Consider the following 119,232-nt stretch of genomic DNA (forward strand, 5'->3'; position numbering starts at 1 on the left):
TCCCTCCCAGAACAAGGATAGAGTGCCCCTTGTTCTCACATTTCACCCCACCAGCCTCCATGTGCAAAACATAATCGTCCGCCATTTTTGCCAACTCCAGCGTGATGCCACCACCAAACACATCTTCCCTTCACTCCCTCTGTGAGCATTCCGCAGAGACCGTTCCCTCCGGGATAACCTAGTTCACTCCTCCACTATACCCAACACCTCTCCCATCGCTCATGGCACCTTCGATGCAATCGCAGGAGGTGTAACACCTGCCCCTTTACCTCTTCTATGTTTACCATCCAAGGTCCAAAACACTCATTCCAGGTTAAGCAGCGTTTCACTGGCACCTCTTTCAATTTGATCAATTGCTTTCGCTGCTCCCAAGGTGGTCTCCTCTATATCGGAGAGACCAAGCGTAGACTGGGTGAACGCTTTGCTAAGCACCTTCGATCTGTGCGCAATCAGGACTCTGACCTTCCCGTTGCCTGCCATTTTAACACACGATCCTGCTCCCAAGCACACATGTCTGTCCTTGGCCTGCTTCAATGTTCCAGTGAAGCTCAACGCAAACTGGAGGAACGGCATTTTATCTTCCGGCTAGGAACAATTACAACCTTCCGGTCTCAACATTGAATTCAACAACTCCAGATGATTAGCTCTACCCCACCTCGATCCCTTTGTTTTCATTTTAATTTTGTTTGCTGTTCTCTACCTTGTCTTTCTTAATTTTTCTTTCCCCCCACTCTTCCCCTTACTTTATCCCCCCTTTCCTTATCTTTTCTCCCCTTTGCTTCCCCTCTCCCCCTTTTTCTAAATTTTACCTCTCCTCCACCCATTCCCCCCCTCCCCCCACATCTTCATCTGTTAGTTTACCCTCTGATTTCAGCTTCTCTGTTGTTTGGCCATTCACACCTTTTATTCTCTCTATGGACTGCCATTAGCAGCCTTTTCCCCTGGTTTCTGGGCTATGACTCATTTTTCATTCCCTCACCCTGCAGTATAAATATCTCCCACTTTCTGTGCCTTTTAGCTTTGACAAAGGGTCATCTGGACTCGAAACGTCAGCTCTTTTCTCTCCTTACAGATGCTGCCAGACCTGCTGAAAGCCTTCCAGGGGTTGGCTGTGCAAAGTCATAAGAAAAAAGAGGAGAATTTTCATCTAAAATATATGTGATTGTGTTTTATTATGCTTTTTGATAAAATATAAGTATTCACCTAAGACAAGTGCTTAGTGTTTTTGAAATCAGTGTAATTGTCTCTAAAATTTTAGGTGCTCTAAAAATTCAATGGGATTTTTTCCAGTGAAATCAACAATATTACATTTGCCTTTTAAAATAAATTATTCTCTCCAGTTTGTTTAACAGTTGTGATGGGATCATCTATAGACTGCTCACAAACTAACACAATATTATAATATGTCCTTAATATTAATGGACCATGCTTTATATATATTGAATGATATTTGTAACCAGATGTCACCAATCTCGGACGTTTCTACGATTCTTTGATGAATTGATTAGGGAATGTTGAAAGGGGAAAATTGCATGATTGACGAGGTTTAACGACGGGGTGGGGAATAAGAGGGGAAGCACTGTGTTCTCATGGTTTAATTTCCAGTTCTGAAGCCAGACATAATACTTCTGAAATCCTTTGTGATGTTATTGAAACAAATTGGCTCTCAGCAAAACGCGGAATTACACAGAATTGTTCCAGCGCAGGAGGCTAGGGAAATTAAATATTGTTCTCTGATGTCCCCAGAATCCAGCAAGAGGTAAACAACCTACTAATAGTCACCAGAAGATGCTGACCTGAGATGATTATTTACTCATAGATCACACCTCTGGTCCAGATTGAGGAACTTCTGGCGTGACAACAACATGATGGGTTAAATAGCGTTGGAATTTGGACTCGCCTAATGATTCTTATCCGTATTTTTATTCAGTACATGTATTGGCGACTAGAAAACATATACCTCCTTATAGCCCCTTAATACAACTGCCATTATGTAGTGTGGGTTGTGATGATAAATGACATCGGATTTACGTAACTACCTGCTGCCTGCTGTGTGCTGAAAGTGGGGAGATGATTTGACAGCTTCACTCCGCCACCCTCTGGCCGCTCCATCTCCGTCACTCTCGCTCCCACGCGCATGCGCTCGTAAGCTCCGGAAATTACCGAGGGCAGCGAGCACCCTCTTCTCCGGAAATTACCGAGGGCAGCGGCTCCCTCTTCTCCGGAAATTACCGAAGGCAGCGACTCCCTCTTCTCCGGAAATTACCGAGTGCAGCGGCTCCCTCTTCTCCGGAAATTACCGAAGGCAGCGACTCCCTCTTCTCCGGAAATTACCGAAGGCCGCGAGCCCCTCTTCTCCGGAAATCACCGATTTCCCTTTCGGGGTGAATCAGAGTCACGGTTGCCATAGAGATCTTGGACCCTCTATGGTTAGTTCCCATTTTCATCCCTGTATCTTATCTCTTCCTTGACTCATTCGGACGGACCTGACTTTAAAAGAAAATATATATTTTTTTACCTCTTTCACTGTTAACGGCGCCGGCCGGCGGGCAGTCATTGTGATCTGATCGGTATACGGGAACGAAACGTGGCACTTTGTCGTTTCTTCTCCCGGGGTCAGTGCGTGCCCAGGGACGGCGTGCGCGGGCGTGGGGGTCGGCGTGCGCGGCCCCGGCCTCCAGAGCGAGCTCGAGCGCGAGCCCTTTCCCCGGAAGTGGTGGCGCAGGGGCCGGTGGAAGGGCCCGGCTGTAGCCGCGCTGTGACAGTACTGGATAATGGCGGAGGCAGCGGCATCCATGGGGACAGCGGCAGCGGCGGTGGCAGCAGCAGCAGGAGGAGGCAGCGGCGGCGGCGTTGTTGGCTGGACTAAACAGGTTACTTGCAGGTAAACAACAAAGATAATGTGAGCCATGGCACACAGCTCTTGTGCGCTCGCATGCAGTCAGGGACACAACGGTAAAAGGCCTATTTAGGGGCGATCTGTTTATCGTCAATAGAGACAGCGACAATAACAGAGAATGCGATTTGAACAGTCCCCAGTTGGGCTAAGGCTCGCGCTGCCCCCATATGGGTTTTTAGGTAAGGTTTGTATCTGATGCTGTTTTTTTCCACAACAATGTTCTGTGTTCTAACTCCCTCTTGATTTCTGAATTTCTCAAGTGCTCAGAGTAACAGCTGATCTTTATAGGATCCTGAACATCTTACTGTAATTTACTTGTTTTTTGAAAGGGTGTTTTTGTTGACTGTGATGTGACTTTGAAAGTCGCTGAGAAACTTTTGGGTCATGTCGTCAATCAAAAAGTTTCCTCCATTTTTGTCATTTAACTGCTTTAAAATTAAATGTGCCCTTGTTTTAAACTGCATGTATACTCATTGTTTGTGAACACGTTGTAAAATTTTCAGTAAAGATCGGGATGAGGGCTCATCGCTTCTGCTTGACTGTAGATTTCAGAGAGAAAATTGGTCTGTAGCAAACTTTGTTTTTTTTTCATGCACCTCCGCCCAGAAAGTGCAAGCCTCTCTTTTTTTTATAATTTCGTATGGTCTTGTAGGTTGTAAACATTGGATGCTGTAACTTTGGGCACTTGAAGCAACAGTGGGGAATGGTGCACTGATCTAGCATTAATATATTCGTTTTGGAGATGGAATGTGAACGTGATATAGATAAGAGTCACAACGCACGTTGCTACATTGTGAGGGGACAAAACTGGCAGATGGAGCTGTGTGAGGAAGTGTGAGGAAATTATTTGAGTCTAAGAAATGTTGTTTTCTAAATGGCAAGAAGCTACATACTTGATGAGGAGGGAGATTCATGAGTCCACCTACAGAAATAACTAAAAGTTAGTGGATTAGTGTAAAATATAATTTTTAAAAAGGCATAGGGAGTGTTGTCTTTTATTTCGGGTGGGCTGGAATACAAAGTAGTGAAAGTTATGTCTTCCCTGACAGTGCTCTGGTTAGACCCCATCTAGAGTACTGCATTCTGTTCTGGCCACTGCACCTCAGGAGGATATCTTAATTTTTGAAGTGGGTGGCGTGCAGATTTTGCAAAATTATACTGGGGCTAAAATGGTTGAATTACTGGTATCAGGACAATTAGAGGACTGTGTATTCCTATAAATATCAAAGGTTAAAGGGTGATCAGTTGAGATGTTTGCGATGATCGCAAAAGTTTATGGCCCCTCTCTCTCTCTATCCAATTTCGTCTGGAGGAGAAGTCCAGAAACGTAAACTTAAAATTAGAACTCAGCTGTCCAGCATGATGTCAGAAAACACCTCGAACACAATGGAAATCTGAAATTCTTTCCCCCCCCCAAAAAAGTTGTTGAGGCTTGAACTGAAAATTTTCAGAATTTCAATGGATAAATTTTTGTGGGACAATTTTTGAAAAATTATTTATTCATGAGATGGGGCATCACTGGCAATGCCAGCATTATTGCCCATTTCTAATTGCCTTTGATGGTGAGGTACTTTGGCTGGAGTCTATCTTGTGCTATTGGGTATGGAGTTCTAGGATTGTGACCCAACAAAAGTGATGGAAAGGAGATATTTTTCCAAGTCAAGATTTTGTGTGACTTAGAAGAGAACTTGCAAATAGTGGTGTTGCCGTTCTTCTGCCTTTGTTCTTCACAGTGGTAGAGTTTGTGGGTTTGGAAGATATTGTTGAAGAAGCTTTGACGAGTTGCAGTAGCAAGATGGTGCGCATCGCAGCCACAGTGTGCTGCTGGTGGACAGAGTGAATATTTAATATGGTGGAAGGATTACTGATTAAATAGCTGCTTTGTCCTGGATGGTGTTGAGCTTCTTGTGTGTTGGAGCTGCATGCATTCAGGGAAGAGTATTACATCACACTTCCGACTTGTGCCTTCTGCATAGCGGACAGGCTTTGAAGAGCATAAGAAATAGGAGCAGGAAGTAGACCATAAGGCCCATAGAGCCTGGTCCAGTTTCAATACGATTGTGGCTGATCTTTGGCTTTGTCTCCATTTTCTGCTCCCCATGTCCATTAATTCCCTGAAAGACCAAAGTCAGGAGATGAGTTACTTGCCACAGGATACCAGCCTCTGACCTGTTCTTGCCTGAGGTCACAATATTTAAATAACTGAAGTTGAATTTCTTGTCAGTGGTAACCAGGATGTTGATGGCAGGTGGTTTAGCAATGGTAATGCCTTTGATTGCCATGGGGAGAGGGGGTAGGTAGAATCTCTTTTTTTCTGGAGATGGTTATGCCTGGCACTTGTGTGGTCTTTGCCGATTATTTATGCAAACTTGAATGCTGATCAGATTTTGCTGCAGGTGGATATGGACTGAGTTGGGAATGGAGCAGAACACTGCAATCATCACAGAACTGCTGTTGAAAATATGGTGAGAAGGTGGTCATTGGTGCAGGAAATAAGGTTAGACCTTGAATACTGGTCAGAGAAACCCCCTGCAACAATGTCCTGAGGCTGAGATGATTGACCACCAACAACCACAAGCATCTTCCTTTGTGCTCGGTACGTCTCAACCTGTGGACAGTTTTCCCATTGGCCCTCAGTTGACTTGAATTTTGCTGGGGCTTTTTAATGCTACACTCAGTCAAATGCTGCCTTGATGTCAATCAGGGGCAGTCACACTTGCTTCACTTTCTGAATTGAGCTCTTTTGTCCTTGTTTGGACCAAGGCGGCAATAAGCTGTTGAGCCTTGTGCTCTTGAGCAAGTTGTCCTGTTGGAATCCAAACCGAGCATCAGTGTGCAGGTTATTGCTGAGTAAGTGCCACTGTCCATGACAAAACAGTAATTGGCCAGATTGGATTTGTGCTATTTTTTTGGGGACAGGACAATTTCCACATTGTTGAGTAAATGCCGAATGTTGAAACTGCTTGTCTAGCGATGCAGCAAGCTCTTGTGCCCATTTTTGATGTTTATAGAACCAAGGTGGGTAGATGGAGTATCGATCCAGATAAGCTATGATCTAACTGAATGCTGGATCAAGTTTGGGCTGAATGACCTGTTCCTGTGCCGGAGTTCATAGAGTCATAGAAATGTGAAGTACAAGAGAGAGAAAATTTACATCATGCAAGTTTAGTTTTATATTCACTTTTTAAAAAACTTACTTTGTAATGGTTCAATCTTGAATAGCAAATTGGTTGTGAATATTAAAACAGGGGTTCCCACCAGACCCAAATTTGCTTCTATTATAATAGTTTTATGTCAGGCCTGAGCTAAAATTCAAACAATCACAAAATTAAAATATTTTTAGGAATAATAAATACAGATTAAGCTTGGAAATATATTGCTTTAGTAAATTGAATGCTTTAAAATTTATTTCACTTAATATTGTCTCTCTGCAAAATATTTTTAAAGAGGTGACTGCATTGTTTTGAAAAAGCGATTGTTGGTGTGGAGAGTACCAGTAGGACCTGTCCAAAATTGGCATTAATATTATTTGTATTTAAATTTTATATTTTTACTAGCTGTGGAATACAGTTGAAACAGCCTGCTTTTGATGCAAACTCAGTCATGCCTTTATCATTTGTGAGTTACCATCATTTACTTGTGTGAATTTGTTATCATATGTCGTCTTGACGCTTTGTTGCAGATGCAAAATGGTTTTTGAAATGGTCTACACTTCTGAGGTGAAATCTGAAACCGACAAGCACTTTCAAAATCACACAGTTCCATGTCCAAGCGACAATCTGAGTAATCTGAAGCTCTGTTTACTTAACAGTTTTTGTGGCCTTAATGGCAGGGTAATTTTTTGTGTGTTACATTATAGAATTTCTATATTGCAGAAGGAGGCCACCTGGCCCATTGAGTCTGCACCCTCCCACCTCCAAAAGAGCATCCCACCTAGGCTCATTCCCGCAACCATGCACATGTACGATAGTTAATCAACATATTCTTGGACACCAAGTGGCAATTTAACATGGCCAACCCACCTAACGTACACATCTTTGGGCTGTGGGAGGAAACAGAAGCACCCAGAGGTAACCCACACAGAGAACATGCAAACTTCAGGCCACAATCAATAACCCAATGCAGGAATTGAACCTGGCAAGCCATTCAATTCATCACTTCAAGGCCTGAATGTCTTTCTTGTGTGTCAATAACTAGGACAATGTCATTACCATCACTGAATCCCAACTGTCAACATCCTGGGGATTATTACTGACTAGACACTGGACTTCATCAGCCTATAAATACTGTGGCAACGAGAACAGGTCAGAGGATGGGAATTCCGTGGAGCATAATTCACCTCCTGACTCTTCAGAGCCTGTCCCACATCTACAAGGTACAAGCTAGGAGTGCGATGGAATATTTTTCACTTGTTTGGATGCATGCAGCTCCAGCAACACTCAAGAAGCTCAACATTATCCAGGATAAAGCAGTCTGCTAGATTGGCACCCCATCTACCACCATAAAAATTCACTCCCTCCATCACTGCCTCATAGTAGCAACATCGTGTACCATCTACAAGATGCACTGCAGCAATTCACCAACAGGCCAATCGACCTAATCAGCACATCTTTGGACTGTGAAACCGGAGTACCCGGAGGAAACCCATGCAGACACAGGGAGAATGTGCAGACTCCACACAGTCACCTGAGGCCGGAATTGAATCTGGCTCCTTGGCACTGTGAGCCAGCAGTGCTAACCACTGTGCCACCGTGCTGCCATGCGGGTGTTCCCACAACATGTGGACTGCAAGGGGGCACCTCATCACCACCTTCTCAAGGGCAGTTAGGAGTGGGTAGGCAATAAATGATGGCCTAGCCTGTGATGCTCACATCTCATGAACAAATTTTTAAAAAGTGGATCTTTTTCATTTTTATTCCTTGCTATTTTGCTGCCATTTATGGAGTGCTTTTGTCACCCTTTTTTCTTCCTACAGGAAGGATTCCTATCTTTAAAACATTTTATATAGCATACCATGGATGCCATCATACGAATTTTCACATACTATGGAAATTACTCTCCAGAAGTTACACTGAAGCACTTTCAAACTGTAAAATTCATTGATCAAACAAAAATGTACCTTGAAATCTATTCAACCTGTGTTGCTTTAAGTGATACTTTATGATTTTAAAGAGACTTAATTCCATCATAGCAGAGGAATAATTGTAGTGCTTTATATAGTATAGCACCTGTTAATATATTACACCAATACACCCTTTTGATTTAGCATGAACAATGGTGTGAGTTGATCTGTCCATTTCAGTTTAGTTCATTTGATAGCAATGTTGTCTCTGAATAAGAAAATGAATGATTTAAGCCCCACTCCAGAATTTATGTACATAAATAGGCTTATATTTCAGTGGAGTAAATAATAAGGACCTATTGCATTGACACATTAAGCTGAGGCACTGTCTGCTTGTTCTGTTAATAAAGATTATCTTGCACTATTGAAAGGAGAGTAGTTGGTTTCCTCGTGCTCTGATTAACATTATTGTCACAAAAATAAGAGCAGATTATTTTGTCACTCATACTATGAGCGAATTTCTGCAAAATGGCATCTGTGATTACCCATGAACAATTGCAGAGCCTTAATTCATTCTGGTTGAACTGCTTCATGACATTTTGAGAGGTGAAATGTTGTACTTATTTTTGTTCTCTTGTGTTTGATGTGGATTCATCAAATTCCAAGTGTTCCGGATGCAAAATATTATCTGACTTGGAGTCTGATGTTTGCAGTAAGTTTATTTTGTGATTGACCTGAGAAATTTACTGTATATGCAACTTCTATTACCTAGATTCCCACACTGAGTACTCCAATAAAGCACCAAGTTAGCTGCTAATTATTAGAATTGTTCTCCAGACGTTCAGGTGATTTGAGAGTAACATTAAGCCAATTTACTAGTAGGTTATAAACCTATAAAACATTATTCCTTGGAAAATCACTTATTCAGCTTGAACGTTTCTACTTATGGCCACTCTCCCTCACATTCAATTATGTGCAGTTATTAAAGGATGATAGGAATTTAATTTTTTAAAACTATTTATCTCCCTTGACATTACTCATAATAAGTCAAACTGTACTGTTTTAAAAGAGCAGGAATGTATTATTCTCCTGGTAAGATTAAACAGTCTCCTTTTAAGGTCACAAAGTCGAATTTTATGTATATAGAGTGCTTGAGGTCATTCAGAGTTTAATTGTTTAATGAGGCAAATATGCAGATTGGAAATGCTTGCAATATTAAAAATCCAAGTTAGAATAATCACTTTTTTCAGCTTATTTTGTACCTGTAATCTTGATCCAAGCTTGAATAAAATACAGATTGCAAAAGCACATAGCCTTCATTTTTGGTAAGCAAGAGATGCAATGGCTGAAACTATATTTGAATAATATATAAGATATAAAGAAACAGAAATTGGAACTTCTGGAAACAATCAGCAGGTCAGGCAGCACCCATGGAGAGAGAAACAGCCTCAGGTCAATAAAGCTTCAAAAGAACTGGAAAAAAGCAGAAATGTAAGCAGTTTTAAGTAAGTACAGGGAAGTGAGGGATAAAAACAAACATGGAGGTCTGTGATAGTGTGGAAGGCACAAGAGATTTCCAGCATCAGCAGTGTTTTGGTTTTAACAAAATATAAGAACCTGTCTGAATCCTTCTATAGAATTATCGAATAGTTAGTTGTCAGTTTATACATGGCATTTAAATTTGAATATGTTTGAAGAGTAATTTTATAGAACATCTAAGACGGGAACAAATTCCAATTATGTTCACTAGTCCTGAAAATAATTTTGTTATGGTTTTTCCTTTTTCAGTACTATGTCATTATGCAAGTTCTTGAAGATTTTGTAAATCACCATAAAATCAATAGTAAACAGTTTTGGGTGTAGAACAGGTGCATTTTAGAAATTGTACCAGTCTAGCTTGAGTTTCTTCAGCTAAAATTGATATCTGACCAGCTGTATGTCCCTGAGCTGCAGGCTGCTCCTTCAAATGTACACATTGCTATTGTTTAGGTAAGTTTAATCATTTTCTTGTAAATTAAAAGACATTTAATTATTTCTCTCAGCAAGAACTCAAAACAAAATCAAAAGTTTTTACAATTGCAATAGTATGATTGGCTTTTACTTATTGATATTTATGAGCAACACTATATTTGTTAATGATTTGTAATTCATTTAAACTTCATGATCAGTAATTTTCATTTGTGTTTGCTATTTTATATATTCAGTTCTTGACTCAATGGTATTAAACAGTGACACAAATCAGCTTCAGAAGTGTTACTTACATTCCCGAAAGATACAACCTTGATAACACGCATTCTAGATTTACATAAATATAACAGATCGTTCATGATATTCATCACTATGGGTCACTGTTGAGGCCTTACTTTGTAACCGTGAATGTGGTTGCAGGTTTACAGATTTCATTTTGCCACCCCCACAACCACCTGTTGCAGGGTGATGTGAATGTTAACTTTAAAATAACTTCTTTCAGCACTGAGATGGAATCTGGCACTTTTACTACTGTACACCAGCAAATCCCAGGCAGTGTTGCTCACATTGAGCCAGAAAACAGATTTGCTGTTTTCTGACGAGGCTATTATGCCTTGTAGAGCATAATGCCAGATTCACTGATTTATAGCGGCTGAGGTCAGATGATTGATCTGGCATTTTCCAATTCAAATTCCTCCATAATCATTTGGTATTAGTTAAATGTTGATCCAAACGTGGATGCAAGTGCTGAATGTCAGTGGAGAGGTGAGTGTAGTTGCACTTGGCACCAAAGTGTAGTATTCAACTGTGGAGGCCAAATGAAAATTCTGTAGTAACTAGGGTCATATCTGACTAAAAGGCTTTGGTCTTTCTGGTGCTAAGCTATAGGAAATTGCAACTAATTCAACACTGAACATTTAACTACCAATCTGAGAGGAGACACTTCACTCAAGTTTAGAAATGAGAATTTGAGAGAGATAGTGGAGGTGATGTCATCAGCATAATGTGGAAGTGACTCCTTATCTGTGGATGATGTTATGGTGCAGTACAAGAAAATGTCAAAGAATAGAAGCTTGCAAAAATCTAGATGTCATGGTGATACTTTGGCTGCACTCTCCTTGTTTGGTTCAACGTTTATCTGAGCTGGACATAAAGTGGAGGTTTTACAGGTGAATGGCTGTGATTGACAATGTCAGAGGTTGCTGATGTCATGAAGATGTGCTTTATGATAAATAATGATTGTTAATCCATTGGCTAAAACCTGAATTGAGCTTTTGAAAACACAGAGATTAAAGTGACTTGAAACTGCAGCCCAACATGGCTAACACAGCTTGCATTACTATGCATTCCACATGTTTTTGAAATAATTTGAGAGATCTGGCTAGGTCAGCAGTTATTGCCCTTCACTCCTTGGAGTGAAGTCATGACTTAAGGCAAGTATGAAGGACTTGCAGCTCTGTCTCAATAGCAAATTACCTATGACAATTGTCAGAGCTATTCAACTGTTGGAGACCGACATTTAAGACTAATCGCTTGGATGATGGGACCCTGACATCTTCCATGATGGGACCCTTGATTAGCTTCCAGACATAAGCTAATCAAGTCACCTTTGGAGCACAAGGACATTGTCATTTTTTAAATCCCCCTGGCAGTTGGAGAAGGAAGGTCACATGACAAGCCAACCCTTTATATGTTTTAAGCATGTTTTCTCAGAAGAACTTTAGGCAAGCAGCATCAGGGAGAAGACTAAAGTGGGACCTCTCTTTTTTAATCCACCTGGTAAGCCTTGAGCAATGTTTGCTGACTGTGATCATCCTGTCCTGCTGCAGACAGAGATTTCTCAAAGAAGCTAACTCAGCAGTACCAGCTCCCGAAGAGTAACCAACTTATTTGTCTACATCTTTAAATCAGAAGCATCAAGACAATCAAATTCATCTGAGGCCAGCCAAGTCACCAAGCGGCAAATTATACTTTTACTTTTTTATGAACTCTAATTTGGACAACTTGTCCTTCCCCACTTTGTAAACTACACTCGTGGATGTGATTTTCAAGTGTGTGTGCACAAATTCAGTGTGTAATAAAGCTAGCTTCTTTGTTAAACTCAGTTCTGTTTGTTCTTTTATGATCACAGCGTGTAAACAGTTAAGGACTCACTGACTCACAGTCTGCACTTTGGTGACTTGGCTGGCTTCAGACTGAATTTGATTGTCTTGATGCTTCTGATTTAAAATTGTGGTCAAATGACGCAAGGGCAACAAGGGGATGCATTCAACCCCTCCTTACCTGGTTGTAACTCAGAGGACCGAAGACCGAAACTCAATTTTTGGCTCCACTTTTACCCCTCACACCACAGCTAAAGTGTCTTAATCAATGGCTCCTCTTTTTACTCCACACTGTTACCTCTGCAGGGATCTATTCTTGGCATCTTGTACTGCATCTTGACACAGACGTGAGTTGATACTCCACGTAAAAGGACATTGGTGAGGAGGCGGGGGGGGCGAAACATCATGCTGGTAGGCAGTGAGCATTTTAAATGAGGTGAGAGGGGGTGGAACAAGGCAAGGAGCTGAAAGCTTGGAGTTGATGCCATAAGACTTGTAATTATATAATAATTTGTTGTCATTTGTAATTTTCATTGAAAATGTTTTTTCAAACCTTGTTGCAGAAAAGGTTTATACTATTTATTATGGAATAGTCAGCATCACTGTTTGTAATCGTAAGAAACATAGCAGAACAAATAGTCTTTGCTAGCAAACTGCATTTTAATTATACTAATGGTCATTTTTTTCACCACTCTTCTCTCCTAAAGACATTTGTAGGGAAACCATTTTATGTATGCCGCCGGGAGGATGTTTTCCACCGATGGTGGAGACTAGATCTAGTAGGCACAGTTTAAGAATAACAGGTCTTGCTTTTAGAGCGTAGATGAGGAGAAATGTTGGGCAAAATTCTAAGTGTCGAATTCGTGCGAAAACTGGAGTAATTCACTCTGGTTTTTTCAGTGGGAGTTCAGAGAAGAATCCCCCATACTGCAAAGGCCACCAGCGTGAATATTATTACGTTTCAGGGGGCGGGACCTATTCCTGCTGGAGAGGCTGAAATCGGCGTGCGGAGTAGGCCACTGCGCATGCGTCGATCTGTCAGTGCCAAGTTCAGTGCATACGCAGTGGCCCTGCACTGATGGCCTCTCAACTGCTGGCCAGCCCCACAACCCCCGCAACGGCAGCCCTTCGCACCCCCCTATTGCCCAATTGCTGGCCCCCGACCACTCCCAGGCCTAGCCTCGATTTTTCTCTCCCCCCAGCCCACCCCGATCAGCCCTTGGCCCTCCCCATATGCTCCGTCGTCTTTGGCGCTGCCTCATGCCTGGTAAGCAGTGCCCAGGTGCCTCCCAGGCAGTGGCACTTTTCCCCTTGGGCAGGGCCAGGGGGCATAGGCTGGCACTGCAGGGTGCTAATGCCTGGGTAAGGGGGGGGAATGGGAGGCATCACCCTACCCCCCCGCCGCCCGATCCTCTGGGGGGCCCCCAATTGCACACCCCCCCCCCCCCCCCCCCCCCCCCCCCAATCACTCCAGCGAGGTCGGGCTGCTAGCTCTTCGAAAGTGGGGAGCTACTGTAATCCCCACTGGAGTGAATCACTCGAGTGGGGGGGGGGGGGGGATGCTAGCGGGTCCAGAGACTTCAGTCCCGTGGCCATTAATCACATTTAAATGAGATTAAAATGACCATGTTAATGGTCTTTGCACCTCCCCACCGATTTCCGGCGGGGAACAGACGCTGCTGAAAATTCGGCGCTGGGAGACGCTAGTGGAGCATGAACGTGCACGCAAACCCCACAAATCTCCCAACGCAACAATCTCCCAGCCCTGGAAATCTTAAGTACAACACATCCATAGGTTTCCCTTTTTCCGTGTTGCCTGTTGCTTTCTCAGTAGATTAATGAAACAGGATTTCCCCTTCACAAAACAATGTTGACTGCCTGCTTGCATTGAGATTTTCTAAGTCCTCCCACCATAACCTCTGTGATTAGCACTGCTGCCTCACAGTGCCAGGGACCAGGCTTCGATTCCCAGCTTGGATCATTGTCTGTGTGGAGTTTGCACATTCTCCTCGTGTCTGCGTGGGTTTCCTCTGGATGCTCGGGTTTCCTCTGGATGCTCCAGTTTCCTCCCACAGTCCGAAAGACATGTTGGTTAGGTGCATTGGCCATGCTAAATTCTCCCTCAGTGTACCTGAGCAGCTGCTGGAGTGTGGCGACTGGGGGATTTTCACAGTAACTTCACCAATATACAATCCTGGTAGTAGTGCTCCACAGAATGACCATAAACTCAGCAGGAGTTGTATGCTTCGGCTCTTGACTCAGCTTTGGGTGCTTTCAGGTAAACATAGACCTCTGTGAAGAAGTTACTATTTCCAGTAAAGCAGTTTTGAAACTAATGTGGTATTTACTTCCCACTGATAATATCATTGAATAGCCCAGCAGGAAGACCTAATCGAGATGGTCTCCTTTGATCTCAGAAAATTGATGTTTTTGTTTATTAATTGCTCTAATGTTCAAAGAAAGTTGTCACTTAAATTTTGTGGTTGAAACAAAAGGTTCTTTTGAATAAGAACAGGTTCACTTGTACTTGCTGCCTCAGTCCAGTTGCTTTAATGTTTTCCAGTGTGTTTGTAATATTCTTTCTTCAACCCCTGAGGTTTCTCCTGCCACATTGACAAGCCTGCAATTACTCGTACTTAACCTTACTGTTACACAGCTTAAAATAGAAGCCATGTTTGGAAAGATGATGTCTGTAATTGGATGTTTTCAATGTTCAAGTGGGATTGTTTGAAAAGTTCATACCCCCTGTTGTGTATGATGGAAATCTGAGTGACTTGCCAAAATCTTGGATCATTCTCTTCCCTCTGCCTTCAGATGTTTTTTTATTGGAGCAACCATCTTCAACTGCCTCATGATATCGCCTCCCTTCCATTGTAAGGTCAGAACTAGGAATATTTGCTGGGGGATGATTGAACACCATGTTCAACACCACTCGCAACTCCTCAGGTACTGAAGTAGTTCATGTCCAAATGTGCAAGACCTGGTCAATATCTGGGTTTAGATTGACAAGTGGCAAGTAAAATTCACACCCACAAGTGCCAAGCAATGACCATCTTCAACAAGAGACAATATCTAACCATCTCCCCATGACATTCAACAGCATTACTATTGCTGAATCCCTCACTATCAACATCCTGGGGGTTACCACTGACCAGAAACTGGACTGCACTAGCCATATAAATATTGTGGCTACAAGAGCAGGTCAGAGGCTAGGAATCCTGCAGCAAGCAACTCGCCTCTTGATTCATAGAAACATAGAAGATAGGAGCAGGAGGAGGCCATTTGGCCCTTCGAGCCTGCTCCAACATTTATTGCGATCATGGCTGATCATCCAACTCAGTAGCCTAATCCTGCTTTCTCCCCATAACCTTTGATCCCATTCATCCCAAGTGCTATATCCAGTCGCCTCTTGAATACATTCAATGTTTTGGCATCAACTACTTCCTGTGGCAATGAATTCCACAGGCTCACCACTCTTTGGGTGAAGAAATGTCTCCTCACCTCCGTCCTAAATGGTCTACCCTGAATCCTCAGACTGTGACCCCTAGTTCTGAACTCCCCCATCATTGGGAATATCCTCCCTGCATCTACCCTGTCTGGTCCTGTTAGAATTTTATCAGTCTCTGAGGTCCCCCCTCATTTGTCCGAACTCCAGCGAAAACAATCCTAACCTAGTCAATCTCTCCTCATACATCAGTCCCGCCATCCCCGGAATCAGCCTGGTAAACTTTCACTGCACTCCCTTGAGAGCAAGAACATCCTTCTTCAGAGAAGGAGACCAAAACTGCCCACAATACTCTAGGTATGGCCTCACCAAGGTCCTGTATAATTGCAACAACACATCCTTGCTCTTGTACTCAAAATCTCTCACAATGAAGGCCAACATGCCATTTGCTTTCTTTACTGCCTGCTGCACCTGCATGCTTACCTTCAGTGACTAGATTCCCTAAAACCTGTCCACCATCCATAAGATACAAATCAGGAGTGTGATGTAAACCTGTCTGGATGAGTGAAGCTCCAACAACACTCAAGCTTGATGTTGATGCCATCTTGGACAAAGCAGCCCACTTGATTGGCACTCCATCCACAAGCATTCACTACTTCCATTAATGTCGAACAGTGGCAGCAGTGTGTCCCATCTACAAGATGCAGCGTAGAAGCTCTCCAAGGTCCCTTTGGTAGCACCTTCCAAACCCACTACTTCTACCATCTAGAAGAACAAGGGCAGCAGACACATGGACCACCTGGACGTTCACTTCCAAGCTACTCACCAATGTGACTTGGGAACATATTGCTGTTCCTTCACTGTTGCTGGGTCAAAACCTGGAATTCCCTCCCTAACAGCACTGTGGATGTACCTACACTACATGGACTGCAGCGGTTCAAGAAGGTAGCTTGTCACCAAGTTCTCCAAGGCAATTAGGGAAGAGCAGTAAATGCTGGCCTAGCAAACGATGCCAACACCACATGGATGAATTATTTAAAAAAATCAGTGCTGTCAGAATCTGTTCTTAGAGCTTAATTGTAATTTGTGCAGTCACATTTGGTGCTGTTTTCTGAAATTTTCTGTACACAATGTCCTTATTAGAATGTGGATTTCTCCCAATGCTACTTGTAGTGCCCAATATCCGAGTCAGCTCCCATAGAAAAGCTTGCACATCCTGTGAGACCTCTGCTCAAAATAATTTGTTATACTCTGAAAAATAAGGTCCACAGTAGACCTAGTTATTTCTAGATATGGACTTTTCACTACATATCCATGTCACTTCAGATGAATTAACATCCAAGATGATAGACATTTTGTTACAAACAGATATTGTCACAGAAATTAGCGTAAAGTGTCAGTTTGAATAATACAGGCAGTTCTCGACTTCACATTGTTTGAGTTGTGATGAATGCCACTTATGTTGTTTAAAAATTGCCACCCTCTTTCAAATTTCTGACGTTGATTTTGACTTTACGATGGATGCCACACCTACCCATCTTTTACATTTGATTTATAAATTTGATGTGTTTTGAACAAGAGTGGGGAAATTGAGAAACCACCCACAGAAACACTGGTCTCCTGTACTCTTTTCTCACTGGGTCAGTGGGCTGCTAGAGAGAATGGTTGCTGTGGCCTACCAGCAGCATATTGCCTGACCGCACTAGACTCGGATACTGAAAGACTGTTTTGGGAAAAAAGGCTACAATTTGTTGGAAAAATATAGCTTTGTCCCATTGGCTGCTCTCCTATTGAAGCCAGTTCATAAGATATAGGAGCAGAATTAGGCCATTCGACCCATCAAGTCTGCTCCACCATTTGGTCATGGCTGATATGCTCCTCATCCCCATTTTCCTGCCTTCTCCCCATAACCCTTCAACCCATTACCAATTAAAAATCTGTCTAACTACTCGTTAAATTTACTCCTTGTTCCAGCATCTGCTGCACTTTGGGGTAGTGAATTCCACAGATTCACAACCCTTTGGGAGAAGTAGTTTCTCCTCAACTCTGTTTTAAATTTGCTATCCCTTATCCTAAGACTATGACCTCTAGTCCTAGAATGCCCCACAAGAGGAAGCATCCGCTCCACTTCTACTTTATCCATACCTTTTATCATTTTATATACCTCAATTTGATCTCCCCTCATTCCTCTAAATTCCAGAGAGTATAGGCCTAAACTGTTCAATCTCTCTAAATACGACAAACCCCTCATCTCTGGAATCAATCTAGTGAACCTCCTCTGAACCGCCTCTAATACTGCTATAGCTTTCCTCAAACAAAGGGACCAAAACTGTGCACAGTACTCCAGGTGCGGTCTCGCCAATGCCTTGTATAGTTGCAACATTACTTCCTTACCTTTATATTCTATTTCTTTGGCTATAAATGCTAACATTCCATTTGCTTTCTTTATAATCTGCTCTACCTGCATGCTGGTTTTCTGTGACTCATGAATGAAGATACCCAGATCCCTCTGCACTGGAGCACTTCAAAGTCTCACCCCATTTAGATAATAAGTCACCATCCCATTTTTCCAACCAAAATGCATGACCTCACACTTATCTACATTAAACTCCAGCTGCCGTCTTTTGGCCCACTCTCCTGACCTATCAACATCCATTTGTAGGGTTCTTATTTCCTCGTTGTAACTTGCTGTCCCGCCTGTTTTGCTCAGCCAAGCTGAAGAGAACAGTCACTGTGGCTTGCTGGCAGAGGTCCGAATGCATCAGATGGCTGCTGTTGCCTGCTGGCAGTGGTCTGAATGTATCGACACAGTCACTATTGCTCACTGGCAGGGGTCTGAATATATTGGGACGGTTGCTGTTGCCTGCTGGCAGTGGTTTGAATGCTTTGGCATGGTCGCTGTTGCCCACTGGCAGAGGTCTTAATGCATCTAGATGAATGTCTAAAACCTGCGGAAAATGACGCTGCAATTTGTCAGTAAAAGTGCTGCCTTGCCCCCTGATGGAACTGATCCATTGTTCCTTTGGGGAAATTGGTTCCAACTTGCAACACAGTTTCCAGGAACCAGTTGTGTCTCGGGTCCGAGGACTGCCTGTACAAACAGCACTTTTGAGCCATTTGATCAAATAGCTGTACATTCAGACAAGTAAGTTGTACTTTGTTTTTGAAGGACCTACAAGCTATATATAGATCGTGAAATCATTCTGCAAGATGGGTACACACTACTTTAGTAATCAGCAGTCATTTCCATAGTATGTATGCAAAGACATATCGGCGACCGACTGGGCTGTCGAACCAATGCTGTATCTGTTGTGGCTGTGCTAATGATACTCGCTGGGTGACACACTTTTTAATTGTTTGATTATCTTTCCAAACATGTAGTTTGTTATCAGCATTTTGTTTTGGCTCACTTTTTTCTGACATGCTTGAAGCACAGTGGACAGAATGGATGATTCTAAGCATGCAGCGACTGAAGCCATTTCAGGGGTTGTATCTTTCTTAAAATCTTTTTTAAGAAAGGTAATCTGAAATGGAGAATTCATTCATTTCAGATAAGCTACACAGATACTCAGTTTTTGTCAGTGCTTTTGAAAGGAATGTGAGAAAATTGCACAGGTCTGAATATAACTTAAAACAGCGATGGCTGCATAGTTAAATAAATTAACGTAACCTGATGCACTGAGTAGTCAAATTTTGATGACCAGTGGATCTTAATCATAGATGATACTGAAGAATTACAGAACTTGATCAGGGAAGATTGGAACTGAAATATGAAGGCATTTATTTTGCAGAGATGAGCCATACTTATCTTTTTGTTTTCTTTTTGTGTCTAATAATGCTTATTCTGGTTTTATGAATAATTATTGTGTGCATGCTTTGAACCCATTCAATGCTAAATTTATAAAATTACAGGAATTACAACACATTAATGCATTTTATCCATTTCCACTGTTCAGGATTAACCCCAATCTTATTTCCCAGCATTTTCTCAATCCTTTTTAAATTATTCTTTCTGAAGTACTTAGCAAATTTGATTTTTAAATTATGCTGTTTTGCTTCACTGCCATTTGTTTTAATAACTTTCATTAGGGAAAATAAGTTCTTCTGACTTCTATTTTCAATGATAATTATCCATTTGTGCAACTTGCCAATGATTCACCAATCAATGAAGACAATGGTTCACTCCTCTTCCTCTTGAAACTGTAGTTTAAAAAAAATCTTTGCCCTTAACCAGCTCTCTTTCAGTGAAAAGTCCCAATTATTTGAGCTTTTATTCAGAAATATAATGTTGCTTTTATAATGTAATTTCATTGAATATTTGCATCTAGATCACAACTAATGGGGGAGCACCTAGAACCTGAAATAATTCTACAATTGTGGCATGAACAATGTATTATATAAACTCTGCGTGCCCATATGTATAAAACCTGAATTTTAAAAAGTTGTTGTTTCCAAGTGTACTCCACCTTTAGAGACCTGGATATTTGCAATTCTGAATCCAATTTTTCTTCCATTCAATTAAGAAAACCTCTCACTGTGCTCTGATTTATTTCTGGAGTTTATAATAACCTTGTTCATTCAGTGCCTCTTGTTTAAGGTGACGTTCAATGCTTACAAAATTTAAAGCTAGAAACTTTTATAAAATTGGTATGTTGGCTTAAACTACTAAAGATTAATGTGTGGTTACTTTATTTCAGACTATTTACATGTTGTGACATTTTGTAGCCTTACTTGGAGATTCTTTAACTTTGAAAGCTTCTCATAGAACATAAGAGGACTTCATACTATCTACGATATCTACAGTAGTGCCACTTTAATATATATTTATCATATTTTTATATTGAAAACCAAAGAGTAATTCTTTCACTTTCAAGTGTACCATTATAGCAAATGTTGAGTGAGGAGACTAAAATTTACCGGGGATAATAAAATACAAAGTTTGATTTACTAAAGTAAATAAGAATTTTTAATAAATGCAGAAAGTTCAGGCAGTATCTGTGGCGAGAGAACAGAATTAAACTTTCAGGTCAGTGACCTTCTATGTAATGCATTGACTAATAGCAACTGTAAAACTCCATAGGTACTTCATGCATGGTGTTTGCAAAGAAGGAAACAACTGCCGTTATTCTCACGATCTTACAACCAGCAAACCTTCACTGATTTGCAAATACTTCCAGAAAGGATGCTGTACCTATGGAGACCGCTGCAGGTAAGGACCACCAATTGTGGCAATGTTAATCCTTTTTAGTTTTGAACAAAATTAAAAGTTTTTCAGAAACCCCTAAAAGTGGAAGTGTTTGTGGTATTTGATGGTGAAATGTGATGGTGCTCCATACTATGTCGTAGAATGGCATAATGTCACTTGCATCTGTTCTCATTTAAAAATTGTCTTATGTTTTTTACCATTTACTTAATTATTTCTCTTGTGCTCAGTGCCAAAGGCCACTTCCATAAGCAAACCCTTGCTCTTTCCAAACCAGATTGTGCAAATAAATATGCCAGAGTTGGGTCAAGTGACATTGTCTATGACTGAGCAGCAACTCTTTTATTGTAATAGCTTATTCTTCAGCAAGCTGAAGAATAAATACTCATTGAAATCGTAATATAGCTTTAAACTATAAATCTGATTTGTTATAAATAATATTACATTGGAAAATCAATTCTGCAGCTTTCACTTGATTACAGAGCATTTAACTTGCACGTCCTTGGCTGTATGATAACTACAAAATTGCTGACAATGAGTAATGCAAAATCCTTTTGGGCATTTCAGCTTAACAACAATGAGGTCTTTAACTATTTGTCTGTATTTTGACAAACCTCAAACTCTCAACTTGACAGCACACTTTATGCCTCTTAAAACTATTAAATTTTAAAATAACATGGTTCCAATACAAGAACCAAGCTTATCTAATTAAAACATTTGATCTCCAATAAGAGATGACAGTCTGTTTCATTATCAAGCATTTGTCTTTAAGTTATCTATTTCAAGTTGAAGAAAACAGCTTGTGCTCAGTTGTTTTTGCCTTGCACTGAATTATTTACATTGAGAATTAGCTTTTAAAAGTGGCATTTTGAATACCATAGAATAATACATATTCTGTCTAGCTATAAAAAGATAGATTGTAGTAGTCACAATTAAAGTGACCAAATACATTTGATAATTAAATATTTTTAAAAAGTACTTGTGCATGTAGGCTTCGATTTGAAATCTGACAGTGTTTGTTGTAATATTTTCTTATTAATGAACGCACTTTGGAATGTCTGGAATTATCTGTTAAGCCAGCCATATTTAGAGGCTTGATATACAAAAATAATTATCAGTACACTGTGTGGCATTTTCTTACCCTGACTCCCTTTTTAATTTTCTTTGTTGGGATACTTGATGTAGTTTGTGAATCTGGGACCTTAGGTCAATTTTTAAAATTTCTGGTAACTGATTTATGGTAGAATTGGGAGCAATTGCTTCCTAGGCCGCTTCAGTTTATCTGTCAATGATCCTTGGGTTGCCCATCTGGAATGTTCGTGTCTGTGGCATGTGCTCTATGTATACAAGTATAAATAATAAACTTCATAGATTTACCCTGGATAAAAATTATGCAAAATTTCAAAGCATGCCATCAAATAGAAAAGTTAATTATTAATATATAATCACTTATAGGCACTGAGCATGTTGTGTTATGTCATATGTAGAATAAAATAGTTCTTGATGGCTTTTCTCAAGTTGAATACTGGTGTAGATGCTTTATTGTGTTTGTATGTATGTTGATTATATGAACAATAATATTTGGCTGCACCATAATTGATCATGGACAACCTATGTTCTGTTCAATTTCAATTGCATCTAATTCATAAAATAATTTTGTCTGTTTCATGGAGCTTGGCAAGGTGTCTAGAGTGACTGTTATGGTCATAAAAGACTTAATGGCTTAAGTTTCACGGTCACTTAAAAGCAAGCAATCGAAAAAGATACCTCAAACATGCACAGTGGACATCAGTAGCTCTTGAATAACTTCGCAAAAAGTGACCTTTTTAAAAGGAGGTCATTAGTAATGAGAAAGCCATTAGTTGCAGTTTTCCATTTTAGAGCTGCCACAATGGATTCCCCAACCAGTCCTATTGCCTCTTATACCTTGCATATCCTAACTAGTGGCTTTTTCACTTTCAGCAGCTTAAGCTTTACATTTTGTACCCCATCCTAGCTATTGACTTGTGTTACTTCAAAATGCTTTTGAAGCCACTCTGCATGAGTGTTCTTTGAACCATAAAGTTTGCAATGGAGCAGCAGAAACTTGTGTGGTATGTTGCATTGCCTTTTGATCCACAGCGAGGTGTTCAGCATTTCCATTGATAAGCTAAAGGTGAGTGAAATGATAAGATAAAGAACAAAAAAAAGCTATGAGAAGTCGCAAATGAGAGCAAACAGTTAAAGAAGGAAAACAGTAAATAGTAAGAGAAAATTCAGAATAAGTTTGGAGATTCTAGAATCATAGAATCCCTACAGTGCGGAAGAGGCCATTCGGCCCATCGAGCCTGCACTGACAACAATCCCACCCGGGCCCTATCCTTGTAACCTCAGACCTGTTCCCCGTAACCTCAAGTATTTACCCTGCTAATCCCCTTAACTTAGACATCTTGGGACACTAAGGGGCAATTTAACATGGCCTATCCACCTAACCTGCACATCTTTGGATTGTGGGAGGAAACTGGAGCACCTGGAGGAAACGCATGCAGACACAGGGAGAATGTGCAAACTCCACACAGTTACCCAAGGCTGGAATTGAACCCGGGCCCCTGATACTGTGAGGCAGCAGTGCGAACCGCCGTGCTGCCCTAAAGAAGTAATAATGAAAACAAAAAGATAAGTTTAAATACACGGCCAGAAAGCAGCTAAGAAAAGCATTGAGGAAAATTGTGTAGTAGAATATAAGGCTGCATTTACTCTATTACATTTACATTGATGCAAAATGGTTTCAGATACCAAGACTGTTTACAACTTGAAACACCATTTATACAGCTAATGATAAGGTGGCCATAGGAAGAAAAGAATAGTTTTTATGTACTGGAGATCCCTGTACCAAGCATGCATAGTGACAGAGAAATTACCTTTCTCTGGAATTGAATTGAATTTCTTCTGTTGCAATGTGCTGAGCAAAGACAACAAATTCATATACTGCTGGCTCTGTGGTATGGGGATAGGAGGTAAAGGGGACTAACAAAGAGAATTGAAAGCCCTGAAAATGCTTGGGGTTGTCCGTGGAGCACTGAAATCACTAGCGGCTCTAGAGAATTGCAGGAAGAGGGAGATTGGGTGGTACATGGGGAGATGGAGAAGGAGATTAGGAAATATGGCAGGATGGCAGAAATGGAGACCAGGGTCTTGAGAGGAATTGAGAGAATGTTCTCCCTCAATCAGCTCAGAGATTACCTCCCGAGTAACAGCTGTTGCTGTAAATGCATTGGAGGTGGTTCAGAGGACGTTTTCTAGATTGATACTTGCAATAAGTGGGCTGTCTTATGAGGAAAGGTGAAGTATTCGTGATCCTGAATGGTGTGGACACGGAAAGGATGTTTCCTCTTGTGGGTGAGCCCAGGACTGTTTTAGGGGTTGCTGTTATAGAACAGAGATAAGGAGACATTTTTTCTCTGAGGGTTGAGTGACTTTGGAACACTCTGGGTGGAATTTTCCCATTCCTCCCGCCATGGAAATCATAGCGGTTGGGGGTGGACCATGCAAATATCTGTTGACCTCAGGTGGAAATTTCCGGCCTTGGGGCGAGCGCTGCTGGAAAATCCCGCCCTCTGCTTCAGAAGTCAGTGGAAGCAGGTTTATTTAATATTTTTCAGGCAGAAATAGATTCTTGTTAGGCAATGGAATTATGGGTCATCGGGGGTAGATGGGAATGTGGGACTCCACACAAACCGACCAGCCATGATCTTACTGAATGGTAGAGCAGGCTCGAGGGGCCGAGGGGCCAAACGGCCTACTTCTCCTATTTTGTATCTTTGTCAAACCCCCAACATTTTCAGCTGCTGATTACCGTAAAACAATATATTTTTTCACGGATGTGAGCTTTGCTGGCTAGCTCAGCATGTTTTGTCCATCACTGCTTGTCCGTGAGAAGGCGGTGGTAAGCTGCTACTTGAGTCCATAACTTGTAGGCATATCCATAGTGCTGTTAAGAAGGGAGTTCCAGCATTTTGACTTAGTGACAATGAAGGAATGACAATATAGTTCCAGGTCAGGCTAATATGAGTCGTGGGTAATTTGCAGGTGGTGGTGTTCCCATGCTCCTGCTCTGTTCTTCAAGATGTTAGAGGTCACTTTTTGAAACAAGTTTGGCTAAGGAGCGTAGATGAGTTGCTGCGGTGCATCTTGTACGTGATGCACACTGCTGTAACTGTGTGTCAGTGGTGGATTAAGTGCCAGTCAACATGGCTGCCTTATCCTAGTTGATGTCAAACTTCTTGTGTTGGAGCTACACTCATCCAGGCAAGTGGAGAGTGTTCCTTTACACTATTGACCTTTGCCTTGTGGATAGTGGACAGGCTTTGGGGAGTCAGGAGGTGAGTTACTCACCACATAATTCCCAACCTCTGACTTATAGCCACAGTATTTATATGGTTGGTTCAGTTGAGTTTCTGGTCAATGGTAACACCTAGGATGTTGCTGGTGGGGCATTCAGCAATGGTAATGCCATATATCATGGGGAGATGATTGGATTATCTCTTGTTTGTGATTGTCATTGCCTGGCGTGATGCGAATGTTAAACCAAAAGAGAAAATGCTGGAAAATCTCAGCAGGTCTGGCATCATCTGTAGGGAGCGAAAAGAACTGACGTTTCGAGTGAAAGGGTCATCTAGACTCGCAACGTCAGCTCTTTTCTCTCCTTACAGATGCTGCCAGACCTGCTGAGACTTTCCAGCATTTTCTCTTTTGGTTTCAGATTCCAGCATCTGCAGTAATTTGCTTTTGTATTATTATTTGATGCGAATGTTACTTGCCACTTATTAGTCCAAGCCTGAATGTTGTCCAGTCTTCCTGCATATGGACACGGACTGCTTCAGTATCTGAGGAGTTGTGAATGGTGCTGAATGTTATGCAATCATCAGTGAGCATTCTCACAACTGACCGTATAATGGTCACTGATGAAGCAGCTGAGGATGGTTATACCTAGGTCACTACGCTGAGGAACTTCTGCAGCAATCTCCTGGGACTAAGGCAACCATCTTCCTTTGTGCTAGGTATGACGCCAAATAGTGGAAGGTTTTCCCTCTGGTTTGTGGGTATTGCTGATGAGACCAGTATTTGTTGTCCATCCCTAATTGTCCTTGAAGTGAGTGGCTTGCTGTGTCAGAGGGCAGTTAAGAGTCAGTCACATTGCATGGGTCTGGAGTTACATGTAGGCCAGACCAGGTTGGGACATTAGTGAACAACAAATTCCAGATTTTATTAATTGAATTTAAATTCCACCATCTGCTGTTGTGGGATTTAAACCCATCTCCCCAGAACCTTAGCCTGGGCATTTGGATTACTAGTCCAGTGATATTACCACCACACCACTGTTTTGCTCGGGCTCCTTGATGCCACATTTAATCAAATGCTGCCTTGATGTCAAAAGCAGCCACTTTCACCCAGCTATTATTGAGTTCAGCTCTTTTGTCCATTTTTGGACCTAGACTGTAATGAGGTCAGGAGCTGTGTGGCCCTGGCAGAACCCAAACTGAGCATCAGTGAGTATGTTATTGCCGAGTAAGTGCCGCTTGATAAGCACTGCCATCTCATCACTTGCTGATATTTTTGAGTGGATTGATGGTGCTAAAATTAATTGGGTTGGAAATGCCCTAATTGTGGGCAGGACATAGCCGGACAATTTTCCACATTGTCGGATAGATGCCAGTGTTATATCTGCATTGGAGCTGCTTGACTAGGGTTGCAGCAAGTTCTGGAGTAACAAGTCTTCAATGCAATTGCCAGAATGTTGTCAGAGCCCATAGCCTTTGCAGTAACCAGTGTCTACAGCATTTCTTGACCTCACAAGGAGTCAATTGAATTGGCTGAACACTGGCATCTCTGATGCTGGAGATGGGTCATGCACTTGGCACTCCTGGCTGAGAATTGTTGCAAATGTTTCAGCCTTATCTTTTGCCTTCTCATGGTTTATGTGGTTATTCCAATAATATATTAGTAGAATCAAACCTCCAAGAATGCCTCCATCCAGAATTGACAAATTAATTATGCCAATATTGCCAGATACTGATTTAGCTGCCAATTTCCACCCCCCCCCCCCTCCCCCACCACCACCACCATCTTCACCAGCTGCAACAGGGATGGAGTTTGTTCTGTACAGAGTTCTGCAACATATTAATCCATCTCAATTCAGCTGGGATCTCCAAGCACTTCTGCCCTACAGCAGCCACATTGCTCTGTACATTGCTACTGCAGTAGATCCCAATCTGATGAGCAAGAAAAGGGATAAAATCACAATCCCCTGGACAGGGTCCAGAATTGGTCATGATCTCAGATGAGGATTGAAAAAAATAAAAGAAATGCTGCTATATAGACAGCTGGTATTGCAATATATGCAAATGAAAGAAACTTGATGCAAGTCCCCTAGGTATACTGAGTTTGCAGGTTTCATGGTAATTCGAATTGTTGGTTCCTAATCATGCCTTGTTTCATCAGAGTGCTTTTCAGCCTGTTTTCTCTAAAGACACATGCACACACATGGTAGCATGTGGAAGATCTTAAGAGTCTGATAGACATAAGAGGTCATTGGGCCACACCATAGTTTAAGTAAATATTGTATAGCAGAGGTGTACTATTGGTTGTTGGGGTCTCTTTACGGGACTGAGCACTAATGATGAACCAGAAGGTGCGTGAAATTTGTAATGGCTGTCCACAAGCTAAGCCATGAAAGATCAATTAATGTATATACTTTAAATCTTTACTGATTCATTGTCTCTATTGACACAATCAATCCAAGACATTGATGGAAGTAATGACTAAAATGATCAAATGTGTATGATGGAAATTGCATCCAAAAATTGTTGGGTGTCTTCCCACTAGAGATCAGAGATTGAGTCTGCATTTGATTGCTATTCAGACTTAAATTTCCAGTATTTTCAAGAAAGATTGATGCTAATTGCTTTGCTGGTTGAAAAGCATTTCAAACTGGGAGAAAAAACAATTGGAGTGAATTTTCAGAGTCTCAGACAATTAAAAATCATTACATCATCTCTGTACTTTGGTTCAAAAATGGAAGCTTCCTCGTTTCCCCAATACATTGTCAAACCGAAACAATTCTCTCTGATCCTTGATGTTGATTCTCCAGCCACCCCTCCCCAATAAGATCTAGGTTGCCTGGAGTTCAGATGGAATGAGTGAGGTGGAGGGGGAAGAGCTGGTGTCTAGCAGCTGCAGAATGCAATCAAACTGGGTAGGTATAAGGGACCATGACTCTTTAACCAGTATGCCATTTGCTACTCGACCATTGAACCTCCCTGCTTGTTCTCGTTGCCAGATGCTGGGATGATGATCCTATCCCTACCCTAGTCTTTCCTGTGCTGCTAGAAACATCATCTAGTGCTGCTCAACCCCAGAGCACGTTGGCATCTGCAGACCTTGCCTGTTCATTTTGCTACTATCTTGAACTGCAAACTCTCCTGTTTGCCCCTGGTATTACAGTAACCTGCAGTTTGACACAAGTGCAGTGATTATTTATCTGATTTTTCCTTTGCAGCATCTGGAGGGCTGTTGGCCGCTCCTTTCTGTTTTTGCAATTTGTATGGAATATGCATAGTTAACTGATCAATTTTTCACCACAGGAATGGGTAGAGATTTGTATAGTTCAGTTAAATAAAAACAAATTACTGCGGATGCTGGAATCTGAAACAAAAACAGATAATGCTGGAAGATCTCAGCAAATCTCTCCACAGATGCTGTCAGGCCTGCTGAGATTTTCCAGCATTTTCTGTTTTTGTTTAATTCAGAAAGGCCTTGGTCTGTATATTTTTGTTTTTGTCATTGTATTTGAATGGAAATCCATCTATCAGATCATTCAGAGTATATAGATCAGTGAAGTAAGTCCTTGAAGTAAGCAGGTGGTTGAGTATAATGAGATGGTGCAATGTCTTTGAACTTTACCATAAATGGTCATGAGGTAATTAACAACCTGCACATTATTTGAGTCTAGGCAATTCTGAGAGATAGGACTGTTTAATGTCTTTTGTTTTCACAGTCTATCATCAGATTAAGAACATAAGAAATAGGAGTAGGGTCTCTTGAACAGCCATTCAGTACAATCATGGCTGGTCTTCCAGACCTTGGACCCTGCTGATTGACTTCAAAAGTACCCAGTTGAGCCAAACTCCACATTTGAACCTCCTATTTGTCAAAGGTTAGATTATGTTTTACAATATTGCTGAGCTCCAGGACTTAACTGCACCTCCTTCCCCTGACATGATATTGGCACCGTGGCAGCCCTCTAGTACAAAGCCTCAACACCTCAACTGCAACTCTGGCTAATCATAGAACCATTTCCCTCAGCTTTGACAAATCGCAAAAGTATTCCCATAACCATGCAGTACTAAAGTGATGCCCTCTTCCCCAAGGCCTGTTGCTGAATGCTGGGAACCTACCTCCAATCTAGTATATCTTGCCTAACATATTTTGTATGCTAAGATAAAAGTTCAAAACTTGGGTAAGATGGCATCTCGATCTGAACAACTTTATAGGATATCCATTCTTTGTACAATTAGTGCATTTTTTGTGGCTTATATGCTGTTTAATGGGAGAAGAGTTAAACAGTACAGTGTCTCAAATCCAGCTGTTCAAAAACTGGACTTTTATTAGAATATGCTGTGCATCAATTTTAATTAAGTAAAAATAAATAAAAAATACCTGGACAATTCAACTAGACCTAGCATTGGCATGACCTTGCACCTGACTGGTTATCCCTTAATTAATTGTGTGCGAGTCTATTCCCATGCTTTGAGCAACTCTTGACCCCACCTGACCCATCCTGACCCAAACTGCCTAATCTGACATTCAGCATGGCCTCTGAGTCGAGATTTCTAGTTTTGCGGCATTACCTGTACCATGCATGCACAATGTATTATTTTGCTTGTAATGTTGATTACTCTGAAGACCGCAACATCTCACTCATAATTAGAGTCATCAGTTGGTCAGAGTGTAATTTGTTGTTTAGCAAGGGAACTTTGTCTTGTCATTGTTACATTGCTTTTGTGGGAGCTTGTGCGCAACTTGGCAGTTATGTTTCTTAAATTCAGTAATGATTACATTTCAAAAGTACTTTATTGGGAATTCCTGAAGTTGTGAAAAGTGTAAATTGAGTGCCCAGCTAGGCCACTTTAGAACTGTACTGTACAAAGGGTTTGCAGGTTTCTGAAGTTAGTCTGTTTGGTTTTGGAGCAGTCCAACAGATTTAGCTTTGGTTTTATTTCTGCTGCCAGCCTGTAAATGACTAGATTTATTGGTTTTTATTGTCACAATGCGCAGCCACAACATTTGAACTCATCACCTCTCAGTTCCTGTTCCACAACCACTACGTTCCTGCATCCGTTCTTTCTCTCAATGTTATTGTAATTCTAGTATTTAAAAAAGGTAAGAGGTACAACTGAGGCAGGTAAAATGAAATGTTACAGTAAACAAGGCCACTGATTTACAGTTTATTCAAAAACAGGACAGTCTCAGCATTTAATCTTCCAAACACCCCAATAATAAAAGCTGCTGCTTTCAATCACTGTGAATCAGTGGCATTGATAATGTGCTGTGAATGAAATGGTATGTCGCCATCATTGTATCATCTGATTCACTATAAACACTCATTAACCATCGATTTGTGCGTATTTCTTTTAAGTTCGGTGCTCTGATGCATGTTTAATTGAAAACTCTTAACTATCTTAGCAATATTACTTCTGTTGATGATTTTGTGATGATCTCAATGACACACAATGGCTGCTATTTTATAGTGAGTACATTTGCCCTAATTATGCATTCTGATCACTGGTTTCCCAAAAAGATACTCAAAATGCTTGTTGAAATTTTTTTTAACCATATTTTCCCCTGTTCTTTGAGAGTATCCACAATAAAGGTATAAACAGTTCTTAAAACATGATTCTGTTTATCCATTTAATTGTCTTTTGTGTAGTTTAAGTCTTTAAAATTAAATACAAACCCTAACTTTGTCAGTTTAATGTACAAGTAATGTGAAAATCCAGCAAGTTCTTTTTAAAAAAAAGAGTAGTTTGAGGGTGAGCTGTTGCAAGAGGCAAAGGCAGAGTGGCATAAATTGAATATCAAATAATGGAAATTCTCAAAACAGTGTTTCCCTTCTCAACTTGCTGGTTAGTTTCCACATTAATGATATATGCAGTGTAGACTGGCAGCTTTGCTCTGTTTTGCCAGTTAGCTATATAGCAATGCTTTCGCTTCCCAGACTGGCCTGAATTTCTGTCTGGGGCAGGTTGATCTTTGGGATTGGTTTGAGACATGGATTCCACCCATTATCCTAAACCAACCATGATTCCAAAGTGTCAGAAAAAATTGTTGGGTGGTCTGGTCTCATGGCAGACCACCATGTTGGCAATATAGTGGAGGAGAGTCCAGACTAAAATGCATAGTTGGCTTCACATGCATTTAAGTTTTTAATGTGTTCCTCAGTGAAATTCCTGGTGCCTGGGGATACGAGTATGCATTGTTACTTACTAGTTTGTCACTAAATGTTATAGGTAGGCTTACTTCATAAAGCTGTTGCTTGTAACATAATTATGCGATTGAAATATGTCCTCTGCACTACATAAAAATTGCTACAAACCACTCTTCCTTGATTAAATTGACTGTCTCGCTTATTCAGGCAACAGTTTTACATCATCAATTCGATCAATAAGGCAGGGCAGGAATACATATTAACTTGAAATGGGAGATTTATCATTAGGATGTCTTTCAAATCAGCTGGTCACTGAGAATTGTGATTGTTCAGCCCTTGTTTTAATCTCTCATCCTTTCTATGCTACAAAGTTAATTGTAAGCGCAAAAATAACATTTGAGGTAATCTCCTGGTATCAATGACTTGTTAGAAAATATTCCTGAAGTGATAGCAAGGCTACAATGTTAGTGACATTTAGTTTTGAATCTGCAATTTTTAGCTTTGCGGTTCAGTTTAATTGGGTTGTTTTTTGAAAAAATGATCGAATTGCATTAGGTAAGATCTGTAGCCAAGTCACATTTGCAAACATTGTACGGGTTCTGTACGGGTTCCTGATGATGATCAGCTTCTTTATACTTCAGGATGGATTCAGGAGTAAATAGAGTACTGCATACACAGTAAAGTTCCAAATTGTTTTAGTACCTCCTCATGGCACATTATGTATGCTTGCAATATTGCTTGAATTCAGCCCACAGTTAAATGGAGGGATCAAAAACCAGCAGGAATGGGTACAGTTACAGATAACAGTTCAGCATTAATAAGAGAGGGTTGGGAACCTTTGAGCTATTGAGCCCGATAGGTCTGTATTAGATTTGGCAGCATCTGGGGAGAAAGAAACAGTTAATGTTTCAGATTGAACTGGAAAAGGAAGACTTGTTAAATGCATTATATCCATGGAGGAAGAACGCTAAATAATAGGTGTTATAAGGGAATCTAAGAATAGTAAAGGAAAGGAGAAAATATAGATTAAATAATTAGAATGAATCTCCAGGATTTGATGATTCCCACTCTAGGGCATTAGAAAATGGGCAGAGAAATTGCAGATGCATTAGTCAGAATTTTTTCCAGATTCAGGAATTGTGCTATCTTTTGGGGTATGGAAAATTGCAAATGTCAGTCCATTATTTAGGAAGGAAGAGAGAAACTGGCTAATAGAGGATCTGTCAGTGTAATGTCGATTGTGAAGATGTTATTAGTTGTCAGAGGCAGTTGTTCAAGTGCCCAATCATTGCATCATCATCTGATCAGAGTCAACATGAACTTACAAAAGATAGGGCATGTCTAATAAATCTAGTTGAAAATGTTGTCACTGCGATGGTACATAAAGGAACATTTATTGATGTTGTCTATATGGATGTCCAGGAGGCAGATTCCATACAAGAGATTATTAACAGAAATGGGACCCTGTAACATAGGCTTATAATTGGTTGGGAGGCAGAAAAGAGTATAATACATAAAATCTGCTACGATTCATAAGGACATAACAATTTGTGTTCCTTCAGGATATTTGCTGAATTCTGAGCTTTTCACTATATAATGAACTGGAAAAAGTAATTTCCTACTTTCCCTGTTGTAATACCCAAGTTGCAGGTAACACTAACTTAGCAGATGCAGTAAATTGTGTGGATTAAAATTGGGGCATAGATTAGTGTGTGGGTAGAACTGGCAAATGGAGTTTGATGTGGAGATCTGAGAGATCATCCACTTTGCATTTGAGAAATATAAATTGGCATATTTTTTAATGATAAGATTAGGTGCTATGGATGAATGAAGGGATTCAGATGTTCTTCTACACAAGTGCACAGGCCTAAGAAATAATCAAAAAAACCCCAATGGAACGTTGGCCTTTATTTTAGTGATTGGAATTCTAAAGTGAAAACATGATATTTCATTTGTTTGGCAGGCCCTAACTGATTAAATGCATTCAGTCCTGAGCACTGAGGAAAGCCTCAGGAAAGATGTCTACTAAACATACTCCACTTTGGAAGGGGCACAAGACAGATTTACCAAAATTATAACAGATTATAGATTAAATTATGAGGACAACTTGACTTGTATTTCCTTAGTTTAGGAGGTTGCTGGGTGATCATGTATTCAATTTGTTCATTACAGTGAAGTGGGTAATCTGGATCATGAAGGAGTAATAAAGTTAGAACTAGGCTATTTAGAAGTGAAATCAGGAAGCACTTAGCATGCAAACAGTAGTGGGTATATTTCCCAAGTTAGTTGAAAATTTCAAGACTAGGATCAGTAGAATTTTGTACTGTAGACGGCTAGTGAGAAATGTGCAACAAAAGCAGATAGTGAATTTGAGGTATAGATCGGTCATGATCTAATTGAATAGCACAGCAGGCTTGAGGGACTGGGTGACCTACTTCTATATTCATATTCCTAAGAAAAAGGGTTGTTGTAACAGGTTTATGATGTTGCATTAATTGTAACATCCCTAATTGATATACAGGTATGACCACGTGAAGCCGTCAAACCAAGGATTGTCGGAGGTTCAGAGTGGTCCTACGCCATTGATCCCGAAGGATTCTGCCACCGCATCAGCTACTAAACTTACTCCACTTACCAAATTAAATGGTGAAATGAGCACAAAAACAGTGATTGAGGAATCCAACCCTGCAACATCAAGCTCAAACCTGGAGGACTGGGTTAATGCAGCAGAGTTTATACCTGGACAGCCATACTGTGGACGAAGTAAGCTGATTCGACATGTTTACGTGCTTGATACTTAACAAAATAAACAAAAAAAATCACAAAACAATCTACTGTAGTATTTTTCAGTTTACTTTATAGAGCCTCCAATGTTCGGAATTATTTACAATAACTTGTACCAAGCAGTTCCCTATCTGTTTCCTTACAAAATGAACAAGGGCTACCTGTATAGGAATGGGTAAATGATTCAGATTTGATTTCCTTTTCAAAAGAGCTTTTAGTTTTATGCCTTGCTCAAATTTTGTGAAAATGGAGGTTACAATGTTGCAACTAAAACAGCACAATTTGATCTATGTTAGATTTATGAAGGTAAGTTGTGTTTCCTTGCCCCTTTATTTCTGCTGCCTCTCTCCTTTTCTGGTAAGACACATGTTTTTTTTTGAAGAGCTGGTTTTACAATGATCCTGGAATGGCCGCCTGCTTTTTTCCTACCACTAACTGGTTCTGCTGTTTTCGTTCCTCTGAAAAGTCACATTTATGCAAAATAATGTAACTTTGATATAAAGTCAAAGCGGAAGACGCCCTCAGCCTCAGGGTACAAAATAACATTAAACTTTTAAGGATTAAACTATAAATTGTAACCCTTCCCAAAATCCATATTTGGTGAAAGTTGCTAAGCAATGTTCAATTATTTGAGGAAGGAGAAATGCTTTAAGTATAGTGTTTACTTCCTGGTATCTTTCCCTGAATTTTATGATATTTTAATTGATTTTCTGTAAGAATACAGAAGGAAGACAACACTGGAAACCATGAGAGCTTACAATAATTACAGAGTACAGCATGTTATAACCAGGATAGGGAATCGCTGCATGTCAGATATCTTTAGGTTCATAGAATTGCTTTACCTTGTTAAGTAGAACCTATGGAACAACACACTCTGACAAATTTGTGGAAGTATCAAAAATGAGGGAGGCACAAGGACATCAGTCACTTTAACCACCTGTATGTTACTGGGTGCTGTGCTGAATAAATGTATTTTGGGTTTTTGTTGAAAACAGGAATTATTGTTTCTGATTTTATGAACCATGCTACATTTTGCTTAACCAACTTAGAAGTAGACATGTTTACCAATGTCAATAGAAGTAATATTTATGGAATATATGTTTTAGCTATCAGTGCGTGTCATATAGTCATTTGTATAAAGTGGCTGATGAATCATATTAAATTTTAGTTCTGTTCCCCAAAGGACTTTTCTTTATTCAACTGTTTGGTGAGAATGCTGCAAAGTCTGGACTAGCTTTTTTTTTTAAGGGATGAGGTGGCTCTTAAGTGTGTATGTCTCAAATGATGAAAGGAGGAACTTTATTCACGTGTAATTTTTAAAATGTAACTTTTCCAGTGGCTCTTATATACTGCAACTGTTTGGAGCTTCTGCCATTTAGTGGAGTTGCTGTATTTCTGGTTCTAAATAGTTAACATCACAAAATCTGCTCCGGTCACTACATATGGGGCAGCTTAATTTAGCTTTTAACAGCTCATTTACAATCCCACCCTCCTGGGGTGTCATGCAGCAGATTGAAACTTAATATTAATAAGTTATTCTTTCAAACCACCGGCCTTTTTGCTGAAATTTAGCAGTAACTGCATAATTATTGAGAAGATATTGACCCCTCATTAAATTTAGGTCCACAATTGTGATAGCAAAGCCTTTTGTACAATCAAGTATAAAAATTATTACAAAAACTTTCCGAAGTGATTAATTTAAGAACAGTGCATCCAAAATTATATCTACTTTTTAAAGTGAAAGCGCTCAAGAAAAATGGTTGCAACTTAAAGAACTTTATTTACATAATTTCAGTTATGTATCATCAAAGCACATTCTTTGTGTCTGGAGATCTCTTTATTGAAAACCCATCAACATCTGAAAATCACCTCAAATTTTTGTCCAGGAGTATTAATGTTAATGAACATTAATGAGCAGTTCAAATATAATTTCTTAAAATTCCTCATCAGATGATAGATAAATTAAACAATATTTCCTTTCTCCCAAAAGGATTCTCAAGTGCCTGATCCTGTGTGACTGCTTGTGGATGGTCAGGTACTGAAGTAAACCTGGTTGTAAACATGTGCTGCTGTTGAAATCTGGAGGGGAAACTGCAGCTCCATCTTTCCGTTGTTGACCTAGTTTCAAGATGGCAGAGTTACCACAGCACTGTTCTGTGAATTTTTTTTTCTCTACGTACATACATTTTTATATACATCTTTAACAATAGAATTGTGATATCAACAATTCTTAAATAACCAAATGATTTTGACAGAGCAGTTTTATTTTCTTTAAAAAATGCACTCTTTTCATTTTTGGGGAGTCTTTTGTATATTACACACTTGCCCCAACCAAGAGGTAGCCAACTTCTTGAAATGTCACTTTGAAACTGGCAACCTGGATATGTAGTTACTCATAGCCTGATTTTTGTGAGAGTGTATATATAAATTAAATCTTGATATTAAAAATAATTGTATTAGCTTATATGTCCATGTTATTTACTGCAGCATCCTTATGATAGGTTTTATGAAGTATATGTGACCTTATAGAATTAGAATTTTAATATGAAGAGATAGATACGAGTGTGGTTATTTTCAATGAATAAACTTATTTAAGATATTTTTGTTCATTTTGATTACATATTCTAATCTTATATGAACTATACACATGAGAAGGGAGCAGCATATTTGCAATTGATGTACTTCTCCATTTTAACTTAAATTTCCACTTTAAATATTGAGGGAGTGAGGTAAGATCAACCAAACTTCAGACCATTTAGTCAGATTTAACCGCAGAAATCACTGAGGAAATCTAAAAGGCAGTCATCATTGAAATGTAAAAATCACATGGGAATATATCAAACTCTACATATTTTTGATATTTTAAACTTTTTCATAGAGCACCATTGCTTTTAATTAATTGCTGGTTATGCAATTTTGAGTAGGATCATTTTCAGTTTGGTAAGACTTTTAAGGAGTCAGTATAAAATGAATTTACTCATTTAATGGCCAATTGTAACTTGTTGAGGTGTTAACATTTAATTTGACGAGATAGAATACTTGAAAATGAATTTGTTTCCATAATGACAAAATTATATAATACACAAACACGCAAACACGTATGGTTACATATATTTAGCAGCTGGCATTTGGAGCATTGATTCACAAGCAGGATTGCAGCAAGCTGTAAATAAGGACACACAGTTGGACTGAAATGGAGGACTGCAATCAAGCCACCATCGGTTGTAATCATGTGTGCTATTGTTGTTTGGTCACACTTCACCCCACTTAGCCCCTTATCTGAATTATTTCACGTTACTGATTTCTCTGTGTATGGGTAAGTCACAGAGTTTCTTTGCCTTCGAGCTGTAGTTGAACCCTATGGTATTTTGTAGTGTGGAATGCTTCTCCACTTTGCTTTTGAACTTGCTCTTGTGATACATATTATTTTGCTGTACCTCAATTATTATTGTCTGTCTAATTTAAAGTAATGTTATATCTACTAAAATTATAATGTATCAATATTTAAGATAACTTGTATTTTGTGTAAGAGATTCATATCTTAAGAATTAAAAGCCATGCGTCAACTCAGTCACAATTGCACAAAAATGCACTTAATCATATTTTGTCATTTAATTGATTTTTGCACGTTCGCTTTTATGTGCTCCCTTTCCCTGTCATCCCTCCTCCCATTGCCTTGTGGATAAGTGAAACAGAATAGCTTGTAGTTGGTTTATGACCTCTTGCCTGCACTGCTGACCAATCAGGACTGAATGAAGTCCCTTGCCTGATGTGGCAGTAAAACCCATTTATAGAAAGCAGCCAAATCCAATCTGTATTTAAATGCATCCCTTTTGTTTTATGGAGTCGATACTTTGGTTCTTTCGGAATTTTCTTTACATTATTCAAAATTCTTTTGTTTAATGCATTTTTTCAAATCTTAAGTTACTTCAAATTATGTTTTCCTCATGGTTTCATTTTGTTTTAAACGGTTCTCCTCGTAGTCCATCAGTAGAAAGGAATGGCATTTGTAATCAGTTACAGGTATAGGTGATTTTGGATAAATTCAACACACAGGGCAAGAGAGAAGTTGCAGATTCATTGTACTGGTTTTGGCACAAGTCAGGTGAACGGGTGTGGGATCCTATCAGATACAAATGGTTTGATACTAACTAGAAAAAAGGAATGTTTACAAGTTGGATTGGGGAGTTGCAGCCAAACTTACAGGGGAAAGGTTAAAGACCGTTCAATACGTGTTTGAGATTTTTGCTTTTCTTGTAAATGCTACTGTATATAATCTGTTCTGTGATTGAATCCAGTCTGGTGACATGAAGATACAATTTTGAATTATCACCATTTTATATAAGTGTAAGACTGCAATAAAGAGTGTAATGATCCACAGTATGGATTTTATTAACCACAGTAAGTTGTAGTCCAAGATTTCCTCATCTTGTCTCTGTAAATACAGCTAAATCACTTCAATAAAACAAACAATAACTAAAACAGGAACTGTTAAAGTTCTGCTTCTCAAAATCTACTCCCTATAAACAGTATTTTAGCTAGGTCCAGAGAATGTGGAGAGTTTTTATTTATGAATATGATGCAGTGAAGTTCTATTTTTGTTTTACCAGAGCTACTGTTTGGGTTACTGTGATCCAAAGACAGTCTAATATAATTACTGTCTGTATTTTTCAATAATGACAGTTAATCCAGTAACAAGTTATATGCCATTGACATGAACATTTGGGAGAGTTGCTACACGGGAAGCCAGAAACTGAATTAAAACACCACATTAAGTTACAATTGTGTATTCAATAATGAATCATTTTCAGACAAATTGTTTTCCAAGTTTGGGTGTCACTTTTATACCTTTCCATTGTTATTTTTCGGTTATAATTTTATTTGGATCCTTTTCAGATTAGAATCTTGTATTATTAGTGAAAAATGTTTAAATTAATACTTTGATTTTTATTATTGCATTGTAATTAGCCCTGGATATCCCATTGTTCTCCATTTATTCATGGATAACTATTGTGATCAACTGACTTCTCAAAAAACTGTCCGTTCGAAAATATAAAATTGATTAACAGTTGTATATTTTAGAATCATTTCTACATTTTGATGAATTAACTGTACACATTTTTGTAGACCTTGAGCTGTTTTATATGGGTATCGGAACAAAGGCAAACAGTCATTTATACAAAAGGCGCGATAAGTCATATCAACTCCTTATTTTGTGTATATATATGTGAGCCTGCAGCAATAATGACTGTGTTGACTTTCTTGTACTGACCCTAATTATTTGCTTTAACATTTAAATAAGTCCACTCTTTAACTTTCCTGCAAGGTTTCAATCTGCATTATTCTACTTCCCTAGTGGCTGATAAAATGAGTGGATGCAGCTGCTTGGTTTACTAGGTTTAAAAGTTTTGAGGTGTAACTTGCATACCTTCTGGGCTGTTCATCAGGAATCTAAAATAATGAGTTCAGTGAACTTTCCTTCACTGTTCAATGTCAAGCCAAAAGAAGACTTTGTCTGGACAAACAATGTATGATGTTCAGTTTGGATGAGATCACTACAATAGCGGAAGAAGTAAATCACTATTACTCTAATTCTTTTCTGAAAACTGACTTTTGTGACCACTGACCAAATGCCTATCGTTAATCCAGGCTCGGTAAAGTGCCAAAATGTAGTAGAGTCGACACCCTTAAAACAGTGAGGTGATAGATATATGCATATCTGATCAGAAACTCACGAGTGCACCAGAAACTAGAGTTGAAATTGGCAAGATGTATGAAAGACTTCTGATGAATCATGCCATTGCTGGTTGAAATGATTGTGCCATGGTCTTTCCTATCTTATGTCCTGAGCTTGGGAGTTTACTTCATATTCGGGGTGCTTCAAATTCATAAATCAATGTTCTTGCATACTTTTGATAGCAAAGTGCTGAAAAGGCAGTGTACAATTTAATAGGATAATAACATTAAACAAATTCCTACCCAAGATAGACTTTGCGAAGAAGCAATAAGTCCATATGCTGAAATAAAGCTGCCTAGTCCTTGGATCGAAATCTGACAAAACTTCTTTGGCCTTGACCTGAAGGCCTTGGAATACCTTGAAGACAACTTTAGTTCAGTCACTGGCTGGTGTTGGGAGAGGAATGGAATCATAGAAATTTACAAACACAGAAGGCGGCCATTATTTATGCATCTCAACAATTGTTATCAACGCGCTGAATAATTCCATATACAGCTGACTGCAGTTCATGAATGACAACACCACATAGTTTGCCGCATAAGCATTTGAAGAAGAATCATATTAGATTATTCACATTGGTGTTCAAAAGAGAATTCTATTATAGCTTTCCTATGTATTAGAAACAAAAAGAACAGGTTCAATAATGACAGAATAATACTGGCACTATGATACTATCACTTAGCATATTTTTAGCTAAACATGTATTGTGTATGATTAAAAACAAAATACTGCGGATGCTGGCGATCTGAAATAAAAGCAAAATACTGGAAAAATCAGGTCTGGGAGCATCTGTGGGTTTTAACTCATCACATTCCTACCTGTCTTCAGTTCTGAAGAAGAATCACATGGGATTGGAAACGTTAACTCTGTTTCTCTGCCCTCAGATATTGTCAGACCTGCTGAATTTTTCCAATACTTTCTATATTGTTATAACAGTAATTAGAACTCAATAGATCTGTTTGTAACATTTCTTGCTTTACCTCAACCTCTGATAATCCCATTTTGTTTATGGTTCCTTAACCAGCAGAAAAAGTATACTAATTCTTTGTTTCATATACTAAACAATATTAATTGATCAGGTGTCAAAAGATATTTTGTCTCTGTCTAACTTGATCAGTTTTCAGTTCCAAAGCTATGTTCCAGTTTCCTAGATGTAAAATTACTCTAGTTAAATTGGATTGCTTTATAGAAAAAAGGATAACAGTTTGAAAAATCCAGAAAGTTGTTTCCTGAATATCTAAGAGCATAACTGGATAACTCGGCAAATGTGATAATTAACAGGTCTGCAATAATTGTCTGCAACCATGTAATAAATTATTGAATTAATTTCTTCTGTGTATGTTTCTGCATTTGGAAATTTGTACTGCATTGTAGTAAATCATTGTAGTAGATATGGAAATACCTAAGAATATTGTAGAAAATAATATCTTGTTGATGGCTGCTCCAATCAGTTGGAATATTTTAAAGATTTAAAAAAATGCAATTGCATATTTAGAGATGAAATGGGTTATCAGATCAGATATGCTAATATACATTTAGCATTAACATAATTGAACTGATCAATACAATTTATCTTTACGTGAAAGAAACACTGCCTTAATTTGCTGTGTTGTGCTTCAATGCTAAAATTTCACAATGCTTATGGATAGCATTTTGAATCAGGGGGAAGCATTAAACTTGTAATTTTGAATGTGCATGTCAGGTACCAGTAGGAACAATTTCAATCCCCTGTGTCACTCAGTTACTTATCACAGTAACAGAGCGTAAAAAAGCAAGCAGGAGTCTGACATCTCCTTGCAAGAAGCATCATTTGAAATGAGAGTTTCTGTTGGGCAGTTTTTATGTGCAAGTTTAACTTATTAAAAAGTACAATTACAGAAGCCAGCCACCCACCCTGACCTTTAGCAACATTAGTTGGAAGGCCCAGGGATAACATATCTGAGCTTTTTAAAAAAGTATGCTTTCATAGGCGGTTAGATACCGTTGGCGGTGAAAAACTGAAATCTGACTTTTACGTCTTCATATTTTTTCATAAAATAAGTTGAACTTCAAAAGTTTAGACAATGTCAGTTAATTGTTTAATATAAAATACATTATTAATTTCAAGGTACTTTTGTTGATCAAATTTATTAAATCTATTATTTGGCACAACATACATTTCTAGCATGTCATGGATCACCCCCCATCTTTAGTTTGCAAGTTATTTAAATGTGTAAGATATAATATAGCACGTATTAAGTGATACAACGTATTACAATTCACAGAGCATAAATTGTCTTTTGATCTTCTATGCATTGCTTAAAGGGACTAACATATATACTTAGCAGAGGGACAATAGGTATCTATTTGCTGGTACAAAAATAAATTGATAGCCATAGTTGGTTTTTAACTTTATTGGTTTCAGGTTAAACCAATGGACACACTTTCTTTTCTGTTACCCTCCCATGACCATTTAAACAAAAAGATTGTTAGCGTGATACTGAGTATTCAGGAATGTAGGAACAGGAGAAGGTCATTCAGCTGCTCGAGCCTGTCCTGTCATTCAGTTAGACTTTGGATGATTCATACTCGAACTCCATTTACTCAACTCTGTTCCATATCACTTGTTATCTTTGCCTTATAAAATCTATCGGTCTTGATTATGAAAATTCTGATTGTCTTAGCACCTACCACCTCCAGAGGAGCAAATTCCAGTTTTCGAGTTCCACTCCCTTTTGTGTGGAAAAGATACTTTGAGAGTCAACATAGTTTTGTGAAAGGGAAATTATGTTTAACCAATTTATTGGAGTTCTTTGAAGGAGTCACATGTGCTCTGAATAAAGGGGAATTGGTGGGTGCACTGTAATTAAATTTCCAGAAGGCATTTCATAAGGTGCCACATCAAAGATTATTGCGGAAAATAAAAGCTGATAGTGTAGGGGGTAACATATTGGCATTGATATAAGATTGGCTAACTAACAGGAAAGAGTTGACATAAGTCAACTCTTTCCTGTTAGGACTTCTCCATAGGACTCTTAAATCGGCCTCGCAGGTAGAGGAGGTGGTTAAGAAGGCGTATGGTGTGCTGGCCTTCATCAATCGAGGGATTGAGTTTAGGAGTCGGGAGATAATGATGCAGCTTTATAAGACCCTCGTCAGACCCCACTTGGAGTACTGTGCTCAGTTCTGGTCGCCTCATTACAGGAGGAATGTGGAAATGATTGAAAGGGTGCAGAGAAGATTTACAAGGATGTTGCCTGGATTGGTTGGCATGCCTTATGAGGATAGGCTGAGGGAGCTTCGTCTTTTCTCCTTGGAGAGACGAAGGATGAGAGGTGACCTGATAGAGGTGTACAAGATGTTGAGAGGTATAGATGGGGTGGATTCTTGGAGGCTTTTTCCCAGGGCTGAAATGGCTGCTACGAGAGGACACAGGTTTAAGGTGCTGGGGAGTAGGTACAGAGGTGATGTCGGGTACGTTTTTCACTCAGAGGGTGGTGGGTGAGTGGAATCGGCTGCCGTCAGTGGTGGTGGAGGCAAACTCGATAGGGTCTTTTAAGAGACTTCTGGATGAGTACATGGGACTTAATAGGATTGAGGGTTATAGGTAAGCCTATATATAAGCCTAGGTAGGTAGGGACATGACCGGCGCAACTTGTGGGCCGAAGGGCCTGTTTGTGCTGTATTTTTTCTATGTTCTATAAGTGAGTCTTTTTCTGGTTGGCAGGATGTAATGAATGGTGTGCCACAGGGGTCAGTGCTGGGGCCTCACGTTTTCTACAATTTATATAAATGACTTGGATGAAGAGACTGGAGGTAAGGTTGTTAAATTTGCTGACTACACAAATATAGGTAGGAAAGTAAGTTGTGAAGCGAATATATGCAAGTTACAAAAAGACAGGTTAAGTGAGTGAACAATGAACAAATAAAGTATGTGGACAAATGTGAGATTCTCCATTTTGACAGGAAGAATAAAAAAGAAGCTTATTATTTAAATGGTGAGAGAAAGCTGAGCTGTGAGGTACAGAGGGATCTGGGCGTCCTACTGCATGAATTACAAAAAGCAAATACAGGTACAGCAAGTAATTAGGAAAATTAATAGAATGTTACTGTTTATTATGAGGAGATTTGATTACAAAAGTAAGGAGGTTATGGCTCAGTTGTACAGGGCATTGGTGAAACCATATTTGGAGTATTGTGTCCTCATTTAAGGAAAAATGTAGATGCATTTGAAACAGTTCAGAGAATGTTTACTAGACTAATATCAGGATTGGGCAGGTTATCTTATGAGTAAAGTTTGGACAGATTAGGCTTGTATTCACTGGAATTTGAGGCGACTTGATTGGAACCTTTAAGATTCTGAGTGGTCTTTGATGGGCTGGATGTAAATAGGATGTTTCCTCCATGTGGGAGAATCTAGAATTAGTGGTTGCTCATTTAATAAACAGATGAGGTGATTTTTTTTTTCTCTCGAGGGTTGTGTCTCTTTGAAAATCTCTTCCTTCAAAAAGGCAGTGGAAGCAAATTCTTTAAGTATTTTTAAGGCAGAGCGAGATAGATTCTGGATGAATAAATGCGTGGAAGATTATAGGGGTAAGCAGGAATGTAGGGTTGAGGTTACAATCAAATCAGCCATGATCTATTTGAATAATGGGGTGGAACAGACTCAAAGGTCTATGTGGCCTACCTGCTCCTAAATTATATGTTTCATATTGTTAGAGCTTTAGAAAATTAAATTATGAAGACTGGTTGATAAACATAACTTGTATAGAAGATTGAGGGCAATGTGGGTGAAGTATTTAAAATGTTTAAAGGACTCTGTGGAGGAGATACAGTGGCCGGAATTTAACCGGCATGCCCGCCCCAATTTTGGGGGCGGGCGAGGCTCGGAAAACGACATTCTCTGTTGGCCTCGGATGGGGTCGTACGAACGTCGGGCGGACATGCTGGTAAAATTCCGCCCAGCGTTTCTGCTGGTTGCGGGGAATGGAGAATCAAGAGCGAGGGGTTATAATCCTGAGTAAGAAGTTTAACAATACCAGGTTAAAGTCTAACAGGTTTATTTGGTAGCAAAAGCCACAAGCGTTCGGAGCAAGCCACAAGCTTTCGGAGCCTTAAGCCCCTTCTTCAGGTGAGTGGGAATTCTGTTCACAAACAGGGCATATAAAGACACCTACTCAATTTACAGAATAATGTTTGGAATGCGAATACTTACAGCTAATCAAGTCTTTAAGATACAAACAATGTGAGTGGAGCTTTTGCTGCCAAATAAACCTGTTGGACTTTAACCTGGTGTTGTTAAACTTCTTACTGTGTTTACCCCAGTCCAACGCCGGCATCTCCACATCATTATAATCCTGACCCAGACCATTTAGAAGGAAAATTGGGAAGCATGTTTACTTGCAGGGGGTAAGAGAAATCTGAATTTCTCTTCCCCCAAAATGTTGTAGCTATTGAGATGGAGGCTTCAAGACTGAATTTTTTGTTGCATAAGGCTATCTGGGAATATGGAGCTAAATCAGATAAATGTATTTCTGACACAGATCAACTAGGACCTAATTGAATGATGTACCAGGCTTCTGGGACTGAATGGGTTACTCCAGTTCCTTTGTACTTTGTCCCCTAGCTTCCTCCACTCTCTCTAACTCTGTTCAACTGCAGATTTCCTGTTGTAGTACCTTTTTCCCAGATCTCCCATGACTTTTCGATGGTCAACCATGTTTGAGTCCAAGTTTATTATTTCTATACTAGTTTTCCACTGTTACAAATGTAATTTTGAAACAACTTTCTCAGAATCATGAAATGACAAATCAGTCAAAAATTGACAAGGAGCCAAACAAGTGGATACCAGGAGGGTTAACCAAAAGCTTGGACAAAGAGCTAGGTTTTTAGCAAGGTCTTAAAGAAGGAGAGATATAGACTGGTAGAGATGTAGGGAGGGAATTTCAGAGCTTGAGGCCAACAACAGAAAGCATAACCAATGAGCTGAAGAATGATGGTCATATAAGAAGCTAGCTTTGACGGAATGCAGAGTTCTCTTGTATTGTTGGAGGAAGTTACAGATATAGGGAAACATGAGGCTATGGAGGGATTGGAACATGCGATTAAAATTTTAAAATAGTGGCATTGGTTGATCTGGAGCCATTGTTGGTTCATAAGTGAGTGCAATTTTGTGGGGTTGGTATAAAGGGTAGCAGAGTTTTGATGAGCTCAAGGTTTTGAAGGGTGAGTCAGAATAGCATTGGATATATATAAACAGGCTGATGATTTAAAGGCACTGGAGAGGTCAAGAGTGGTGGTGTTGAGATATGGGTGTCATCAGCATATATGTGGAACCTGACATGCCATTCGGGACCAGCATATAGATGTGGGATATGAGGCACTATTGACAAGATCCTGGGGACACTCCATGTGTAATGATGAAGAGAAACTAGAGCTTGCTTTTTTTATTGACCAATGATTTGGGTCTAAGTGGAGCTAAATGATGTCAATTACACTCAGCTGGACAATTAATGGGAGGCATTGAAGAATTATGTGATTGGCTGTCAAAAGCTGCAGGGAGGTCAAGAAGTGTGAGGAGAGTTACACCAGTTACCGAGCATGTCTTTTGTGGCATTGATAACAGCTATTCCTGTGCAATGCAGGGACAGAAACCTGAGCAGAAAGGTTCAGACATGGAGTGGTGGGAAAGGTGGACACAGATTTGGGGGAAAACCATTTAATACTTTGGAGAGGGATGAAATACTGCAGATGAGTCAGTAGTTTGCAAGGACAGAGGATTTGAGGGTGGGTGTTTTGTGGAGGTGTGTGGTCATGGTAGTTTTAAAAGGACAGTAAGAAGTCTCACAACACCAGGTTAAAGTCCAACAGGTTTATTTGGTAGCAAATACCATAAGCTTTCGGAGCACAGCTCCTTCGTCAGATGGAGTGGTTAAAAGGGACAAGGATATAACTGAGGAAAAGGAACTGTTTACATTGTCAGCTATCATGGAGGCCCCAGAGGGGAATTTGGTCAGCAGTTTAATTGGAATAGGATTGAGAGCAAAGGAGGTGGGTCTCATGGATGAGATGTGCTTGGAGAGGACATAATAGGAGTAAAAGGTAGACACATAGGTTCAGGGCCACTAAAAGGAAACCTTAGGAGATGTCTGACTTGATGAAAAAAGATACAGCTGAATGAATAGTCTTGGTATCAGTTCCAAAAAAAATCCATGACCTCCTTGCACTTCCAAGGTCAGGGGAGCGAGGTTAAAGGAGACAGTGGTGGAGAAAATAACCTGGGGCTATCTTTGCATTCAAAATGATTCTGGAAAAATGGGCAGTCTTGGCAGAAGGGTGAGGCCAGATAGAACTGGATGCATGATGCAGCTGGACCTGGCTCTGAATGATGTCTAAAACAGTTGAGCTGAGTTATTTGGACTTGAATTAAAGATGCGGGGAGTGACAGTTGTGGGGTGAATAAGGGACTTACTGATGGAAAAGGCATCAATGGTTGAGGGAGTGCTTGAGCAAATCAACAGCACAGATGATGACCAAGGGTAAAAGAGTTCAGAGCTTGAAAGAGCACTTCTAAGTGATTGGAGAATGTTTATTTAGGGTGACACAGAAGGAATAGGACCGTGAGTGTTGGGCGATACAATGCAATGACCAGAGATGGCTATCCTTGTGATGACGATGATGACAAGATTGAGATGATACTTGGGTTCCTGCATTTAACCAATTTTCTTGAATGTTTTTAAAGAAGAAATGCTGATATATTTAAATAAATCCCAAAGTAGTCAGAATAAACACACAATCATCAAAAGTTAACACTGAAAATTTTACTGATAATTGAGCCTGCAGTCATCATCATTTCTTTTAACATTGGTTTCAGGTTCTGGATACCATTAGGTACCTGAGATTCAACCAGGACTGGAGGCTAGTAACTTGAACTTGGCAGGAATAATTTGACACAACATTCAGCATGTGGCTCCGTTAAAAGCAATAATGTTGCAGTTGTATCCAACAGCAGTTGAACTGCACTGTGCACCACACCCAGAACTGGAATTTCCTTGGTATTTGCATGCAAAGGGACATGCAACCTGTGTGCAAACAACTTATGAAACTTTAAAGAAGAGATATTTGGGTGTAACTGAGATTGTGCTTGTGGGAGGAAGCTCTAGTTTCAGACTGCACTCTTGAAATAAGCTGGGCATTTTCGTATTACTGAATCCTGCCTGCTGTGTGCGAATTGAACTGAAATATAGGCTGTATTTTGCAGTCAGCAGTGAAACATGTGCTTTCTGTGGCCCTCAAATATAGTGTGATCTCTGTGAAATGGTTTTACCCTTTCCCGATCTGTTTAAATCTGTGCCAAGTCAACAGGATGTCTTAGTGTGCATCAACAAACAGGTAAGCAGCCAATCACATTGAAGTATTTGCATGTAGCAAACCAAGAAGTTAAAAGCACGTAATACCCTTCAATTTTAATTACATTTTCAGGTACCAAAATTAATTGATTAGATTGAAATAGCTAAAATGCCATTATAAATACTTAAAAAAAGTATAATTTTAATGTGGAATATTTTAGTTTGGAGAAATTTGACATTTCACAAATATGAAAGTAGTTTTCAGGGCCAGTCAGGGCGTTTAGCAGTGAATATGAAGATATTGAATGAGTAACTAATGTACTAAGATGTGTCTCATAGAATCATAGAAACCCTACAGTGCAGAAAGAGGCCATCTGGCCCATCGAGTCTGCACCGACCACAATCCCACCCAGGCCCTACTCCCATATCCCTACACATTTACCCGCAAATCCCTCTAACCTACGCATCTCAGGACACTAAGGGGCAATTTTAGCATGGCCAATCAACGTAACACGCACATCTTTGGACTGTGGGAGGAAACCACAGTCTCCTTTTAAGAGGCTTTACAGTGAGACAGAGAACATAAGTGGAACTTCTTAGCAATTAAATGGCCATAACTTTTTACTGTAGGTTTTCCTTTTTGTTCTCATTATTAGTGGTAGATGGTTGTGAATGGGCTACAATCAAATATCCAATCTTAACTGTCGCTTCTTTAATGCCAACATGATCAACTGGATGTTAAAAGTAGCTTGTTAACAGAAAAGAGAAGAATTCTGCTGGAGTCTTGCCCAGAACTGTGGGGTTCACACAAAAAAATGCATATGTTGTGTGAAATTTATTGGTTGGACCAAAGGGTAGTTAAATGCCAAGCATAAGGCGATCCAAATGAATTAATTGGGTGGATAGATTCATCTATTAATGCAGATTTAGCAATCAAAATGAATTATGTATGCAAGAAAGGATTTAATTGAAGAAGATTTAGGGCAGGTATGGCGCTATTCTTTTCACATACTGCACAATGAGTGTCCTTTAGCTATCAGATAAATTAACTGCCAACTGTAACTTGGAATTGATTAACTCTTAAGTAAGGATGTGAAAATCTGTGAGATACCCTTGGTTTTTTCAGAAGAAAAAGACAGGAATATTAATCAGAGTCAACTTCAAGGGACATCTGTTCTGATCATAATTACCATCCAAAAAATACACAGCATGTTACTACTATATTTAAAAAAAAGATTTTCCTGATGCTGCCAGCCCCTGCAAAGCATCTCCGTATGGTTCTGTTACTGTGGTGGACTTGGAGAGTAGCTTTAGCCACACTGTTAACTACCTCAGCAAATATCTGTTTTAATAAGAATATAATAACCCTGAAACAGCTGCATGGGACTTCATATTGTTTAGTGGAAATGCTTCCACTGCCCAAAGAATTCCCCAACCTGATGTCCAGGAGCAGACGACAGTGCTCTTTGGAGGAACCATTCAACTGCTCATTATTCCTCAAAGGTAAATGCTGTATTTGCAACTTACATATGGGCCATGTGAGGTAAGAAATTAACATCCAACTATACAGTAAGGTTTACCTTTCATGATTAAATATTAATCTTTTGAGAAGTCAGCCATCATTAAATGAAAAATACATATTAACCTACTTGCCAGAAACTGATTACATTCAATAGTCAATGATCAAACCTCTCGAGTTCCATGTATTCTATTAACTTCAGGTTGTATGAAATTCTGGTTTTCTGAATGTAGCGACTATATTCGTATTATGAATGTTAGTGTGCAAGTTTGGAATTCATAACTCCATTTTAAGTGAATTTTAATATCTTGTCTGCCTTATGTCCAAAAACCTGTAGAAAACTTTCATAAACAACTGGATTGCATTTAGCTCAGACTTTCACTAATCTAGATTATGTAAATTGGTTGTTTTTTTAAGACGAAGGTATTGAAAGCTAAACATAATATTTTATGTAGAGCCAAAATGTTAGTTATAAACCCACAGTAGAGACAGAGTGACTGAGAGTGGTGTTGAAGTTCACTTTTAGCAATGAAACGGTAAGTTTTTGTTTTTCTTGGTTTGTAAACTAGCTCCTGAAATTATGATACAGAAGTTTGGATTCTTCCTAAAAATGTTAAAAGCATCTTAATGCAGCTAATTTTTTTGAATTAAAAAGGTTTTAGAAATAAAATCAATTAGATTGTTGATTTTTATAAAGAAAATGAGAATATGTAATCAACATCCTATGACCAATGCTGCTTGGATGGATATTGTTTCAAGCACTCCCAAGTACAGTTAAAATCTGAAGGGCCCAGGAAACTTTGCATATCCCTTGAAACCTTTTCTTACAAAATCTTCAACCTGGAGAACTACTGAGCTGTGTGAGTGAAACAAATTCTATGAAGGACAATAAAATCATCTGGTTGCACACTTTGTAAAGGCAGCATTGGGACAACTTGTGTTTTCATTTGTGATGCCTTATAAATTGAATATCAGCTCCTCCATCACCAGTGCAGGTTGTTCTGCTCTGAGATACTTGCGTTTTTACTGTGGGGTGGCTTTACAGCAAGCTTACTTTGCAGCATTCATCTATCCTGGAAGAAATGTTTGACTCTGCACTTAATCGTATAAAACCTTTCTTTCCTAAATCTCCTAAAACAATATTTCATTCAAACATTTCTGCTTGAACTTTAAGCAGAGCAGATGAACCCACAGAAAATATTACACGGTGTTATTATAGATGGGAACTAGTCTGAGTGGCAGAAGGAACTGCAACAGGCTATTTAGGATCTGATCCAGCAAAAAATTATTAAAGAATTCAAGATGAGCGATTAGTGAGTTATCTGCCAGCTTTTCCCGAGCTGTAAAACAAGTGACTCGCCTCCAGCTAGTTGTGATTGAAATTTTCCAGCTCTGGTACAAGTGGAAAGGAGTAATATATACACCATACGTGAATGAATCCCCACCTTTATGCCTGCTGTATACTGTACATAGAGGATTTGAGAGTGAAACCTATCTGACTCATACAATGCCAGATGTGAGTGAATTGTTACCTTTTTACCTGGCCTATACTTGATTTGCATGTACTTTGGGAATTAATGGTTATAAATAAATAAACTTCATTGCTTATGCGCTACAGACCATTTAGGTTGGCACAGAGAGGTAAGCTTATACAGTGCAATTGCACACATGGGACTCATCTGCAGTTTATGGCTTATTAAAATTCAACCTTAAAACAGTTCTGACACCGATCCAAATAATGATTTACTGATTTCCTTACTTCTTTGTAAGGAGGTTTAACATCCCGTATCATAATTTCTCCTATCTTCCTTGTGCTCCTACTTTCCTCTCGCACAGAAAGTAAGTAGAACACTGCTAAGAAATTTCTTATTCGCCCACTTCAGTGTTGATCATTAACTGCCCAGGAGGTTTTGAGTAGCATAAAGTGACCTGCCCTCCATATCTCCCTCTAGAAGGTTCCTTCCCAAGGTGGTCTAAAATGGAGGAATGTGAAAGAGTGTTTGTAACCACTGTGCTAGACCACCAGCTTATTCATATAGAGAAAACAGTGGCATACAAGTACTATTGGAGGAAGGGCCTACCTACAATCTAAAGTATTAATTGTCTCTGCCTCTTACCCATTCCGTAGCCACTACTAATAAAACATTCACATTCTTTAGAGGAAAAATACAACATTTTGTAATTGGACAAATAGATATCTGCCATTTTTGCTTTTTTAAAATTTGAAGACTTGCTCAAGGAACTTTTGCGATGGGTCCATGTTGTTTAGATTGAAATTTTTCTCATTATATTGGTGTGCATGAATTAACGTGCAGCAATGGGTAGGATTCCAATCCTTAATTATGAGAGCTGCCTGACGGTGCAGATGCAGCATAATTTACCTGAGCAAGTGTTTTTTTCTTTCCCAGTAGATAACCTGATGTGACAGGTCTCATGTAGGCTTCTTTTTCGATCCTTCAATTAGGAGAAGCTGTAAATAACATTTATTGAATTTGGGGATAAAGTTTCAGAATGAAAACCCCCGGCTTCACCTAAAGGACATCACCGCCCTTTCAATTTCTGCCATATTTTATTTTGGACTGTCTTATAATGTAGCCTGGGTAACAATCAAAATTATAACTGTTTATATTTGTGACATACAGATGTAGAATGTGGTAATTAGTTATAGGACCATTTTAAAATTCTCGTTACAGCTGTTCCAATTTGCCATGAAACAAGAATGGAAGGTTTAATAATAGAAGAAAGCTTTGAGGCCCCACGGACTGGTGAAGATGTGAAGAAGCAGATGTGTCCTTACGCTGCCTTAGGAGAATGTCGATATGGTGTTAACTGTGTGTACCTCCATGGAGATGTGTGTGATATGTGTGGCTTACAGGTTCTTCATCCAACTGATGCCTCTCAGAGATCAGACCACATAAAGGCAAGTATCTGAACTGAAAAGAAGGCTATTACGTTGAGCTTAAAATATTTGGATTGATGAGATTTGTGGTGTTGCAGAATTGAGAGATTTGAAGTGTACTTTATCTATGTCAGCCTTAAGCTGTTTCATTTTTTTAAATTGTAGTTGCTCGTAACACTGATTCCCATGCAGCACATCAACATTCAGATTTGTGAATTTATTTTGTGGCCATTTTGCCACTACTTATTCATGCTTAATACTTGATAGCATTAGTAAATGAACCATTTCAGTCTGTATTTAAACTTGCTGTTGGTTTGCTTTTATGGAATATATCCATATATAGTGGTTATGATCATAAATTACCAAAGTCCGTGTTGAGTTCAAGCTTACTATCTCGGACATGCCTGCAGTTGTAGGTTTCCTCTCCACACGCCAACCACCTCCCTCCATCCATAACTTGTGAAAAAAAACACCTGTAATGTGCAGACTGTAATAACTCTAAATCATTACGTTTTTGGGAGCTGCTGCAACTTTGTGCCGCACATCATCAAATATCAGTACTGTAGTTTCTAATTATACTAAAGAATGTTTAAGAAAATGGGTTTATTTGGAGAAAGGGGATTGTTTTGAATTACATGCCATTCTTCATCTTTATTTTCCATAAATCACATGAGCTAATAGCAGGAATAGCCAGGAACAAAAGCCCCTTGGGAGCACTTTGGGTATTAAGACCTTTCTTTCTCGTGTTTCACAAAGGGTTGATGTGGTGGTCCTTGTCTGGGACAAGCATAGCCTGTATAAAATAGCATTTGTTTTTGATTTTTGCTTTTTGTTTTTTTGTGTGTTTTTCAGCTTGGAAAGCAGTTTGTCTTTGATAATGAAATTTCTTGAACAATCATGTAGTCCAAGTAAAGCATCCCCTCTATCTGGGCTTCAGTTGTGTCAGGCATTCATGTTGCTATCATTGTGTCTTATTTTTTGGGGGCTTCTCTCCTTATACCAGAAAAGCTATTTTTCAGCTGTAAGATCACATACACCAACCCATATCTCAGCATCTGACCAAGCAATCTTTAAGAAATGGTGGGTGATGAGGGAGTTGTTTCTATATTTTCGTACATTATGTTTTATAACTACCAGTTTTGTTCTTTTTCTTCGAGAATAGTATCTTTATGTATAGAAAGTAAAATATATAAGGGATATTTATGCCGTTTGTGACTTTGTATAGTTCAGTCTATTAAAGCAGAGTTGTCTCAACATTTTGAATATTTATCACCATTTTGAGCCTAAGCAGATCACTCAATAAGACACTTTGTATTTTTGCCTTTTTTGTCCCAAAATCTTTTAGTTGAGAACATATCCACTATTTTTCCAACTGACCATCTTAATTGTTCAATATTTATGAAGGCCCATATGCTATACATCACTACCTTCCATACCATATCCCCTTTTTGTTTTAAAGTTTATTTATTAGTGTCACAAGTAGGCTTACATTAACACTACAATGAAGTTACTGTGAAAATCCCCCAGCCGGCACACTCCAGCACCTGTTTGGGTACACTGCGGGAGAATTTAGCATGGCCAGTGCACCTAACCAGCATGTCTTTTGGACTTTGGGAGGAAACCGGAGCACTTTTGCTGATAGTCTGTATTTTTTCACTGTAAAAAGTAAGCTTTCAATCAAGATGATCTAATGTGTTTGTCAGTACAGTCTTGCAACTTGCAGGTTCCTTGAAACTTGCAAAATTAGTTTTATCCCCTTACAAAAAGTATTTTCCCAGACTGAATCTGGGAATAAAATACAATTCCTCCTGAGTATATCTTGCTTCCGGATTTAAGAGCTTCATTTCGGCATAACTCTGATGCATAGCTGCTGTGTACTTAACACAAAGACAAAAAATATGGTTATATTTTAAATTTCCAAGTGCTAGATTCATAAAGGAAAAGTGCAAGAACAGGGTGCAGACACAGGATGATGTGAATGATAAATTAGAGTTGACAATGCTTTAAGAAAGAGAACAATTTGCAATATTGTAGATAAGATAGTTAATTAGGTTGGTGCAGTAATTTACCTAATTTGGAACATTTACGGAATCATGTGGTTGAAAATCATTTGGGGAGTAAACTAAGCACTTAGCTGTCTCAAAGATTCCATCAGGTTTATAAAGAAATAAATTTAATATTCCGTTTATCTGTTGGTCCCCTAAATCCCAGGGATTCAGTGAAATCCCAGATCTTCTGTCGCTTGGATGAGTTTCTAACAGAATTAAGATATTCAGTCATTTAATTCAAAATGACTTGAGCAATCTTTCCAGAAGATTATTTTGCACGCACACGTCACAGGTGTCACTTGTTTCATTTTGTAGAAGATCATTGGGTTTTGTAGTCAAAAATAAGAAATTTTCCAGCTTCACACTCCAACCGCTCATTCAGTTATTGTCAGTGATCCTACTTCATCTTGCTAGCTGAGTAACTGTTAAGCTATCCTGTTAAGTTCATCATCAGAACTTTCCCTCTTCTTCTCTGTGTGAGAGTTAAAACAGGGATCCATGCTGCAAGTTCCAGCTGTGTCTGAATATCTCCCCTTTCTTGCTAACTTCAGAGAAGGTACCTTAAATGTGAGGTTCTTTGAAATTTCTTATCTTTCAATTGCCGCCTTTCCAGTGGAGGATTCTTCACGAGTCAACATCGACCAGAAATCTGAGGGTATTAACAGATCATAACTTGCAGTCTGATATTGGCCCTTTACACCAAGAATAAAGGAAGCTTCCGCTTTGATTTGGTGTGCCCAATATGAGTGTTCTTTCATATTCAGATATGCAGTTCAAATTACAGCCTTCATCACTATATCTGACATTGGTAATGAATATATCCCTGTGGATTTGGGGTCATATACAGAGTACATGGATCCAATATACTAAATTCCATTGGAGACCTGATCACACCAACCTGTTCGGTGCTTTGTCCCGAACAGCTAGTCTTGTTAGACTACGGTTAAATATTAGTTCAATATGGCTGTTGCATAATATAAGAAATACAAAGGAGCTTGTTTGCAAGCCTTGAGGAAGACAATTTGATTAAAATATGTTGAATAAATTGAAGTTCCATACATTTGGTACAGCACAAGCTATGATTCCCTTCCAAGAGTCAGTGATATGAATGATGTACAAGGAAAATTGAGCAAATTTGATTACTACTGGTTTTAGTTATTTCATCTCTTACAGCCATAATCTTTTCAATTTTTAAAATCGTATTATTTTTAGCACTTTTAATAGGGAGAGTGGTCTGACAATATTTGAGTAATGGATTTTTTCTGTTCTAACAATGTGATTTACAATATTTTAATTTGACTTGGCAAATTTGAGAAGTGCAAATCCAACTGAACTAATTAAATTGCAACATTAGTACATTTTTCTGCTGTGTTCTTTATCACAGGCTTGCATTGAGGCTCATGAAAAAGACATGGAGCTATCTTTTGCCATTCAACGTAGTAAGGATATCATATGTGGCATCTGCATGGAAATAATATATGAGAAAACAAATGCAAGTGAGCGACGTTTTGGAATCCTGTCCAATTGCAGTCATACCTACTGTCTCAATTGCATTCGAAAGTGGAGGAGTGCCAAGCAGTTTGAGAACAAGATTGTAAAGTAAGTCATTAAAACCAAAATACTGTGTAAGCTGGAAAGTTAAAATCCACAGGTCTGGCAGCATCTGTGGAGAGAGGAACAGAGTTAATGTTTTGAGTTGAATATGACTTCTATTTCTCTTCTATCTCTTCGGGTCTGAAGAAGTGTCCTATTTGACTCAAAACGTTAACTCTGTCTCTCTACAGATGCTGCCAGACCTGCTGAGGATTTCCAACACTTTGTTTTATTTCTGCGAAGTATGTCTTTTGACCCTAGTTTGTAGAAATGTGTATTCATTTTGCTGTTTACAATCCATAAAATACATTGTTGTTCCTTTTAGGGTTTAATTTATTAGAAAATTGTTTTGCTCTTTAAGAACATTTTTCATTCATTTTGGAATTGGGATAACATCCCTTTGCTAAAGCTTAATATTGAAAGAAAATAAGTTGTCTCCCAGTACCAGAACAATAACTGCATTCTTTACTTTATTAAATACGCTTACCTGTGCCAATATAGTGTTACTGAATTGAGGTCTGTTGCGAAGTTTGTTTTGAGAGTTTATGAATCCATAATCTGATGTTGATGGTAAATTGTTTGTGAATATCTAGTGATGCCCAGATTCATGAAAGGCATCTGACAACCTTACGAGAACATCACCTTCACCCACAGAGGACTTGGATCTTGTTTCACATGGGGTTGCATTAGGTCCAACAGTTTTTTGCAGTCTTGAAATAAATAGTTTTTCCTTTTTTCTTACTTGAAGTGTTAGAGAGCTCTATACTTTGGTCGCCTTAACTTTTTTATTTTGACGTGCAGATGGGATAATTATAAATCGACAGGTCGAATGGCAGCCTTCTGCGTTGTAGCATTCTATAATTCTGTGAAATCTGTTCCGACAACTTTTGTGTTGACTTTTGACACAAAATATTTAGATCCGAAATTGTCTTCAACACCAAACAGTTGCCGTAAAAGTTAGAAATATTTAATTATTACTTACAGCCATTGAATGCTATGTGGTTAGGACAGGGGACATCTGCCGATCTAAATGGCAGGTTTTTTTCAAAACCGCAAGTAGGGCCAGGAGAGGCCTGGGGAAGTTTTTGGAGGGTTTAAAAGCGCACCAAAGTATACAGCAGGCAGCATCGTAGCGGGCAGCAGAGTGAGTGGGAAGTTGAGTGAGCTGTCAGGGCTTTGGCTCACAGGGCTTGGACGAGCAGGGGTGAGTTTTTGTTTCCTTACATTCTTATTAACTTTTCACTGTCTTATTTGACATAAAGTGTCCAGTATGAGTGTGAAACCAGTGTGTTGTTCCCAGTGTAGGATGTGGGAGGTCCTGGAGGCATCTGGCCTCCCGGACATCCACATCTGTGAGGGGTGTGTCGAGCTGCGGTTCCTGAGGGACCGTGTTAGGGAGCTGGAACTGCAGCTCGAGGATCTTAGGCTGATGAGGGAGAATGAGGAGGTGATAGACAAGAGCTATCATCAGGTGGTCACACCAGGGCCACGGGAGGAGGCCAAGTGGGTGACGGCCAGGAAGGGTAAGGCTAGGGTGGTTGAGAGCACCCCAGTGGATTTGCCCCTGCACAAAAGTACTCCTGCTTGAGTACTGCTGGGGGGGACAGCCCGCCTGGGGGAAGCAGCAGTGGCCGTGTCTCCGCAGTGGAGTCCAGCCCTGTAACTCAGAGGGCTAAGGAAAAGAGGAGGAAGGCGGTATTAATCGGGGACTCGATGGTGAAGGGGACAGACAGGCATTTCTGCGGAGGTAGGCGGGAGTCTCGCATGGTGGTCTGCCTCCCTGGGGCCGGGATCCAGGATGTCGCTAGTCGCGTCCCGGAAATCCTGAGGTGGGAGGGAGAGGAGCCTGAGGTAGCGGTACATATTGGTACCGCTGATGTGGGTAGGAAGGGAGAAGGGGTCATGAAAAGGGAGTACAGGGAATTAGGGAGACAGCTGAGAAAGAGGAAAGCAAAGGTAGTAATCTCAGGATTACTGCCTGTGCCACGGGAAGGTGAGGGCAGGAATGGAGTGAGGTGGAGGATGAATGTGTGGCTGAGGGACTGGTGCAGGGGGCAGGGATTCAGGTTCCTGGACCATTGGGACCTCTTTAGGGGCAGGGGTGATCTGTATACAAAAAACGGGTGGAACTTGAATCACGGGGACCAATATCCTGGCCGGTAGGTTGGCTAAGGCTACTGGGGAGTATTTAAACTAGATAGGTTGGGGGGAGGGGAGCTAGAAGAGTTGACTAGGATCAAGGAACTAATTGATGGGGGGGAGGATGCAGGGGTAAGGGGAATTACAAAATTAATGGTAGAGGAGAGGGTGCAAGTGAATGAAGGCGGTAATTTAGATAAGGGAGTAGAGGGAGAGGGTGTTCGCGACTCATCAAAGCGGGTCCAGATAAAAGCTGGAATAAGGACACTTTGCCTGAATGCACGAAGCATTCGGAACAAGGTAAATGAGTTGATGGTGCAAATCAGCACAAGTGGGTACGATCTAGTGGCCATTACAGAAACGTGGCTGAAAGGTGACCAGGACTGGGAGATGAATATCCAGGGGTATCAGGCGTTTAGGAAGAATAGACAGGAAGGAAAAGGTGGTGGGGTCGCGCTATTAATAAGAGATAATATCAGGGTAGTACTGAGGGATGACATAGGCTCTGAGGAACAAAACGTGGAATCATTATGGGTAGAGATGAGGAATAGTAGAGGGAGAAAGACACTAGTAGGTGTGGTATATAGGCCCCCAAATAATAACGTTGAGGTAGGGAGGGCTATAAACAAGCAGATAAGGGATGCGTGTAAAAACAGAACGGCAATAATCATGGGGGACTTCAACATGCACATTGACTGGCAGACTCAAGTCGGTAAGGGTGGAATGGAGGAAGAGTTCTTAGAATGCTGTCGGGATAGTTTCCTTGAACAGCATGTTACGGAACCGACGAGGGAACGAGCTATTTTGGATCTGGTATTGTGTAACGAGGTAGGTAGAATTAAGGATCTTATTGTGAAGGACCCTCTTGGGCCTAGTGACCACAATATGGTCGAATTTCTGATTCAGATGGAAGAGGAGAAAGTTTGGTCCCAAACCAGTGTCCTCTGTTTGAACAGAGGGAAATATGATAGGATGAGGGATGAATTGGCTAAGGTAGACTGGGAGAGCAGGCTGGCAGGTAGGATAGCTGAGGAACAGTGGAGGATTTTTAAGGAGATCCTTTTCAGTTCTCAGCAAAAATATATTCCAGCAAAAAACAAGGATTGTAAGAAAAGGGAGAACCAGCCGTGGATAACGAAGTAAATAAAGGAGAGTATTAAAATAAAAACAGCTGCGTACAGAGTGGCCAAAAATAGTGGAGAAACAAGTGATTGGGAAAAATTTAAGAAACAACAAAGAGAGACTAAGAAAGCGATAAAGAAAGGAAGGATAGACTATGAAGCTAGGCTAGCAATTAATATAAAAAATGATAGTAAAAGTTTTTATAAATATATAAAAAGGAATAGAGTGGCTAGAGTGAATGTTGGACCCTTGGAGGACGAGAGGGGGGAGTTAATAGTGGGAAATGAGGATATGGCTGAGTCTTTAAATACGTTTTTTGTGTCGGTCTTCACGGTGGAGGACACAGATAGTTTGCCAAATATTAACGATAGAGGGTTGGCAGCAGGAGAAATACTTAATACAATTAATGTTACCAGAGAGGCAGTGCTGGGTAGACTAATGGGACTGAAGGTGGACAAGTCCCCGGGTCCGGATGGAATGCATCCCAGGGTAGTGAAAGAAATGTCAGAGGTAATAGTGGATGCGTTAGTGATTATTTATCAAAACTCGTTGCATTCTGGGGTAGTGCCGGTTGATTGGAAAACGGCTAATGTTACGCCGCTGTTTAAAAAAGGAAGGAGACAAAAGACGGGTAACTATAGGCCGGTCAGCTTAACGTCTGTAGTAGGGAAAATGCTGGAATCCATTATTAAAGAGGAGATAGCAGGGCATCTGGATAGAAATGGTTCGATCAATCAGACGCAGCATGGATTCATGAGGGGAAAGTCGTGCTTGACGAACATGTTGGATTTTTATGAAGATGTGACTAGGGCGGTTGATGGAGGAGAACCGGTGGATGCGGTGTTTTTGGATTTCCAAAAGGCGTTTGATAAGGTGCCCCATAAAAGGCTGCTGAAGAAGATTAGGGCACACGGAGTTGGGGGTAGTGTGTTAAAGTGGATTGGGGACTGGCTATCCGACAGGAAGCAAAGAGTCGGAATAAATGGGTGTTTTTCTGGTTGGAGGAAGGTAACTAGTGGCGTGCCGCAGGGATCGGTACTCGGGCCGCAACTATTTACCATTTATATAGATGATCTGGAGGAGGGGACGGAGTGTAGGGTAACGAAGTTTGCAGACGACACAAAGATAAGTGGAAAAGTGAATCGTGTGGAGGACGGAGAAGATCTGCAGAGAGATTTGGACAGGCTGAGTGAGTGGGCGAGGATATGGCAAATGGAGTATAACGTTGATAAATGCGAGGTTATACACTTTGGAGGAAATAATAACAAATGGGATTACTATCTCAATGGAAACAAATTAAAACATGCTACCGTGCAAAGGGACCTGGGGGTCCTTGTGCATGAGACGCAAAAGCCCAGTCTGCAGGTACAACAGGTGATCAAGAAGGCAAATGGGATGTTGGCCTATATTGCGAGGGGGATAGAATATAAAAGCAGGGATGTCTTGATGCACCTGTACAGGGCATTGGTGAGGCCGCAGCTGGAATACTGTGTGCAGTATTGGTCCCCTTATATGAGGAAGGATATATTGGCATTGGAGGGAGTGCAGAGAAGGTTCACCAGGTTGATACCGGAGATGAGGGGTTTGGATTATGAGGAGAGGCTGAGGAGATTGGGTTTGTACTCGTTGGAGTTTAGAAGGATGAGGGGGGATCTTATGGAGACTTATAAGATAATGCGGGGGCTGGATAGGGTGGAGGCGGAGAGATTCTTTCCACTTAGTAAGGAAGTTAAAACTAGAGGACACAGACTCAAAATAAAGGGGGGTCGGTTTAAGACAGAGTTGAGGAGGAACAACTTCTCCCAGAGGCTGGTGAATCTCTGGAATTCTCTGCCCACTGAGGTGGTGGAGGCTACCTCGCTGAATATGTTTAAAGCGCGGATGGATGGATTCCTGATCGGTAAGGGAATTAAGGGTTATGGGGATCAGGCGGGTAAGTGGTACTGATCCACATCAGATCAGCCATGATCTTATTGAATGGCGGGGCAGGCTCGAGGGGCTAGATGGCCTACTCCTGCTCCTATTTCTTATGTTCTTATGTTCTTATGTGTCAGTGATGATGTAGCCCCTCAATGCCTTTGTGCTCTGTGCCTTAGATTCACTTCTACAATAAGTCACAACAGAATCTCTTTCTCCCCTCTCTTTTTACATGATAATTTGTTTTAGGAAGCTGAATGAACAAAGATCATATTTATATGCCTGATGTGTGTAGAGACTTTGCTCTTTGATTTTTATACTTGACCTGACACAAACTTGAGTCTTCCGTTTGGTTGGTGTTCAATTTCAAAATCCATAGAGTTTTACAGCACAGGAAGAGGCCCTCTAGCCCATCGTGTCTGTGTCAGTTATCCAACACCAATCTATTCCAGTTCCATTCTCCTGCACTTGGTCTGTAGCCTTGTATGCTATGGTGTTTCAAGTGCTCATCTAAATGTTGAGAGGGTTCCTTTCTCTACCAGGTTCCAGATTCCCACCACCCGCTGGGTGAAAAGATTTTTCCTCAAATCCCCTCTACGTCTCCTGCTCCTTACCTTAAATCCATGCCTCCTGGCTATTGACCCCTCTAAGGGGAAAAGTTTCTTCCTATCTACGTTCCTCATTTTGTACACCTCAATGAGATCCCCCTTCAGCCTTCTGTGCTGTAAGGAAAACAGCCCCAGCCTAACCAACCTCACTTCATAGTTGAAACGCTCCAGCCCTGGCAACATCTTGGTGCATCTCTACACATTCTTTCCAGTGCAATCACATCCTTCCTATAGTGCAGCGACCAGAACTGCACACACTACTCTAGCTGTGGCTTTTTAATGAGCGTTTTATGCAACTCCATCATAACCTCCCTGTTCTTGTATTCTACTCCTCTGCTAATAAATGCAAGTATCCCATATGTCTTCTTAACTACCTTATCTACCTGTCCTATCACAGTCTTGCTATAGCTCTCTGTCAAAAGAATATGACCTTGTCTGGAGAACTTCTAATTTATTTCTTTATGACAGTATATGTGTTATGACCTTATTTTCAGGTTTAAAAGACTTAAATTTATGTCTTCTATGAGGACAATCTGATTTCTGGTATAACCATACAATGTCTTTTTAATTCACGTAGTCATTGCTTACCAACAAAATTGCTAACTGCATGCTTGCAGTTATCTACTGAAAAATATAATGCAATTAGTCCTTTGGCAGTCAGGTGATTGCATTTTTGCAGCTAGAATCACAGTAGACAGTTTCATCCTGACTTCTCTCATCAGCATTAAATTAAGCTGCAGTAAAAATAATTATTTCAGCTAGATAGGGTATAGATCATTGTATAGAGGTGAGAATTGTTTTACATTGAGAAATAGTTTGTTGCAACAATGTTTTGGGAAAAGAATAGAAATGTTTCAATGTGGCTAGGGTACAATTAAATGTTACTCATTTCCTTTGGCATTAAATAATGGCTATCCCTGAAACATAAGTAAATTGCAGACAAGCTTTTAAAAGTAACATTTCTGTCGGTCAAAGCTTACATCTAAAACTGTCTAGAAATTATCAATAATACTTCCTGCCCATCTTTCTGGATACTCCATGATAAATCCCTCCAATCAGGTTTATGTCCATGCCAAGTATCAAAGAGCTCTTATCAAAGTCACAAATGGCTACCTATGTATCTGACCAACGTAAGCTACCCCTTCTCATCCTCCTCGACCTCCTTGAAGCTTTTGGCACAATTGATCACACCATCCTCCTCCAGCTCCACCTCGGCATTTGCCAGCCTCACTTGCCTGTCTAATTGTGGCATCACAATCAGTTGGTTCTCTTGTCATTCACATGCAACTACCTCTGTTGTCTGCCGAGGACCTATCCATAGAACCATAATTTAAAGTTAAAGTTTGAAGTTTTTATCTATCAATGCAAAAGGAGGCTAATTGGCCCATTGAGGCTGCAAGCCATTCCCCATCCTATCCCTGTGCACTACCTAACCTACACATCTTTGGACATTAGCATGGCCAATCCACCTGACCTGCACATCTTTGGACTTGACTCTCTCCTATTTCTCATCTACATGCTGCTTCTTGGCAACATCATCCAAAAATGTCAGTATGATGGCGGCATCAGTTAGATCTCGCCTCCGCTTCTCTAATCCTCCGTTGTCTCTAAATCATCAGACTGCTTGGTCCGACATCCAGTAATAGATGCGTAGAAATTTTCTTAAGCTAAATTCAGGGAAGACTGAAGCCACGGTCTTGGGTCCCTTCCAAAAACTGCACTCTCTTTCCCTACAACTGTTGTCTAACCAGACTTTTTATTCATGGGATGTGTGTGTCACTGGCTAGGCCAGCACTTACTGCCTATTCCTAAATGCCCTTGACTTTGCAACCTTTTTTCATATTTGACCCTGAGATAAGCTTTCAACCACATATCTGCATTGCTGCTAAGACCGCCTGTTTCCACCTCAGGAACATCGAGCAGAGCCCCTGCCTCAGCTCATCTGCTGCTGAAACCATCATCCCTCTAAATTTGACGAATCTAACAAACTCCTCCCACATTTTGCCCTCTAAGGTGGAAACAGAGATGAGTTCTAAAGTAATTGATAATCAGATGAACAATATTATGATTGATTAACAATGATAACTTGGGAAAATTTGCTAGATTAAAAGAGAAAAGTGCGAAATCCCGCTAAGGTATATCCTGGGATGTTGATGAGGAAGAAAATTGCTGAGCTGCTAGAAATTATATTTCCAGGTGCTATTGAGTTTGGATGCCAGAAGACTTGCCATTATAATACACCTTTTTTTAAAAAGAGAAACACAACCAGTCTGAAGAATTATAGGCTAGTTATTTATCTTAATATCTATGCTAGGGAAATTTTACAGTCTTTAAGGTTGGAATGATCAGATATTTCGATAAAGAAAATAGTTGGTGGCCAGTTCAGATTTTAAAAGAAGCAATTGCACTTTGTCAAACCTCATGAGGCTATTGGAGGAGATATCAGATTTAGTAGATGGGGGCAATATAAAATACCTAAACTTGAGGGAAAATTCTCACAAAGTACCACGTGACTTGGAAAAATAAATAAGTGGTATAGGATTAGAAGAGGGAGGATAGCAGACTTTAAATTTGATTTGAATTGTGAAAACCTAAAGTAGGAATTAGGGGCAATTTATCAGAGTGCTTAGAAGTGGGTAATGCCATCCCATAGCGCCTGGAGAAGCTTCTGCTCGTGATGATATCAGTGATTTTTCTACAAGCCCAGCCAGATAGTGGTGCTGTGATTTTCAGATGAAATCAAAATAGCAAGAAGCTGCAGAGGGCTAAACATCGACAAATAAATTCAATGCCAATAAGCGCTAGGTAAAATATTTTAGTTTTTCTATGAGCAGTGGGATTTGAGGGTAAAGCACAGGACTTGAAAGGTAGCACCTTGGGTAAATAAGGCTCTGGGGGGGTGGGGGGAAAACTAATGCAATTCTAGGTTTTATCACAGAGGTATAGAATGTAAAAGTTAAGAGATAATAAGCCAATATAAACCTTTAAGACCTATATTCAGTTAGGTGACCTATATTCACCTATATTCTGGCTAGGTGCATGGGCCATGCTAAATTCTCCCTCAGTGTACTCGCACAGGCGTCGGAGTGTGGTGACTAGGGGATTTTCACAGTAACTTCATTGCAGTAAGCCTACTTGTGATAGTAATAAATAAACTTTAAGAAAACAGCTATTGGCTTCATACTACAGGAAAGATGTTGAGGTTTTTGGAGAGGGTTCAGTGCAGATTTACTGGGGTGCTATCTGGCCTGAGGAAAAACAAATATAGAGGAAAACTTTTTTAAAAATAGAGTTTTATTTTGTTAATTAATAAAAAAGAGTTGCTTAAAATTAGTAAAGGATGGGACAGCATGGATAAAAGTAAACCATTTCCAATTGTCGAGCAGTTTTGGACCTAGATCAAGAAACTTCTTCACCTTGAATTCTGAACTTGGAATTTACTTTCAGGGTTAATGGTTGATGAAAAAACTGTCAACGTTCCAGATTAGATTGAGTAGGTGGATACCTGGATATGGATAATGGGACAATTAATGTGATTAAGGCCTGTGTATTCACATGAATGACAACGAATGCTGGTATTGGCTGTTTGGGCTGAATGGCTTGTTTGTGTTGCACATTCTACATATTTATGTTTTTGTGGGTGAGGTACAGGAGGGCTGCAGTTACTTGAGGGCTGCAGTTACTTGAGAACTATACCCAAGCATCATTTAAAAGTATTACGATCCCAGTGATGAAATTGTAAACGAAATTTACTGAATGACTTCCAAATTAAGATTCTACTTTTTGTAGTTTTTATATTAACTCGAATCGGGACCAACACACATTGTGTATGAATGAACAAGCAAATTAATACGGTAATTTTCACTTTACAACAAAGGTATGTCTTAACAATCACAGGCATTCGCATCACTCCTTGCACAAATGTGGCACTACGTAGCTACACAGTTCCATAATATGTTGTTCTTTATCTGTTAACTGCTTTCACTTTCGAGTTTTATAGGTATGATTATCATCAGCAAGACGCACTTCTACAAACCCACTCTCCATCAGATTAGCTTTCCTGAATTCCTTTCCAACTGACTAACCCATAACATCCTGCTCCATAGTTTGGCCACCGCTAGGGAAATCACCCAGCTCTCAGCATCTCCAAGCTATTCTCACAGCTTTCCAGATTTTTAGCAAAGCTCGGACAGTACTACCAAGAGCCCTAGTCTCCCTTTCTGCTAAACAGAAAAAGACCTCTTGACTGATTTGCTTTTCCTCCTTACAATAATTCTGTGTGCCTATTTCTGTTTCTGGCTGCTTTTTTTTTTGTGTCTGTCTCTGTGTACTGATTGCCTTCGCCCTCCAGCTCCTCTGCTTTTAGTATTTAGTTCTCCCTTTAGTATGCCTGCTACACTGCTTCTTCCTTAACTTGTTTCTTGTTGGCACTGCTTCCGAGTCAAGGGTCACCAGGTCAAATGAACCAGTATTTCTCATTATCCAAGAAAATTACAATTCATCTTCTTATCGCACAAGGGCTACAGACACATGGAAACATCACCACTTAGAAGTTCCCCTCCAAGCCACTCGCCATCCTGACTTGGAAATATATCGCTGTTCCTTCACTGTCACTGGGTCAAAATACTGGAGCTCCCTCCCTAACAGCACTGTGGGTGTTCCTACACCACATGGACTGCAGCGATTCAAGAAGGCAGCTCAGCATCACCTCAAGGGCAATTGGAGATGAGCAATAAATGCTGCTTAGCTAGTGACGACCACATCCCGTAAATTGATGTAAACTAAAAGTCTTTTTGAAGCACTCTTAAAAACAATTACGGATCTACAGAGCTTTTTAAGAAAAAATTGTAATTTCTTTCTGTATGTTTCTGGGTCAAATTCTCCACTGTGTTCAGCATCATTTAATATGTTCAGCAGTAGATGAGAGAAAAACAAACAAAATTAGACAAGGGTGTAAAATCCTCCAGCAGAAAATACAAAGGGAAGAAGCTTTCTCACATAGCAGTGCTCCTCGCTGTATAGACTATGTCAATTCCCCAAAGGTAGACAACACCGCAGGATGTTAGCTGTATGGTCTGCATAGATATCTTCAATTATAGCAATGAAGAACATCGTGTAGGTAACAGCCCACATTGCCGCTTGCCCCAGGGGATTCAATAAAAGTTTGTGTAGCATAGCTTGGAGCAGTGCTGTATCAACAATTTCTTCCCCAACAATTCTACAGGTAAACTGTTCTACAAACCAAGATGTTTTAATGGCGGTTTCTTTTTTATTGCATAATTTCAGAGGTGGATTTACAGTGCGGGGCCCCATGCTGACCTTCATTTCTGCCCCCCCCCCCATACCGCCCATTCACACTGTCGATACCATGTTTTTCCCTCTATCCTCGGCTTCCCCACACCACACTGTCCTCCTCGTGGCCGACTGCTGTGCTTCTCCCTCACCTCATGGTCTCGTGCCCGCTCTTTGGTTCTCATCCAATCCGAGTCTGATTTTGCTCTGCATTTGCTGCTGATAGGTTTACTAAATTACAGCAATTAATCAGCCCCTGATTGGATATCCTACTAACTGTCTAGCCATGTTGATGTGATGTGCACTCCAGCTGAGCCAACTCTGAGTCTTCCAGTTCCGGGTCCAGTGGTACAACAGGGCAGCCAGTGCCGGGGACCCTCCTAGGCACAGTGTGTTTTATTGTAAATTGGCCCCTGTATAATTCTCAAAATAGTTGTTATGAGTCTCAAAGCTTGAGATTCATACTTGACTTTGCTTGAGACCCAGCTCATAAATCAAGACTATTTGGATTAGTTGGCATGGTTGTAATTACAATATTAAACTAAATGAACCTTGCAAACAGATTAATCCCTTAGTGTCAGCTTACAGACATCATGAACATTAATATGATACCATGTTGAAAGTTGTCCCATTCAACACATTGTCACATCACTGATGAGGGAACTTCATGACTGGAGATGAACCTTGGTAAGATTGCAGTGAGGCATTGTTACTGAAATTCTGCCCCTCTAGCTGGTAAACCGTTGTTAATGAGGTGTGATGTATGATGAGGTCAGAAGGCTGGTGGTAATGCACTCATGATTTGTGATCAATTGTACAAATTACTATGTTGCTAGGGAGGTTAGCCTAGTATCTTCTGTGGCGAGTGAGATTTAAATCCATGTTTGTTGGTTGTCTGACTATTCAGTGATTCGGCTTCTCAGTAGAAGGGAGACAAGTGGGATTTATTTTTTAGAGTTGGAGACAATAGCAACACCTTATATTTATGCAGTATGTTTCATCTAATGAAACGTTCCAAGCTGTTTCATGAGAATGGGTAACCTTCTATCTTGTAAGACAGTTTGTGCCGGTATGGTCAACTCTATGTTAATAATCAACTGGTGTGACCCAGGAGCCTTACTCTGGCATGGCAGTCCCTGCTGCATTTGTTGTACAGGAGGACAATGGGCTGAGAAAGTGCATAATTCTCTGGCCTCTGTTTTCTCTGGGCCCTCTTTTGGCCAGCTAAAGTTTCCATTTTGCTTGCCTCTTCCAATGCCCTTCCAAGCAGTCAGCTCTTGGAGGCTCACTCCACTGGAGCATGATGAACAAAACATGACAGCCAGCCACATAAGGAGTTATTAGGCAAATGACTAAAAGTTGTTCAAAGAGTTAGCTTTTCATAAGTGTTTTCAAAGAGAAAAAGAGTAGAGAGAGAATTTCCAATCTTGGGGCCTAAGCAACTGAAGGTCCCGGAGCAATTAAGATAGAGGCCAGAATTAGAGCAGCAAAGCCATGGAGGGATTTGAAAACAAGGATGAGAATTTTAAAATCAAGATATTGCTTGAGCAGGAGCCAATGTAGGTCAGTGAGCACAGGGGTAACGGGACTTGATGCGAGTTATGGCGGCAGCAGAGTTTTGGATGGCCTCAAGTTTATGAATGATAGCGTATGGAAGATCACCAGGAGTGTGTTGGAATAGTCAAATCTAAAGGTAAGGAAGGAATGAATGAGGGATTCAGCAGCAGATGAGCTGAGACAGCTGTTGCGATATCGCTTTGAGAATATGCAAATAGAGTACAAGTGTCTTCGAGAAACCAGGATGTTAAAACAGCATGTGACTAGCAGGGTGGTGTTGTGTCTGTCTGTTAAATCTATTGGTTACACCTGTAGATTTTATATATTAGTTGTAGTCTTTAAAATAACCTATTTATAGTTGACCAATCCTGTGCGTGTGATTGGAGAGTTTACGTGAAGAAAGCAAGTAACTTGACGGGTGAAGTTGGGTGATGTTATGCCCAAAGCATTTTACAGCCAATTACGTATTTTTGAAGTGCAGTTACTGTTGTAAAGTAGGATATGTAGTGTAACGAATAGGTAGCGAGGGGACAGAGCTTGAAGTGGGGAAACTGAAGAAAATGGCTTCAGTCTTCCCAACATTTAATAGAAGGAAATTCTGTCACCCAGTACTGGATGTCAAATAAGTTGTCTGATAATTTAGCAACAGTGGAGGAGTCAAGAGAACATACTAACGTACAAAGTAGGCCATTTGGCCCCTCGAGCCTGCTCTGCGTTCAATAAGATAATGGCTGAACTGATTGTGGCCTCAACTCTGCTTTCATTTCTACCCGTTCCTTGTGCTTTTTGACTCCCTTGTCAGTCAAGGAGCTTCTCTAACTCAGCCTGAAAAATATTCAATGAGCCGTCCTCCTCTACTCTCTGGCAGGAGAATTCCACAGATCACGACGCTCTGGGGAAGAGCATTTCTCCTCATCACTATCTTAAATGGGAGACTCCTTATTTTTAAATTGTGTACCCATCTCTATTCATTTGGCTTCTGTATTCTGAAGTCGATTTTCTATCACCCTTCTCTGGTTCTGTTGAGCTGGCTTTAGTATTTTTTCTAATTTTTATTCCATCCAAAAAACTAAATTCAAATTGAATCCAATTCAAGGTCCCCACGAGAGGGACAAGAAGATCCAAGCTGGCAAGATGTCTCATTACATCCCATTGTGGATTTGATCCGTAGCTTCCTCTTAGCCCAAAGGCTGAGATGGCTTTGAAAAATTTCATCAGGCGACGCCTAGGTTGAACCTCAGGGGAGGCCCTGATCATTGACGCTACCCTAGCCTGCGAGATCAACATGCCTGATCATTAACTCCTCCCTGCCGGGTATTATTCTCTATTGTTACTCAATTTTGAGCAGACACAAAGGGACCTTTCCCTCCAGCTCCCTCACAGCCCTCAAAAACAACACCTGCCACATTTTGCTACACTGAAGAACAGAGTGCTCCCTTTCTCTCTCAATTTCTAAACTTGTTGCTGGGACAGATAGCTTAGGTTTCAGCAGAGACTGAAGTTCTCCCCTAAATAGCCAAACATTTTTTTCAACATGAAATCTATGCACAGCTCCCCTCCAGGCACAGAAATATTAAGTTAAACCTACCTAAATCTATACCCTACTTCTAACATTTTACCCATCCAAATATAAATCACTTAAATCTATTTTTGGGTTTCTTAACACTTAACTAAGCCAATTATATCCTTTCTTAAATAATCCTGAAACGGTGCCCCTTGTTCTAGATTCCCTCACATGAGAAACATCGTCTCAGCATTTATCCTGTCAAGCCCCCAAAGAATCTTGTATGTTTTAACAAGATTACTTCTCACCTAAACTCCAATGAGTATAGGCCAAACTTGTTCATCCTTTCCACATAAGACGATCCCTTCATCACAGGAATCAACCGAGTGAACCTTCTCTGAATTGCATCTATTGCAATTATGTCCATCCTTAAGATCAAAATTCTACAGCACTTTAGATGTGGTCTCACCAATACCCTTGTATAACTGTAGCAAACATTCCAACTTTTATATTCCATTTCCCTTGGAAAAAAATAACATTCCATTTGTCTACCTGATCACTTGCTGTACCTACATACTAAGCTTCATGTACCTGGCCATCCAGATCCCTCTGTCAATGTTCTACAATCTCGCCCTATTTAAATAATATGCTGATTTTTCATTCATCTTGCCAAAGTGGACAAGTTCACATTTTCCCACATTATATTCCTTCTGCCAAATATTTGCTCACCCACTTAACTATCTATATCCCTTTGTAGACTGATTCTGATCTATTTGCAGCTCATGCTCCTTTGTGTCATCAGCAAATTTAGTAACCATGCTGAAAAAGAGCTAAGACCTCACAATGTTTTATAGAATATATATATCTCATCATGGCTAATTTCTGAAATTTTAAAAACTGGGCAAAGACTTAAAAATGACTGAAACCATAGCTGGCTGTGACTTTTAAACAAAAGGAACTTTTTTGGCAGTCAGAGAAGCTGACACCTCAGGACACCACCGTAGTGGGTTGGATCTCAAACAATGATGAGACAGAGTAAAGGAATGAGATAGAGAATCTGGTGAACTGGTGTAGTAACAATAATCTCTCCCTCAATGTCAACAAAACGAAGGAGATTGTCATTGACTTCAGGAAGTGTAAAGGAGAACATGCCCCTGTCTACATCAATGGGGACGAAGTAGAAAGGGTCGGGAGCTTCAAGTTTTTAGGTGTCCAGATCACCAACAACCTGTTCTGGTTCCCCCATGCCGACACTATAGTTAAGAAAGCCCACCAATGCCTCTACTTTCTCAGAAGACTAAGGAAATTTGGCATGTCAGCTATGACTGTCACCAACTTTTACAGATGCACCATAGAAAGCATTCTTTCTGGTTGTATCACAGCTTGGTATGACTCCTGCTCTGCCCAAGACCGCAAGGAACTACAAACGGTCGTGAATGTAGCCCAATCCATCACGCAAACCAGCCTCCCATCCATTGACTCTGTCTACACTTCGGCAAAGCAGCCATCATAATTAAGTACCCCATGCAACCCGGACATTCTCTCTTCCACCTTCCTTCGGGAAAAAGATACAAAAGTCTGAGGTCACATACCAACCGACTCAAGAACAGCTTCTTCCCTGCTGCTGTCAGACTTTTGAATGGACTTATCTTGCATTAAATTGATCTTTCTCTACACCCTAGCTATGACTGTAACACTACATTCTGTACACTCTTGTTTCCTTCTCAATGAACGGTATGTTTTGTCTGTATAGCGCGCAAGAAACAATACTTTTCACTGTATGTTAATACATGTGACAATAATAAATCAAATCAAATCTCTGAAGATACATTGATGGCCCTGTGAGTGCTGCAGAAACCAACTACATTTCCTAAGCCAGGACTGACCAATAGAGAATAATAGGATAAAGGACACTGCAAACTAAAATCCCTTTAAAATTTTTAACAGTTGAAACATTAACAAACGCAACAATCCAGACAAAGGAATATGTATCCTTTGTCAAAGCCAAAATGGAGAAATTGGGAGTCATGTGACATGACACCCCCCCCCCCCCCCCCAACCAGCTGGAGGAACCTGTAGAACTGCCAAGCAACCAGCCAACTTCCATTTAGCAAGCAGCAGCTCAACAAGGGCTCGATCCAGGTGAATGCCTGGATTCCATCTATACTGTTTCTACTGGAACTTCTGTACCCACAGCTATAAGACTAATAGATCTCTGCATGCCTATTCCATTGTGAAAGTCATCTCTACTGGAAGAGTGAGTTATCCACCATCAGTCTTCAGCTTGCCAACCTCTGGAAGAATACATTGTTGAGCTTTGATTCTGGACTCGCGTGAAATAATAATTCCTTTCTCTGTGGTCTTTTCCCTTTAAACTCTTTCTTTCTCTATCCTACCTTTATTATATGAATGAAAAGGTGGTCATTTTGCTACACTTCTCTCACATTCGAGTATGTGCAAATAAACTAATCCTTTTTGTTCATCCTAGATCGAGTTTGATGCGGGGTTATTAATAGAGAATTGCGTCACACCAAAACTGAGGGGTTGGGGAATGTATCACTGCCTATAAAGGGAGAAATCAAAATCAAACACCTTCCTATTTACAGTTTTTGAGAGGAGAAATCAGGGCTATTTAAATTAAATCCCCTTCTGTCCATAACAAGACATTCAGTCCCGTCATCCAAATCATTTAAATAGGTTGTAAATAGTTCAGGCACTGATCCCTGTGGGATGCCGCTCATTACATCTTGCCAACCTGAAAATGACCCATTTATGCCTACAGTCTGTTTCCTGTTAGCTAACCAATCCTCTGTCCATGCTAATATATTATCTCCTATACCATGAACTCCTATTATGTGGAACAGCCTTTAATGTTACACCTTGTCAAATGCCTTGTGGAAATTTAAGTGCACCTCATCTGCAGTTTATCTACATTGTTAATTTCTCAAAGAACTCGAATAAATTTTCCTTCCGTAAAACCATGTTAACTTTGCCTGATTGCATTGAGATTTTTTAAGAAACCTGCTAAAACTTCCATCATAGATTTTAGCATTTTCCCTTTGGCAGATTTTAAAACTAATTGGCCTGTAGCTTCCCGCTTTCTGTTTTCCCCCTTGTCTTGAATAGAAGAGTTCCATTCTGGGACCTTTCCAAACTCTAGAGGAGTTTGAAAAATTAAAATCAATGCATTTACTATCTCAGCATCTCCTTTAAGACTGTTGGGTGAGGTCCATCAGGACCTGCGGACTTGTCAGCTTTTAGCTCTAATAATTTTCTCAGTATTTGTTCCCTGGTGATTGTAATTGTTTCAAGTTCCTTCCTTTCACCTCCTGATGCACATTAATTTCAGGGATGTTATTTGCATCCTGTACACTGAAGACAGATGCAAAATATCTGTTCAGCTTTTTTTTATTCATTCATGGGACATGGGCGTCACTTGCTGGCCAGCATTTATTGCCCATCCCTAGTTGCCCTTGAGAAGGTGCTGGTGAGCTGCCTTCTTGAATCGCTGCAGCCCATGTTCTGTGAGTTGACCAACAATGCCAGCGCTGGGTCAAAAATCCTGGAATTCCCTCCCTAACGGCATTGTTGGTCAAAGGACTGATGATATGTTTTCAAGTCAGGATGGTGAGTGGCTTGGAGGGGAACTTGCAGGTGGTGGTGTTCCCATTTATCTGCTGCCCTTGTCCTTCTAGATGGAAGTGGTCGTGGGTTTGGAAGGTGCTGTCAAAGGATCTTTGGTGAATTGCTGCAGTGCATCTTGTAGATAGTACACACTGCTACTACTGAGTGTCGGTGGTGGAAGGATTAAATGTTTGTGGATGTGATGCCAATCAAGCGGGCTGCTTTGTCCTGGATGGTGTCAAGCTTCTTGAGTGTTGTTGGAGCTGTACCCATTCAGGCAAGTGGGGAGCATTCCATCACACTCCTGACTTGTGCCTTGTAGATGGTGGATAGGCTTTGGGGAATCAGGTGGTGAGTTACTTGCCCAGTATTCCTAGCTTCTGACCTGCCCTTGTAGCCACTGTGTTTATGTGGTCAGTCCAGTTGAGTTTATGGTCAATGGTAACCCCAAGGATGTTGACAGTGGGGGATTCAGTAATGGTAACACCATTGAATGTCAAGGGGCGGTGGTTAGAGTGTCTCTTATTGGTGATGGTCATTGCCTGGCATTTGTGTGGCACGAATGTTACTTGCCACTTGTCAGCCCAAGCCTGGATATTGTCCAGATCTTGTTGCATTTGAACATGGACTCCTCAGTATCTGAGGAGTCGCGAATGGTGCTGAACATTGTGCAATCATTGGCGAACATCCCCACTTCTGACCTTATGATGGAGGGAAGGTCATTGATGAAGCAGCTAAAGATTGTTGGGCCTAGGACACTACCCTGAGGGACTCCTGCAGAGATGTTCTGGAGCTGAGATAACTGACCCACCACAACCATCTTCCTATGTACCAGGTATGACTCCAACCAGCGGAGAGTTTGCCCCCTCATACCCATTGATTCCAGTTTCACTAGGGCTCCTTGATGCCACACTCGGTTAAATGTGGCCTTGATGTCAAGGGCTGTCACTCTCACCTCACCTCTGGAATTCAGCTGTTTTGTCCATGTTTGAACCAAGGCTGTAATGGGTTCAGTAGAGTGACCCTGGCGAAACCCAAACTGGGCGTGACTGAGCAGGTTATTGCTGAGCAGGTGCTGCTTGATAGCACTTTGATGACCCCTTCCATCACTTTACTGATGATCAAGAGTAGACTAGTAGCTCTCCACAGTTATCTGATTTTCCATTGTTAATTCCTCAGAGTCACACTGTGCTTTACTGGTAGTTGTAATACTGAGTTAGAACTGGGAGTTGTCAGTGTAGAGGTTAAAACTAATGCTCTGCTTTCAGATGTTATTGAGAGGCAGCATGTAGATGAATAACAGGAGAAACCAATGATAGAACCTTGAGGACATCACAGGTAATGATGCAAAAGCAGGAGAGAAGCTATTGGAAGTGATTCTCTGGCTTTGATTAGATGGATAGGAATGGAACTATGTGAGGACAGTCCAACCCAGCTGGACAACAGTGGAGAGGTGTTGGAGGATGGTGTGTGTGGTCAACCGTGTCAAACGCTACAGACAGGTTGAGAAGGAAAAGGAGGGAAATTTTACCTTTGTCGCTGAATGTCATTTGTGATTTTGTGGCAGGGCAGAAACCTGATTGCATGGATTTAAATGTGGAGACCTGGAAAGATGGGAATGGATTTGGGAAGTGACGACATGTTCAAGGACTTAGGAAAGGGAGGTTGGAGACGGCATAGTAGTTTGCAAGGATATTGGAATTATGAGTTGGTTCCTTTCAGGAGAGATGTCATGACATGAGATTTAATTGATTGAGTTTTTTGCGTAAGTAACAAAGATGGTTGATGAAGGCAGGGCAGTGGATGTTGTCTACATGGACTTCAGCAAGGTCTTTGACAAGGCCTCTCATGGCAGGCTGATACAGAAGGTGAAGTCACATGGGATCCCTGGTGAGCTCGTAAGATGGATACAAAACTGGCTTGGTCATAGAAGACAGAGAGTAGCGGTGGAAGGGTATTTTTCTGACTGGAGATCTGCGACCAGTGCTGGGTCCCCTGTTGTTTGGAATATATGTAGGTGATTTGGAGGAGAATGTATGTGGTCTCATTAGTTAGTTTGTGGACGACACAAAGATTGGAGGAGCTGCGGATAGTGAGGAGGATTTCTAGAGGATACAGCAGGACATAGGCTGGAAAATTGGGTGGAGAAATGACAGATGGAATTTAATCTGGACAAATGTGAGGTAATGTATTTTGAAAGGTCTAATGCAGGAGGGAAGTATACAGTAAATGACAAAACTCTCAGAAGCATTAACATACAGTAGGATCTAGGCATATACATGAATAGGGTGGGAATAGAAGGATATGGGTCCCGGAAGGGTAGGGAGTTTTAGTTAAGTCGGGCAGCGTGGTTGGTGCAGGCTTGGAGAGCCGAAGGGTCTGTTCCTGTGCTGTAATTTTCTTTGTTCTTTGTTCATACAGGTCCACAGTTCCCTGAAAGTGGCAACACAAGTGGGTAAGGTGATTCAGAAGGCCAATGGCATGCTCGCTTTCATTGGCTGGGGCACAGAGTATAAAAATTGAGAGTCATGTTGCAGCTGTATAGAATTTTGATTAGGCCACATTTGGAATGTTGTGTACAGTTCTGGTTGCCACAGTACCAGAAGGATGTGGCAGCTTTGGGGAGGGTACAGAAAAGGTTTACCAGGATGTTGCCTGGTCTGGAGGGTATTAGCTATGAGGAGAGATTGAACAAACTTGGTTTGTTTTCACTTGAATGTCGGAGGCTGAGGGACTGCCTAATAGAAGTTTACAAAATTCTGAGAGGATGGATAGAATGGATAGTTGGAGCCTTTTTCCCAAAGTAGAAATGTCAATTACTAGGCAACTTGGGTTCAAGGTAAAAGGTGGAAAGTTTAACGGAGATGTGAAAGGCAAGTTTTTTTTACACAGAGGGTGGTAAGTGCCTGGAATGCACTGCCAGAGGATGTGTTAGAAGCAGATACAATAGCAACGTTTAAGAGGCATCTTGACAGATACATGAGTAGGCAGGGAGTAGAGGGATACAGACCGCATAGAGGCAAAAAGGTCTTTAGGAAGGCGTCATTTGTTGACACAGGCTTGGTGGGTAGAAAGGCCTGTTCCTGTGCTGTACTGTTTTTTGTTCTTTGTTAAAGGAGAAAGGGACAACACCTGAAAGGAGAAAACCATATATACAATATCAACTAACATGGGGACCAGGAGAAGAGGTTGGGTGGTCAGCAGTTTCCTGGGAATAGGATTGAGGGGGACAGGAGGTCAGTCTCATGGACAAGAGGAGCTTGGAGAGGACATGACTTCAGGTCAATACGTCTGACAATGACAGACAAACCAAGTTGATCCTTTGTGGCAGATGCAGTAAGATAATATCTGAACCAATAGGTTTGTAATCTGGCTCAGAAGTAGTCTTTTTAAAGGACTTGGAATCTTTCCATTCAGCCTGTTAACCTCGTATGCCGTTGCTGGTAAGCTATGCAATTTTAATTAGTTAAACTCTATCACTAACTCTGTGCATAGTGGAGGTCTTTAAGCCTTTACTCTTGTCAGCTATGTTCTGTAGGCATATGTGAGTGGAGTGTATCCCCGTGGGTGAGAAACTATGCCCTCCTTATTAGGCAAGCAGAAATTCTAGTAGTTTGCCTTGGATACTGTTGAGCGGGACAGTGACTTTTACGCATCTTGAGACTCTTGGCTAACCAAAAGTTACATCCAAGTGTATCTTTTTTACCATTTGTAAAATTGCAGCTTTCTCTTTTAATATACAGGGGGTATTTAAGTTTCGATTGGTGAAACTGGAGATATCATGGGATGACCGACATAAATCAAAATGTAATATTGAGGCTAATTTGTATTATAAATAGAAAAGTAATTATGTGAAATTGGTCATTGTAATTAGGTTGTATTTCACGTGATTTTAAACCGTATCATTGAATCAATATCACAGAATTGTTACAGCGCAGAAAAGGAGGCCATTCAACCCATCATGTCTGCACTGCTCAGATTGAACAATTCACTTAACACCACCTTCCCACCCTGTAACCCTGCACATCATTCCTTTTCAGATATTACTTTCAAAATTCCTTTTTGAATGCTTCAATTGAACCTGTCTCCACTTTCATAAAGTGTGGGACCCAGAACTACACAGAATATTCCCAACTGAGGCATAACTAATGTTTTCTGCAACTTCAACAAAACTGCCTTACTCTTGTTTTCTATAATCCTATTAATAAAGCCCAAGATACTGTATGCTTAATTAACCGTGCTCTCAACCTGTCCTGCCACCTTCAATGACTCATGCATGTATGCACCCATGTCCTTCTGTTCCTGCACTCCTTTTAGACTTGTATCCTTTATTTTATATTGTGTCTCCATGTTCTTCCTACCAAAATGAATCCCTTCATATTTCTCCACATTGAACATTATCTGCCACTTGTCCATTCCACCAACTTGTCCATGTCCTTTTGAGGTTCTACACTGTCCTCCTCACAGTTCACAGTGCTCCCAAGTTTATCTGCCACTTGCCCATTCCACCAATTTGTCCATGTCCTTTTGAGGTTCTACACTGTCCTCCTCACAGTTCACAGTGCTCCCAAGTTTCGTATTGTGCCCAATACTCTAAGGTCTAGGTTACTAACTTATATATCAGGAAAAGAAGCGAGGGCTGAAACCTGGAAACTCCACTAAAAATCTTGCTCTAGCCCAAAAACATTCATCAATCACATTACTCTGTTTCCTGTAAGTCAGTCAATTCTGCACCTGTGTTGCTACTATCCCTATTGTTCTTTGAGCTATAACTTTGTTTAGAACTCTGTTGTGTGGCACTGTATCAAACCCTTTTGAAAATCTATGTATGTCACATCAACTGTATCGCCCTCATCAAGCTTCCCTGTTGCCTCTTCAAAAACTCCAGGAAGTTGGTTAAACATGATTTTCCCCTGAGAAATCCATGTGGGCTTTCCGTAATTTAACCCACATTTGTCTGTGACTATTTATTTAATTATTTTTGCTAGGAGGTTCTCAATCACTGAAATTAAACTGTCATATATTTAAAAGGATTGCAAGGCTGATCACATGATTTGATGGTGATGTTATTAAGGTCTTGCAGAGGCTTCTGTTTTGCTTGCAGTTTTATATTCTGCATTGCAAAGAGAGCAACTCTTCAATAAAACCTCGTGTGTTCGTTGAATCTGTGTGCAAACTAAGTGTTTTCTTTCTGTTAAAACCCACAACCCATAACATAGGACATTACAAACTGACTGACCTGTAGTTGCTTGGCTTATCTTTACGACCTTTTTTGAAAAAGGCTGCAACAATCTCAATTCTCCTGTCCTCGCAAGTCCAAGAAAGACTGAAAAATTATGGTCAGAAGGTCTAATTTACATTTTCTGTTTATTGCTCCTGCTTAGCAGTATTTAAAAAAAAAAAATATTCCATATAGTTTGGAGAAATAGCAATAGTATGTATCCAATGTCCAGTATAAATGGAGTGAGTTTGAATTTTTTCAGAAGTTTCAAAGTATACCTCTGAAATAACAGCATACTTGACAAGAATAAAAGTAACTCATTGAATTCTTTAGGGCAATGACTTATCAAATTTTAGGTTAACTGGACTGTTTCACTGGTTAATGTAAAGCATGTTGAGCTTGTGTTAGTTGCATATCACTTAAAATCGGAATCATCATAAGAAGAATCTTGGCATGTAATCTAAGATATATTTGATTATTTTAAACTGTGTAATATCACTGTTTGCAATTATGTTTATTTAATGCATGTTATTTAATTTGCTTGCCCTTTTCCCCAATCCCAGCATTCCTTTTACCAAAATGTTAGAGAGGTAACCTACTTCCTGACTACCTGTGCTGCTGAGTTGTTTGGAATATGCAAGTAATGCAGGTTAACCTCACTTCGTTTACTGTTGTTGGGAGATGCATTTCATATAATCTTTGAACGCATTGTGTCATTTTAGAATAAGAAATAGAAGAGCTTTGTTGGAGGGTAGTGGTCCTGCTCAAAATCAGTAAGCTGTTTACATCCATTATCTATCAAAAATAATTCAAATGTATCTTTCAGAGAGAAGATACATGTTAAATTTGGCATTCCTTGGTGTTAGTTCACCATTGGCATTTGGAACTGTATGAAAAGGAATTGTCATATTCTGGTTTATATTGAGAATTTCATTACACTGTGATGCATTTTTAAATTAGCTATTGGAATTCATTTTCCAGCTGAGACATGAAGCTGTATGTTCTATTTAATAATTGGAACCTTTTCCTTTAAGCTATCTTTTGGCCATTTAAGATGGTTTTGATGATATTACCTATACCAATTATCCCTGAATTTAATTTTACAGATCCTGTCCTGAGTGTCGAATTACTTCAAATTTTGTCATTCCAAGTGAATACTGGGTAGAAGACAAGGAAGAAAAACAGAAACTCATCAAAAAGTACAAAGAGGCAATGAGGTAAAATGAACTGAAACACTTCTCCAGACTAACATTTGCTATCATTACAGCTTCCCTTTCTCGCTTCTATATTTTCAATGTTGCTATATTTTTGGTAAGAAGTCTCACAACACCAGGTAGCACAAGCTTTCGGAGTGTCACTCCTTCTTCAGGTGAGTCACCTGAAGAAGGAGTGACACTCTGAAAGCTTGTGCTACCAAATAAACCTGTTGGACTTTAACCTGGTGTTGTGAGACTTCTTACTGTGCTTACCCCAGTCCAATGCCGGCATCTCCACATCATGGCTGTATTTTTGGCCAGATTTAATTTTTCTGTACTTCAGCAAAACTGCTTGTTGAAGAGTAAATAAAAATTGATGGCTTTGACACTGAAAGAATATCAGTGCGTATGAGTTTCAGTTATAGAGAGCTGTACGGTTTTTGCAGACTTTTTGTCTTAAATTATAATGCTGATAATGACATCAGTGACTAAGACCCAGGCAGGAATTTCCTCAAACTGATTGTTGATTTCTACACCAACCTTTCTAACAATATCTCACCAGCCTACGCCTGCAGAAAATCAGCCAAAACAATTGGGATCTGAATAAAGTGTGGAATAATATCCTCTCTTTAATTTTATTGATCTGAAAATTAAAGTTTGAAGCCATCAAACGATCATTTACGTTCATTAAGCAAAGCATGTTTTAAAAATTCAGCATTTTATTAAGTATTTTCTGTTTTTATTAATGTTCTGGTGACATAGTTTCAAATCCCAACACAGCAGTTAGTGAAATTTAAATTCAATTAATAAATCTGTAATATTAAACTAGTTTCGTTCATCAAAATATTTTTTACTCTGAATATATTTACGAAGGAAATAGATTTCTCAACACGAAAAGCCATCAAGGGGTATGGGGAGGAAGAGTGGGAGTATGGCATTGAAATAGAGGATCAGCCATAATCGTATTGAATGGTGGAGCAGAATGGCAGAGTCCTCCTATTTTTCTGTATGTCAACTCTGTCCATTAATTGTTATTGCAATCATGCTACAATTCTGGTAGAGTGTGGCTCACATCTATGACTATCTTCTCAGTATTTTTGCCAACTGAGTGTACATCATCAAGGAAGCTATCCTGAGTTGTACACTCACATTTCAAGTTAATTGGCTGACAGTCGGCATTGGGCTGACTTGGGAGTGAGTTATTAGCTGACACCGGAGGGTAATTTATGGTGGAGCATAATCAAAAATGACTGGCAAATACAAATTTAAACATAAAACGAAAAGGAGAATACTTTGAATGCTTCAAATAACAATATGAATAGCAAATGCTGGAAATACTAAGAAGCATCATCAGTTAGGTCATTAACTTGAAATGTTAACTCCGTTTCTCTCTTCATAGTTTCTGCTTGATCTGTTGAATATTTTTTTAGAAATTTCTGCTTTTATTTCACATTTAACCATGTTGGATTATAAATGTTCTTGTTAATGATAGAATTGACCTAATGCTGTTTTACTGGCTCCTGTCGCCACTGCGCGAGTTTTCAGTATTCAGAATTATTTTTTGTTTGCTCTGCAGCAACAAGGCATGTCGGTACTTTGATCAAGGACGTGGCTCTTGTCCCTTTGGGGGAAACTGTTTCTACAAACACGCATACCCTGATGGTCGTCTGGAAGAACCTCAACCACAGAGGAAGCCAATTGGCTCAATGGGTAGATATCGGGTAAGTATTTTACTATATGGTAAACAAGTGAATTTTGATTAAGAATGTCACCTTTATGCAAATACTTTCATTGAAAAGATGTGTTGAATAAATTATAGGGAGATTTGGTGGAACACGCCAGAACAACATTTTTAATATACCATAGGTTCAGTTCTGATGAAAGGTCACAATTTGAGACATTAACTCTGTTTCTTTCCAAACCACACTGCCAGACCTCCTCAGTATTTCCAGCATTTTCTGGTTTCATATCTGATTTCCAGCATCTGCAGTATTTTGCTTCTGGTAGTTTTTTTTTGATGAGTGATGTCATTTCATGCTTTGCACTGTTTCCTTCTAACTAAATTATATCGGGTCGAACTAAGAAAGAACTGGCAAAGATTGCCTTAGGGTGGAATTTTATCGGCATGTCTGCCCGAGGTTTGTACAAAGCCCGCCCAAGGTTCGTACGATCCTGCCCAAGGCCAACGGAGAATGCTGTTCCCCAGGGGCGGGCATGCCAGTAAAATTCTGGCCTTTATGTTTGCTACTGCTGGTGTCTTTTGACACTTTTCACGGACATTAATTGTTTACAATTAGTAGGTTAGTATGGTATAAAAATATATATAAGTTAGAACCCCAAAATTTATGAGTTGAGGCCTTTAGTAAAGTGGTAATAGAATTGTACTCTTTTGGAGATCTGATTGGATTGGAAGTCAATTGAAATGCAGTCTTTAATGTTGACTAGTATAGCTAAATCGATCTGGTTTACACCAGAAGCACCTGATTGGTTTTTATGCCATTATTTTGTGCCCGTATAACCTGAAGACAAAATTGAGATTCATTTCTTTCCATGGGTCTCCTCTGTGCCATCTCCTAATTTCCTGTCTTTGAACTGTGCGCACGTACAAACAAAAATTTCACATAACATTGCTTCGTTGAGAGCGAATAGTCAGTCCTAATGTCTGTCCGTTCAGTCTGGGTAACAGAGTCTGAACTAATCCTCTAGTTTGTTTTCAGCTGTTGTGCAGCATGGAAGGGAATCATTTGCCTTCGAACAGTCTTTTTAACAGCTAATGGTATCCTTTGGAGGCCAATATAATATTACTGAGATGTTGTTAGTTCAAAAGCTTTTTCATTTGTTTACAATTACATATGTTTTCTCACAGAATCAACGGAGGACACATTTTTGGGATTTCATTGAAGAAAGAGAAAATGCTGATTCCTATGAAGATGATGAAATGGTTACCTTTGAGCTTGGTGAAGTTCTGCTAATGCTTTTGGCTGATGGTCATGATGATGACTTCTCAGATTCTGATGATGAGTGGGACTTGTTCCATGATGAAATTGATGTTGATTATTATGAATTTGACCTATAGCACCCACGGTGGATTTTGGATTGTCTTGTTCATTGTTTTTTAGACAGTAGCTTTTCCTGTGTTGTGGCAGTGCCATATGTCTTAGGCAGGCCAGGCATTCTGGGTGCAGTTTCACTTTGGACATTGTGCAGAGTTTTGTCAGTAGTGCATCAAAAAAGAAACCTGTTCCTTACTAAATATAAGTTAAATTAACTTGCTTTACTAAGGGTGATAACCTTGAGGATAAATATAGCAACTGGCTTTATTTATTCATGTGGAAAAGAGTTGAGTTTAGGTACTTGACCTAATATAGGTGTGTGTCCTTGGTGGCTATGAAAGCGATATGACCACTTGCATGCACAAAAGCCTGAAACCAACAAGGGACCACATACACCGTAACTCATTTTACAACTTGTATTATTCTATCTATACAATATCCTCTCCACATAGCTACATTTGTTTTAAAGAGGATGTCATGCAGTCAGTGCCCTTTTTAAAAGTCAAAGTATAAAATAATTATGATTAACAACCATGGTTTTTTTCCTGTCTTTCTATTTTTTTAATTTTATATGGTATGCTAATACAGCTCAGGAGAACGTGGCTTAGAGGAGCGACTGAGTCCAGCTTGTGAGGGAGCTGAATTACTCGTACACTGTTGAGATGATCGGACTGCTTTGTGTTAGGAATTATTTATTCCCTCATACTGTATGGCTCAGCAACTCCCAACCAATTCTCAACAATAACATCATCAGCACTCAGTTTATACAAAAATATTTTTAAAATAAACTCAAATAGATCAGAAAGAAAAAGGATGTTAATCAGAATTATTTTCAGTTGTTCAATTTTGAAAAGGAATCCTACTGTTAAGATTCTCTCTTTAAGTATGTACCCTGTGTGAAAAAGACTGTATGCCATGGTGAAGTGAATTAATGGCATTAATTCAAGTAAAACAACTTGTTATAGCACTATCAGATTCCATAAGAAATGTGAGGTTAACTGTTCCATGTCTTACTGTTGTTTTTTTATTTATTAACTATTGGCTGTTCTGACTGATTTCCTAGTTAGTTAGCTTATTTAAATCATCTAATCTAGATAAAAAATAATGACACATAATTATGGGAATTACCAAAGTCTTGTTATTTATCCTTTTTCATATAGATCTCATTTTATATCTTGTAACAAGTTTATCTGACTGATTTCAGTTCAGATTTCATTTGGATTCCTAACATTAAAAATAGGGTCGTCTTGTGATACTGACTCAATTTGATGTTTGGGAATGGTCAGGGTGAATCTTTTGTAAAGTAGCAAATTCATCAATTGCAGGTTATAAATGTGTAAATTTACAGATTTAGGCAGATTAACTACCACCATTCTCTCCTTTACTGAAGCTCACCTGTTAACTAATTAAGATGCATTAGTTGAATATGCTGTGAGTCATAAATTAATGAAATTCAGTCAAATGTACCGATTTCTGCCATCTTGTATTATAATAATTAAACTCCACATTCTCAATTCGGGCTTCATGGGTATCTGCACAAAATGAACTCAATGCAGACTGAAAACTAGGATACATGTTCCTATTCTCCTTCACAGGACATTAGGATTCAGTGAATATTTTTAATGGAAGCATGAGAATCTGAGTGATTGTGGCATGACTTGGATATGTGACAATGCATATTAACCCTGTTTTCCTCTTTGTGGAACTGCACGCGAGATCTGAATTTGAGAGGAGGTTTTGCTGTTGTGAGCCTAATGATCTTGGCAATGTAAGCGGGAGGGAATGTAGATTCTCAAAGTTTGAGACCAGTTACTTCTGGAAATGTAGCTGGAACAAATACCCTTTAAACTGTCATATTACAAGTATAAAACAGCATTTTTCTAAATAAATACTTGTTGCTCTAAACCATGTTGTAAATGTTCTGTGTATATCCTGGGTTAAAAAAAAAGTCAAAGTGCTCGTATAGTTTATGGGGATGATCAATAACATGCATTGAATGATGAGTGGACTATCTTAATGAATGAACAGGCAGATTTGTCATCAAAACAGTTAAGTAACAGTGTCAAATAAATAGCATATTTAAATGTCTATATGTCGTTATGTCTAAAACTCAGGGATGATACATTATTGACTGTTTCGTATGCTACTTATATACTGTGTAGCAGCAGTTTATGCTTAATTTAATAGTTCCATCAATTTAGAATCTTGATTTATGTTAAAGTTAAGGTTGCACTTGAGCAAGCACAATCCTTTCATCTGTAGGCCCTAGGTTTAAATCTTAGCTGAACTGAAAGCAAGGAAGTTTCCCCCCTCCCCATTTACCAACTGGAACAGTCCTATGTGAAATGCATTCTGAAAGAGCATTATGTGTGATATTGAATTGTATATATTCTGCTGTCGTTTACTCCCAGAAACCACATTTATATTGAAAACCACTTTAACCAATATTGGTTCAAGAAGAAACATTGGCACCAGTTAAATCTTGGCTAACTCAATTAGCTCTATGATACTACTGCATTCCACCAAATACATGGTTGGATCTGTTCAGCACATAACCCAATCCAAGCTGGAACCAAGTTCTGCCTGCAATCATTCATAAATAATACCTGCCTTTGCTCTAGAATATCCTCCAACTCTCAGTCTGTCATGAATGGCTATCAATGTCCAAAGAAGATCGATAGCCCATGGGATCATTCTCTGCTAGTCAAGTTGGTTGTGTATTTTTGTACAATAATTGCAGCAGCTTCCTCTCCAAATGCAATTTAGTAGAAAGCCCTCTTTAGTGGGAAAATCAAAAACTATTTAACAGGCCTAGGCTGCCACCAATTCAGCTTTTGAGCTATTCCCAGATCAACTCTCGGTTTCAAAATCTCCCAATATTGGTACAGGCGTTCCTGTCCAGGAGCTTTATCAGAACTACAACAATCATTCTGTGTTTTCAAACAGGGCTGTATATCTTCAGCGTGTTCTTCTCGATCTGACTGTTGCCCTTGGCTGGAGTATGGAGGGCATAGTATTCCAAGTTGGTCTAACCAAGGTTCTGAATAAATATATTAGCTCCCTGCTTACGTATTCTCTTCCTCTAGAAATGTACTTTATACTCTTGGTGGCACTATGAACTTGTGTTGCTAGTTTTAGTGTTTTATTTCCATTTTTCTGGATGAGTGCAGCTGAAACACAGCATTCAAGAAACTCAATACCATTCAGCACTGCACTTGATCCACCACCTTAAATATTTCACTCTCTCCACCACGAGCGCACTGTGGCAACAAGATGCGCTGTAGCAACTCACCAAGCCTCCTTCAGCAGCTGCTTCCAAACCAGCGACCTATACCACCTAGAAAAACAAGGGCAGCAGACGCATCATCACCTGCAAATTCAGTCCAGGCCACACATCATCCGATTTGGAATTATATTACAGTTCCTTCACTGTCACTAGGTCAAAATCCTGGAACTCCCTCATGACACTGGGTGTACCATATAGACAGCAGTGATTATGAAGCTGGTTCAGTACCACCACCTTAAGAGCAATTAGGAATGCTCTTAAATGCTAAATGCTCACCTTGCCAGCAATGCTCACGTCCCAGGAATGAACTTTTTACAAAGTGTCAGTACCCCCAGATCTTTGCTCCTCTACCTCTTTTAGTTTTTTACCTTCCAAAGAGTAGAGTCTTCCTTATTCCTCCCACCAAAATGACCGACATTGTAGCTCACTATATTAAATATAGTTTGTTATTATTTTACCCATTCTGGAAGAAAATAGGTACCATAGTCCAATCTGACTGGAACCATCCCATTCTTTTTTAGTTTTAAATTTCATTAAGGCTAAGATCAATACAGCATTGGCACTTTAACAGTATTCTCGACTCAACACTGAGTTCAACAATTTCAGATCATGAAAAAAGTCATTCTTTTTGGATAGCAGCCGTTGGTAGTGATTCCGCATTTACACCAGCTCCACCGCTTGCTTCTTTACTTGCTCCATTACCACCCACTTTTGCCATGCACTATTATTTTTTTGTCCTTTAATTTTTCATGCCTCCCATCCTATCACAGACCTTTCCATGTGTTCTTTTCCTCCCCTTGCTCCTTTCCCTGCCTCTGGTACTTCCTTTTAAATTGTTACTTCTCAATAGATTCAAAATCATGGGAAGCCTAGACAGAGAAAGGGAGAGACTATTCCCATTTGCGGAAGGAATGAAAACCAGAGAACACTAATTTAAGGTGATTGGCAAAAGAAACAAAGGTGATATGAGGAAAAACTTTTATGCAGTGAGTGTTTGGGATCTGGAATGCACTGTCTTAAGAGTGGGGTGGAGGCAGATTGAATTGTGCCTTTCAAAAGAGAATTGGGTCATTATCTGAAGAGGAAAGGCAGGAGAATGGCATTCGATCAATTACTCTTACAAATAGGCCGCACATATTTGACAGCTGACTGGCTGTCCTCTGTGCTGTAGCCATTTTATGATATCTATTTTTGTGTATCTGGCAACCTGTTTCTCTCTAGACAGATGCTATCCGACCTGCTGAGTATTTTCAACATTTTCTGGTTTTATTTGAGACTTCCAGTTTCTACACTATTTGTTTTTCATAATGCAGCCTTACCAGAATTTGCTCTAAGCATCTACCGCAGACAGTATATCAATATAGACTTGACTCACCAAGAGAAAAATTTCTGAATCGAAATGTGCCCATATTTTCTCTATTTAGAACATATTCATAGATTCATTAAAACTAACACAAAGAGAAAAATATCTAGGTTTACTCAGTGAACCAATAAGTAATATTACACTTGGATTTAATTTACTGTTTGCTGGTACAGCAAGTATATGGAATGGTTTTCTCCACACTTTCATGCATGAGTTTAAACATCGAGTATCATGCAACCATTAAGTGGTATCATAGTTTGAGTAGCTGACTATACAGACTTCCTTTATTGAAAGGTCTCTCAGCCTCCCTGTAGGCAAGTGGTATATTCCAAGAACTCCGCATTTTTGTCAAGGGCAAGGAAATTTACTTAGAGACAAAATAAAGTAAGATCTTCATAAAATTATATGACCAAAGATTTTTATCCGCTAATTATTTTGCAATCATTCAAAGATCTGTTTCTCCTCTTTGTGAAACAATAATCATTGGAAAGCAGCATCTTTGTATTTTCTCCAAATTCTCAACTTTTGTGAGATCACTCCAGTCAAACCTACATTGATAGTGATCTTCCAGGTTTATTTGGTAGCACGAGCTTTCGGAACGCTGCTGATGAAGAAGCAGCGCTCCAAAAGCTCGTGCTACCAAATAAACCTGTTGGACTTTAACCTGGTGTTGTGAGACTTCTTACTGTGCCCACCCCAGTCCAACGCTGGCATCTCCACATCTTGTTTAAATTGATGATAAATAGAACAGCCTTGGCCCCGGATCAGTAAGAATGACCTCGGTAGAAAAAAAAAGTCCTTGGGGACTTGCTGTAGCCATCATTTCCAAATTGACGCTGGTGATATTTCCCAGTACCACTAGTGGATGAAGGATATTGCAGGATAAAATAACTAATTCAGGAGACTGAAGATGAGCATAGTTGGGGCATCAATGAACTTTGAACTGTGACATCTGCTTGTAACTTTAAATATTTTTCATTTGTGTATATCTGAATAGACCGCATTAGTAATTTTCTGATACATTAGCTCACTCTCTGTTCACTTTGTAATGGAACGTTGCTTGCCCAAAGGTGTTTGAACTACAGGGTGACAATCCTGGTGCAACATTGGTCCAAACTGGACAAGATTGGAGTCAAAACCCTTAATCGACCTTTTGAACATGACTGAAGATTGATACAGTCCAGACATATCCAGAATGTCTATCAGCAACAACAAAAAAAACTACCAGTTCCCTTGATCCTGTTCAAAAAAGACTGGAATCTCCTTTTTCTTGGAAGTCAATATTTCTGTATTTCTGGGTTGCATTAAATCATGTGCTATTGTACATAAATCTGGCCACATCCTCAGGTGTTATGGGGAGTTTCTTATGTTACCGTTTCTCTTTCTGGATTGACATAGAACATAGAAGAACATAGAATAGTACAGCACAGAACAGGCCCTTTGGCCCACGATGTTGTGCTGAGCTTTATCTGAAACCAAGATCAAGCTATCCCACTCCCTATCATCCTGGTGTGCTCCATGTGCCTATCCAATAACCGCTTAAATGTTCCTGAAGTGTCTGACTCCACTATCACTGCAGGCAGTCCATTCCACACCCCAACCACTCTGAGTAAAGAACCTACATGTGGCTGAATCTACATGTCCTGGACATGTCAGCCTGCCAAGCTGTGCAGGAAGTACTGAAAATCCCAATGAACTGATGGCAAAAATATCTTAAATGATGTTGTTCTGTCCATTAATGTTTTCATGTAAACATGGCCAACTTGCTCCAGGAATGTGTGAAAAATGCCATGAGTTAAGTTGTCACTTTTAATCTGTGTCTTTGAAACTGTGAACAGTTACAATTTTGCTCTTTTGTAAAATCAATCTCAACTTTTATTTCAATGATGTCCACAAAATGGTTCATCAGTCACCGACAATGCACTTCACCAGCCTTCTTTTATAGAGACAAAGTGAATGGGTCTCTTTGTGTGCTGAAATAATTTAATTTAAATGTTTTTAAATAGATCTTTGAAAAATTTAATTACCTTATCCTCATCTCTTCAGCCATAACTGCTATTTTTGTTAATATTTTGAACTTGTGCTTTATTACAATCTAAGTGATTAACTAGTGGTAAAATGTTGAAAGCTCAATGCACAGAATTTGATGAGCTTTTTAAGTGAATATCTGCTTTATGAGCTTGTATTCATTGTTCACATAATCTTTGCTGGTGTACATATTGACAAACAATTCAGTATGGCTCAGTGTTTGGCATGTTATGAGAAAACATGACCAAATTTTCCATCCTTGAAGATTGGCTTCGAGTTTATAGTCTCACTCAAATTCATTGTTGAGATTTCATACAAAACAGTAATTCAGGAAAACTTTCTCTAAATATTGGTTTTAATGTGTTCTATGTGTTTTTGAAAGTGATGGGAAAAAAGCATTTTAAAATCGCTTAATTTATGTTTGCCTGGTATTGGATGTCAAAATGTTGTTGGAAACTGGTTGATAGGGTTATAATCATAAATGTTGACAAGTTGTATGCTAACATTGCTGTTTGTAATAAACGGTCACTTGTGGAATTTATTAGTGATTTCCTACTGAAAATGCAACAAAACTGTTCATCTAGGCATAAAAGTGGTGCAATTTCAAATAAAAATGCTAGTTGTAAGAACAATCCAGAACACTTTAATGGCCGTTGAAATCAAGCAAGTCATTGTAAATCTATAATTGATCCCACTCTCAAAAAGTAAAACTGATAACTTTTACTCCTTCAACTGGTTCATCAAATCCGCATGATCATTCTTATAACTGAGCACTTGAGAGCAATCACTTTTGTAATCAAAGGTCGTTGACTTGAATCGTGTAGTTGGCTCCAGATGTTTAATTTGTAATCAAGATGACTTGTGTTTAAATTTATGTTCAAATGGCCTATTGATTGAAGTTTAATTTTCACACCATTTGTACAATTTAATAATTTAAAATGTAATAAATTTAACATGATTGCAGAAAAGAAAAATCTCTGGACTACTTTTTCCTGACGGTTTATTCATGATTTTATTTTTGTTACATTTTAAATTAGCAACATTGCGTAGAACGAAAAAGATGGTTAATGTATCCACTCACTTTGGTGAAGACTAAATGCTACTTGAATGTAAAGTAACATTTAGCAAAAACTATGCATGAGATGTCTTGGTGAAAGTTGGTACCTGTGCTGCAGAATAATAATGCATGAGGCTAAATGTTCAATTCCTCAAAATTGCAAGACCCTGTTTCCAATAGATCATCTGAGGAAAGTACCAAGAGAATTCTTCTGGGGGCCTGGACAAGGAGAAGAAGAAATGTGAAATTATGTCAAGCTGTGGTGCTTACAAGCACTATCCAACTATCAATTGAGAATGGTAGGGAATTGGCAGCAGATAATCTCATTTCTTTTCTGAACATAGTATTTTGTAAGGAAGCCAAAATTAAAATGTCTGTGGGTAATCGTGATTAAAAAACTGAAATATCAGAAACTAAACCAAGAATATCAGTGTTCAGATTGTAACTTCAATAGTTTTATAACACAGTAAATTTAAGATGACTGAAGTCATTCATTAGTATTGATACTGAAGTTTTCTTGATGTACATTCAGCTTCCATTTACTAGAATTCTGAAATAAAGGTGCATCATTTTGTGATCAAATTATTAATTGAAAGTCCAAAGGTTCCATTCTCCTGAATCACATTAACTGGGCTAATGCTAACGCGTTTAATATTTAAGTAATCCACTTAAGGTAAAACCCCTACTGTAATTCATTTGTTTTGTCTGCGCTGGAGTACACTTTTGGACTGTAATCAAGTGCAAAAGTTGGGGTTTGGTGACTGAGGGAATTTAAAGGTTAAATTGAGGGTTAGATTCTAATCTGAAGTCTTGTCTTTCTTTAATTTAGCAATTAACTAAAAGTTGCTCTTTGAAGAAGGTGAGTTTTAGTTCAGTTTTAAAATGGGGCTGATACAGGTTCTGCTTGCAGCTTCAATAAGTTAATTAGATTACTGGTTTCAACAGGTTTCCAGAGGCTAGATTCAGATGAGTATAAAAGTGCTATTTTAAAGTGCTGCCTTTGTCTGCATTGGGATGTGCCTTTGGACTGCAGTGGAGTGTGAAAGTTGCAGTTTGGTGACTGAGGGAGTTTGGTGAGGAGAGAGCCAGGTGATCATTTCATCGGAAAGAAGACGAAAGCCTTGGTAAGTAGGACTCTCCTTAATATACCCTAAACTAGAAGAAGCAAAAGTAAAGGGAGTAATTTAATGGTGAGTCATGGCAGGGCAACTCGACCAGCTACTCGAAATCTGTGTATTGGAGCTGGAGCAGAGACTGGAGTCACAGAAAAACATGAAATCTTTGTGGATAGCACGTACAATGAGGTGGGGTCACGCTGCAGGTAAAAGAGTACACAGGCAGAAAGGGAATGGGTGATTGCCAGACCAAAAGCACTAGGCAGATAATGCAGGAATCCCCTGGGTCCATCTCCCTTTCTAACAGGTTTTCCATTTTGGATACGGTTGAGGTTTCTCAGGAAAATGCAGCAGGAGCCAGGTCTGTGGCACTTTGGCTCAACTGCATGGGGTGAAGAGATTGGGGGAACAATATTGATAGAGGGTTCTATTGTAAGGGGAACAGATAGACATTTCTGCAGCTGCAGACCTGACACCAGGGTCAAGGATGCCACTGACTGGCTGCAGAGTGTTCTGAAAGGGGAGGGTGAACAGCCAGAAGTTTGTGGTCCATGTTGGTACCAATGACATAGGTAAAAAAGAGGGATGAAGTCCTGAACACCCCCTCCCCCGCTGATGTCTCAATTTTTCCCTACCTAGATGTTCGACTCCCCCCATCACTACGCCCAACTCTACCTCAATGTCTGAGTGTTCCCATCCCATTCACTTAGAAATTTCTCCCTTCCAATGGAACCTTTAAACTCACCTGCTTTATGGCAGTTAATGCAGTAAAAGGGAGGCATGGCCTCTTCACTCCATTTTTGCATTTCACCACGGGATCCGGGGATGCACTTGACTTCTTCAGTCTCATCCGGTCTGAATCAGGAAGGTTGAGCGTGACGGGTGATTTCCATTTTAAACGCAGCTAGGCTGGTATAGAATGGCAATTCACGCTGATTGCTGCTCCGAGGAAGTTGCGGGCCTCGGGTAAAAATGTTAAAAAGACAAGTCTAAAAGGCAAACCAAATTAGCAACAATACCGTGGAAGATGAATTCCTGGAGGGTGTACGAGATGGGGCTTTTTTTGGACTAGTATGTTGAGGAACTAACCAGGGAACATGCTATCCTAGATCTGATATTCTGCAATGAGAAAGGGTTAATTAATAATCTTCTTGTGCAGGATCCTTTAGGGAACAATAACCACAACATTCATTATGATGGAAAGTAAATAAGTCCAATCTGAAACTAGGGTCCTAAATCTAAACAAAAAGAAACTATGAAGATGTGAGTTGGCTAAGATAGATTGGGGAACTTCATTAAAAGCCTGACAGTGAATAGGTAATGGCTAATATTTAAAAAATAAATGTATGCATTGCAACAGATATTCATTCTTTTCTGGCGCAAAAGTTTCAACAAGTAAAGCGGCCTAACCATGGATTACAAAATAAATTAAGGATAGTACTTGATCCAAAGAGGAGTCATATAAAATTGCTAGAAAAAGTAGCAAGCCTGAAGATTGGGAGCAGTTCAGAATTCAGCAAAGCAGGACAAAGAGATTGTTTAAGAGCAGAAAAATAGATTACCAGAGTAAACTTGCAAGTAACATAAAAGTGGAATGTAAAAGCTTCTAAAAGTATATAAAAATAAAAATATTAGTGTCTCTTACAGTCTAACATGGAAGGATTTATGATAGAGGAGGGAGGCAATGGTCGAGTGGTATTATCGCTAGACTATTAAACCAGAAACTCAGCCAATGTTCTAAGGACCTAGGTTCGAATCCCGCCATGGCAGATGGCGGAATTTGAATTCAATAAAAAATATCTGGAATTATGAATCTGCTGATGACCATGAAACCATTGTCGATTGTCATAAAAACCCATCTGGTTCACTAACGTCCTTGAGGGAAGGAAATCTGCCATCCTTACCTGGTCTGGCCTACATGTGACTCCAGAGCCACATCCATGTGGTTGACTCTCAACTGCCCTCTGAAATGGCCTAGCAAGCCACTCAGTTGTCACCACCACTTTCTCAAGGGCAACAAAGGATGGACAATAAATGCTGGCCAGCCAGTGACGCCCATGTCCCATGAATGAATCAAAAAAAATTATAATAGAAAACAAGGAAATAGCAGAGCAATTAAACAATTACTTTAATTCTGTCTTCACAGAAGAAGACAAAAATTACTTCCTAAAAATGCTAAGGGACCAAGGATCGAGTGAGAAGGAGGAATTGAAGGAAATTATTACTAAAAATAAGAGCTGGAGAAATTAATGGGACTGCGAGCCGATAAATCCCTAGGGCCTGATAATCTACCTCCCAGTGTACTAAAGGAGTGGCCATAGAAATAGTGGATATGTTGGTTTTCCAAAATTCTGAAACAGTCCTGGCAAATTGGAGGGTGGCAAATGAAACCCTGGTATTTAAAAAATGAGTGAGCAAACAAGGAATTACAGATTGGTTAGCCTAACATCAGGAACAGGGAAAATTCTAGAGTCTTTTATCAAGGATCTGATAACAGGACACTTAGAAAATATCAAATGTTTGTATTTGTAAATACTTATATCAAAGTCCACATGGATTTATGAAAGGGAAACCACGTTCAATAAACCTACTGGGAGTTTTTTTTAGTAGAATAGATAAGGGAGTGAATGTGGTGTATTTGAAGTTTCAGAAAGCTTTTGACAAAGTCCCATATAAGAGGTTAGTGTGCAGAATTAAAATGCATTGGACTGGGGGTAATATATTGGCATGGATTGAGAATTGGTTGGTAGGCAGGAAACCGAGTAGGAATAAATGGGTCTTTTTCAAAAGTGGTAGGTGGTGACTACTGGGGTCCCACAGGAAACAGTGCTTGAGCCCCAGACATTCAAAATATACATTAATGATTTGGATGAGGGAACCTAAATGAATATTTCCAGTTTGCTGATGACACAAAGCATGGAGTGAGTGGTGAGGGGGTCGTTAAGAGGCTTCAAGGTGATTTAGACAAATTGAGTGAGTGGGCAAATACATGGTAAGTGCAGTATAATGTGGATAAATGTACATTTCGGCTGGAGAAACAGAATGGCAGAGCACAGATTGGGAAATACTGATGTACAAAGGGACCTGGATGCCTTTATTCACCAGTCACTGAAAGTAAGCATGCAGAGGAAAGCAAATGGTATGCTGGCCTTCATTGGAACTGGACTTGAGTACAGGAGCAAGAATGTCTTGCTGCACCTGTTTGGTTAGACCACACCTGGAGTACTGTGTGCTGTTTTTGTCCCCTTACCTAAGAAAGGATATATTTGCCATAGAGAGGGTGCAGCAAAAGTTCACCAGACTAATTCATGGGATGGCAGGAATGTCGTATGAGGAGAGATTGGGTTGACTGGGCCTGTATTCACTGCAATTGAGAAGAATGAGTGGGGGTCTAATTGAAACGTAAAGAATTCTGGCAGGGATGGACAGACTGGTTGCAGGATGCTGTTTCCTTTGGCTGAGGGGGTCCAGAACAAGAGGTCACAGTCTTGGGATAAAGAGTAGATAATTTAGGACTGAAATGAGGAGAAATTTCTTCACTCCGAGGGTGGTGAACCTGTGGAATTTTCTATCACAGAAGGCTGTGGAGGCCAAGTTACTGAATGTATTTAAGAAGGAAATAGATTTCTAAACTTTGTAAAGGTGTCGAGGGGTATGGGGAGAGCATGGGAGTATGGTGTTGAGGTAGAGGATCAGCCATGATCATACTGAATGGTGTAATAGACTTGAAGAGCTGAATGGCCTACTCCTGCTTCTATTCTCTATGTTTCTCATGCCTCAGAATTTACACTAACGTCGTCCTTAGTTTAATAGCTCTATGCAGTTCGTAATTGATAGTTGAGTGAACTAGAGGAATGTATGAACAAGAGTAGGCCATTTAGCCCTTGAGGCTGTTCTGACATTCAAATAGATCTCAGTTAATCTGTTTCTTATCTCCATCCACCTGCCTCTGTAACTTCTATTATGATTGAAAGATGTTTGAATTTTTCAATTGATCTAGCCTGAACAGGTTTTTGGGGAAAGTATTACGGATTTCCACTATTCTTTGTGTGAAGAAGCGCTATCTGACATTAACGCTAAACAGCTTAACCTAACTTTAAGGACATATCTCTTTGCTCTAGACTCTTCCTCCAGAAGAAATGGTTTATTTTCATTTAACCTATCCTTCTATAATTATCTTAAATACTTTAATTGGTTCCCCCACTCCTGATTTTCTATACTCAAGGGAATACAACTCTAGTCATGTATTGTGAGGGCTTCATAATGTAACCTTTTTAGCCCAGTATTACTCTGGTGCATCTAAACAATATCCTCTCCAAAGCAAGTGTATCCTTCCTGAGGTACGGTGCTTAGAATTGAATGCAGAGTTGAGGTGGAATCTCACCAGTTTTTATACGGTGTAACATAACTTCCATCCCTTTGTACTCCAGCTTTCTTGAGGGTATTTTTTTAACCTGTCAACTAATTGATTTTGGTAGATCTTCAAATTGCTCTGCTTATCAACGGTTCCTAGCTTCTTGCTATTCAGAACATATTCTGCTCTATCTTGCTTTCCACACTGAGCTCCATCTTGACAATGTTTTCTTTCCCACTGAGTTAATCAATGTCCTTTTCAATTTACTGCTCCCATCTACATGATTTACTGAGTCATTTAACTTTGTACAGTCAGCAAACTTGGATGTACTCTCTTCCTTCATTCAAGTCATTTATAAATATAGTAAAAAGATGTACTCTATCTCCTATCTTGTAATCAATTATTTATGTTCCAATTTAAATTAATCATTTTTGTTAATACTCTAATGTGGAACTGAATGCCTTCTAGAATTCCATACAAATAACGTCCATAAATATTTCTCAGCTATCACATTACCTGCCTTCTCAAAAATCTCAATTAGGTTTGTTAGACATGACTTTCCCCTATAATCCATACTGCCTCTCTCTGAGCAGCTCATTTGTTAAAATAGCTTTGAAAGTCTTTTTGCTCAGTCTTCTAAGTATCCTCAAATTGACTTCCAGCAGCAAGACCCACTCTGATGACTCCTTCATCTCTCTCTGAATAGAAATCCATTCTCCTCAGTGACTATCACAAAACAGTCTGTCCCACGGCTTTTCCCACAGCAGCAGCCTCTTTGGGTCTCTGAGTCTTGAGAGTCTATCCAGAAACCGAAGATGCCCCTCTTTTGTGTTAAGGTGTGAAAACTGGCACTGAGTTTTCTAATGGTTTCAACCTGGGTCTCTTTCCCCATGACAACCAAATCACATGGGCCTGTCACTGGGCAGAGTTTAGTATTTCATCATCCCCATTCCAGCACATTCTGTTTAACCTCAAATCAAAGGTTTAAAGTTTACAAAGTCTTATTTACATAATATAATCAAGTTATTTCCTCTCCTTAGTTTATTTTCTAATCCTTGTAACTCTGGTATATTATCCTCATCCTATGCTAGTCAAGCTGGTTAATGTTGAACTGCCCTCTGAATTGTTCTAGTGAGTCACTCGTATTTAAGATGGCTCACCACGACTTTGAGGTCAATTAGAGATAGGCAATACATGCAACTACAAAATCTACTAAATAATATATATATTTAAAATCCACTCCTGTGAATACCAACAGAAAGTTGCTACTCTAAGTCTACCTTATATAAGTATCTTCACTTATAATCACAATATCAACTGCAGCCCACATTCATCTTAGCCACCCTCTTTTTTTAAATATGTTTGTAAATACTTGGAGTGTTTTCTTGATGTTCCTCAAGCTTTCTTTTGTATTCCCTTTTTGTGGCTCTTACCACTTTTTAAAGTGGTCCTTCCAGTCAGATTTTTGCTATTCTTTGCCTTTATACTAACCCTTATAGTTTTATACTTCTACTCACAACCCTCTCCTGTCTGAGAAATGTGGCATTGGATTGATGTTTCACATAGCCCAGCTAAAATTGTAAATGCCACCACAAAATTCAAAAGATTGAAGGTTGAGGAAAAGAGACCACACGGAGATGGCAACCTAGTTCTGTGCCACTGAGCAGCAATGGACAAAGATTCTGGTCCCATTCAGCTTGCTTCATGATTTCTATTTCATTGAACAGACAAGTACTGAATGGAACTGAAACTACCCTTGGATGTTGGAGAAGGTTGAATTGGAGGTGAGAGTTATGACTGAGGGATCTTTAGGTGCTTCTTGCAACTGATTATTAGAAATATTTTGGTATTTCAAAGCAGGTTGTTCACTCAGTAGCATAAATCAGCTCAGGCAGGTAATGAATAGGGGATGAAAAGGCAAAACATTGTGGTGAATTAGCTGACTGTCCAGTCTTTCCTCCAACCACCCAGCCAATTAAAAACATTGTGCAGGCTAAAGTAGCTCCGATTTCACTATCACTGAAAAACATGACACAGAATGAAGCATAAGATTTCAGGTATAATGAAAAGGAAATAACAGGTATCAGCATAACATTTGCTTAAGGGCGAGTGATGGAAACAGAGAAAGATAAACACTATTTGGCTGTCTCATTTTGTGATCACAATGAAGTTTGCATATTGTCTCTCTCATTCTATATGCAATGTGAACACTCCTTCAGAGTTCTGCATAATGGAAGGATTAATATTAATGTACTCAGCCTTTAAAATTTACTGGTTCCTGGTTGCCAGTTTGGGTCTGGCATAGATGTATTCTCAGGATCAGTGGTATCAATTGCCCCACAAGTAATCCAAATGCCTTAACCAGTATGGCTTAACTCCCATACTTACTTGTGTGTTGGTATACCCAATGATTCAGCAATAGTATCCCTTTGTGGTGTGGAACAGACACTTGTGTCTTTCGTGCATGTTTGTCTTAATCTCTCAAGGTAAAATGAGTGAGCAGTTGGCGAGAGAACATTTGGTAAGAATTTAATTCCAATCAGATGAACTTATGGAACACCAATTATGATTAATGCACTAATTTCCATCAATGATTTTTTTTTGTCTTGATTTATAACTAATTTTCTAATTCACTTCAGTGCCATCTTTCTCTTTGCTGCCCATCTCTAGCTTTCTGTGTTTCTAAAGCCTAACTCCAATGATAACCTATTGCCAAAAGGACTGTCTTCCCCTTCACACCCACAAGGTTAATGTAGCAATGATCTTGCCGTGTTCAAATGAATCATATTTCACAGCAGCAGCATGAGCAATCACTGGATAGCCATTCTATCTTTGGCTTCAGTCTTTAGTATCCTGAAGACAATCTGTACCTGCCACCCCTGTTGTACTGTAAATGTTATCCAGAGTGAGTTATGTTTCACTCAGTCACAGTATTTATTTTAAATTTAAAACAATAATGACTACTTGTGACTGCTTATCTGAAATCCCAAATTAACATTCCCAAATTGTTCTTCTCTAATTCAATTGCCAAAGCTACTGACATCAGCATTATTCATCATTTCAAATATGTTTTTGCCTTGGTTGGTGTCACGAACTCTTGGGTTGATATTGGGTTGTAAAATATTTATGTTGTTTTGTTATCGAGAAAAATGAATGGATCTCTGCATATTCTTTTGTTAGTTTATCATAACATTTTTGCACCAAGTTTTTCAAACATTTCTAGGAAGGATTAAAGATAGTAATATTATTAAATATAATTGGTCTCAAAAAAAGTGTATGTTCCTCTCATTGAAAGTGAATATGAAGCACTTTCAGAGAGTATACAGAACCATGGAATCTTTACAGAACAGGAGGCCACTTAGCTCATTGTGCCAGCACTAGCTCTCTGAAAGAGCATTCTAACTAGTTCCACTCCTCTGCTTTATCCCTGTAATCTTGCACATTCTTTCATTTCAGATAGCAATCCAATTCCCCTTTGAATACCTTGACCAAACCACCCTCTCACGAAGTTCATTCCAGACTCCAACCACCCTCCGTTTAAAAAAAATTCCTCACATCATTTTTACTCCTTTTGCCAATTATTTTGAATCTGTGCCCTCTCGCTCTTGATACTGTCTTGACTGGGAACAGTTTTTCACTATTTACGCTGTCCATATTCCTCTGGATCTTGAATACCTCTATCAAGTCACAGTGGGTAGCACTGCTGCCTCACAGCGCCAAGGACTCGGGTTCAATTCCTGGCTTGGGTCACTGTCTGTGCGGAGTCTGCACGTTCTCCCCACATCTGCGTGGGTTTCCTCCAGGTGCTCCGGTTTCCTCCCACAATCCGAAAGACGTGCTGGTTAGGTGCATTGGCCATGCTAAATTCTCCCTCAGTGAACCTGAAAAGGCGCCGAAATATGGTGACTAGGGGATTTTCACAATAACTTCATTGCAGTGTTAATGTAAGCCTACTTGTGACACTAATAAATAAACTTAAACTCTAGTACGGTGCCCAGAACTGGACACAGTACTCCAGATGAGGCCTAACTAGTGTCTTATATAAGTTCAACATGACCTCCTTGCTCTTGTACTCAATGCCCGTATTAAGAAGCTTAAGATACTATATGCTTTATTAACTGCTCTCTCAATGTGTCCTGCCATCTCCAATGACTTAACGTACATGTACAACAAGATCCGTCTGTTACTGCCCCTCTTTTAGAGTTTCTCCCTTTATTCTATGCTGCCTCTCCATATTCCTTCTGCCAAAATACATCACCTCACACTTCTCCGCATTGAACTTCATCTGCCACTTGTCTGCACCAACGTGTCTGAAGTTCAAGACGATCCTCATCACAGTAATAATGTAAAAATATGCAGCTAATGAAAGGTATTTGCTTTTCACTGAAGATCAGCATCCAGACTGTTGATAAAACACTTTCTCAAAATTAGTTTTCTTTATTGAGTGCCAGAATTTTCACAATGGTCTTACAATGGAAGTGTTCCATTTCATGGATTCCCTAGAAATCTTGATTATCATCAAAACTGAACGAGCAAGAACAATCTTTCTTTTAAGAACAAACAGGGATGTAGTCCCTAAATTGAATGCTTTTCGTGAACTCAATCCATGCATTCTCTTTTCAGTTCTAATGGCAACTGATAATATAAACTTCATTTTCTGTGTGAGATGCTTATTTCCAAGAAGCTTGAATACTGGTATATAAATTACATGAAGCTTATCTTGGCTGGCTGACATTTCAAACTTAAGAAAATGTCAAATCTCCTCCCCCCTCCATTTATTCAATCAACGTCACTAAACAGGTGAGACCATTTGCATCCAGACATATTTTAATTCTGATATTGATGTTGCCAAAAAATCATTCTAGAAGCTTCTAGAAATCTTGCAAAATGTGCACTAATATGGGTCCTTTTTGAGACCCTGATCACCCTTATATTCAATGGAGTTGTCCAGAAACAGCCACTTTTCAAGTTGAATGGTTTTTTGGATCCCAAGTTCGCAGTCCTTCTTTTGTCCTCCTGGTAAAGAATGCATTTTTTTGTTATCTCTCTGATTCTAAGAATTCAATAGATGGGTGTGAACAAAGACACCAGCGCTTAATGTTTGAGGCTGATACCCTCTTCAGCTCTTGCATCAAAGCCCTAATGTATCAAATAAATGGATAAATCTGACACCACCCAAAGCTTCAAGTTCTTAAGTGCTACCTTCCACTCTTGAGAGCAGCATTTAATGCAGATGTCTTTCCTGTGGCTGGATTGGACAGCAAAGGATCTTCCCCTGGAGTAAGGAGTTCAGGGACTGAAGTCTTGCCACTGAGGGCTGGTCATTTAGATGTTGGTAATCCTGCATTGCTCAGCAGCATCACAGGGGAGTAGGAGGCTGCTGACAATACTATACCTACCCGAGGCCCAGGATTGCCTGGAGCCAGACAAAGATGAGTCGGGGGGGGGGGGGTGTAAATCGGTTTCAATGCCAGGTACTCCAATCAGGCGCTGAGTGCCTGCAACGAGGGACCTCTTTGGAAGTCCACAAGCTATCACACCAAAATTTACCTTTTGACCTTTCTGCATGGTGAGTTCCCCATCTGGGGGAATACGAGTGGTGGAAGAATGAGGCCTTTAAGTGGACAACCTTAATTAGTGATAGGCAGGATGGCTGTCCAATCTCCTTCCCATCACAGACCTAATCGAAATGGGCCACTCTCCCACATGATTAAATGACCCTCGCCACCAAATTCACCAGCTGGAGGGGCATTAAATTCCACCCTGAGTCTGTAATTTGAATTTTTTTGTGGTATCGTTCCAACTACTTTGACTTTCAAAACTATCCTTACAGTCAAGTTCTATTTATAATGCTTAGTCAAATTTCCTGTGCCTGCTGTTAACCTAGGTGTTTTAGAAGAACTTAGAATTTCTGGTGCTATGTTGTCACTTTCCTAATGACTATGGAGCATAGTCAAAAGGTAAAGAAAATAATTACCGTCAATGTTACATTCTGCCATTTTGTAATCATGCAAATGCTAAACTTCTGTCTTCCTCCAAAATATTTGGAGCTAAAACTTAATTTTGGTGCATGTGTTAAACATCTATTTTCCACCAGCTTCCTACCTTGAAAAATACAAGCAACTTATAATGATGATCTGAGAATTCCACTTGTGCTTTCTAGGTCTTGGCACAATTCAAAGTCTTATGAACTAAATATTTGAAACCGGTTTCAAGAAAGTTCATACAGCAGTCACTGCAAAGTGCGTTGTTGTGTAAGTGCCATTTTATACCTATTTTGTCCCTCGTCAGAATGTGTGAAAAATCAACCTCTTAAGGCCATAAATTTGGAAGCTGCATCTCAGTTTAAATAATTTCATTGTTACTCTTATATAATTTGAGTTAACTTTCTGATAGAAACATAGAAGATAGGAGTAGGCCATTCGGCCCTTTGGGTCTGCTCTATCATTCAATACGATCATGGCTGATCCTTTATCTCAAAGCCTTGCTCCCAAGCTCTCCCCATACATCTTGACACCCTTAAGAATCTAGAAATCTATTTCCTCCTTAAATATATTCAGTGACTTGGCCTCCACAGCCTTCTGTGGAAGGAAATTTCTCAGGTTTCCCTTCCTCTGCATGAAGATGTTTCTCCTCATCTCCTAAATGGCCTACCCCATATCCTGAGACTATGACCTCTTGTTCTAGAGCCCCCTAGTCAGAGGAAACAACATCCCTGCATCCAGTCTGTTCAGCCATGTCAGAATTTTCCATGTTTCAATTAGATCCCCTCTCATTCTTCTAAATTCCAGCGAATACAACCAAGGTTCCCAAATTGGCAAATAAACACTTTACCTAGCTTCAGCTTTTCTGTAAAAGTCTTGTTACAAGAGTATATCAGTAGCTAACTACCTAGACTACTCATCTGAAAAAGAGACACAAAATTATGTACTTAACTAGTGTCCTGTCTGTTTAATTATGGTAAAGGTGAGAATTCTCCCAATTTCAATCCCGGCTGCATGCAAATTATAAACTGAATGCAAGATGAGTTGCAATGGTGAAGGCAATTCTATGCTAGTACGTTGACAGAATACAGAGGACTGGCAATTCCAAGCAAATGTTCAGGTTAATCTGCATCATGCTGGAAAAGTAAAGGTTGCCAACCAGCTAAATAAAGAAATCTTCCATGGAAGTAAACGATCAATTAAAGGGAACAATGTGTTGACAGAGGCTGAAGTACATTCCACCCTTATACATTTCATATAATCTTAGTGCAGAAAATTACAAATTTGAAATGTCTTTGGGGCAGATTGCAAGATATCATGCTCACTAACAGTCGCCTAACCAGAATTATTTTGCTGATGTATATTTGGTGCCTTTTTTAATGACAAACCATGATCATCAAAGTGCTGATCTTTGATATGCAACTTCTAGTCTCTAATGCCATTAAATGTTTCAATACTTTGGTGAAACAGGGAGTTGGGTGAAAGAGGGGGATGATGATCCTTTCTTTTCTCCAATTGGTGAGTCCTGCTCTTTAAGATAAAAGTAAGGTCTTGGGGAATTTGGATCATGAGGAGAAAGAAGGACTTAGTGGGCAGCACGGTAGCACAGTGGTTAGCACTGCTGCTTCACAGCTCCAGGGTCCCGGGTTCGATTCCCGGCTCGGGTCACTGTCTGTGTGGAGTTTGCACATTCTCCTCGTGTCTGCGTGGGTTTCCTCCGGCTGCTCCGGTTTCCTCCCACAGTCCAAAGATGTGCGGGTTAGGTTGATTGGCCAGGTTAAAAATTGTCCCTTAGAGTCCTGGGATGCATAGGTTAGAGGGATTAGCGGGTAAATATGTGGGGGTAGGGCCTGGGTGGGATTGTGGTCGGTGCAGACTCGATGGGCCGATTTCTATGAATACAAGTATATGAAATGTTCATCAATGTCTTTATCAATTCCAGGCTTGAATACTCCAATGCTCCCATGTCCCACTGACTGCAAGCTTCAGTTTATCCAAAACAACATAATCTACTGTGATACATTAGATTAGAAGCATTGTTAGATTGCTTTTTGCTGTGGTTGCATTTTACTTTGAAGGACTTGCTTCTGTTATGGCTACTGTTGTAACAGTAGTAGTGTCAACAAGGTTGGGATTAGCACAAATCTTGTTTGCGTGAGCAAGTATTGTCTCCTAACAGATTCCAAGGTCAAGGTCATCGTTGATACCCAGTAAACTTTTTAATATTTCCTAAGTGCAGTCATTCAAGCTGAGTTGAAATGAAAGTCATATTTTTCAAATTTTAATGATGCTTTGCAATAAAATGTCACTGTAAAGAATTCCTGACATTCAATCAGCCGGTTGGACTGCACTAATTTGCAGTTGGAGCCTGAAAATTACATGAGGTCACTTGCAGCCCATTTTAGCTGGGGCTAAAAGCTGCCTGTTTCAGATGGGAGGCCACTTGTATCACATTAATTGGGATCCACTGATGTACATAATAGGTACACAATTACAGTCTTGAGGTACAAATGGAGAGAGAGATCATCCGCTGAAAATGCTTCACACATTTGCCTTAACCGACTGGTTTAAAGGAACCACTGACGGCTGCTCAAAAAGCCCTCAAGAATTCTTTTTCAGTTTTGTAGGTCTGCTGGGCAGGGCTCTGGAGAGGGGGGAGGGTGCGCGCACAGTGTGTGTGACCATCCCCTCTCTCAAGATGATAGAGCAGGTCAGGGAGGCCAAGGCAAGTGGCGGGTTGTAGCAACAGCAAGGTCTGGGGCAATTGGTGTGATCGACCGAGTCAAGGGGAAGCATTTCTTGCCACATTCACAGCTGTCCCGAAAGTCGCCTCGGTGAGAATTTCCAAAGTTTCCAGGCTCGGAAGTGAATGAGTTGTGAAAAACTGTAGCTGGGATACAGTGTGTGCAGGTCTGACTACCCTCATATAGAAAGAATATCAAAGTGAAAGAAATTCGGATATTGTCAGGTTCACCAGGGCATTCTGAAGGACAAGGAGGCAGAGAAACTTGAGAAGTTTGGGCTTTCTCACTAAAGCTACAAATAGAGTCTGTGTGTGACAGACTTGTGTCTTGTCTCTCTTTAGCTCTGCTTCTTAATCCACTATGACATATTCAACATAAAATTTGGGTGAAAAGTTTTATGATGTAATGAAATTAATGATACATTTGTCTGTCCCTCTTTTCGATTTGGGTAGGATTTTGAAATCAATGTGAAATAGAACATGATAACCAAGGTGTTATAAATAAAAAATGCTTCAATTCCCCTTAGATTTACAAATGTCGGAATTCTAATGGAAATTTGATCAGTAATTTATTTTGCTGGTTACTTTCCAATATTGTGACAATTATAGAGAGAAACAGATTGAATACTCCTTGGACCCCTGCCAATTTCTTCTTGCTTTGCTACCATATTTTGAAGTGTTCATTTTGTCCAGATAATACCCATGAGATACTTGATATAAAATCTACAATTTATGATTTTTAGTAAGTTTTAAGGAAGCACTTGCTCCTAAAAAGCTTATTACAGTATTTACACTACTGTATTCTGTATTGGTGATCACAGGTTTGGAAGGTGCTATCAAAGAAGCCTTGTTGAGTTGTTGCAGTGCATCTTGTAGATGGTACACACTGTTGCCACTATGCATCACTGGTGGAGGGAGTGGGTGTTGAAGGTGGTGGATGGGGTGCCAATCAAGTGGGCTGCTTTGTCTTGGATGATGGCAGGTTTCATGAGTTTTGTTGGAGCTGCACTTATCCAGGCAAGTGGACAATATTCCATCAAACTCTTGACTTGTGCCTTATAGGTGCTGGACAAGCTTTGGGAGTCAGGAGATGAGTTACCCTCTACAGACTTCCCAGCCCTTGATCTGCTGCTGTAGCCACAGTATTTATATGGCTTTTCCATTTCAGTTTCTCATCAATGATAATCCCAGGACATTCATAGTCAGGGATTCGGTGATGGCGATGCCATTGAATGTCAAGTGGAGACGGTTGGATTCTCTCTTGTTGAAGATGGTCATTGCCTTGTACTTTTGTGGTGTGCATGTTACTTGCCATTTATCAGTCCAAGTGTAAATGTTGTCTAGATTTTACATATGGGCACGACTGTTTCAGTATCTGAAGAATTGTGATTGGTGCTGAACATTGTGCAATTATCGGCAAACATCCCCACTTCTGACCTTGTGTTGGAAAGAAGGTCATTGATGAAGCAGCTGGAGTTGATTGGGCCTAGGTCAGTATCCTGTGGAACACATGCAATGATTTCTTGGGATTGAAATGATTGACTTCCAACCACCATAGCCATCTTTCTTTGTGCTAACAACCAGTGGAGAGTTTTCCCCTTAATCCCCATTGACTTTGGCTTGGGTTCCTTGATGCCACACTTGGTTAGATGCTGCCTTGATGTCAACCGCAGTCACTCTCACCATGCCTCTTAGGGACAGAGTGAATAAGGAGTAGCTGTTCCCCTTAGTTGAAGGGTAAGTAACGAGGGGCATGGGTTCAAGGTGAGGGGCAGGAGGTTTAGGGGGGATGTGAGGAAAAACTTTTACCCAGACGGTGGAGATGGTCTGGAGTGCTACCTGGGAGGGTGGTAGAGGCAGGTTGCCTCACATCTTTTAAAAAGTATCTGGATGAGCACTTGGCACTTCATAACATTCAGGACTATGGGCCAAGTGCTGGCAAATGGGATTAGGTGGGAGTTCAGATGTTTCTAATGTGTTGGTGCGGACTTGATGGGCTGAAGGACCTCTTCTGCATTGTATGATTCTATGATAGATCATGGTTTGCATGTTATCAATTTATTAACAGGACTGGAAATAAAAGGGATATGTGCATTGAAAATTTTAGAATCATATTGGGTGTAATGTGATTACATTAGTCTTTAATTTTAAAAAAAAGGATTTTTAAGTGACCTGCCCATTTTTCATCTATTAATCCAGATGTGAAATATTCTAGCACACATGACACATGAAATACACATCATTGGGATACCATAGGAAGTAATTAATATCATGGGGAAATTTATCAACTGTTAAGAAGCAGAAGAATGTATTAGTCTCATGACAAATCCCACTAAAATATTTATTAGCATTTCATCTTGTTGCTTTTTAGGCTCTGTCATAAGCTATAATAGAGATTTCAGAAGAGCAGATGAGAAGTACCGATTTCAAAGAACCCATACTGCCTGTGAAAGACACATCCAAATAATGCCACTCCCCTATCCCTTTCACCAAAGCCCTGCATTTTTTCTCTCCATCAAGTATTCATCCAATTCCCGTTGGAAACTTGCTATTGAATTATCTTCCACCAGTCTTTGGGGCAGTGTATTCCAGATCATAAGAAGTCTGTTTTTTTTATCCTTGTCTCTTTTTACCAATTATCTAAAATCTTTGTCATCTGGGTATTGATCTTTCTGGTGTTGGAAATAGTTTATCCTCATTGACTCTATCAAAAAACATAATGATTTCAAAAGCCTCCATTAAATCTCCCTTTGACATTCTCTGCTTTAAAGAGAATAAACCCAGCTTTGCTAGTTTCCCCACATTTCTCACAAAGTTCATCAATTTACACTTAGCCACATTAAATTGTATTTGTCATGTGTCTAACAATTTCCCTTATCTATGTCCTCCGGAGGTCTGATACTATCCTGCTCACTATTTACTATGTTGCAAAGTTATCCTAGATCTGGTCCTGTGTAATGAGATGGGAATAATTAATGATCTTGCAGTTAGGGATCCTCTCGGAAGAAGCGATCACAGTATGGTTGAATTTAGATTACAGATGGAGCGTGAGAAGGTAAAATCCAATACCAGTGTCTTGTGCTTAAACAAAGCAGACTACAAAGGGATGAGGAAGGAGTTGGCTAAGGTAGACTGGGAGCAAAAACGTTATGGTGGGACAATTGAGGAACAGTGGAGGACTTTCAAAGTGATCTTTCACAGTGCTCAGCAAAAGTATATACCAGTGATAAGGAAGGACTGTAGAAAAAGAGATAATCAGCCATGGATATCTAAGGAAATAAAGGAGGGTATCAAATTGAAAGAAAATGCATACAGAGTGGCAAAGATTAGTGGGAACCGAGAGGATTGGGAAATCTTTAAAGGTCAGCAGAAGGCCACGAAAAAAGCTATAAAGAAAAGTAGGATGGATTATGAGAGTAAACGAGCTCAGAATATAAAAACAGATAGCAAAAGTTTCTACAAATATATAAAATGAAAAAGAGTGGCTAAAGTAAACATTAGTCCTTTAGAGGATGAGAAGGGGGATGTAATCACTGGAAATTAGAAAATGGCTGAGGCATTGAACAGGTATTTTGTGTCGGTCTTCACAGTGGAAGACACAAATAACATGCCAAAAATTGATGACAGGAAGGCAGGTGAGAACCTAGAAACTATCATTATCACGAAAGATAGAAGGTAGACAAGTCTCCTGGTCCTGATGGAATGCATCCCAGGGTACTAAAAGAGATGGCGGGAGAAATAGCAAATGCACTAGTGGTAATTTACCAAAATTCGCTGGACTTTGGGGTGGTTCCCGCAGATTGGAAAACAGCAAATGTGACGCCACTGTTTAAAAAAGGAGGTAGACAAAAGGCAGGTAACTATAGGCCAGTTAGCTTAACTTCTGTAGTAGGGAAAATGCTTGAATCTATCATCAAAGAAGAAATAGCGAGACATCAGGATATAAATTGTCCCATTGGTAAGACGCAGCATGGGTTCATGAAGGGAAGGTCATGTTTGACTAATTTGATGGAATTCTTTGAGAAAATTACATGTGCAGTGGACAATGGGGAACTTGTGGATGTGGTGTATCTGGATTTCCAGAAGGCATTTGACAAGGTGCCGCACCAAAGACTGCCACATAAGATAAAGGTGCACGGTGTTACGGGTAATGTATTAGCATGGATAGAGGATTGGTTAAGTAACAGAAAGCAAAGAATGGGGGTAAACGGATGTTTTTCTGGTTGGCGATCAGTGACTAGTGGTGTGCCTCAGGGATCAGTATTGGGATTGCAATTGTTTACGATTTACATAGATGATTTGGAGTTGGGGACCAAGTGTAGTGTGTCAAAATTCACAGATGACACTAAGATGGGTGGCAGAGCAAAGTGTGCAGAGAACGCTGAAAGTCTGCAAAGGGATATAGATAGTCTAAGTGAGTGAGTGAGGGTCTGGCAGATGGAGTACAATGTTGGTAAATGTGAGGTCACCCATTTTGGTAGGAATAACAGCAAAATGGACTATTATTTAAATGGTAAAAAATTGCAGCATGCTGCTGTGCAGAGGGACCTGGGTGCAGGAATCTCAAGGAGTTGGTTTGCAGGTGCAGCAGGTAATTAAGAAGGCAAATGGAATTTTGTCCTTCATTGCTAGAGGGATGGAGTTTAAAAACAGCAAGGTTATGTTGCAGCTGTATAAGGTGCTGGTGAGGACACACCTGGAGTACTGTGTACAGTTTTGGTCTCCTTACTTGAGAAAGGATATACTGGCACTGGAGGGGGTGCAGAGGAGATTCACTAGGTTGATTCTGGTGTTGAGAAGGTTGGCTTATGAGGAGAGACCGAGTAGACTGGGGCTATACCCATTGGAATTCAGAAGAATGAGGGGAGATCTTATAGAAACATATAAGGTTATGAAGGGAATAGATAAGATAGAAGCAGGAAAGTTGTTTCCACTGGCGGGTGAAACTAGAACTAGGGGGCATAGCCTCAAAATAAGGGGAAGCAGATTTAGGACTGAGTTGAGAAGGAACTTCTTCACATAAAGGGTTGTGAATCTGTGGAATTCCCTGCCCAGTGAAGCAGTTGAGGCTACCTGATTGAATGTTTTTAAGGCAAGAATAGATAAATTTTTGAACAGTAAAGGAATTAATGGTTATGGTGTGCAGACGGGTAAGTGGAGCTGAGTCCACGAAAAGATCAGCCATGATCTTGTTGAATGGCGGAGCAGGCTCGAGGGGCCATATGGCCTACTCCTGCTCCTAGTTCTTATGTTCTTATGCTAACCTTTCAGCTGCAAACTTTTCAGTCCAGGTCATTTCCAGGGCCAGTGCAACCACGAAGCAAACTTGGCAGTTGCTGAAAGCAGCAAAATGTGTGGGGCAGCAAAAAAAAAACAAGTTATTCATGAAACTAGTAAGTTAACCAACAGGCATCACCAGTGGGAATAAAAGTACCAAATCAGCTGATATACATCCACATATAGATTCCAAGTATTTACATTTACCTTTTCCAAAATTCCATATTGGCCTATGTTCCTAAGTGATGCATTTAGGGTGTATCACAATGATGCGTTGGGAAATCCCTCTTGGATATTCCCACACAAGGATTTGCCCAGCAATTGCCCAGAAACATTAATTCCCTCTGTTCATGTGACAGAGTTTTACAGATTTGTCTATTCCAAAACTGCGAACTGGTAAATACGATCAAATAATCTAATTTAATCTAGTCGACTCTGTTGTAATGATTAACCCTTCTAAAGTTGTTACTGTGCTGTTTATTTTGTAAGCAATATGTCACTACTTCTCAGCTTTGCAAATATGAAAGTCAAAGTGGTCAGAATGGCATGTTTATTGGTGATAAAGGAGGTACAGGTTTTACTCAATGAAGGATTTATGTTCAATGTATTTATTAATTGATTACCCAAGACTGCCTACAACTGGCCTCAGCTTACAGCTGCCCCATCACAGAGGTGCTGTGTAAGAGTCAGTGTCTAAATGATCAGTCAGGTTTCTACAATCAGTGTCTAGGTGAAACGTGACAGTGACTGGGAACATCTCCAACGCCAAATCTGGGTTATATAATCTCATTTAGGGTGTACTCTGCTCTCACTCTGACTGTGGGAGTTCGCTGAGTATTTTTTTAAGATCACTCCCTTTAGGTTATCTTGCTCCCCTCCCCTGAGTGGGTGATTTAAGCAGCAGTCCCTTCCTTCCCAGTTACTCCATGCCTGCGCTTGGGCTCCGCCCGCCTCTGCCTGAGCTGCAGCCGCTCCGCCCGGCGACAGGAGGCTGAGAGCGGAGACAATGAGCGCCGCCGCCGCCGCTAACGAGAGCTGCCGGCCGGCCGGCCCAGCAGCCGGCGGAGCCGAGGCCAACCTGCGGGCGGCAGAGAACGATTCTCTCTTCATCCGGAACAGCTCGTTCAGGCGGAACTCTCAGACCTCCACCGCCAGCCTGGGCCGGGAGCTGGGCGCCGCTGCCAGCATCAAAGCCCGGCCAGCCTTCATCATCACCTCGGGAGAGTTCCTGCAGCAGAGCTCGGACTGTGCCAGCAGCCCGGGGCCAGCCCCCAGCGGCAGGAGCCTCTTCTACAAGGGCTTGTGCCTGCTGCTGCTGCTGTGCCAGGGGGGGCTGCTGGATTTCTACCTGATCATCTTCACCGACCTGTACTGGTGCTCCTGGATCGCCACCGACCTGGTGGTGATGGCCGGCTGGCTCATCTTCTTCATCAAGCACTCGCGGCGGAGAGGAGCCGGCGACAAGGCGGCGCCCCCCGGGGCGGCCCACAGCGGCCAGTTCGCCTTCGCCTACCTGGCCTGGCTCATTTATGTCATCGCCTGCACGCCCAAAATCGTGCTGATCCTGGAGACCTCCATCCTGGACCTGATCGAGCTGAAGGTTCCCCTGGGCACCACCGGCTTTAAGATGGTGCTCATGTCCTCCGTGCCCTTGCTCTACACCCTCATCAACTCGGTGACTGAGGAGCTGAGCTGCCCGAGCAGCCACCGGGCGCAGCATTACTACAGCCGGACCTGCCTGGACCTCCTGGACACCTTCACTCTCATGGAGCTGATGTTGTCCGGTCACATTCCCAGCATCTACCTCAAGTACACGGTCACCACCGTCTACTTTGTGGCGTTTTTCATCCCGGTTCTCTGGCTGTATGAACTCAACTCATTGCAGCTCCATTACAAATGTGTCGTGTTCCGTTTCCTGTCCAGTTCCGCGGTCAATGCCCCTCTCCTGGCGGTCAGGTGCTTTCTTGTCTTGCTCTATGACCAACAGGTCTCGGTTTTCCTGTTGAAGAATGTCTTTTGGCTGTTTTGTGATTGTGCCGAGGTGCTGGAGAGATGTTGCAGCGTGAGACGTGTCCGTAAGTATTCGAGTCCTCCCGTGCAGTTTACACACTGCGTTTCAGATAATGAAATGTGTGCACATGGATACATGAATACCCTGGCAGTGACAGCCCAGTCCTAGCAGCAGCAGCTGGCCTTGCAACCCAGCTGGTAGGATTTATTGTTACTTTATTTTTTTGTAAACTCTTTTGTACTGGTAAGTGGGGATGCTTTTTGAGTGTTTGTGTATCGATTCGTATTGGTGCTAGTATTCGATTTGCACAAGGAGTTTTCTGACCAGCTGTGCATCCTGTCAGGCTTGAACCCTGTTCCCTTTATTTACGCTTGCAGTCTCATTGGTCTTGTGAATTGCCTGCCTCGAGTTATTCACTTTCACGGCTGGAGTATGCGGTCTATGTCAAGTGGACATGCTCATTCTAATAAATGTGGGAGGTTAACTTTGGAAGTGTCTCCCTACCCGGCCACCAGGTTACGATTTTAACCAGCTCCCCATTGAGCCTCTTGTCGTGAACTTGATCGCGATACTCAAAAGGCAACTTAACGTTTGCTGCGGTGTAGGTTTAATTTCGAAGTCCAGGGAGGAAAGTATTTCGATACGGCCAAGTTCCTGCTTCGTCCGAATTCAGTTTAGACTTTGTGAATGCAATCGTCAACATAGTACACTAAATAAGTAGGGCTCTGGAACAAACGGGGAATTACAGGGATAATGAAAAATCAGTTCCATTAAAAAAATCCAGTGTCAATTGTGTTCGTTTTGTAAATTATCAACTCAGCCAGAATGATACCGTGAAACTATAGCTCAAATCATTTGCACTGATGAGTCCTACAGAATACAAAATAAGGTTAACCCAGAGGGTCCAATGAATGCATTTGAGGATATTTACAGTGTCAACTATATTGTAATACAAAGAGCACAGTTACACATGTCATCAACTATTCATTTATGGAGCTAGTTACGAAATATTGAAGCATGTTTGTAACAGGGTCAACTGTATTTACCAAAATGGAATTGCTTCAACTTCACAGTATTACACAAGATCAGTATTTACGTCATCAATTTTGCATTTTACCAAAAGCAGCATTAATGGAAATAAGTTGAAAAAGCCTTATATAATTTGGATGCTTATTTTAACCAATCTTATTGTATTTTTCATCTGTGATTGTAGAGTTTTTGTATTGAAGTCAGATTAATATGTTCAGAAGAAAGCCTTTTTATATTTGTAAAGTGTTTTGCACAGTTAGTATTGAATGTTCACAAAATAAAATTGTGTATAAAATCCTTTTAAATTGTAACTAAATTTGTTCTGCTTTTAAGTTTGTTCAGTTGATGTAATGGAAAATATTTGTTATTTGGAATTTTACTTATTCATGTCTGACACAACAGTTCAGGTTTGGGACTTTTCATCAGAACTCTCAATCCAAAAAATGTTGGAAATATATAGACCTGAAATGTTGGCTCTCTTTCTCTTTCCATAGATGATGTCTGACCCACGGAGTATCTCCAACATTTTCTGTTTTTATTTCAGATTTTCAGCACCTCCAGTATTTTGCTTTTGTATAAAAATCACATTTTTATTTACAGCTATTCTATCTCTCAAATGGAGTGGAAAACCAAAGCCAGGAACTTAATTTCAAAGCCAGTGTCTCACAGTGGTTTCAGCAGGATTACTTACTGCACCTGCAAACAGGACCTAAATATTTGGTAGTCATAAAGTGTATGGAAAAGTTATTTCTATACCATATTTGAGATCCTTGTATCATTGGTTTGTGTGTGTTTGGAAAGCTGGGTGATATGCGCTTTTTACCTCTGGCATGTGGATTTGAATCTTAGTCGGCTTTTAAGATCCTGCATACCTGTAACAAATGATATTGGGATAAACAAACCTACAGCCTGGTGGTACTGCTCTGATCAGGGGATATCCTGCACCTATTTAATTTCCTGCCACAGGCATGTCAGCCCCCTTCCGTGGTACCACAGATGGCACAGTTGAGGGGGGGGGGGGGGGGTTGCGCAAGGGACTGATGGTGGAACGTGAGATATGGAGGGAGAGGTGGAACAAAAGGTAAAAGGAAATAGAGGTGAAGGCGTGAGAGAGAGCTGAAATGAAGAGAGAAACATGAGTGGAGAAGATAGGAATTGGGTTAGATTGGGTACTGGTGGGCAGGGTTTAAGGCATTGCCATCCAGGGCAGATATTGGGGATGGGGAGGCAGGGAGGACAGGCAAGTTAAGAGGATGCGAGGGGAGGGATTGGAGAAAGCTGGGGGGGGGGGGGTAGAATGCTGAGTGGGGGGGGGAGTAGACAAAGTGAATGAAGGGGAGATGGTTTAGAGGCCAAGATGTTAGAGGGCAAAAGAGTGAATAGAGGTAGGGAGTGACTGGGGAAAAGGGATAGTTGAGGAGAGAGTGAGACTGAGAGCAGAGTCAGGATCAAGGAATGTGAGAGAGCCGAACTAGGAGGGTGGAAGAATGAGACAGGTGCGAACTGGGAGGATAAAGGAGTGCGAGAAAGAACGAGGCTGAGAGTGTGAAAGTGAGCGAACCTGAGAGCGGAGTCAGGAGGATAAAGGAGTGTGAGAAAGGACGAGACTCAGTGGGAGGCTGGGAGGGAAGCCAGTTCGTCCCTTTTCACCTGGTCATAACACTGGACAACTTCCACCGATCGCTCTGTTTGACACCTGAATCCACAGCTGACGCCAAACCCAACTGCAAATTTTTTACACGGCAACTTCAGTCCAATACCTCAGAGTTGAACTTTGGACCGTTTTAGCTATTTTCTTGTCCTCTGTTTATGGAGAAAGCATGGCTATGCCTCTAATTTTTGTCATGCCTGAATTCCATTTGTGCTTATTTCCATACATATTCTAGCATCCACTCCAGACCAGAAACCAACAGTCCTATAGCTTGCATATGTTTTTTAAAATGAAAAATGCCCTGTAGTGCAATGAGCTGTTCCATGAATAGATACATTATTTAGGATTTGTGACTACCTTTTATGTTAAAAATAATTAGGGCAATGATTTGAAAAACCTGTAAAAGTGAGAAAATATTAGATCTATAAGGTGTTCATAGCATAGTGTACAGCCATATACATATTGCAGGTGGCTAAATATGGAATCTTTATGGATAGCATGCTTTTAGAAAAAAGTTTGTTCATTTTTAAATTGCCAAGATAAAAGAAACAATGTTTTTGGAAAATGATTCCCGATGTATCAAAAAGGTTCAAACAGTGGAGTCCCATCTCTCTCTAATTCTTCAGCCTAGCTCTGACAGTAAAACATGAAGGGAATTATGAAACAAATGGAAAATATGGTATGGATCTCCATTCAGAAGACATGTAAGAACAAAGAACAATACAGCACAGGAACAGGCCCTTCGGCCCACCAAGTCTGTGCTGACACAGATGCCTCTAATCTAATATTTTCTTGCCTCCATGTGGTCCCTATCGCTCTATTCATGTATCTATCCAGATGTCTCTTGAACATTTTTACAGAATCTGCTTCCACCACCTCCTCTGACAGCGCGCTCCAGGCATTCACCACCCTCTGTATGAAAAATTTGCCCGTGACATCTCTTTTAAACTTTCCACTTCTCACTTTCAACCTATGACCCCAGTAATTGATCCTTTGACCCTGGGAAAAGACTCTGACTATCCAAGCCTGTCATAATCTTATAAACTTTTTCAGGCTCCTTCCTCATCATCTGACACTCCAATGAAAACAATTGAAGTTCGTTCAACCTTTCGTCATAATCCGTATCCTCCAAACCAGGCAACATCCTGGTAAATCTCTTCTGCACCCTTTCCATTGCATCAACATCCCTCTGGTAGAATGGCAATCAGAATTGTACACAATACCCCAAATGCGAACTAACCAAAGTCTTATGCAGGTGCAACATGGTTTTCCAATTCCTATACTTAATGCTTGGACCGATGAACGCCAGCATGCCATATGCCTTCTTGACCACCTGAGTTGCCACCTTCAGTGAACTGTGGATTTGCATGCTTAGATCCCTCTGAATGCTAATATTTTTTTAAGGGATCTATTTACTGTATACTTCTGCAGTGGACCTTCCAAATTGCGTCACCTCACATTTGTCCAGGTTAAATTCCATCTGCCATCTTTTGGCCCAGGTCTCCAACCGAATTATATCCTGCTGTATCCTCTGAAATTCTTCCTATCTGCTCCTCCCCCAATTTTTGTATCATCTGCAAATTTACTAATCAGATGACCTTCATTTTCCTCCAAATCAAATATAACAAACAACAGAGGTCCCAGCACTGATCCTTGTGGAACACTGCTCGTCATAAACCTCCAGTTAGAAAAGTACCATTTCCACTGCTACTCTCTGCTTTCTATGCCCAAGCCACTTTTGTATCCATTTTACCAGCTCACCTTGGATCCCATATGACTTCACCTTCTGTATCAGCCTGCCATGAGGAACCTTATCAAAGACTTTAGTAAAGTCCACATATACAACACTACAAAGATAAGTGCATGGGCCCCAGCTATTCACAATCTATATCAATTTCCATGTGGGGACCAAATATAAAGGGCCCAGATATGCACAGAGGTGGCAATCAGTGTTGGATTGTCACTCTAATACCAGTTTTTTTTTAACCTGTAATCCTGTCTCACCTCAATATCTGACTGGGTGAGACCAGAATAGTGCAGCACATCCTTGGGGCCTAACGTCAAGTTCAAAGGTCTTTGACAGACCAGGGAGAAGGTAAGTGTATGAGGTAAGTGGGTAGGATTTGAGGGCTTTGGGGACGGTGGGAAGTGAATTGGGATTGGGCATTATGGGGGTTGGTCAGAACAGGGGAGGTGATGGCCTAGTGGTGTTATCGTGAGACTATTAATCCAGAAACTCAGCTAATGTTCTGTGGACCCGGGTTCGAATCCTGCCACAGCAGATGGTGAAATGTGAATTCAATTTTTGGGCGGCACGGTAGCACAGTGGTTAGCACTGCTGCTTCACAGCTCCAGGGTCCCGGGTTCGATTAGGTATTGGAGGGGTGTTGGGCCTTGTGTGTGGAACAGGGGCTTCGGACCTTGTATTGATTAGGGGTGGGGGGGAAGAGGGATGTTGGATCTTTGGGGGTAATCCCCAATGTGGCATTCTGGAGCTCGGAGGTTCTGGCCCAATATTTCAAAGTTTGCTGATGGCACTAAACTAGATGGAATGTGAAGATGCAAAGTGGTTTTAAGGGAATTTAGACAGGCTAAGTAAATGGGCAAGAACGTGGCAGGTGGAACAAAATGTGAAAAAAATGTGACATTATCCACTTTAGGAGGAAAAAAGATTTTTTTAAAGAACTAATAAGTTAAACAAAAATGACATTATTAAATGACAATTATTATATGTGTTCCAAGTACTTAACCCATGTATAACACAATTAACATACTATTAACATCTAAGTCCCATTGAATGTGCATTATGTTCCATGTGGAACTCCAGTACTCTTCCTGTATCCTGGACAGCCATATGTGCAGGAAACATTGTCAGATGGAGCAGCTGAAGCTTAATGTTTGCAAGCTTGCAGAAGCTTGTGTCACTGATGTGTCCAGAAGGCTTACGCCTACGGATGTGGTCATCCTGGAGCTTCAGATGTGCAAGCAGAGAATCCCTACAGTGCAGAAAGAGGCCATTCGGCCCATCAAGTTTGTACTGACCACAATCCCACCCAGGCCCTATTCCCTAACCCCACATATTTACCCCCTGACACTAGGGTCAATTTATCATGGCCAATCCACCTAACCCACACATCTTTGGAGTGTGGGAGGAAACCCACACAGACACGGGGAGAACATGCAAACTCCACACAGACAGTGAACCAAGGCCAGAATTGAACCTGGGTCCCTGGAGCTGTGAGGCAGCAGTGCTAACCACTGTGCCACCGTGCCGCAGAGTGAAAAGATGACACGAGACATTCGCAGAGGACCAAACAGGGATTTCAGGAACACAGTGCTTCTCACTCTCTAACCGCCATTCAGTTCTGAATGTTGGCTAGGTTGATTGTTTCATTGGGGAGTGCAGCCAAAGCCAAGTGCATGGCATAGGTGGCTCAGCCCTGCACAGAGGCAAGAGGAAAATTGGGAAAACAATAATAATGAGGATCTATTGAGGGGACCAGATGGGAATTTCACATGGTCTCTCTGGTGCCAGGTTCTCAAATGTCACTGAATGGCTGCGAAGCACTCTGAAAGGGGAGAGTGAATAACCAGAAGTCGTGGTGCATATTGGGAGAAAGATAGAAAGAGGAATGAGGTCATGCAGGCAGATTTAAAGAGCTAGGAAATGGACTAGCAATCAGAACTGCAAAGGTAGTAATCTCTGGATTACTCCAGTACCATACACAACTGAGTATAGAAATAGGAGGGTAGCTCAGATGAATGAATGCCATGCATTCATCTGAGCTGAGGGTGGGCTTTCGATTCTTGGGAGATTGGGACCAGTTCTGGAGAGCTGGAACCTATGCAGGCCAGATTGCACCTCAACAGAACTGGGAGCAATATTACAGAGTCATTACAGCACAGGAGGCAGCCATTTGGCTCAGTGAGTCCATGCGAGCTCTCTGTAGAGCAGTGTCCTGCAAGTTCATTTCCCTGAAGTGCCAATGCAATTTCCAGTATAAATCATAGATCATTCCTGCTTCCACTATCTTCATAGGCAGCAATTCC

At 40.2% G+C, this 119,232-nt stretch overlaps 2 protein-coding genes across 2 annotated transcripts; both read left to right on the forward strand.

The window, feature by feature from the left end:
* The first annotated feature begins 2,644 nt into the window (after positions 1-2,644).
* Positions 2,645-85,372, forward strand: mkrn1 (makorin, ring finger protein, 1). The gene is made up of 8 exons (XM_078220054.1): positions 2,645-2,884; positions 20,557-20,685; positions 33,666-33,907; positions 52,205-52,431; positions 55,843-56,057; positions 80,142-80,252; positions 81,808-81,952; positions 83,098-85,372. Exons 1-8 carry the CDS (start codon positions 2,775-2,777, stop codon positions 83,305-83,307), a joined length of 1,389 nt encoding a protein of 462 aa, XP_078076180.1. The 5' UTR covers positions 2,645-2,774; the 3' UTR covers positions 83,308-85,372.
* Positions 85,373-111,199: 25,827 nt separating this feature from the next.
* tmem121b (transmembrane protein 121B) lies at positions 111,200-113,825 on the forward strand. The gene has a single exon (XM_078220055.1). The coding sequence runs from the start codon at positions 111,498-111,500 to the stop codon at positions 112,668-112,670; it is 1,173 nt and encodes a 390-aa protein (XP_078076181.1). The 5' UTR covers positions 111,200-111,497; the 3' UTR covers positions 112,671-113,825.
* Positions 113,826-119,232: the final 5,407 nt, after the last annotated feature.

The sequence above is a fragment of the Mustelus asterias genome, chromosome 9, assembly GCF_964213995.1.
Source record: "Mustelus asterias chromosome 9, sMusAst1.hap1.1, whole genome shotgun sequence".
Taxonomy (NCBI): Eukaryota; Metazoa; Chordata; class Chondrichthyes; order Carcharhiniformes; family Triakidae; genus Mustelus; species Mustelus asterias.

What these genes read in the sequence shown, in the direction of transcription:
- tmem121b (XM_078220055.1), top strand. Translation starts at nt 111,498, where the DNA reads ATGAGCGCCGCCGCCGCCGCTAACGAGAGCTGCCGGCCGGCCGGCCCA.
- mkrn1 (XM_078220054.1), top strand. Translation starts at nt 2,775, where the DNA reads ATGGCGGAGGCAGCGGCATCCATGGGGACAGCGGCAGCGGCGGTGGCA. An exon ending in ACCTATGGAGACCGCTGCAG is followed by an intron (nt 20,686 to 33,665) that starts GTAAGGACCACC and finishes ATTGATATACAG; the next exon opens with GTATGACCACGTGAAGCCGT. An exon ending in AAGTACAAAGAGGCAATGAG is followed by an intron (nt 80,253 to 81,807) that starts GTAAAATGAACT and finishes TTTGCTCTGCAG; the next exon opens with CAACAAGGCATGTCGGTACT.